At 43.7% G+C, this 144,179-nt stretch overlaps 2 protein-coding genes across 2 annotated transcripts in view; both read left to right on the forward strand.

Annotated features, from left to right (window-relative positions):
* The window catches only part of ADAM18 (ADAM metallopeptidase domain 18), a gene marked incomplete at both ends in the record, with an annotated part of 42,613 nt that extends 31,026 nt beyond the window's left edge, over nucleotides 1–11,587 (forward strand). Inside the window, 4 exons of the mRNA XM_080929093.1 lie at nucleotides 344–530; nucleotides 3,596–3,676; nucleotides 7,337–7,451; nucleotides 11,433–11,587. Of these exons, the coding sequence (XP_080785219.1) occupies nucleotides 344–530; nucleotides 3,596–3,676; nucleotides 7,337–7,451; nucleotides 11,433–11,587 (538 nt within the window). The remainder of the gene's footprint in view (nucleotides 1–343; nucleotides 531–3,595; nucleotides 3,677–7,336; nucleotides 7,452–11,432) is intronic.
* A 12,683-nt stretch (nucleotides 11,588–24,270) lies between these two features.
* IDO2 (indoleamine 2,3-dioxygenase 2) lies at nucleotides 24,271–86,678 on the forward strand. Its single transcript, XM_080928956.1, has 19 exons — nucleotides 24,271–24,392; nucleotides 27,484–27,579; nucleotides 27,700–27,819; nucleotides 29,175–29,293; nucleotides 31,190–31,204; nucleotides 32,492–32,591; nucleotides 33,181–33,298; nucleotides 34,282–34,333; nucleotides 34,709–34,857; nucleotides 35,290–35,634; nucleotides 44,778–44,890; nucleotides 58,318–58,413; nucleotides 62,436–62,555; nucleotides 64,851–64,969; nucleotides 68,649–68,748; nucleotides 69,637–69,754; nucleotides 77,712–77,763; nucleotides 83,264–83,412; nucleotides 84,848–86,678. The coding sequence occupies exons 1-19, from the start codon at nucleotides 24,294–24,296 to the stop codon at nucleotides 85,195–85,197; spliced, it is 2,430 nt and encodes an 809-aa protein (XP_080785082.1). The 5' UTR covers nucleotides 24,271–24,293; the 3' UTR covers nucleotides 85,198–86,678.
* The last annotated feature ends 57,501 nt before the right edge of the window (nucleotides 86,679–144,179 follow it).

The following is a 144,179-nucleotide window of genomic DNA, read 5'->3' on the forward strand; positions in this document are numbered from 1 at the left end:
CACAATCAAAAGATGCAGAGAGACTAAGTGGTTAGCTGCCATTGGGAAACTTTCAGGTCACAGGTCCAGACTGGCTGAACTGTAGGAAAGTAAGCCTCAGGGAGCCACTGAGGCCTATAATAGAAAATAAGGTTGTGTGTACATGTGTGAATTCAGTATATACATCTCAGGACTGCCACGGTGCTAATTAACCTGTCTGAGCTTATCTGTTCATGTTTGTAAACATCTTCTAACATCATAAAGCAGCGTTACCACTGCATTGTTTTTCTGGTTTTATAAGGATAACCAAACCTGTATGCTACTATCCACAGATAATGAAGACTTTCCTGTTTTCTGTTTCCAGGGATGTCCTCTGTGGGAAATTAGCTTGTTTTCGGCCACACAAGAATTCTAAAAGCCCTAGTCAATCTGTAGTGTACTCGTATGTCCATGACAGCGTGTGTCTGTCCATACCTCCCGGGTTGTCTATGCGATCAGATGGCAGAGATAAAGCATACGTGGCTGATGGCACTGTGTGTGGACCACAAATGGTAATGGGCTGAAGATTATATTTAGCTGTGTTAATTTATGCTAATTACCGCGATAGCTGTCACAGTTTGAACCTGGAGCTTGTGCTCATTTCCTATATGGTGTCCAATGGCAATTAGAGGGATCTTTAGTGATCATGTTGTAATACTTTCCAGTCCCTATGCAAAAACCAGACAAACAAGCACCACCATGTTTTTAACACAAGAGTCTACTAACCACCAAGTTCTGTTATTTTTAGACCTAATAATTTCCAATAGTAAAAGTGAGTTTTCATTTCACCTTACTTCACCGCAAGCCATATTCACATTAATCAAATTATATGCTTATGTCTATGACCAGAGTGTAAGTGTGAACAGTATGGGAGAACCAAAGCGATACTAGGGAGGTTGGCTAATGGCTGTCGAAGAGACAAGCTCGTGTGAAGGTGTACATATCTGTATGTGTAAGTGTACATGCACATGCAGATGACATTCATGCAGCCATTATACAAAAGGAAAACTAAAATCAGAAAACACACTAATCACCCCGTGAGGTTGAAAGTAACTATTTATAACCCTTTGCTACAGGACAATGGCCTGCAGCATTTATCTGCAAAGCCAGCTCTGAACTCCAAGATCAGCAGTTCATGATCCCTGGGGAAGCTTATCTGAGAACCCCAGGTCCTGGGGCTGGCTGCCGTGTGCAGTCAACTTCCTCTGTTAGCTACATCCGTGAGTTTGCTTCTTACAGATAGGATGGGGGAAAGTTTGGAATATCAGATTAGGGAAGAGTGGTGCCTGGCTTGCTTCTTTCATCTTAGAACATCTTAATGACATGAACTCCCACCATGGAGAAGCCCATGGGGAAGGCAGTTCTAGTGGGAACAGACCCAGCCCTCACTCAGACTACCAGGGACGAGCAGAAGTCTACCTCCAAATAGATTAGCTGTAAAGAAAGCAGTCTTTCAGCCCAGACTTTCCAACGTGACAGGCAGTCTGACTCCTGACTCTGTCTGCCCGGACACTGTGCTAGCTTTTCTCATCATGAAAGTAGGGACAAACAAACTTCCAAAAATGCCAAACATGATCACCTTGTGAAGGAAGAGCTTGGCAAACAAGTCTCTAAACGTGACAGTTGTTAATTTGTAGAAGGCAGTGCCTTGCTCCTGGATGGGGACACAGGTTACTCTGCTGGGCAGGGAGATAGCTTTTAAGTCTAGTGCCTGAATCTGTCTCTTCCTCCCTTCTTGGCTAAATTAATTTATAAGTAAAATTATTATTATTATTATTATTATTATTATTATTATAATATAAAATTGTTAAATATTCATTGGCTTGTCCATTATTTTTTTGGTAGAAATGTAACGATTTTTATGTTAATGTTATTCTGAAACTTTGCTGAATTCACTGATGAGTTCTATCAAGTTTGTGTGAGTGTTTGCATGTGCATATGTATGTAATCTGTAAATGTGTATATGTTTGCTTTTGAATCTTTTGCATTTTGTCATTCTCTACATGTTTTTTTTTTTTTATCTACAGATGTTTCATCCGTGTGTAGAGAATTAGTATGTGAGTGTTTACACAAGCATCTGTATGTAGTTGGTCAGTCTGTGTATGTTTGCACATTCATCTATATATAGTCTGTTAGTGTGTGTTTTTATGGGCATCTATGAGCAGTCTGTCAACTGTGTGTATTTCAGTGACATCTGGGTGCAGTTCCTAAGTTGGTGTGTGTTTACAGAGGCATCAATGTGCAGCATGGGAAACTGTGTGCTAGTAAATGAATCTGCAGGCAGTCTGTAAGTCTGTGTGTTTGCACATGCATCTGTGTGTGGTCTGTAAGTCTGTGTGTTTGCACATGCATCTGTGTGTGGTCTGTAAGTCTGTGTGTTTGCACATGCATCTGTGTGTAGTCTGTAAGTCTATGTATGTTTGTACATGTATCTGTGTGTGGTCTGTAAGTCTGTGTGTTTGTACATGCATCTGTGTGTGATCTGTAAGTCTGTGTTTGTACATGCATCTGCATGTAGTCTGTCAGTCTGTGTGATTACACATGCATCTGTGTGTGGTCTGTAAGTCTGTGTGTTTGTACATGCATCTGTGTGTGGTCTGTAAGTCTATGTATGTTTGTACATGTATCTGTGTGTGGTCTGTAAGTCTGTGTGTTTGTACATGCATCTGTGAGTGTTTTGTAAGTCTGTGTGTGTTCACACATGCATCTGTGTGTGGTCTGTAAGTCTGTGTGTGTTCACACATGCATCTGTGTGTGGTCTGTAAGTCTGTGTGTGTTCATACATGCATCTGTGTGTGGTCTGTAAGTCTGTCTGTTTGTACATGTATCTGTGTGCCGTCTGTCAGCCTGTGTGTGCTTGCCTGGCCATTAGATTACAGTCTGTCAGCTTTTATATTATTTGTTTGCTCAGACATTTATGTGCAGTGTGTCAGTCTGTGAGTGTTTTCACAGCCATCTCTGTAGTGTGTCAGCCTGTGTGTATTTGAATATATATCTTTGTGCAGTCTGATTATACAGCCGTCTGTCTGCAGCCTCAGTCTGTGGGTAAATGAGACCAAGATAATTACATACTGAAATCATCTGGTTGCCACTCTGATAAGTAAAGGTTTGACAAAGCCTAAGAAAACAAAGTTAAACTATTTCTCTCTATAATTCTGATTTATGCCACCAGAAAGATTCAAAGCAATTTACAAACTGTATTTGAGGCATAAGCAAAATTATTCTCCAGGCATGGGGGGGGGATACTTTTGACTTCTGTCCATTTACCTTTAACAAATGCTAACAGAGTAGGAAATGCAGTGGGAATCTCAGTCAGTTCAAACTGTAAAAACCAAAATCCAAACCACAAGGACACAAGGAATCTCCATCGGCTCCAAGCAGACAGGTCCCCATTACTTTGATGCGTTGTCAGCCTTTGCTGTTGAGGGGGCTACATTAGAAAGCCAGAGTGTTTGTATTAGAACCAAAGCAAAGGGGTAGGCAGGTCTGAAACATCTTTTATGCATAGGTAACGAATATCGGCATTTCTTGTTTTAAATGACGTTTGTGACGGGGAATATTCTGTGTTTCATTTTAGTACTGTATGAACGGGAGCTGCAAAGAGGTAAACTTCACAGGGAACGGCTGCAATGCCACCAAGAAGTGCAAAGGGAACGGGGTAAGCGGCTGCTGTAGTTTCACAGTTCACACTACTGTGGGGTGACTGACAGCTATGCTGTTCTTAAAAGACATGCCTGTGTCTAGTGGCGAATATGAGAGAACCAAATGAGCTAATCTAATGCTATAAAGTGAACTGGATGCTTCACTTATTTTTGGAAACACATTTTTTTAAAAAATTTTCTCTCAATCATTTATCTGCTTTAATTTAGTTATGTAAAATTCCCATCGCCCAGGCACTGGGAAGTTACCAGTTTGGGGTGAGAAGGGTCTTTGTTTCCTTATTTCCCTAAAAGGAAACCAGTGTGTAGTATAATCAACAGAAGATGATTGGACTTACCCAGATTTATCTGCATTCACTTCTTGATTTCTAAATTGTATCATTTCTAAATGTATCTGTGTGAAGGCTTAGTGGGGAAGAGCTTGCTAAATTGTATCATTTCTAAATGTATTTGTGTGAAGGCTTAGTGGAGAAGAGCTTGCCCTCACTTTGCCTCTGTTCTCTGAAGCTGTGATTGTTGGCAAGTTCTGTGCCTTTTTCTCAATATTTTATTCTTTTTTTTTTTTTTTTTTTTTTTTTGCTGAAATCACACGAGGTTTATTGAAGTCCAGCGCTGGGGTCGAAACTTGTATCCCATGCAGGGGTAAAGGAGTTCAACACAGAGTGGCTGAGAGAAGGGGTTTTTAAGGAAGACAAACCACAACCAGGGGATAGGGGAGTACATCATGGGAGAATACCAAAAATACCAGTGAAGAATTGTAAGGCAAATACCTGGTTTCTCAAGATTGCTTATAAGGTGAAAATTACCACTGAAGAATCTTGAGCGGAACATCCGATTTCTCAAGATTGTTTATAATGTGTTATCAATATTTTATTCTTAATAGCTTTAATAAAGCAAAAGAGAATAATAGCTATTATTAATTTTTTGATATTCTCCCTCGTTGGACACACTATTAAAATGGATTATTATTAAATTATTTTACCCTGAAATGTGGAGCTGCTAAAACCTTTCATTCATGTTTATTTGTATTTCACTACATGTATTGTGTTTCAAAAACTATTTTAAAAGAAAAACTAACTTATGTGGATCTAACATTGGACTTTCTTTCCTGTTCTTTGGGTTTATTCTATTTCCTTATCAATACCAAATTTTAATGGTTACTGGGGCCCTTTAGTTTATCTAGATCACAAAACAAAGCTATCTATCTTAGCTCTTCTTCAACAATGAAAAGTATTAGTTGTTCTAGACATTTTTTCTTTAAATACATAATTTAGTGTGTTGAACTTCTACCAGCAGTGGATGACTGATCTCCTCTCCCACACCCTCACTGACACATACTGTAATGTGTTTTATTGATCTTGGCCATTCTGACTGGGGTAAGGTAAAATCTCAAAGTAGTTTTACCTTGCATTTCCCTGGTGACTAAGAATGTTGCATTTTTCTTAAGTGTTTCTCGGCATACAATGAGAGACAGAATGCCTCAACCAATGTCACTGACTACAACGTCCAGTGCCAGGAAAAGGTTACATCTCATTGAGTCATCGGCCATAGGGTTCCTGTGAACACCCCAAACATCACAGGCGAGATAAGAGTCTATTAGACTCTCTTCATGTCTTGGTGGTAAGGCCTGTGTCTGAAGACAGTAATTACTTACTATGTCATCAAGCACAAAGAAGCCAAGCTGATGTCCAACTAGAAGCATCACCTTTAGTGCCCATCATTCATAGTGTGTCACTCATCATCACTCTTCATGCTGCAAGAGGTAGTCATCAGTGTGACCCGGGCACAAACCTTGTCACCTACAGCAGCAGCCTGCCTGTGTGAAAAACTACACCAGTACAACAGTGGCACAAATGTCATGGTCGTAACCAACCACCTTCTGACTGCAGTTAAGGCCACTCCATGAGATGGAGCCAACATCTGACAAAGGTAGCCCAGAACCTGGGATTAGAAAAGTCATGGACCTGGGAGAAACGCTACTACTATTATTCTGTTAAACGAGCACAGCAATAAAAGGACTCGGGATAAGGTATTGCTACATCTGTAGATCGGTACCTCCCTCAACCTTTACCAGAGACTGCTTCTTTCAGTAGAAGATTGACATCATGGCCCACAACTGGCCAGTGTGCAGAAAGTGAAACTTTGAAGCACTACATGCTAACTGGGTCTTCATGAGGGGTCTATGAGGAAGGGAAGGCAGAGGGGTTGTAAGAGCTGATGGTTGACCCCACAGGAATGGGATTTCTAGACAACAGCATGCTGCATACATGAACTCACAGGACTCATGGGACCAGCACCAGGTGGGGTCCCAGGACAGAGGAGGAGGGGAACACATCGTCCAACCTCTAAGAACCTATTTCTGTAATTGATCCCTGCTGGCAAAAGGAAAATCTTTTCTTCAAAAGAGTGACACTCAATACATCAACTGTACCACAGGGCAGGCCCCATGTACTTGGCCATCACAAATAAGCTTCTGAGTTTTGGAGAACATAAAGTTGGGTGTGTAAGACCTGGGAGGAGTTGAAGGAAGGAATAAACAATCAAGATACACTGAATGAAGACATCAGTAAATTTCTTTTAAAAAAGAAAAACATAATAGAAAAGAAAAGCTTTTTAAAAGTATAACAAGGATTTTGTCATAATAATAATACTTCAAAATTGAACCTTTTTACAAGGCTTATTCGGGGCCTGAAGAGATGACTCATCAGGTAAAGCTTGCTGCTCTCTCCCAGAGGACCTGAGTTCAGTTCCAGAGGCTGACTCACAGCCTCCTTTGGCTCAAACTGCAGGGGAGGGAGTCTGATACCTCTGCTCTGCATGGGTGCCTTCATTTGTGTGCACATGCTCACACACAGTAAAAATTATCAAAATATTATTAAAAGATATTATTTATGAAAATTGTTTATTCATCTTTATGAACATAAAGATTATATGCTAGTTAGGTTTGGCTTTGTGTGTGTGTGTGTGTGTGTGTGTGTGTTTGTGTGTGTGTGTGTGTGTTTCTGGTTTGTTGTTGGTTGGTTGGTTGGTTGGTTTGGTTGTTGCTGCCTCCTTGAGTTATCTTGTAAGAGGGAGCCTCAATTGAGAAACCCCCTCCATCTGATTGTCCTATTGGCAAGTCAGCAGTGCATTTTCTTGGCTAATTGACCTGTGGGGTCCAGCCCACTGTAGGCAATGGAGCTGCTGGCAGGGGTCCTAGGTTGTGTAAGACAATTAACTCACTAGCAAGCCCCAGGGAGCAGGCCAGGGGGCACTGGCTCTGCTTCAGCTCCTTCCTCCTGCTGACAGGGATGAGCTGCTCCCTGCAGGTTAAACTGGGATAAAACCCTCTCTCCTTCCCAAGCTGCTTTTGGTCGTGGTGTTTATCACAGCAGTAGAAAGCATAGACTGACCTGTCATACAGTCATTATATCTCATTTTCATAAGATTATTGGAGAAGGTGAAGCACTTTGAAAAATTGACAATAGAAATTAAAATTTATTTTCACCCTGGTTATTTTGTCCTTTGATTATGCAACTGAGGTCTTAATTACTTTTTCTAACACACTCCTCATATTGTATAGCCACAAAAACCTTAAAAATATTCTGTGTATTTCAGTCACTTATATCAGATTCAACTACTCAGATGATTCAAAATGACTGCATATTTTTCCATTTTAGATATGTAATAACTTTGGTAATTGCCAATGCTTTCCTGACTACAGGCCTCCAGACTGTAACTTACAGATTGGATCACCAGGGGGCAGCGTCGATGATGGAAACGTTCTCAGAGCTGGTCAGTAAAAATAAACTTCCAAAGCAAGTAGTGTGCTGTTCTCTATAGTATTAATCAATAATTAATGATGATGATGATGATAAGATCATCAAAATGATAACTTTGATATCTTAGTCAAATCTTTCAAAGCCCAATTACAATAAATTAAGTTGGTACCATATTTGTAATGAGTTTTCTTAGAGGCATTCAACCAACTTAATGAAATCAATGGAAACAGAATTGTACTCTTAAGTTTTAATAAATGTCATTAAGTAAAAATTTAAAAGTCACATATAGATTAATAATAATAATAATTCATATTATCAAAACTGAACATTATTGAAAAGCAACCTTGAAATGCACTGTTCATTCTGAATGAAACTTAGGAATATTTGTGGCAAAATATAAATGTATTCCTATTGGGAAATAATGGCAAGTCACGTTCTGAATACATGCTCGTGGTTTCCTTGTTTCTGTGGTGAGTAAGATCAGTATCATAAGTTACTCTCTGGTTCAGTCATTTATTCCTTCATTCATTCCCTCCACAAGCATATTATCAGGTGTTTGGAGAAGGAATAATATTGAGATCCATGTTTCAGAAAGTCTACATATACAAATATCATAGAAGGTTAATAATGAAAGTGCACTACCCAGTATGCAATGATGTTTGGTATATTGGCCTGAAGTAGACATATAAAGGAACAATGAATAAATTGATTTATATATCACGTATTTGAAAAATATCAATAACTAAAACACAGCTGTGAATTATCCCATGAAGCAAAAGGTTCAAGGATACTGTAACTATTTTTATGAGAGAGTCAGGGGTTGAACAAAGAACGTATATAATTTGTTTAAATGTGTCTAGTGTGAACACACAACTGCATTCTCAACACACCAGAGTCTGAAGCAGGGGAATTACTACAAGTTTGAAGTGTGCCTGGGCTAAAATGAAAGACCCTAATAGTGTTAGCTAAAGCAACCACACCCTATTGCTGTAATCAAATACCATACTCACACAACTTTGGGCTCTCTCTTTTTATCCTAACAGTGGTGGGTTTTCCTCTGGGCCCCATGACATTTCCAGCCACCGTTTCTTGCCAAGTCAGGCACTGTGGCTGTCATGGCCCACGGCTGTGGAAGACTATTGACTACTTTCTTCTGGTAGTTACGTGAGCAGCACTTTCCAGCCCTGTGAACACTGTCCAGTAGAGATAAAGCTTCTAGGTAGTGACAGATGGACACTGTTCCATCCCATGATTCAACTGTGTGGTTCTGTTCAGCAACAGGGTCTTAGCTGTGTAACCCTAGGGGGGAGACCAAGAGTATAGACTATAGCCTGTAATGTTTGTTGGCTCTGTGAACCCTCATTGGCCAAACATTCAAAAAGAGGTAGCCCACTCCTAACACCAAACCTTTTATTTGTTCACTTCTGACATCTAGCGGGGGCTTTATCATCACATTCTTGCACATAGACTCTGGTGTGTGGTTGTGTGTATGTGTGTGTGTTTGTGTGTGTGTGTGTGTGTGTGTGTGTGTGTGTTAGTGTTGGGAAGCTCCTACAATAGTGATTCCCATATGACTTTTTCGAGAACTCCTTAGTGTTAGCTGTCCCTCCCTGGACCCCTCTACCCTGCCTTCCCATCCCCAACTCCACTGTACCACTTCCTACTCCTTTATTCCTTTTTAACCCTTTGACCACTGTGTTTTGCCTCCCCTTCCTTTAAAAGAGGTCCCCCATGACCCTTTACTAATTTCCTGACTTCTCCAGCCAAACAAAACACACACATCTGAAGGTCCAAAGCTAATATACCTACAGATGAAGGGGGGAAAACTTGAACGTTTGCCATGCTGGGTCTGGGTTACCGCACTCGGAATGATTGGTTCCAGCTCCATCCACTAACCTGTGAGTTCCATTTCTCTTAACATTTGAATAATACTCCACCAGCCAATGGACACTTAGCTGTTTCCATTTGTTGGATATTACTGAGTAGAGCAGTCATGGAGATGGATGACCAGGCTATAATAGAATAGAGAGCATCCTTGGGGATAGGTCCAATATTGGTAGAGCTGAATAATGTGGTGAATGGATTTCTGTCTTTTTTGAGAAACCTCTCTAATTTCTATAGTGGCGGCACAATTTTGCCCTCCAACCAGCAGTGAACCAATACTTCTGCTCCATCTGCACCGGTGGTTATCATTATTTGTGAGGGTGGGGAGTGTTTTGTTTTCTTAATCATTTTGACTAGAATAAGATGAAATCACGTAGTAGTTTTAATTTCTAGTTCCTTAATTGCTAAGGATATTGAACATTTTTAAAAATGTTTCTCAGCCATTTGTGTTTTGTCTTTTTGAGAACTCTGGTTGGGTCTATGCTCCAGTTTTTAGTTAGGCTGGTTTTTCTTGATGTTCAGGGGACATTTATTTGTTTGTTTGCTTGTTTGCTTGTTGTTCTCTACATATCATAGTTACTAACTCCCTATTTGACACATGCCTGATAAAGATCTTCCATCCTGTAAGCTGCCTCTTCACTCAAAGATCACATCCTCTCTGTTCAGAAACTTCTCAGTTTCATGAGGTCCCATTTATCCATTGTTCATCCTAACATTTGCACCACTGGGCTTCTGTTCAGCAAGTCCTTTCTTGGGCCAGCGAGTTCAAACCTAGTCTCCATTTTTTTTTTCTTCTGCCGGATTCATTGGATCAGGGCTTCTATTGGCCTTCTTGGTCTGCTGGAGTCTAGTCCTCTCTTGCAGAGGTAAGGAGCTTGTCTAGTTCCTGTTCTTACCCAGTTTGCTGAGCATCATTTGTTGACGATTCTGTCTTTTGCTCAGTGGACATTTTCTGTCTCTTTGTAGATACTCAGATGCCTATAGCAGTGTAGGCTCAGATTTTGGTTTTCAATTCTAGCCCATTGACCCCCACATTTGTTTTTATACCAGTCCTGGGGTCTTCTTTTACAATAGCTTTGTAGCATAAGTTGAAATCTGCAAAGTAATACCTTCAGCAGAGGTTTTTTATTATTTAATATTATTTTGGCTCTCCTATGTTTTTGTGTTTCCCTATGAAATTTAAGGATTTTTTTTCTTAAGGTTTCTGTGAAGGTTTGTATTTAGATTTTGATGTGGATCACATTGATCTATAGATTTGTTTTGGTAGGTTGTTCATTTTCTCAATATTGATCCTACCAGTCCATGAGCATAGGTGGTTTGTCTTCTAAGATCTTCTTCCATTTTGTTTTCTCGGGTTTATAAATCTTTCATTGCATAAATCTTTCAAGCCTTGGTTGTATTTATTCCAAGATAGCAAGCACCTGCACACAGATTGGTATATACAAAAAGGGGAATTTTTGTACACATAAAATGTTGATACTATATGAAAAGACATGGTTCTGTGAAAAAGTGTTCATCCATGGAGAGAGGCTTATCTAGCAAGGCAGTGGATAAAAGTTTTATAACAAAATTTCACCTGACTTTTCACTTAGGCTTTATTTACAGTGAGTTCATAAATATTCAAATGAGGGCTACTATTAGGTTATTAATAAAATAAAAATTTGAATCAGGTTGAGCAGACCTGGTTCTTCCAAGATATGTGACTCTGTGGGGGAGACCTTTAGTGTCCCTTTTTTCCCAGTGTTTGAAATACACAGCAGTTGTCATTGTCCACAGACACTCTGCTATGGACACGGGGATCTCTTCCTCTTTTCTAGAAGAGCTTAGAACCTTGGGATGTGGGTAGGTTGATCAGAGGGATCTTTTGAATTATTGGGATTACCAGTGAGCCATTTCAAGCAAGTACACAGGACCAGGATATTTAAATAAACACAGAGAAAACATCAATGGGAAAAAAAAACCCTATGGAAAATGTATCATGTGATTTGAAGTGTTCTCTTAATTTCCCCAAGATACTTGCTTACAGTTTGCCATAGTCTTAGCTACACTGCTCACGGGTAAGATTAAAGTGACTCAGACCAACCTGTTCTTTCTGGTGTTTCCTTTCCAGACACGGCTCTTGCTACCAAGCACCTGAATAAACATGAGGACAGCTGGGTGATCCTGGGTTTTTTCATCTTTCTGCCTTTCATCATAACTCTCTTTGTTGGGATCATGAAGAGAAACGAAAGGAAAACCATGCCTCAGAGAGAACATGCAATCTAAGGGGTAAATATGACCCAGTGTTAACAGAGCTGTGCCTTTAGTAGCTTTATAAACTCATACTTATGGTCTCTAATGTCTTATCATTCTCTTTCTCTGAACTTGGGTGCCCTGGATCTTTTCCTTCCCACTGCACTGGGAACTTAATTTTCCCTGTGAGACTAAAATTGGGGCATTCCTATAACTCTTACTCTGTGCTGTGTCTAACCCATGCCATGGAGCTCAACTTCAAGAAAAAAAAAATCCACCTTTCCTAGTGTAGGCATAATATCACAACTAATTCCAATGAATTAAATTGTTTTAATATCATAATCCTACCATATTTGCCTCAAGTGCTACCAAAGCCTTGTTTCTGAAATCACACACTGCTCTCAGTATTCACACACGCTTTTCTGACTTGTGCTTCTCTCCAGACAAGTAGGCATTTCCCTCATAGACACTAAGAAACTCTGATATGCCCAAGTGCAACGCCCTGTCTTAGGCCTTTTGCCACTATTCTAACTGTGCCCATCAGTAAGAGGCCAGTAAAAGAAGTCGTAAGACAGTCTTCACAAGTATAGTCCAGGCTTCCTAAACTGCTCAAGTAAGGAACACTGTAACGTACCACACCACAGAGCTGTTAGCCTGGCAGCCACTGGCTGGACCCTTTGACCAAAGATGATCCCAATTTCCCTGGTGTGCAATGGCAGAGATTGTGCAGTTGGTAATTATATAGACAGCCATCCAAGCTGACCTCCCAGAACTGCCACTAGCCAATTGTAAATGTGCTCGTTTGCACGTTCTGCATGCATACAAAGAAACTTACTCTGACTGTAAAAGGGCACCAAATAGAGCACATGCCCATTATAATAGTCCGGGTATCTCACTACAGACACCTGCTGTCAAGGCTGCTCCCTTGTTTTCTCAGTAAACTAGCTTTCCTACCCTAGAAAGGATGAAATCACTAACCTCAGATCCATTCCCTATTGCCATTCTTACTTTTCTACCACATTCTTATAACCAGAGCACATTGGGATACCATGTGTAGCAAATGACAGTGGGCTGTAGGGATCACCATCCTTGTGAACACTTCTCAATGGGAGGTCAGCTGCAGTTTCTGCTCTTTTATTGATGACTTTCCTCCATAGTAACTTAATACCATAGTGTGTATAGTTTACAAAGAATGAGAGTTGGATCAGCACGTGGTTCTGGAAGCTGGGAGGTCAGTGTTTGAGAGGCTGCATCAAATTAGGTCCTTTTTGATGGGGATATTGTCTGAAGAACCCTGAAATGGCAAAGTGAGAGGTACATCCAAGAGGCACACCAAGCTGGCTTTCATAAAAGACCATTCTCAGGATGGTTTAGCAACTTGCTAATTCATGAAGCTATGAGGTTAGCCTGTAAGGTTAGTTCGTTCACAACCTAATCACCTTTTAAAGGCTCCGCCTTGTTTCTCCTCTTAATGCTTCACAGTGAAGGTTATATTTGAACGTGTATTTTAGCAGAGGGCAGTTAACAATTGAAAATATGGGATCAATTTTGAAGTGGGTTTTCCTTCTGAAGCTATGAGTGATCCATTTTATAAATATATTTTAAGCTGTACACATGCTATATCTGTGTTGCTTATGTAGAAGTGGGTCACAATAGAAGAAGAGAAGAAGAGCAAGTCAAAGAAGGAGAAGGAGGAGAAAGAAGAAGAGGAAAAAGAGGAGGGGGAAGAGAAGGAGGAGAAGAAGAACAATTCTTTATGGAGAAAAAGGAAAACCAGACTCATAAGGAATGCTTGATGTTGGATGCTACCAAGAGAATTGTTTATTCTACAAACAACATACTCAGGGCCCCTGCATAGTTAATTAGCAGAGGAAAAATGCATTTTTTCTTATAGGAATATATTCATTTTTTTATGTTTAAATAATTTTGCTTAGATGCTTAGTCTCAGCTCTTGGTGAAGCTTAAATAGCTCGTGGAGCTATTCAGAGTTGATTCCTGGCTAGGAAAAGTAGGATTGGGCCTTGAAAGTTATAAACCAGCCCTGGTTCCCACCTACTCTACTTGGTGCTTGCTGATCAGCCTTCACAGTGTGACCAGCCTCTCCGTGGTCCTGCCAGCATGGACCAATGAATTCCTGCAGCTGTGCCTTCTCTGCCACAGTGGACTGAAACCCCCAGAAACCATAAGCCCAGATCTAAATTATATTTTCCACAACACTGAATATATATTAATTTAGAATACATACAAATGAAAAGATATACATATACATGTTTCAGGCCCGCTGGGAGATTTTAATGTCGTGCTTGGTTAAGGAGATTGCAACCCTGCTCACCAAGTTGGCTGTGGCCTGGTTGTTACCAGGTGCCTTTGGCCAGGCTGATGGCAAACGTAAAGGGGAAAGTAGAACAGAAGGATCTGAAAACGTGTAGTACTAAGCACAAGGACATTCAAAACTTGAGCACGGCCCATGCAGACACAGCAGTTGTCACAGATAAACACGTCAGCTCCCATGTCCACGGATTAAAAGTTGGCTTTCTCCCATGCCAGTGTAGTTCTCCATTTCTTGCTCTTCCTAAAGTGACTCTCAGTTTTTGTGAATTTTTTTTTTTGGCTGAAAAAAAAACTTTAGAAATAGATTTGGGAAGTAATTTTATTAGCGTTTGAGAGGAAGAACAGCACAGTGGGAAAGCCATAAACCTCAGCAGCTGAGACTAGGGACATGGAGAGTAGGAACATGGAAGAGATGGAGAGAAAGTAAGCCTTGCCCTTTACTACAGAGCTAGTAAATAAAAATGGGCTGACCTTAAAAATCAATCATCAATCAATCAATATAGTTGTGCAGACTAGGGGAAATACTGTCAATTGATGTAAGACAAGAATGTGATAGAACCAACATATATATATATATATATATATATATATATATATATATATATATATATATATATATATATTGTATATTTATACAAGATCTTCTAATTCCTGGTCTATCCTAATCACAAACATTTTTATCAGATTCATTCTCCTTCATGGTTGCTTTTTCTTCAGATCATCTGCTTCCCACAACGGCCATTAGAGCATCATCTTTTCCTTCTGTGTACCTGCCTTTGACGACCTTGTCATTCTTTCCCCCCTGGGCTGCCTTTTTATATGTTCGGTTCAAATTCTAGGGACTCATAAACCAAGAAACCATTAAAACGTTTAAAGCACATGGTGTTTTGCTTGGACATGGAATAGATTCGTGAGTCTAAAAATACAGGTTCAGCATTGCTTTGCCAAGGAAAATGGGCTTGGGTATTGCTCACATCGAGTCGTCAGAACTCACAGGAACAGGACGGTTATACTGTACATCCAAGTCAAATACTTGATTGCATCATGCACAGTCCCCCCAGCACTGAGAATCAGAACACCAAGTATGCATTAGTCTGTGTTAGCTTCATGCGCTTTTTCTTATAGTAATAGAAAGGAGGGGTACATTCTCTTCTTTTCAAACATAGTTCTGTGCAGGGCCACGGTCCCCAACCTTCCTAAACACTGTGACCCCTTAACACAGTTCCTCATGTTGCGGTGGCCCCCAACCATTAAATTATTTTTATTGCTACTTTATAACTGTAATTTTTCCACCTGTATGGATCATAACATAAATATCTGCTACAAAGGATATCTGATATGCAACCCCTGTGAAAGAGGTCAGGACCCCGCAGGTTGAGAACCACTGGTGTAAAGAGAAAAGATTGAACATCCTAGATGTGGTGGGTCAGCGCCTGTGTTACGGAATACAGTGCAGGACTGAGGGTTTCGGACAGTGCCACCGACAGCAGCCTCGGTATTCCTTTGCTGACTGGGAGGCTAGAAGTGTTCTCAGACATGGGCCTTCCCGGAGTCAGGTGATCATAGTTACCTGAAGGCAGCCTGTGACAGTTTGATTTTGTCTGTGTCAGTACCATGCTTATGGTAATGCATCAAGATCATTGTGGAAGCCTGACCCACTGGAAGTGAGCATGGATCGTGGACTGTTTCTAGGACAAATAATCGAGGAACCCTCTGGCACAGCCCGGACCCCTCCACTGTGTTGTGTTCTGCATGGCACATGCACAGTCCGACTAGAGACTTTGCTTCCACGGTGTCAGGTACAGACACAGCAGTAGGTCCATCTCTGAGATTCCCAGCATCCTCACTAAGATGAAACCCAGCAGAAAACAGAACCATATCCACACTTGTTGAAGCACTTCTTGTGAGACCACGCAGGGGCCGGTCTGTCAAGCTCTGGCCAGGCAGCTATACCCTGGGGTATTCTCCCTCTGCGTGGAGAAACATGAGACATCATAGCAAGTGAGTGTTACTTTGGGAGAAAAACCAGCCAGAAGAGAGTGTTTCCTGAAACCATTAATCCCCTGACGGAAAGGGGCTGAGTTGATGTCTTGGCTATTCCGATACAGGAAGTGTGAGTGGAAACCCTGAACTACTTCTTTTGTGGTTTGTATTAATTTGGCAATGACGGAAATTGTCCTTGGCTTAAAGGGCAAACAAAACATTTAGCAGCAGTGTCTATAGTTGATTGCAATTGCATACAAGTCTATCATTTTTAGCCCAAACTTCATGTAGAATACTCTGTTGGGGTTCCTTCTCTTTCCCTGAAGCAGAAAGAAAAAGACTATTTATAGTTGGAGTGGTCACAGGCTGGCAAGTGCGGGGGCTGCTTCAGTTCTGTTCTGGGAAAGCCTCCTCGGCTCCAGGAAGACAGAGAAGGTTTCAGGCCATTCTGATGAAAGATTAGAAAGCAGGACTTGAGATTTGGGTCAGTGGTTGGAACATTTGCCACTTTTACAGAGGATACGAGGTTAGATTCTATTGACCTACATCATGTAGCTCACAATTGCCAGTAATTCTAGCTCTGGGGAACTTAATGTTTCTGGCTTCTGTGGACATCTGCACTCAGGTCCACATACCTAAACATATACACACCATGCATACACATGCATACATGTACACACATACATTCATTCATACTCACATCATCTGCATGCATACACACAAGTGCTTAAAAACTAATAGAAAGAAATCCTTTTAAAAAAATTAGACAGGAGAGAGGGTCCTCTCCAGTGAGCTCAGAATCCAGTCTGCACTTCAGGCTTCTCACCCCGAGAGTCTACCCAATCATTTGCCTTTAGAACATGGCAGTGAGGAATACTGTGGTCCTAAATAAGGTCCAGAGAAGTCCAGGCTCAAAAGCTAAGTGACCTCGATGCTTATGGAAAGCAAGGTGTCCCTTGTGCATTTAGCGGAGCTGCTGGTGACAGTTACAGGGAAAGTGTTTGGGATCATAACGTGTGCTGCTTTTCCAAGAGTCACCAGTTGGCACGGTTACCAGTCTTTCGTGTATTGAATTCCTGCCTATGCCTCCTCTGAAACCACATGTAGTGCTGGAGGAAGCAGTCCCCTGTGACTCACCCCTCCCTTACCCAGGGATGAGGTGTGTTTATCTGAAGAGCCCTATGTAGGTGCCACACATCATGAAATACGCATCCTAAACTTCCAGAAGGTTCTTGGCCGCCTAGAGAGATTTGGAGGAAGTGGGCCCCCTTCTATCTTCACAGTGAAATTACCTTTCATACATCCTTTGTTGGTGAACTTTAGCAATTTAAAATGTCCAACTGCAATTTTGGATCGGCCACAAGATGACACTATACAACATTCACTGGAACAGAAGAACCAAGCACAGTCATGTCGTAGCCTGGCAGAGCCCTGTGCTCTGATAGATTTAAATTAAAAGTTCTTCCAAATGCATCCCTGGGTGTTTGCCAAAGTTCCTCTTTTGGTTTCTATTTCAGGCTAAGAAGCACTATATTTTTATGTAGATATTGCATATACATATTAAAGTATGGATGGACAACTTATGCAGCAGTTAGAAAGCACAAAGTTGAACATTTTAATTCTATTATTAAATATGTATGTAGGGTATTTATGTTTGTATGTCTGTGTATGTGCCTGTGTGTATCTGTGGCTGCATGTATGCTCCTATTGCTGTGGTAAAACAGCTTCATTGTAAGCAACTTGGGAAGGAAGGGGTTTGTTTCTGCATGCTGTTCCCTGTCACATCACTGAGCGAGGGCAGGGCAGGAACCTGGAGGCAGGAACTGAAGCAGAGGCCGTGACCCTGTACCATCCATCACTCATCCAGAAAATGTGCCACAGCCTTGTCCAGAGGCGACTTTGGTGAAAGCATTTTCTCAATGATGTTCCCTTTAACTCGTGCCACGTTGACATAAAACTAGACAGCACAGAGCATGTGACTGCGTGTGTGTGTGTGTGTGTGTGTGTGTGTGTGTGTGAGAGAGAGAGAGAGAGAGAGAGAGAGAGAGAGAGAGAGAGAGCATATGTGATATGTGTGTGAGTGCTTTCGTGTATATGTGAGTGTGAGTTTGTAGGTAGGTGAGTGTGTGTCTTATGTAAGTGTGTGTGTGTGTGTGAGTCTCTCTGTGTGTATTTGTGTGTGGGTATGTGAGTTTGTGTGTGTGTGTCTGTGTATGAGTGTATGGGAGAGTGTGAGTGGGTATGTGTCTTGTGTGTGTGTGTGAGTTTATGTGAGTATCTCTGTGTGTGAAATAGTGACTGTGTATGTAAGTTTGTGTGTGTGTGAGTGAGTGACTGTGTTGTGTGTGTGTGAATGTATGTGAGTGAGTATATGAGTGTGTGTGTGTGTGTGTGAGTGACTGTGTGTGTATATGTGTGTGTATGTGTGTGTATGTGTGTGTATGTGTGTGTATGTGTGTGTATGTGTGTGTGTGTGTGTGTGTGTGTGTTAAGCTAAGGTCTATCTCAAGTGTCTTCTATTGTTCTCTGTCTTACTTTCTCAGACAGAATTTCTCACAGAACCTGGATCTTGTGATTTGCTTAGGCCACTATATCCTAATGATCTTCCTGTCTACACCTCCCAGTGCTGAGATTTCAGGTGCTCCTACCACAGCCACCATTTTATGTGGGTGCTGGGGGTCCGGCTCACCTCCTCACACTTATATTACAAGTATGTTATTAACTGAACCATGGCCACAGCCCCATGTTTAAAGTTGAGAGTCCCACAGCATGTGCCACACCCACACCCAAGCCCCCCATTACACATTCCTGGCAGTGGGACCCACGGACCTCAGCTGACTCAGAACCTTGGTAAGCTTGTTTTCTGCTCCTTTGTTTTATATCCACAATCCGGTGCTGCAAAGTGGCACCTCGATGTTTTCATTTCCTTTTGCCTGCTTGATGCTGGAGATTTTTTTTTTTTTTTTTTTTTTTTTGGTTTGATGAGCCACTGGGAGGCAGGAGCTGTCAGTCACACACACAGTGGTGCTGGTTGCACAGAGGGATAAAACTGAGGGACACAGCTGAGCAGCAAAAACGTTGACTCTATATCTGGACACATTATTATGGCAAAATGTGGTCTTTCACTTAGTTTCCTTAAATCATAGCTTTTCTCCCAAGAAAGTAAAATGTATTAAATTGAGTTGACCAGGATTAAGATGGGCAGAAACAAGAAGTGGGGCTTCATAAAATCTACCAGTCTTTAAAACAAACAAAAAAAAAGGAAGAAGAAAAGATTCAAACTTAGAAAAAGAAATGTGTTCTTGTTGTCTCTTGGCTATAATCTCTTTGCCAAAAATGTAGATTATAACTACGAAATAGAAGCATACATGCCATCTCTCTTTTGCACATTGGACAGTTCCCTAAAATTAAACTGGTTTGTCATGGACTAATTTTTAATGTCTGTGTATTTGGAAGTAAGTGTAGGTGGAAACCCAGCAGCAGGTCTGGCTCCTGACCCGGTTGAAATTTCTCTTTTCCTTTGTTACAGCAATTCATTGCGCCTGAAATCTGCCGCGGTTAGCAGTGAATGGACCAACGGAGGAAGTGTGTGTTCTAATCTCTCTCTTACCCCGAATATGCTTTAAATCTCAGACTTTTGGAAAATAAAACTGACATACTATACACATGAACAAGGCCCCTATGTGTCTCTTCCAAGGCATGGATGGCAGGTGCCAGGGAGTGGTCAGGGTGGTTGGTGACACGTCCAAAGTCATCCCTACTGGAAACTCCTAGAGCCACAGATGCTGGCCCAGCAGAGTTTAATATGATTAAGAAAAACAAAACTGGGAGAAGAGTCAAGAATGAAAACCAAAGTCTGTACTACACAAAGATGGAAAAGGTATGGGTTAAGTCTAAAAGGTAGCCATAGGTCCAAAAGATGATAATCTTTCAGTGGGATCTGCTAGAAAAGGGGACCAGATGGCAGGCATGGGAGCAGGGAAAGAAGGGGAGGGCATGTGACTCCCAGCAGACAAGTTCAGCGGGCAATGATTTTGGTTGCATTGCAGGCAACATGGGATCTCACATACAATGGAAAACACCACCCAATCACAACTACCAAACCCAAGCCAGAACAAGTAAGTTACATCAGTAGGCGTCTACTCAATACAGAAATAGGATTATTTCAAAACATTTCCAGAAAGAACACTGTAGACCCAAATAGCATCAAAGATAAGTTCTAACCAACATCAAAGGGGAAGTTGATACCAATTCTACAAAAATTCTCAGAAACTAAGATCAGTATGCCCATGCCCTCCCCCCATGATGAACAGCATCACATGGTGAACAAAATTTTTCTGCAGAATTTTGCTAACAAAGCTTTGGCAAAGAGAAAAACTCAGGACCCATGAACATCAATTCCAAGCTTGTCATAACTCAGATAGACCTGGCTTGATTCCACAGGGCAATTGGGAATCTTGTGAACCTCAGGATAATTCAGAGACACAGGGTGGAATATGTGATTTCTCTCCAAAGGCCAAATAACCTCTTTAGCTAGTTTATCACCTTGTTCTTGTTCTTCTTGTTCTTCTCTTCTTCTTGTTCTTGTTCTTGTTCTTGTTCTTCTTCTTGTTCTTCTTCTTCTTCTTCTTCTTCTCTCTTCCTCCTCCTCCTCCTCCTCCTTCTCCTCCTCCTCTTCCTCCTCCTCCTCCTCCTCCTCCTCTTCTTCTTTTTCTTCTTCTTCTTCTTCTTCTTCTTCTTCTTCTTCTTCTTCTTCTTCTTCTTCTTCTTCTTCTTCTTCTTCTTCTTCTTCTTCTTCTTCTTCTTCTTCTTCTTCTTCTTCTTCATCCTCCTCCTCCTCCCCTCCACCACCACCACCTCCTCCTCCTCCTCCTCCTCCTCCTCCTCCTCCTCCTCCTCCTCCTCCTCCTCCTCCTCCTCCTCTTCTTCTTCTTCTTCTTCTTCTTCTTCTTCTTCTTCCTCCTCCTCCTCCGCCCCTCTTCCTCCTCCTTCTCTTCTTCTTCTTTAGCATTTTCCAAGTTTTTCATTTTACTCAGAATTTTTTATATGTTTCTTGAACCAATGCTATGCATTGGTCGTGTGAAAATGTCTGCCATTTTTCTCTCCCCTGCTCCCAGCCCTTGAGCACATTTTCCCATTCAGGATCAATCTTTTGTTACATAGGAAATGCAAGGCTAACCTTGTCTAGAGCCTTGTTCCAAACAAAATAAAAGCTATGTTCCTATATCTGTTTGTTGGCATGGCTAAGTACGTAGACATGAACCATGCATAGCTTTAATCCCACAGTTCATAACAGTGATATGAACGCAATCCTCCACCTTAGTGATTCACACAGTTACTCTTTATATTTTCTACTGTCCCATTTCATATGACCCTCTGCATCAAGGAAACACAAAATATGAAACAAGGTCTAAAACTTCACTTTCTTGAGGCCTAGGAGGAATGCTTTGTGAATAAAATGTTCCCAACACAGATGTGAGAACCAGAATTTAGATACCCGGCACCAAGAACACACCGTGTTGCCAAGGCTAGCCTTGAATTTGCATCGATCCTCCATTGTCCCAGCCTCTCCAGTTCTGGGATTAAGGCATGCACCACTGCAACCAGTGACCCTTTCTTATGTACACTAAGAAGTTCATGGGATCCATCTCATACTGAAATTGTTATTTCTCTACTGACCACAGCTTGATTGGTGGGCAGAGTAAGACATGTTTGTAGCCAGCAGAGGTATCCTGTGACCCATGGTAGCAGCTCAGGGTTTGTGTCTGAACATCTTGTATGTAGCCTGCTGCTTTAAGGTCACAGACAATGCAGAATAATTGCCAGGCTTTCTGGGAACTAAGAAAAACATGAGCAAAGAAATAAATTGACATTTATTTCTTTTCTTTTCAAACAGTCTTACAGTGTAATTCAGGGTATCCTCAAATTTGCCATGCCCCTGCCTCAGTATCCCAAGTGTTAAAATTATAGGCATGCCCTGTCATACTTGGCTGTAATTTTTTAAAGAGGAAAGATTGGAAGAAAAAATTGTATTGTTTTGGTTTCTACCAGGATATGTCATTCACATTGCCATAAAATCTCTTGAGCTGCTAAAATCTAACATGCTTTGGATCTAACTAGTATCCCAATGAGTTATGAGTAAAATTTCACCCCCTCTGGAGTGGCTGCCTTATGACACAAGGATGTTATTTCCCAGAGTTCCTGAGCTCAATGGGAAAAGTTGGGGGCTACCAGACATTCGGCCAAAAATCACATTTGTCTTCAAACTCACTCCCCAATTTTGGTCAATGTTAACTGCCAACTGGGCAGAGTCTAGAGTCACCTAGGAGCCAAGCCACCAAACATACTCACAAGGAATTATCTTGGTCAGTGTCAGCGTCCGAAGAACATGGTAGTATAAGGGATTACCTTGACTGTGTTCACTGATGTGGGAAGATCCATTTGACCGTGATCACTGTCAAATTGCTGCCAGAGCAGGGCTCTGAGCTGTGCAAGAGGGAGAAAGCTTTCTGGTTGGTGACAACATCACAGGGGAAGAGCTCAAAAGCAAGAGAGAGGTCCTGTCTGAGTGCCCAGGATTGAGATGCTCTCCAGAAGCCAGATCGGCAATATTCAGCAGAAAGACAGATGAAGGCAAAGAATTGAGACCATAGTTCCAGAAACCAAGAAGATAGGATGAGAAGACTGGAGTTTCAGATGTTTGAAAAGGGGCAGGTTCTGGAGGATGTGACATAGGACAGAAGGAAGCCTATAAAGCGTGTATGTGTGACATCATGGGTGGTAGGGAGGTACTTGCATAAGCAGGCTGCAAATAGGCTTCACCAGCATGGCTCATTAGAATTGCTCCTCAGATTTTACCCAAGTCAGAAGCTTCTAGAACTTCTTTCCATGTTCAGAAGAAACACATTTTCCACTTGTCATTATTGTATTAGAATCTTTGCTTTCTAGTAAAAATGACAGGACTCCTTGTAAAAAAAAAAAAAAAAAAAAAAAACCTTACCCTGTGTCATCCTTTGAGGATACGATAAAACCTTAGGACCCCACCTTTCACATGCTTCCAAGTCAAATGGCCTCATCTGTCACTCAGTTTACATAAGCTCCGCTAATTGTACCCTCTCTTCTACTTTTGGTTTCGATTTTTCCTGCCATTGTTTTCATAATGAGCACATATTCTTGGAAACCCATCTGTTCAAAGAAAAGCCATTATATGAGAACTATGTCAGAGCTGTTCTAGAACGTTCCAGAGCCACGGTTCATTAATTTATTTCAAGAGCTGATAGTCTCCTCGATAAGCCTGCACATTGTCTTTTAATATAATACGTGCTTTTCTTCCCCCTTTCTGGTCATCAAAAGGGACGATGTGGTTTCTTGCTTTGGTTCAGTGTTTCACAAGAACAAGTAATGGCTCTACAAAGCAAGACTATCTTAAAAATAAATAAATGAATATAAGTTTTTAAATGCACACAAAATAAAACAACAAAACCAAAAAAACCATATCTTCAAAGTAGACATAAACTTAGGAGTTCTCTGTAAACTTTTATCAGAGTCTCAATTTTGTATTGTGAGGTATGTTTTTGGTTTGTTGAACTTTCTCTTTACTTCTGAACACACTGGGCAATCACCAGGTGTGTGGGGGCTGTGACCTCATTATGAGTCAGTCCTTGGCAGCCAGATATAGTAGAAAAGGTGGACAACTGTCCAAGATATGACTTACTAATCATGTGAAGAAGTGAGCCCTCCATTAGCCTTAGCACAGACAAGAGCCTATGGGAGAAAACTAGGAGGAGGGGTCTGGTTGGTATGCATCCGTGTGTGGATGTGTCCTGTCCATCGAGTGTGCCTCCTCTGTGCTGCTTCTGAGGCTAACTCATGTGAAAGCCAATAATGGACAGCTATCGCTAGTTTGGACTATTATCGCTCTCATAATAGCCTTTATTTTAAACCCAAACTCTGAAATTTTTCTAAAGCAAAATGTGTTCTCCTGGTCACCTGTCCTCGTGGTTCTTGTCATGTGAGTTGGGTGCTTTGAGGCTTGAGCACCTAATCCTCCTGCTGGGGTAACAGGTGGCCACCTAAACTAATGACGGGGTGGGAGAATTTCAAGGGTTGAAGTCCAACCGTGTACTCAGTCACCATAGTTGGCACTAGAAGCCTCAGGACATCAAAGTCAGCAGTTGATGTCTTAAAGGGATAAATCTGATAAGAAACACAAATGTTTAGTTTCTTCATATGTTGAATAGGGATCCTTTGTGGGTTTATTGTTTATCAAATTCCAAATACATAAAATAGAAAATGAAACTGTCCCAAGTGGAAACCACTTCTCCCGGCTTACGTGTCAGCTGTGGGGATTGGCTAAACCATGTCTATAAAGAAGAGATGCTTGGAAGCTCCTTCAGTGGCCACGGGGTCAGAAGAGTAGACAGCAATGGCATTCAGGAAAATATCTCCTACAGAAGATTCCAGAAGGATCCTTGAAGAATACCACATAGATGAAGATGTGGGCTTTGCTCTGCCACATCCACTGGTAAGAGAAGTGAAAATCTGCTTTGTCCTCACTAGTTATCTTGACAGCTGAATTTCTAAGAAAGCAGCTCTGCCTCAGCTTCTTCTAAATCATGCATAAAGTGACAAATTCAGAACCAGTGTACAAATAACCAAACCTGGCTCTTCAGTGTTCCTCCTGCAAAATGCAATCCTTACTTTCTTAACCTGTGAAGTAGTGAAGGAAAGGGCACATGGGAAGTCTTTTAGCTTTGTGAAGGAACAGCCTTATAGAGGGGAAGCCGGTTTCTCACAACAACCTTTCTAACACGGTGTTCTGAAAAAGCAACATTCAAATGTCCCCAGTCATGGCAAATTCTCTTCTCTTCTGAACTGTATCAGATGTACAGAGCCTGTGTTTTCACTGATTTCAAAATACCGGATGATATATCAAGCAACCTTTGTTTCATATTAATAATGCTTGTCGTTTGCTGAGCATAATTCACAGGAAGGTGTGGACTACCTTGGTTATTCTTTTGTGCAAGTTTTGCACTCAGAGTGCGGAGGATGTGGGGAGAAATGCTTATTTGAAAACATCTCGTGTCTCAACCAGGTACGGTGGGAACAACTATAGTTCTAGCACTCCGGAAGCAGAGGCAGGGGCATGACCTCAAACTCGAGGCCAGACAGTCTTAGAATGAAAAACCAAAACCTAAGAACGTACTAAGAACAAACAAAAACTATGTCACTAAATTGGAATGCCACGCAAACCAGTTTATCGTCAACATCTTTATTATCAAAAATTTTGGAAAGCAGGAAAGAAGCAAAATAATATACGGGTGCCCCGCGCTTACCTAGTCTAAGAACTGGAGTAAGTAGCGGTACGTTTTGAGCTCCAGTGTCTCCAGGATGCAGACAGAAATAGCCCGGAGCCAGGAAGGCACGGATCTAGGGGCAGTGGACTAGAGACTGGGATAAGATTTGGAAAACCTAAGCGGTTCCCAGAGGGATAAGCACTGGAACCCTGGGAAGTTAAGGGTAGCAGTAAGCCCGCACCAGCTCACCTTGCCCAGAGCATTCTGAAGAATGCACCCTGCTGTGCTCAGGGGGAGCATCCTGTGCAGCTCCAATCCAATCCGGTGGCCTGCTACTTGGGGCGGGACTACAGTCTAGACTGCAACCTGAGGCTCCCCCGCCCCTGGACACCAAGCCTGGTATCCTTGCTAGGAGTGTCCTGGCGCCTGCATCCTTGGGTGCCCTGGAGTGCTTGGTGTTGAAATCTCCTTGTACCCGGTCACGAATGGGGGAACAGACCATCTCAGGAGTTAGCGCCAGTTTTCAACCTTCCTAATGAGGAAACCTGTTAATGCAGTTCCTCCTGTGATAATTCCCGACCACAAAGTTATTTTCGTTGCTCCTTCATAACTGTAATTTTTCTACTATTATGAATCGTAATGTAAATAAGTATCTGTGTTCCCCAACGGTCTTAGGTTTTCCCCGTGAAAAGAATGCTTCCTCGAAGGGGATGAGAAACAGCTCTAACAGGAAGTAGCCCCGGGGATGGGACATTGGGACAGCACCGGGTGTGTTTCAGAGTTCTAGAGTTCATTTGGGGACATTGCCTATATCTGTAGGATTCATTTGTGTCATATGATTGTAAATATGAGATTCAGGAGATACCACTTTGTTTTCATTTGAGGGTGGGGGCAAAGTAAGCTATGGCATCCCTCCCCAGCTCCCATTAATGGCTTCACTTCTGATACTTTCTGTGTCCTGCAGCAGCCTAGGTGCTAGACTCATGCTTTCAGCATCGGGCACATATGTTCAAGCAATGCATACTTTACATAAAATCCCCCAAGACATGCACAGGCTGCAGAGGAGCCTGAAGCCTACAAGTGTTTCCTTTAAGTGACCAAGTGACCATTCTCTAATATAGATAGAAAGACAACACACACACACACACACACGCACATGCATATGCATATGTATATATATATATATATATATACACACACACATATATATACATATGTATAGTTTTATGAAAAAATGCTTTTAAAATCTGAACATTTATTTTTGTTTTTAAAAATAAAGTTGTTTAATCAAGAAAGAAAACAACTCTATGTTTAAGCACAAGTCTGTCTAAAATTGTAATGGGGAAAAAAATGGCCATAAGTTAGAAAGATGGCTCAGCGGTGCTGTGCATGCAAAAGAATATGAATTCAATACCAAGAAGCCACATAAGAAAAAAAAAGCCAGGGTAAGGTAGTGTGCCCTTGAAATCCCAGTGGACCCCTACGACTTGCTGGCCTGCCAGAATAACCTCAGAGCAGTGAGAGTCCCAGTCTCAAAAATAAGGTGAAGGGTGTGTCTAAAGTTGTCCACACACACACACACACACACACACACTCACTCACTCACTCATACACATACACACATGAACAAATGTGCCCACACACGTGCACACACACATCTAGACTCTATCCTAGTTCTGCTGCCTTACCTCAAACTGCGAAAATTAAAGCAACAACCCCCGCCAGGTACTCAGGATGAAAATGGTGTCAAGTATGTAGTAATAACCCAGGTCCTTCAAGAGATGTATGAGGAGCACAGCACAGTACCTCGGTTCTGAAAGTTGGAAATGCCAGTTTGAGCTACAAACAAATTATACGCAAAATGAGTGGCATCTGGGTTTTTAAAATATGTGACAGAAAGACCACTTCTTGGGCCTTAAGAAATACAGGCGTGGAACTGAGTGCAGTGCCCAATTTGCTGACAACTTTAAAGCTGTCTTATTTGTTTTTCCCACTCAAAGAACATACCAAAGAAGAAAAAAAGAACCAGAAAATAAATGACTGGGTGTCAAAAGTCATAATACATGGGCTTCACACAGAGGACCTAGCTGTAAGATGGAGAAAGGAGGAAGGTTCGGGTTGAATCATTGGCTGACTTTTGTAAGACGCGAATGAAAGCTCGGGAAGACATAAAGACATGGGGGGGGGGGGGCTTCTGCCCAAGCATCTGTCAGATGGCAACGCCTGGGCTGGTATTTCTAGAAAGCATGAATTGCTTTAAGTCACGTCCTCGAGCAGCTCAAACAAAATGGTCTTGTTGGGTCTTATCTTCTTTCCAAGGTGGAGCTGCCAGATACTTACAGTCCCTGGATCCTTGTGGCTAGAAATCTGCCGGAGCTGATCGACAATGGGCAGCTTCGAGAAGAAGTTGAGAAGGTTTGAAAACCTGTACAATTGCCTTTCTTGCAGTTTCTCCACATTTTTAACCTTGGCTTTGAGACCCACAACATTCATTACCCGCACTGAGGTCAGTCAAATCTCTCCATCTCTTCTCAGCTGCCAACACTGAGCACCGAGGAACTGAGAGGTCACAGGTTACAGCGCCTGGCACATTTGGCCCTGGGGTACATCACCATGGCATATGTGTGGAACCGAGGAGATGGTGATACTCAAAAGGTTTGGAGACTTTCTGCTATCTCTCATACTGTGGACTTTTCGTGAATGTGAATGAGAATTTCAGCTTGCATTAAGTGCAAAGTGTTTGGGCTGGGGATGTAACTTGGTGGTGCAGTGCCAAATGCCTTGGTGGAAGGTCCTAGGTTTGAACCCTAGACCCACAAAAAGTTAACTGCTAGAACTGTAGTATTATCATCAGTTGTGATGCTGGTGGTCCGTGCTTCTGGGGTGAGGCGCTCAGGCTGACCCTCAGGCCTTGTGTGTGTTAGGGTCAACTCGGCTCCATTTTTCAAATTTGCATGGGGGGAGGGATAGAGCAGTTCCTCACTGGATTATCATAATTCCATTGTAAATGTTGTCCATGTACTGGGCAAGCACTTAATAAGTAAATGCAGACATATGTTCTGCGTTTTTAATCTCATAATACTGTAAATGTTCTATAGTTACCATACAAATTTAGGTGGCATTCAGAGTTACAAATGAAATCCACAAAGACTACATATGCACATTTCAAGTCACAAAGGAATAGGATTGGTTTACAGTTCTCAAAAGGAATTGTAAAGATTCCTTTTACAATTTAGTGACAAACATGACTGACCCTTTCTTCAGCTATTTTTTATTGCCACATGCAGGTGCAAGACAGAGGCACACACATAATCCACGAATGAGATCAGTGAGCTCCTGGGGTAATCTGTGTAATTGTGGGAGCACCTTGCACTTGGTTACACTCTTCTAAAAGCATCTGCTGTGCTTGTGAGTAACTGTTGTTCTGCATATTCAGACAGGATCCAGAACTCACCCTGTAACCTGGGCTGGCTTTGAAGTCTTAACTCTCTTGTATCAATTATCCTTCCAAGACATAGGCTAACAGGTCTGCAGGACAAGCATTGTGATGTTTACTGAAAACAGAATAAATATACAACACACACACACACACACACACACACACACACACACACACACACACAAGTGTTTCCTTCTTTACTGTGCTCTGGGAATAAACTCTTTACTTCCCACACTAGTCACATATGTGTCTGGGGACAACTGACTTTTCCTTTCTTGCTGCCACTGGCTAACATGGTGTCTTTTGGGATGGATGGGTAAGGATGGAGTTAAAATAACACAGGGTTGTTTGAAAATAAAACCTCCATCCTATTTTCTTTCCTGACTGCGGTCAAACTATGCCCTAACCAACCAACATCCCAAACAGCAGCACTGAACCATCATCAGGATTATGTTATAAAATGAGGGAGAGAAAAATTACGCATGTGGCCCTTCAAGTTTCCACAGTGAGACGAGAAGAAAATGTAAGATGTTTCCTTGGCTGAAAAAATGACCCAGCGTGTTTCAATCAGGTGCTGCCCCGCAATATTGCTGTTCCCTACTGCGAGCTCTCAGAGAAGCTGGGGCTGCCTCCCATTCTGTCTTACGCAGACTGTGTCCTGGCCAACTGGAAGAAAAAGGACCCGGATGGGTATGTAACCGTGAGCGAGAGCGAATACTGTCAACCTGGGATATTTATCCCTTAATTTTGGTCAGCACAGCTTCTGTTGTCGGCACAGGTTTGTTTATATGCTGGTTATAGATCATTGTGTCTGAAGCCTCAACTGTATTACCTGGAAGCATGAAAGAAGCACCGGGAGGTACGTGGGAAAACCCGGAGAGCCTTCGAGTTCACTCGGCTGTGCTGTGCGCGGGCTTTGTATCGGGCTTTGTATAGCCGCCACCACCCAAAGGCAGCGACAGAAGTATGCCAGTCACCCAGGAAAGTGCTTCCGTGCTCCTTTTCACCCCTTTTCTTCCTCTGCACCCAGAAAGTACATTCCCGATCATAGTTACTGGCTTAGGATCTAGCAAGGTGGCTCAGCAGGTCCAGGAACTTGCGGCCCACGTTGTCAAGCTACGTTTAACCCCTGGGATGCAAGTAGAAGAAGTAAAGAATTTACTCCACAGAATTTTCCTCTGACCTCTAAACGTGAAACATCGGACCCCCCCCCACATCATGCTTGCAGAGAATGATAATATATAGTATGCTTTTTAATTTAGGTTTGTATTAAAATGTTATTTGGGATACGAGGAGGGTTTATTATTATTATTAGTATTATTATTATTATTAATTTTGTGTTTTGTTTTCAACTGTCTGGCTTTTGGCAATGTCTTGCCACATACACCAGCCAATGTGACCTTGAACTTGTTCCCCCGCATCAGTCAGTCTTCTGTGCTCTAGGATACTGAGTGTGGACCACATCACCTGGCAAAATGGGACTTCAGGTCAATAAAAGCACTGTCGTAGCTAGGGTTCCCATTGCTGTGATAGGACAGCTCGACTGAGAGCAACTTGGGAGGGAAAGGGTTTTATTTCACCTTAGGTGTAAGTTCATCATCTAGGAAGCCAGGGCCGTAACTCGCAGAGGGAACGTAGAGACAGGAACCCCGGGGCAGAAGCCACGGAGGAACCCTGTCTACAGGCCTGCTCTCTCTGCCCTCTCTGTTCTCCGTGGTTCATTCAGACAAGCGAATGTGCTGATTGGAATATGGGCACCACCCACTCCGAGCTGGGCCCTCCCCCATCAATCATCAGTCAAGTGGCTTGCTCACAGGCCAGTCTGAGGGGCGGCATCTTCTCCAGTGATGTCCCCTCTTCTAAAACAACCCTAGCTTGTGTTGCGTAGACATAAACTCTAGCCTGCACAAACACGAAAGTGAACTCCTTAATGTATGGTTTCCTTTCGTTAATGTGCTTTTGAGACGCCGCAGACTTAACTTCTAGGGGGCTAGTTGCATTTGAGAGTGAACGCACCCTCAGTTGGGAGAAGCAGAAATGTGAGCTTTGGGGGCAGCCTGCTCAGGAGTCAGCTAGTAATGGGGCCTACAGCAAGAAGAGGCTAACAGCCCCTGAGATGAAGTCTGTCTATAGGACTGTCCTGTAGAATACACCTTCATAGTAACAAATGATTTGGAGTACGTGCTCTTGGATTTCTCAATTTTAAGCCGGTGTTTCCCAACCTGTGGGTTGTGACCCCTTTGGGGTTGCACATCAGATATCTTGCATATCAGATATTTATATAAAGATTCTATAACAATAGCAAAATTACAGTTATAAAGTAGCAACAACAATAATTTTATGGATTGGGGGGAATCACCATAACATGAGGATCTGTATTAAAGGGCCACAGATTTAGGAAGGTTGAGACCTAGTGGTAAGCAATCTTGAGAAATATAAAACCCGTGTTTGTTTCCTCATTAGACCCACATCTCAATACTGATGGAGAATAATATATGAGCCAATAGTCAAATTCACCTAATTTGATAACTGTTTTTTTTTTCTCTCTTCCCAATTGGCACATTATTTTGTGGCTGCTGTCCTTAGGCCCATGACATACGAGTAAGTATTTGGTTATTCTTTTATGCTAAAAAGCATGTGTCATCCAGAGTGAATGTAGGCTTATGGGATATTCCAAATGACTGGATTTAGGAAGAAAGTAATTGAAATAATCATTTAAAAGACAAATAGTTCAGTCTTCAATTGTATTGATAAACATGACTGTGGCTATAAAATATTGTAGTTATAGATTTTTTGCAACCTTGCTATTATATCTGCATGTTTGAAATTAATACAAACATATATGAAGAGTATATGCTTCTAGCATGTATGGCCCAGGGACCTCTGTGACTAGATGTAGTTAATGATGTCACCCCATAGTCTTATGTCTGCTCTTTTCAACTGAACCCTTAACACATTTGATCTATATACTACACTTTATTATAAGTTGGGGAATTAAGACATATGGCGCCAGTGTAATCCTGCCTAGATGAAGCCAGGCTAAGTATATGGATAAAAATCTATAGAAGAGAAAACCGAGGTCACTCCTCAAGCAGAAGATTGAAAGGGGGAGTCCAGAAGACCAAGTGCTTGTCCCCCAATACGTAGTGAGTTGGAAGGAAGGTCTCAGAGACACAAAGCTTCTGGTGCATTATCAGCGCTTGAGACCTCCATGGTAAATAACAAGGAACCCAAATAGAACTGTGGGATGGAAAAACAAAAACAAAGAATGATCCTACAGGTCCGTGTTGCTGATGGTCAAGAGTTTAAGCAGTACCATTAAATAATGGGCTTTTTGAAGCAGGGTCTCCCAGCAGACACGCAGTCGTACAGCCAGATTTAGAACCTAGGAGTCTAAGCCACTTCAAAATGCCTAAGTACACAGATTCCAAAGCCACCATTATACCAAGGCCAAAACAAAAAACAGAATCTAACCAGTCTGTGTGTGTGTGTGTGTGTGTGTGTGTGTGTGTGTGTGTGTGTGTGCACATGTGAAGGGTGTGCAGGATTGGCGGGGAAAAGAACTCAAGGCCTTGAGAATGTATTTACGATTATATGCATACCTGTACAGTTATGGGAACAGACCTGTTATGGAGTTTCTAGGTCCATGTGCCGGAATAACTTTCCAAGTATGGCCTTAACTGCACATGGTCTTTAGACAGTGCACCCACTCCACCTGCCTCTCGGTGTTCCCAAAAATACAGCAGAGATGGCAGGGTGGGCACATCCGCTCGGGCACAGTTGTTTTTGGAATTTGAAAAGCATGAATAAAGACAGGTAAAGTACATTTCCCAACAATGCACTGTTCTTTTTCCTGCCCCGTTTGCCAACTGTGACTGGTTTTCTTAGGAACATGGACATCCTGTTCTCGTTTCCTGGTGGGGATTGCGATAGAGGCTTCTTCCTTGTCTCTCTATTGGTGGAGATCGCAGCTTCTCCTGCAATCAAAGTATGTTATTTCCCACTTAGCTGTTTTTTTTTTCCTTCTCCCCATTCATGTAAGCAGAGCAAAAAGTCTTCAAAGGGATTTGTCATTAATTCACACTGATGTAAATCCGATTGTTCTGGCTGGAAAGACAGAGTCTGGATGCTTGAGAGACGGCTTAGTGGATAAAGGGCTTTCTGTGCAATCATCAGACCTGAATCTGGTCTCATGATGAAAAAACTGAGCATGTTAGCACACACAAGACTGGGAGGTGCTCCCTTGCATTCGGGAGGCGTTCCCTGGGACTCTCTGGCTAGCCAGTCAGCCTAATCAGTGAGCTCCTGGCCAGTGAGAGGTTCTTGTCTCATAAAACAAAGGATTAATGATTCTGGATGTTAGGCCCTGGCCTCCACATGAGCAGGACATAGGTGTGTGCCCACGGGTGTATACAGATTCACATGCACTCACGTATACACGTACATACAACAGAAATGGAAACATAAATTAGATTTGCTGAGTAAGATGCAATTTATTGTGTGCATATGTTTACTGCTAGATCTTTTGTCTGTCTGTCTGTCTCTCTCTCTTTCTCATTTTATACTTTATTTTAAAGGCAATTCCTACTGTATCCAGGGCAGTAGAGCATCAAGACTTGAAAGCACTGGAAGCCGCACTGAGTAATATAGCTACCAGTCTGGAGAGAGCCAAAGGAATTTTTAAGAGGATGCGCGGTGAGTGTGGTCGGCAGTGCATATTCTGAGCACACAGCCGTATGTGTCTGGTGTCTGATGCAAAGAGGTATCAAGGAAAAGGATGTGCAAGACACCCACAACTGCGTGTCTGTTCACCTCTCTGCATCGTCAAGCGTCTTTGTGTAGAACATATATACAATTATTTCCATTTGCAGAAAAGAACACCTAAAGAAAAACGATAAGACAACTTAAGGTTATGCCACTGGTGGTAAACAAGGAACCAAGGATTCCAAACTGAGTCTTTTTAACACTGAGAAACTTTCTTGCCTGACACTAAAGCCCATTGAGAAAGCATCTTGCAAAGACAATTTCAAGTGTTGAAAAATCCAGATTTTGGTCATACTTAACTCTGATTCTTCACAAATCCACTCTAGGGATAACAGAGAAATGAGGTGTTTCAAAACGGATATAGAAACTCTACCAAACCCAGGAAGTGCATAAGAGCAATCTGGGAAGGAAATCTGCCTTCCTGCTTCAATTTAACAAGTAGGGTTTTGTGAGTTTGTAGCTGCTACTGGTTGCCTATTGTGGTATAAAACTCTTCTAATCAAATGTTAGTAAGCTTTAAGAAGACCCATGAGTAGATCCAGTGGGGCTTCTGGGTGTAGGCATGCATGTCTGACAGTGTTTATTGGTGCTGTGGATGATGGAGCCCAGAGTTCAGAGATGCTAAGGAAGGACACTATCACTGAGGTCCATGTCCAATCCTGGCTTTGTTTTGGCAAGCATTGCATGTGCTGTGTCAGTAAGCACATAGAGTGATTCTATTCAGTGCTGACAGTTTCATTTGAATGACAGTAGGTGATGTTACCTGGTCACTTAGCAAACCCAATATGGAGGTGTGCTGCCCTTAGAGACTTTGTGGGTCTGCCCGGTGCCTTTATTGGAGTCTGCACTGAAATCCAGACAGTTGTTTGCAGTACCCCTGACACTGCTTAGTACATCTTTCTGTCTTTTCACAGATTTTGTGGATCCAGACACATTTTTCCACGTTCTTCGCATATACTTGTCTGGGTATGTATTCTGAGGCTTGACTTTATTTTCTCAACTCACAGAAAGAGCAGACCAGACCCCAGTTGCTGGCCTCCCATATTCTTTGTGTTGAAGTAACAATTTGTATTGCTCACATCCACATTGTAGAGAAAGTCACGTTCTCTGGTGACTAGTGGCCAGGGAGACCCTGGAATGGGGGTGGGAAAATGACTCAGAGCAAAGACAGAGAATGGTCTGAACCTTGGTTCTTCTCAGAAAGAATGTCCAAATTCCCTCAGAACTGTGTTATCATTTTTATACACGAACTTGAGTGACAGGGTGGGTGGAAGAACCACTTCTGTAAGATTTTCTACCTGGCAACTAATCCAAATGATTTTTCTTTCCTTTTTGATCTAGCTGGAAAGGCAACCCCAAGCTGCCAGAGGGTCTGCTGTATGAGGGGGTCTGGGACACCCCAAGAAAGTTTTCAGGGGGCAGTGCAGGCCAGAGCAGCATCTTTCAGAGTCTTGATGTCCTTCTGGGAATAAAGCATAACACCGGGGAAGGTAGGTGAAAATGACAACGCGTATTTTCTTTTCCACCAACGGGACTAGATCTCAATGCAGGTTAAGGGTCCTTCCAGGCAGAGGTGTAGCAAATTCTGTGCCACATCCTGAAATCCTGTCCATTAAACCAAATAAAGAAGGAGAAAGGGAGTCATGGAGGGACGGGGGAGGGGAGAAGAGGAACGATGGATGGCCGAGCACAAACAAACAAACCGTCATATTAGGAAACTGTTGCTCTGTCTTCGGGACTAACAGGAGTCTTAAGGAATAGCCATTGCTAGGATCAAGAAGCAAGTTGTTTAGCACTGCCTCTGCTTCAAAGCCTCCCATGGCCGCTATGATCACCTAGCCTTCCAGACCTCGCCCTCTTTCCCATTGGAGGAACGGAGGAAGGCCTTTCTCCTCCAACCCCTCCCCTGTCTCTGGCTGTAGGATCTGCAGCAGAATTCCTCCAGGAAATGAGAAAGTACATGCCTCCAGCCCACCGGAACTTCCTCTTCTCCTTAGAGTCCGCTCCCTCGGTCCGTGAGTTTGTCATTTCAACAGGCAATGAAGCCTTGAAGAAAGCTTATAACGAGTGTGTGAATGGTCTGGTCTCTGTGAGAAAGTTCCACCTCGCCATAGTCGAGACTTATATTGTGAAACCTTCGAGGCAGAAGCCCATGGATGGCCACAAGTCGGAAGCGCACCCAAAAGAGGAAAACAGAGGAACAGGGGGTACTGAGGTCATGAAGTTCCTGAGGAGTGTGAAAGATACAACCGAGAAAGCCCTTCTGAGTTGGCCTTAGTGTAGCAAGCTCCCTCCCATCTGTACACAGAAAACACCTTCAACCTAGCCCATTAAATCAGATCCACTAAGGAGGCTGTGGAATAATTTTCTAGTAATATATTAGATTTAGTATATTAATCTATATATATTAGTATATAATTTAATATATTAATCTATATATAGATTTCGAAATCACCTGTGCATTCCCTATAGGAAAATAATCAAAGTGAATAATATCTTAAAATGACATAAGAAATAATATAAATTATATTTATGATTGAAATATAACAATGGAATTCAGTAAATTAAAGGTGTTGTGAAGTTGAATGACTCCTCCGTCCTTTGTAGCTATGATTAAAGATTCCTCCAAATGGTATCTACTTATCAGGGCTGAGTCCTGTACTTTCAAACTGTTCATACTATTCTTTTTCATCCTGACTGTCTCATTAGTCTGTATTCTCATCACACAAGAAGCTTTGGGTGCCAGGTTATTGTTTACTGAATAGCAAATATCTCAGAAATGAATATATAAAAGAATAAATTGAATTGTGAACACATAAATCAGGGCTAGGAAGGAAGTAGAGCTCGCCTTTGTGATGGTTGGAATGAGGAATGTCCCCCATAAGTTCACATATCTGGATACTTGCATCCTGGTTGGTGGCACCATTTGGGCTAGTTATGGACTTTAGGAGGTACAGCCTTGATGTCTGAAACGGACTTTGAAATGTGTAGCCTTATCTCACTTGCGGTCGACAGTCTCTGCTGCCATGTGGTTAAACACACACCAGCCAGTTTCTTGCTTTGGCAACCTGCTTCAATGCCTTCCTAACTATTGCAGGCACCCTCTGTGGAACAAGCCAAAGTAAACTATTTTTTTCCCCATAAGTTGCTTCAAGTCACAATATTTCATCACAGAAACAGAAAAGTAATAATTTCTGTAATACAATTTCTCCTGAGAGACTGGGTTATTGGCATTCATACTCTAACATGATATCATTGAATTAGGGGATCCTTTAATGCTTAAGAGAAACTGAAGCAGAGTATAGTGGCTTGAATCTGTAATGCCAGCATTCAGGTGGCTTAGAAGCTCAAGGAAAGACTACATTGCATGCTAAGTTCCAGGCCAGCCTGTATCTAAAAACATATAAATACATACATACATACATAAATACATACATACATACATACAAATCAAAAAGCATCTGAGCCAGATGTAGTAGCACACTCTTAAAAATTTCAGCATGTAGGAGACCCTGGTTGTTCAAGGCTAGGCAAGCTACCCAGTGGCTTTCAGGCTAACCTAGGCCACCGAGTGAGACCTTGTTTCAAAAACAAAACTAAAACTAAAATGAGCAAAACTCATAAGTTCTGAGCCAACCTTTTCTCTTAAAGATAACAAAGTGAATTCTCAGAAGGATGAAGTGACCTATTCAGGGCCACATAATTAGTTATGATTGGGAGGACCTTGGGTTTCTTGGATATACTCATTTTATTCCTTCTTTACTTGAGCTGTATTGGAAGGAAAAGAATTTGGGGAAGTGGGAAATGAAGAAAATTGATGATCCGAGATCACAGAAGAGACAAGCACGAAGCCAGGAATCAATGTAACAAAAGATAGGAATCCTCACAGCAGTCCCACTGACATGGACTTAGCAAGCTCTTAGAATGTACAGACTTCATCTCTGAAGAAATAAGATATTGCACATGATTTTAAATGAGTATAGACAGGTGGGTGCCAGAAAGGCAATGTAATCATGAACTTGGGTGGCATTCCTCCGATGTAGCAAGTCATTATGGCATCAAGTGGAATCTGGCTCACAGCAGAGCTTTGGCATCAGAATGCACAGCAAATTACACTAATTACTGTACTCATGTTATGATGGCATGTTTCCTTTTCCTCTTACTGATGTTTCTACAATGAATGCACACACATTTATAATGAGGAAAGTGTATATGTCTGTAGATTTACATCCTGTATGATATATGTATGTGTAAATCTTTTAAGAGAATCAAAAAGGTTATCTTTAGACCTTAACATGCTACAGAATCTCCAAAAGTCAGATCTGGTGATTGAGATATAGGTTCCATCTTAAATATTGATTGGCTGCAGTCTCAGGTGTGTCACTTTATATTTCTGCCATAAAAAAGATAAGAATACTTTGGGGACACATGATGAAACATGTGAAACAAAACTGAGACCTTCAGGGCATGCAGAAGGCAAAAAACAAGAAGCTAGTGTCTCAGTCACAGTACCTTGCAAAGGCTTGATCTCTGGTGATCTAACTTTCTTTCATAGGTCCCTACGGGCTCCTTTATCTCACAATAACATCAAAAGCCAAGCTTGTATCAGTGGGTCTTTTGAAGACATATAAGGCAACCGTGTTGAATATGGTAGAGCACATATAGAATCCTAGCACCTTAAAAATGGAGGGAGAAGTTCTAGGAGTTCAAGACCAGCCTTTGTTACATACAGAGTTCAAAGCCATCTTGGGCTAAATGAGATCCTTTTTCAAAACAAACAAACAAACAAACAAACAAATGAAAAAAGAAAAAGCAACAGGCAAAGATAAATCATAAAAGCAGTTAAAATGTAATTTATCTGCTCCTATAGCTTGAGCTTTTAATAAGAAAAAGATATGGAAGACGTAGATGAATTCTGGTGATCCTGGCTCTCAGGCAGTTGAGACAGAAAGATCTCAAGTTCAAGACCAGCTTGGGCTACATGGTGAGTGTCAAAATAAAAAATATAACAATAATGTAGACCACATGCATACACACATGAGTGAGAAGAGACAGACCCAGAAAAAGACGTTTTCACAGTCTGAAGACTGTCTCTAAGGAAAACTCAGCAACAGACACACAGTGTGACTTACTTTGTATCTGTAACCTTCTATTCAATTATTTATTTGTTTGTTTGTTTGTTTGTTTGTTTGTTTGTTTGTTTTGAAGATAGGATCTCACTATGTAATCCTGGCTATCTAGGAACTCACCCTGTAGACCAGGTTGGCCTCAGACTCACAAAAATCCACCTGACTCTGCCACCCAAGTGCTGGGATTAAAGGCATGTGCCACCACCACCCAGCTACTTAATATTTTGATTACACAGCATCCCTATTCTCAGTGAGCCACAGAGATAACAGTGCTGCTGGATTACCACCTTTCTAGTTGCTGGGCTCATGGGAAAGCTGTGTGGGGCAGCAATACAGACCAGGAGGCATTTTCTTTCATTTGGAAAGTAAGGGGTAAGAATGATGGTTGAATTGATGGTTGTAATTAACCTGCAAGTTTTCTAGTGTGAGATTAAACAAGCAAATATACAACGTCTTTCACTGAACTGGCCTTTGTAGGCTAAAGAGTCAACACAAAAGTATGGTTTTCACCGATGATGTCATTTTTATGGCATACAGAATCTTTGGGTAAAGCATCTCTTCTGTGGAATAAACACTGTACTTAAGAGAGCCCAGTGCCTTTTAAAAGCTACATAGATAGTTGCATCTAGGGAGTTAACTTTCCAGAGTTCAGAGATCAGAGCCTAGGGACATGGAAATGAGAAATGAAGAATTTTAAAGTTTGAACCCACAAAGTAAGGAATTATTTCTGGTATCTACGAAGTTTTAAATAATCCTGTCAATAGGATAGGTGGGTAAACCATAACAGGATATGTCAGGATCCATCTAGGAGAAGTTAAAAACTAGCAGGTGATCTTCCTGAGATGGTTCCACTGTGGGCTGTAAGTCTATGATGGATTCACTTCTTTAGGCAAGGCCAAGAAAATTGCATTTTAGGAAAATTTTCTGCTATTAATATGATGTTCCTGTTATTATTAAATATATGTAACACCCACTTTATTAGCCCACCCTTTTGAGCAGATCTCTGTGAATGAAGATGTACTGTCTTGTGGAGATGCTATATAGACAAATAGAAGATTTTTTAATTCTTAATGATGATTCTATAAGAATTCCTAAAATTATATTAGCAATTCTTAAAATATTTTATAATAGGACCACTATTAAGTCCTTTCTGGTGTCAGAACTACATGGAGAATTCTGCCAGTATTTAAGTATCAAGAGTTAATTGCTTCTGAGTTCGAAAGTAAGTAATTACAACTTAGAGCACATTCCAAGAGGTTGTAAAACAACCAAAGGTCATAAAAAGGGAACTAACAATTTGTTATAGGTTCCAGGACAGAGGATAAAATATTGACTGGGTTTATCTATACAACACTTCAATGATAACTTAGTTTTGGTCTTTAATGCTCCATGAACCTGTAGACTTAGTGACAGAAAATGAATGTTTAGCCAGATAATTACTCTTAATGATTATGCATGTAAACATTCTATGCTGTATACTTCTTATTCAATTTATAATTTGAATTTATGTTTGGACATCTTCTGAACTTTTGTAAAGAAGAAGAAGAAGAAGAAGAAGAAGAAGAAGAAGAAGAAGAAGAAGAAGAAGAAGAAGAAGAAGAAGAAAAGGAGATGCTTGGAAAAACTATGCGATCTATTCTCCTAGAAAAGGTACAAAAGAGGAGGAAAGATTACTGCATGGCAATTGGGAGCAAGAATATTGGAAGCAAGAGCATTGCTACCTCAGTGGAGGTAAGAACAAGATTAGAAGGAGAATGCTGAGTATAATAACTCAAAAATTATAGGGCAACTTAAAAAATTAAGAGAGTGTTCTAGGATAGCCAGAGCTACATAGAACACCCCCCACCAGAAAAAAAAAAAAAGGACAAAAAAAGGAAAAATATATTGTCGTTCTTCCTATGGGGTTGCAAACCCATTCAACTTTTCAATCCTTTCTCTAACTCCTCCATTAGGATCCCCATGCTTAGTCCAATGGTTGGCTGCAAGCATCCTAATCTGAGTACACATGGAGGGACACATGGCTCCAGCTGCATATGTAGCAGAGGATGACATTGTCTGGCATCAAGAGGAGGAGAATCCCTTAGTCCTGTAAAGGCTCATTTCCCCAGTATAGGGGAATGCCAAGGTGGTGAGGGGTGAGTAGGTGAGTGGGAGCGGGAGCTTCCTCATAGAAGAAGGAGGGGGGGGAATGGGAGGGGGGGAACTGGGAAAGAGGATAACATTTGAAATGTAAATACATAAAATATCCAATAAAAATGCAAAAAAAAAAGAATGAAAGAAAGAAAAAGAAAAGAAAGGTGAGAAATCTTTTACCTTGAAAGGAGAAATTAGGAGCTTGGGAGAGAAGAGGAAATGTGTGTGGCTCAGACAGTTGTTGAGCACCAGAATCCATGCTTTCAGTGGTGGAAACAAAGTACATCTGTGTGCCCCATCTCCACTGCCATGGAGCAAGAGAGACCTGCAGAATGATCATGAGTGGTCGGCTCATCCCTCCGTGGGTCTTAATTCTTGATCTTTTGTATATTGTGTGTCTATGAGGGAGGGGGAGACTAGATACACAGCAGCTTTGGGACACACTCTCCTTTAGCAATCCAGAAGATTGTCATCCAACATCAGCACAACTGCTGACACCTCTTCAGGTTAGAAAACGATGTTTGGACCCTAGCATTAATTAGAGGACCTCAGTTCATCCTGAAGGGAGCAGTGCCTTCTGCCAATTACAAATCCCACAAAGGTAATGAGATACAGGGAAAATTAGATCTTCCTGGTTCACGGCAAACAGTAGTTGAAGTATTCGTTTTTAAACCCTTTGGCAGTTTTCAACTCATACCTAGCATTCATAGACTTAGTATCTGCCAGTCTGTATCCACCGAATTTTGTTCTAGAACTGAGGGTGCTGTAAAATAATTAGTCTTTTACGGAGAAAATTGTTATTATGTTAATTTCCTTAACCCATATAATCTGTTTTGTACATCTAAACCTATCAGCAATGATTTGCCTTCCAACACAAAGCAGATTCAAACACACAGCAGATCTTTAAATTCCATCTATTAAAATGCTTAGGTTAGGTTAATTATATTAGGAGTCCTAACCAACAAAATGCTAGCGTCTGGTCAAGAGTGAGCGAGTGAATGTACATAGAATTATTATCATGGTTACCAGCACGATGGCTTCAACGCCAGAAGTCCTTTTGGATTTCCATGTTTTAAAAGCATGAAGTATTTTTGCTGGACATCCATTAGTACCCCAGCTACACTGTTCAGGCAGAAGAAGAACCAAGTCTCTAGTTTGACTTTACATTGTAGACAGTGAAATTTGGGAAATGTGAATGCCAGAATTACACATCTTTTGATGAGAGTGTCCTTTGTCGAATATGATGTTCTGGACCCTTCCCTTTTCCAAGAATGGGTGGGGCCTGGGCCTTGACCACATCCATAGAACCTTTTCCCTCCTGCTCAAGAGTGATGGGATGAAGTCATTTTCATTTATCTAAAACAAAAGGGGTAACTTTTACCAGCAAAATGTCTTTGTTAGCTGAGTACCCTATTTGAATAAAAGCCGAGATAATCAACCTCAAAATATAAGCAATAAGCAATTTAGACCCAAGTGACTCTGCAGTAGTTAGAAGGAAAACTTGCAAGGGTTGGGTAATGGTGGCCCAATAATAACCCAGGGAGATAGATCTGAAGTGGAGAGGAACCCAAGGTCAGAAAGACACGGGGAGATGGTACATATGCAGTTGGGGGAGATGCCCAGGCAGGTGGCCATTAGGTGGCTACTTCAGTACAAGTATTGCTCCAGCAATAAATGGTATGTCCTGAAGTATCGCAGTGGGTTGGAAACAGAGAATTACTAGTTATCGAGGTAGAGGGGTTAGAAAGGCTGATACTCTCTTGCTCTGGTGAAGAGGTGTGGCTTTCAGGTCAGCTCCAGGAAGTCCATAGGATAGTTTAGCTGAGGTTCCTTTGTCTCTATATTTTCATATTTCAGAGCAAGAGAACTCAGGATTCAATCACATCTAAGCTTCCAAGAAACACTATCCACCAAGATCTGAAGGAGGTAACAGTCCTGTTCTTGATATGAAGTGGAAGGAAATCACTTTAATTTCAATCTGTCACTAAGCAGTGAGCCTTCTGAGTCAGACCTTCAGCTAGTGGCTGTGGGTCTCATGTATTGCACCTGCCTTGCTTAGAAGACATCTAGTAAACAGTACATGAGCTATTTTCCGTGAAACCAATGGTCCTCTACCTTCCTAATGGTGTGTCTCTTTAATACAGTTCTTTGTGTTTTGATGACCCCCAACCATAAATTTCTCTATTGCTGGCTCATAATTGTAATTTTGCTACTGTTATGAATCATAATTCTGATATTCAGGATACCTGATAGGTGACCCTGAAAGGCCTCATGACCCACAGGTTGAGAGCCACTGCTCTAGAGACTACAAGGGAAAATATCCAGCAATGGGTGGTCCATGGTCTTGGAGATAGAGCCACACAACTGAAGCCCAGCACTGCTAACTGCCAGGCTAGAAGGGACTGCAGAGAGATCGGAAAGGGGAAATGGGAAGTTAGGGCTGATTTGTGGAGCTCCAGAGAATTGCTGCTGATGGTCTAGACCAGATTTTACATCCTGATTTTATTGTTTATAGGAAATGTGACACACCTGAGCTGTAGTGTCCTCATCGGAAGGAGATGAGAGGGAATGACACCTGTGACTAACTCAGCTGTGTTGGGAGTTAAGTGAGTTCTCGGTAGGTAGTTCGGACCATAGGACTTAGCAGAAGACACACCAGTGATTGTTAGGTGATTGTCAGGGAGGAGGTTAATAGAAAGCGGGAAGGAATACGTATTGAGAGGGAAGATTACAAAACGAAAGAGTAACCACTGTGCGAGATGCTTGAATGTCTAGTCAAGGAAGGTCTACAGAGTCCCATTAAACATGAGAATAAATAAACAATAATAAAATGAAAAAGAACACTCAGTGCTGTTTGGGCTGAGTCTCAGGACATTTAGATTCAGAGTTCGTCAAATTAGAAACTGAAAGTTCAGTGTAGCTGGCGGTTTTCTAAGGCAACACAAGAGCGATGTCCCACAATACTCATTTCTGAATGTGTTTTCTTCATTCACTCCCTAAAAATTCACTAGTCCAGTTCCCAAAGATGCAAATGTACGCTCTAGAAGGGGTGAAAGCTTTGTTGTGTCGGGAAACTTCTCATGACTACTGTGAGCCCTGAAAATGCAGGAACCTGGAGTCAGGAGCTGATGCAGGGGCTGTGAGGGGTGCTGCTTACTGGCTGTTTTCCAAGGCTCACTCAGTCAGCTTTATTATAGAACCCAAGACCACCAGCCCAGAGGTGGCTCCCTCACAATGAGCTGGCTTCTCCCCCATCAACCACTAAGTAAGAAAATGCCCTACAGCTGGGTTTTCTAGAGGTCTCTTCTCAATCGAGGTTCCCTCCTTTCACAAAACTCTGTTTTGTATGTCAAGTCGATCGATTACCCAGCACATCCTGTGTTTTTATCATATGTCCATTAGTAGATACATAGGAATTGCAAGTAACTTTGTCACATTACTAAAGTTTCCAGAACCTTCCATTGTGCCGAGCTGTAATGTGGTGTAGAACACTTGCCTGAGGGGTCGACCATTAAGTGCATTGACTGAGAGTTGCTCTATTCACTGGATCGGGAAACCAGGCTGGCTGCCGTGGGTGCTCTGGCTCTGAATTCACTTTGAGGTAGAGCCTAGGAGAGGGCTCTCCAAATGCAGGTCTGCACTGGGAATATGGAAGGCCTATTCAGTGGAGGGAAGAATGATATACTTACATCTTTATTTCAGTTAATAAATATGTTTTCAAAAAGGAGGGCTCAGTGCCTCCAAATAAACACATATAAAGATAAAAAGGCAATAAAACTGACTCCTCGTTTAGTGCATTTGATACGTTATCAGAATTCCTCAGGAACCAAACTCATGTCGGGTATAGATCTGAACAGCCCACAGCTGAGAGTCCAGTTCGTGTCCCTGGATTTAAAAGCCACTTTCTCATATTTGATGAATGAGGAGGGAAGGGATGGTGGGCTTCTCTTGGAGTCAGCTTGTTTGTGTGTGTGTTTTAATTCCTAATCTTCATTGTTGACTTACTACTTGGCTTTCTTTCAGAATAGATTTGTGGCCATCCTGGAGTTCAACCTCTGGCCAAGGTTCTTTCCCCTACCACTGAAGCCCACAACAGCCACCACAGAAGACACAGCCGGGAAGCTCCCCGAACCACAGCATTCCTCCAGGTCAGAGCAAAAATATGGAGCCTCAGAGACAAAGTGTGAAGCCAGAGGTGCTGTTGTCCTTGGAAAGATACCACATTTCTTCGGAGTATGGCTTTCTCCTTCCAAATCCTCTGGTAAGGATTGTCTTGTCCTGGCCAGCACAGGTATCTGGGTGGTTTGTCTTTACCTTATGTGGGTATTAGAAGGGTCAGTATAATACAACCGGAGAAAGCTGGGAACACAGTCCTGTGATTCCTGGGACAGCAGCAGCTGCTGCTGCTGAGACAACACATAGCCAGTGTTCCCCTGCTGTTTCCTTAAATGTATGGCAGTAAGCCCTGACTAATCAGAGAGACTGGATGGAAACATGTCATAAGGACAATTAGAACCCTGTAACTACACCAAAGAGCTGTGGACGTGCATGCTACCACACGGTATGACACAGAATAGTGGCGTCACCCCACTGTAGATCTGTTCTGCTTTGGAGACAAGTTCACCATGCATCCCAGCAGATGGACCTAAGCAGCCAAAGGACTTCACCTTCAGTGTTGATGCAAACCAGTTTGTCTTACTTGCTGGTGACAGCAGAGACAGTGGGAAAGCTGGGGTGTTTTTAGAGCCAGTAAGATTAGATGTTACGGGGAATTTCTGATATGCGGAAGGAATGTTGAAAAACATGCGGGCCTGAGTCAGTTCCGGTCCTAAAATACTTGTTCCTACCTATCATGCAGTCTGGAGCAGCCCTGATCTTGCTAAATGTCGTCTGAGTTTGGAAGACCTGTCCTGGCAAAGTGCTAGTGACAAAGCCCATGCTCTTGGCATCTTTTAAAATCTGGCTGTACCTAAAGGGGCGTGAAGGCCACTGAGTTAAAAGTCCAGGGACCTGAGGTTGCAACCATGGTAACCTCTAATCAGCACCAACATCCTGACTCCCTGAGTTCCTCTCTTGTGATTAAAAATATCAAGGTCTCAAATACCTATTGCAATGAGACTTTTGCTCTGTTTTGAGGACAGGGAATGTCTATGTAGCCCAGGCTGGCCACTTGCCTCAGCTTCCTTACTGCTCCCACACCAGACCCTTTTGTATTGAATATTACTGGAGAGATCTAATCAAAGAGAAGAACGTATTCTCTACAGAGAGCTGTTTGCTATGACATTGGTCACAGACATCTGCAAGCTGGCCAGGTCCGGGATGGGTATTCAGTAGAACAGGGGCCAGATCTCACCTCCTGAGCCAAGCTGCTCTCTCTGGGACAGGTAAGAAGCAGTCTGTACCCCGATGGGTACATGATGGCTTGCAGCTGGTGGCTCCTGGATCCTCCATGCTCCTTGTCACTCAAGCCATGTTATAACGAAAGCACTGGTGCCTCATAAAGTTATTAAAAGTCAGATTTCTTCTTTGTTCTGGGATTGGTTCAAGAGTCCTCAGGGGATTTGCTGAGGGCATGTGTGGGTTCTGAAGACTGCTTCCCCAAAGGGTCCTCTGTACTACTATTGGATCACTCATAGTCTCTCTCTTCCTATCTCTGTCTCTCTATCTCTGTCTCTGTCTCTGTCTCTCTCTCTCTCTCTCTCTGTGTGTGTGTGTGTGTGTGTGTGTGTATTTAGAAGGCAGGAGGACCAGAGCCTGAACTACATAGCTAGATCCTGTGACCCTGTCTCAAAACAGAGACACAACCAAAATCTCAACCTAGCAAAACACCACAAGGCGCACTCCATTTTGGGTGTGTGGCCTCTCTCTCCAGCATATTCCCATCCTTCCAGGTTCCCAGGAGAGGAAGTGCTGATGGCAGACATGTCCTTGTCATCACTTGGCACTTCCATCTTTGTAAACACGGGGCCGGATCAGACACATAGCAACATCAAGCTTTTGTTCCACTTGTTAGAAAGGATCTATGCTGTGGTGTGGTGGACTGATGCCCTTTAAAAGCGATCCCCAGGGTTTCTCACCTGGAAAGGAAAAATTCCCCAACCCACCCAGCAACTCATTCATAGCCCAGGAATTTAATATGATTCTTTGTTTCTCTTTAATTTTCTTTCATTCGTGTGACGGTTTTCAATGTCTGTTTTTTGGTAAAGGAGGAGGAAGAAACCTTGATTAGGATCAGGCCCCGGCTACCTCAAAGGTCAAGACAGACTCCGTTCAGCCTCACTGGACAAACAGTGCTGCAACTTTTCACTGATTGGGAAAGAACAGTGGGCGTGGCCCAACCTAGTGCTCCAGGGCAGAGCCAAGACCTGTTCTTCTTAGGCCTAGGGCAATCTCAGAGGCAGACCTTCACCATCTCTTTCAGAAAGTCTCCCTGAAGAAAGTATAGTTGGCTAATGAGTTCGAGGGTGGTCCCTGCCCACACAATTCTATCAGTTCAAAGACTTCCAGTTTCCAGGGCCTCTGTGGAACACATCTGTCCTCCGTGTATGTCAGGGAGGACAGCACAGCATCTTTTGCAGATGCAGAAGAAGAATGTGAGGAAATCAGTTTACAGGACAGGAGACCAGGATGGGGGGGGAGGCAGGAGGAGGCAGCCAGAAGCTGGGCTGCCGCAGAACAGAAGTAAAACCAGAGTGCCAGGCCCTCTCTGGGAATTGATTCAACACCCTTCCTAAACACAATGCGACTGCAATTGAGTCATTTCCTCCCACAGCGCTAAGGGCAGAGCAGGTTAGAGCAGTGGTTCCCTGGGGTGCTGTCTGCTGAGACCATTAGAGGAGCTTTAACAAACAATCCAGAGGTCAGAGCCCCACCCTGTTTATTCAGACTCTAGGCTCAAGAGCTATAAGCTGGGATGCAGGACAGAGAGAAGCTGGGGAAACCAGCCAAAGGTGACAACGAAGACTCTTAAGTGCAAAAGTAAATAAACTGATGACCAGACTGCTTCATGCTATGCTTAAGGGGAAAGTCTCATTGTAAGAGAGAGAGGGAGAGGGGGGAGGGGGAGGGAGGAGAGAGAGGGAAGAGGGAGAGGGAGGAAGAGAGATGTAAAAAAACAACCAGAGGCATCTGAACAAGTCCATAGCAGAAAGAGTTCGCAGATTGAATATGGGCACCAGTCAATATGGCCAAGGCTATCTGAGAGGGAAGGAGGAACAGCAGAAGTCGGAGACTAGAGAAAACCTAGTCAGAAAAAAACAGGAGGAGGGGTGGATGGAGAGAAGTTAGCAAGAGCAGGGGAGGGGGAAGAATGAGCTGGGGAGGGGGAGCCTGTGAGAGGGAGGGAGTATAGGGTGGGGAAGGAGCTGAGAAGGGACTTTGAATGTACAGCAAGAACTTGTGATAGGAGGAGACTGGAGGCCAGGTGACCATATGTCCCTTCTGCCAGAGGTAAGGGGAAATGCTTCTTTAGGTAGAGGAAAACCAGTGTGGCAAGTCCATGAGGAATGCTGACTTTTAGCCAACTCCCAGAAATCATCCTGTAGTCCATCCTGGATATATGGACTGCATTTTGGAGTTTGGGGAAGTGGAGTTTCCTCTGGACCTGACAGTCGGGAGACACTGCCTATGAACTGTAGGGGCAGATACAGGCTGACAGGAATGGCCATGAGGACACCCTCTGGGAAAACAGCTTATTCCTTCTCATTCAAAAATTCTAAGCACTTGGTTGAAACATTGGGCCACAGCTGGATAGACGACTGGGTGGAGAATTAACTGCCAAGCACCCCTGTATTTTTCAGACAAGACAGAATGGAGGAGGCCTAATGTTGACCTGAAATATGAGGTTGTCACCGATAATCTCTGGGCACACATCCAACTAGGCAGTCTGGGGACTTGAAACACAATGAATCCAGAGTTCATTGTAGAGACAAAGAGGCCAGATTGCATAATGGTTAGTGCTGACCAGGGTTGAAAAATGTATATGGAAAGAAATATGTAATAACTCAAGTAAGGGAGGTCTGGTTTACCAGTATTAAAGAACAAAACAAAAACAAAAACAAAAACAAACAAAAGAAAACTGGAGGAGAGACAATGGGGAAACAGGTAGTCAGGATTGAATTAAATAAGAAAAAATAAATAAAAAGGTAAAGTACATGACTAATCCCAGGTTTCTGCACCAGTTGAATTAAAAAGAAAAAGAAAAGAAAGGAAAAGAAAAAGGAAAGACAGACAGATAAGAACAAAGGAAGACAGAAAGAAAAAAGAAAGGAAGAAAGGAAGGAAGAAAAAAAGAAAGAAAGAAAGAAAGAAAGAAAGAAAGAAAGAAAGAAAGAAAGAAAGAAAGAGAAGAAGGGGTCTGACTGCTCATAGTTATGGTGGAGGAGAAGGTTTCCAGCAGATACAAGTGCATAGCCAGAGGCAGGAACATGTTGGAAAGTTCAGAGTGGTCATGACCCTGGGTCCTGTGGGGAGAGGGGGAAGCCCAGCCCCCAAACTAGAGAAGTTTAGGGTAGGGCAGGGCTCGGCAGCCAGCAGGTCCTGGTAACAGGTAGGGACTGAGAGTTGCCAGAGAACCTGGAGACTGCTTTGATATGTTAAGTAGGCACCACAACCTTTTGTCTTGGGTTTGAAGCCAAGAAGGCCTAAGCAAATGGGAACAGCACAGCCCTGAAACCAGTTGAGTTTTAAACAATGAAACAACTGAACACGTTCTCTCTCTTTTGACAAGATGCCCAAGCTACAGAGAGACTTAAGACAATCAACACACCTTGAGAAGGGACGCTTACATCAGCTCTGGAAAATATGTGTCTAATACAGGAGGCTCCCAAGATGCACTGGTTTCGTAGCACAGCTGTAATGGCTAGCTACTTTGAACAGTAACCAGTTCTCTTACCCCCCTGCCAGCCCTTTCAGAAGTTCCCAGCTTCAAACATTTACCCCAATTAGTCCTTCCTCAGTTCCCTAACAGTGTCCTTAAACAATACCCCCCAACCCCCCATCTCCCAGAAACTAGCCACTCCAAACTGCTTTGGACAATCCGATCAGCACACCTTCTCTTGGCTCAACTATCTCCCAACCATATATTCTCATCTCTTCCAGCTGCCTTCTCTTCTCACTCTGCTAGCCCAATCCCCTTTCCCTGACTCAGCTGGCTCTTTTATAGGATATCCTGTTCCCAGAAATGCAAAAAGCAACCAACACTGATGGTCATAGGGTCAAGCCCTTCCAACAGCCAAAAATTCTTAAAGGGCCAGTTGACCCTTTAAAGGGCCAGGAGCACAAGATAAATCACATTATAGTTACATATGACCCAAACTCTGGTGAGCTAAACCAGCTGACTCTTAGTCTGAATTCTGGAAAGGGTAACTAAGGTGCTGGACTGGCAGCACTCCCTCCAAAGCTTGAAGTACAAGATCTGCCTAGGCCTTGCCCAGGCTCCTTATACAGCTTCCTGCCAGGCTTCTTGTATGGCTTCCTGGCTATTGGCTCCTGGTACTGGTCCCTTCTACATCTTTTCCTCATGTGGCCTTCTGAGGCCCAGTGCCTCCTTCTCTGATGTTCTTTTTCTGTTTTTGTTTGGTTTTGGACATTGCTCATTGGTTTTTAAGACCCAAGCTCGTCCCGGATAATCTCATCAGCAAAGGTCTCCAAACAGTGTCACATCCGTATTTCTTAAGGGGACAGACAGATTTGTGCTTTAAGATGTGGAGCAAGGTATGAGCAGATGATGAGATCTTAGGAATGTTGACTGAAAGAACTGTCTTGCCTGAGATTCCCAAACCTGATCTTTCAGGAATGAAGGGCAGAGGGGAGGTAGGGAACGCAGTGGACACCTAGGGACTTGGGGACATAAATTCAGTGATGGAGTGCATTTTTACCATGGATGAAGAGCATGCCAAACATAGAAATAAATAACAAAAATGAAAGATTGAAAGTTGGTTAGATGTCATGGTAAATGGCTGAATTCCTGGCAACTAACAGGAAGGTGTCAAGTTCAAGGCCTGCCTGTAACTCGAACACGTCTGAGGCCAGCCTGAGATATGTAAACAAGCAAAAAGAAAAACAAAACAAAAAAAGCCACTAATCAATCAACAACAAAAATGTTCAGGAAACAGGCCATACACAATCAGGGAGGCTTTGCCTTTGTTTCGGGTGAAGAGTTTTGCTTCTTCTTCTTCTTCTTCTTCTTCTTCTTCTTCTTCTTCTTCTTCTTCTTCTTCTTCTTCTTCTTCTTCTTCTTCTCCTCCTCCTCCTCCTCCTCCTCCTCCTCCTCCTCCTCCTCTTCTTTTCTTCTTCTTCTTCTTCTTCTTCTTCTTCTTCTTCTTCTTCTTCTTCTTCTTCTTCTTGTTTGTTTGCTTGTTTTTGTTTTTTCAAGACAGCGTTTCTCCGTGTAGCCATCCCTGGCTATCCTAGAACTCACCCTGTAGATCAGGCTGTCTTCAAACTCAGGGATCTGTTTGCCTCTGCCGTCTAAAGGCCAGGACTAAAGGCATGCGCAGTTCCTGCATCAGACAACCTCCCATATCTGCCAGTGCTCTGGGATACAGAGTTCGTGTTAGGAAATGGAGCCTAGAACGTTCGTCAGGTGGTATGTTTTAATTTACATTTTTTATTTCTCTATACTTGTCTGTGGTGATTTTTCTGGACAAAAGTTTTTATCTTTTATAATTTCTAAATAGGATGCAAACACTAAAATGTATTTATAATGTGCTCCTGTATTTTCATTCATAATATTTATCTTGTCTCATATTATACTTCTTATAGTATATAACATATTTTGATAACAAGATCACATGGTCCCAAGCCTGGAACCAACTTTTCCTACGTTACCAACTAAAGTTACTGACACTGTAGTAGCCTTAGCCCTCTGGAAACAGCATTGGCCCATTAATTTGACTCTGTTTTAGGCAACTATCATTATCCTGAAAACAGTTTCTGTCCATCTATGACACGCCCTGGGTACAATCAGCGTGACTCACTAAGAGGGTGTTCCCGTTTGCTTCTGGTTTCCGTGATACAACTAAAAGCAACTTTTGGAGGCATGGGTTTATTTGGCTTGTAAGTTCCTCTTACAGTAGATCACGGAGAGATGCCAGGTCAAGAACTCAAGCAGGGCCCTGGATGCAGGTAGAAATACTCCTCCTTGGCTTCAGCTACACCTCCCAGAACCACTCTGCATAGAGATAGCTCCACCCATAATGGGCTGGGCCTCCCTCCATCATTGGCGACAACGACAACTAACAGGCACGGATAGGAACCAATCATAACTCTGCTGTGCATTTCTCCCATTGCCCTTTAGAACGGTTTCACCGGGCCTCTCACACTGCGCATTCAGCGTCCCCTGGGAATTTAATACCCCTTGCCTTCTTTTCTCTTTTCTGTGCCAAGATGCCAGCTCTTCCTACGTCTCTCGCTGAGGTTCACCTAGACTAGAATCTTCCACATGAGAAAGACCACCTTAGTCCTTGTCTTAAGGGTAAGCTGGCAGGGTTACGATTGCTATAAAACAACTTTAAAATCTATTCTTAATGTCTTATATATATTTATATTATAAATGTGTAAGGAAAACTGTACACGAGAAGGAAAAGAAATGCCCTGGGTTTTACTTACCTGTCATCCTGGAGCTGGCAGGCTTTACTATAGAATTATGGGCGTCCAATGGGACAGGTATTCCTCTGTTTTATGTCATGTTTACTGCTGAGCAGGGGACAGTATCTGGCATCGTATGGTACTTATACGTTTTTGAGCTTCTGTTGAATAAGGACTCTAATACCCCTTCCTCCTCGCCACCCATAGGAGACCAAGGCGCATGGATCTCTGTGAGCTTGGGGCCAGCCTGGTTACATAGCATGGACTTGTGTCAAAATAATAATAATAATAATAATAATAATAAAATACTATATAATATTACAATAAATACTAACAATCACAATTGTTAAAAGAAAATAATTAAGAAAATATAACACCATGCTTGTAAATATTGTTTTTTAAGATATTATTGGACTCTTTAACCTGGTAAAAACACATCAGCATTCTTTCTCAAAACCTAGTATCACTCAAGGGCTGTTTGACCCACTATGTCTTAGTTATTCAGATCTAATGTATTCTTGGCACACAGTTTATACTGTACATTGCACTTTGTAAGTTTTTGTTTATGTTTACCTAGAAAGATAAATAAACGTAAACCAGGACATGCGTTTGTAAAAAGCAAGGAATTCGAGGCTGAGTGTCATAGCGTGCACCTGAAGTCCCGGCACTCTAGAGGCCACGGCAAGAGGTGAAGGAAGGCTGGAGAGAGAGGCCAAAGATTTTATCATTTTTATTCACCCCACTTCTGCGTCTTTTTGGATTTCGGAATAAAAGACAAGAACAAAAACAACCAGCAAACATACAAACAAACAAAAGCCCCACAACATTTTAGACATCCACTTTCCTTTTCTTTGACACTCAGCTCTGCCTATACCACATCCCTCCCCTCTTCCCCGTGTTTATCCTGGACAAGCACTGGAAAGTTTCTACGACCTTTGTGTCCGAAGGGGTTTGGCTTGGACCCCAAACGCATGTGCTGCACCGGGAGAGTTAACCTCCCTGAGCCTTAGCTTACTAGTCAGTTCCTGTGGCTGTGATAAGATGTCCCCTGACAAACACAATAGAAGAGGGAGGGGTTTGTTTGGGTTCACAGGTCAGCAGAAGCCATGTTGGCCTGAACTGAAGGCATCTGGTCGTGTCGCACCCACAGCCAAGAAGCAGAGAGAGAGGAACAGTGAACCTTAGCTGTCTTTCTCACTGTCCCATAATCTAGGGCCTCATCCCATGCAATGGTGCCACCCGTAGCCATCCTAAGGAGATGGCCTCTCACAGCTGTGCTGAGGCTCACCTCTCAGTCATTCCTGACAAACGGACACGTTCTGTATCTCTGTGTGGAGAGAACGAACTATGAGCCTCATGACACAAACACCCACAGATTAAAGACAAGCATCAGTGTGCAGACTAGAAATAATATCAAAAAGTGACTTTGGGAAGAGGGGAATTTTCTAAGTATGTTTTAACACCAGGAGAATGGGCGAGATGTGGCTTGTTTCACTATTCCATTAGGAGTAGCTACTTAAAACACACGTAAAGGACACCATGTTTGGGATATATATTGGGTTTCAGTCTAGCCTGGGCTAAAGAATGACACTTGGTTTTAAAACAAAGAATAAAAATCGAGTGACTAATGCTTATGAAAGTTGAACTTTCAGGAATCTAAAATTTTAAAACTAAAATGGTAACTAATTGATGGTTATTTGGGAACAGCTATCTAAGGAGCCACACTGGAACCTCCGAAGTGTGGCCATCTTAGATGAGAGGGCAGGGATTGGAGTGCTCTATCATCTACTTTAGAGAGTTGATGCTTTTTTTGAACACCCTGTTAGCAATGCTAACCCAGAGGACTATTTCATTTTCTTCTTTAGGAATTGGGAAGCCAGTAACAGAGCAACTGAGTAGCAAAGACTTATTCTTGGCTAAGAATAGGAGACACAGGGCAACAAACCACAAATTCACTCCGTGATCTGTTGTGGTTATAGGCACAGGATCAAGGAGCTGAGTGAGGAAGAGGCTGGTGAGCAGGAGACACTTTGTTACTGGGAGACAGATTCAAATATTTTCTAAGACTAGGTGGAGATTTCCCAGGAATTTCACCAATATGTCCTTTTCAACTCTTTAAAAATTTACTTACTTAATTTAGTATGCGTGAGAAAGACAGAGAGAGGGAGAAAGGGGGAAGGAGAGGGAGAGGAGGGAAGAAAGACAGAGAAACAGAGAGAGAAAAAAAGACAGAGGGAGGGAGGAGTAGAGGGAAAGGGGGAGAGAGAGTGGGAGAGAGGAGAGGGAGACAGAGAGAGAGGAAGAGGGAATAAAGGGAGAGGGAGAGAGAAAGAAACAGAGAGACAGGGAGGGAGAAAAAGGAGAAGGAAAGGAGAAGAGAAAGAAAGAGATACAGAGAGAGAGAGAGAGACAGAGACAGAGACAGAGACAGAGACAAAGGGAGGGAGAGGGAGAAAGAAACAGAAAGACAGAGAGGGAGGAAAAGGAGAAGGAAAGGAGAAAGAATGAGATACACACACACACTCAGAGAGAGGGGGTGGAGGGAGGGAGGGAAGGAGGGAGAGAGAGAGAGAGAGAGAGAGAGAGAGAGAGAGAGAGAGAGAGAGAGAGAGAGAGAGAGAGAGACTGATGTCACAGTGAGTCTCTACAGCTCAGTGGACAACTGTCTCAGGAACTGGTTCTCTCCTGCCACCTTGTGGAATACAAGATGGCCTTGGGTCTTCAGTCCTGCTGGCTAGCCTACTTTTCTCAATTTTTATGGATCTTTCTGATCATCTCCCTAGCAACAGATAACCGTGAAGTTACTGAGGTCGGCATGGAGTGTGCAATGTAGGTGCTATATTATGAAGTTGGTGTTTAGCAGTCACTCCAGCACTTAGGTGACTCTGATTAACTGCCTGAAGAGCAACCTCTGGCCTATACCATCTTATACAAAGGAAATCAGATTAAAGCCAGGAAGAAATTCTAGAGGCTAAGTCAGAATACTGATGAGTCTCTTGCCCTTGGAGTTGAAGCTTTCTTTTTATTTTTAAGTGTACATGCCTTTGAAAAGGTAATAATCATAATTAATAATAACTATTATTATTATTATTATTATTATTATTACTAGTAGTAGTAGTAGTAGTAGTAGTAGTAGTAGTTGTAGTATGTTGGTTGATGTTGCACATTAGGCTCACTGCTCTTCAGTGAGCTAATATTTCCCATCAGGCCTAGCACCATATAAATGTTAGGTTAGAGTTAGGGGCTAAGCAGACCGCATTTCTATGTCCTCTTACTGGTACTAGCAGGCCCCACCATAGGAAATCTGTAGGACTCTGACAAACTTCCCCAGAGGTCCTGAAACTCTTTATCCTCCTCATAGCTGATTCTGGGCTTCCTGGCACTCGTGAAGGTGTAGAACGGTGTGTTTGAATTTGTCAGACAAATTTCCTAGATAACCAGACTGGAGAGAGCAATGACCGACATTTAAAAATGTAGAGACCTCAGAATGCAGACATCAAGAAGCTAAGGCACATCCCACGTGTGTGTGTGGGGGGCTTATTAATCAATTAAATAAATAGATGTGGTAGGTACATGTATGAACTGACATCAAAGAAGATGCATGCTGTCTAAGGAGAGACTTGCCTGATGTTTCTCTCGTCTCTAGCATGGCAACTTTAAATCTGACAATTAAGGGTAACCAATATAATTCTGTACTTTCTCCAGTCTCTAGAGCAGGGATTCTCTAAAATTCAACCAAAAGGGTTGAGACCCCTTTGGTGGTTGCATATCAGTTATGAAGTAGCAACAAAATGATGTGTGTGTGAGTGTGTGTGAGTGTGTGTGTGTGTGTGTGTGTGTGTGTGTGTATGTGTGTGCAGGGGTGATGGGTACCACAATGTGAGGAACTGTATTAAAGGGTCACAGTATTAGGAAAGGTGGGATCCAGTGTTGTAGAGGAAAGGCTGAAAGACAAAATGCGTTTAAAATGAGTTCTAGTGCTGCCTTAGAGGTGTGCTTAGCAATCTTCTGGGTAAGAATCAAAGAGACCCTGGAGCCTAGCAGTACCTGTGGTTGAGGTGTCACCTCCTACCCAAATGAGTTGTAGAACACCTTTCAAACTGTTCTCTTCTCTTCTGGATTACTCGCAAGGCTTGGTCCCTGTCAAACTCAGGCTGGGTCAAGCACTTAGCTGATGGGTAACTGGCCGCGGGGCTCCACCAGAGTGTCAGCTTTAGTATGTCTGGGGTGATAACCAGGAGACTGTGGGTTGAACAGTCTCTGAGGGATACAGGTACTGTCTGTGGACACTGACCACACTTGGATGCTTTGCGGTTTAGTTTGTTGAGTTTACGGGAGTTCAAACATGAGTCATTGGAATAAAAAGAAGAGGCGGCCTTCCTCTTGGATCTAAGGGGAAAGAAAAGACTACAGCCTAGAGTCTTAGTTCTCAGAAATGAACTGTTTAAGATTTCTCATACGAGCTAGGAAGACAGAACCCAGCCAAGTTTAATTTAATTCTGAGTAGGATTCCTTATTTAGGTACCAAAGAAGGAAAAGGCATGGTTAGTGACAGCTTCTTTCCTAAGTCCCACACCCAAAGAGGCAATCTGAGTTCTACTGACTTTACATGTGCAGTTTTGTATTTCAAAGAAATATTCTAGTCCAGCATTTCAGTTACTATGTTCAAATATATTCTAAAACATACAGATCACTACTGATCACACCAGTGAGACTAAGTAAGTTAATGGTTCACAGATACATCAGCATGAATCTGGCTACCATATGGTCTTTCTTTATGGCTCATTGAACCTCTAGAATTGTTTTTTTGTTTTTTTTTGTTTTTTACCTATTTGATGGAGTCAGTTCCTGTGCCTACCTTGTACATATCTTCCAGTGTGCTAATCTAGGCTTTCTTGATGTTTCAGTTTGCATAACCTTCAGAAGAACCTGCCACACTCTGTGCTTTATATTTTAGTGACTTATTTCTGAGCCTCACACTTCTTGGCACATCATGTGTGTTCCTACAAAAGTGGAAGCTGAATCTATTGCAAACTAGCTTGTCGCCAACTCTGACCTCTACTTGCACTTCCAGTGTGTTCTGACTCACTGCACAGTCTCTCTGTTCATAAAGATGGTCATGGTTTTCATCCATTTCTCTGTAACACAGAGGGCACACATCACTTGAACAACCTATTCACTGAAAACCCATTGGGCTCCAGGTTTGGTGAACATTTTCTGAAAGGCCAAATAAACTTCTTTTGCATAGCATACAGGTTTCTGCTGTGATTGCCCAGGTCTGTTGCTTGTATTTGAAAGCAAACAGACAGTGGAAGTGCATGAGTTTTAGTATGAAGTGGTTCATAGAAATGGGTGTGGCCTAACTAGGCAGCTCAAGTGATGCTGGACGCTAGAGGCTGAAGCAGGAGGATCTCAAGGTCAATGGCAGCCTGGGAAACTCAGAGACTGTCTCAGGACAAAAACTAAACCTATATACTTAAAGACTCGTATCTACAATTCAGTAGAAGCTTGTGAATTCAAGATCAGACTCTGCTATGTAGCAAAAGTCTGTCTCAAAAGACTGGAAATACAAAACTCACAGTGAAGAGAAGTCACTTGCAGACTTCAGAACCAGGCTTGATTGTCATGTTTCTGGGAATATTTCCTTTTCATTCCCATGATAGGCTGACAGAATTAACCCTTACCCCTTCTTGAGAGTCTCAAGCACCCATGTACGCATGCACGCATGCATGCACGTGCACACAAACACACATGCACACACACACACATGCACACACACATGCACACACAGACACACACGCTCACAAGCATACACACCCAGATGTTTGCACAGGCACATGCAAATGCAAACACACACACACACACGCACACACACACACCAGTATGAAGCATGTAAGGACCCATTTGCCTCCACTTATTCCCTCCCATGCTACATATGAGGTCTGTATTCTAGTCATCTGCATGTCTGTGTGGCTTGTCTAGCCTAGTCGGGCTTGTAGTAAGCTCTCTTTGCACACCTGGGTTGACTTAAATTCTCCCAAAGAGCAACTCCAAAGCTGCTCCCTGTAAGATACTGAGCTGTTTCTATTTGAAATGCAGAAAGAACTTCCTGATCATTACAAGCCTTGGATGGAAATTGCCAACAGACTTCCTCACTTAATTGAGAGCCACCAGCTCAGAGCTCATGTGTACAAGGTACGCTGCTTTGTTCCTTTCTTCACGTTCCTCCTCTCGCCTCCCCTTCCATTTCCATATCCCCTTCCTTCTCAGCTTTCTGGGAGTGAGGCGGTTGGCTTGGCAGGGGGACCTGACCCTCGCCACTGAAGCTGTCAGCAAACCTCTCTCCCGTATTGCGCACAAACAGCACCTGAGACACATCGAGTCCTCATCCTGTGTTTGTGCAAAAACAATGATAGATGAGAACTGAAAATAAATTGTGGGGAAATGAGGAAGACACACGTGGAGGCTGTCGGGAGCCATTTTGCTTCCCTCTGTGAAAGCCTACCTGTCCGGCAGAGTCAAGTCAGACCAGGGTCTGCTGGCAGACTCACGACCTCAAGGCAAGGGCTGAATGTTCTGTTAATCTTGAAGGAAGGAACAAGGAGGAATGGGGAGGCTTCCAGATGGGTACAGATATCGAATGTGTCTCTGCTGGCTTGTGACCTTGTTTCCTACGATACTGTAAAGTATATAAAGCCTATGAGAATTAAGCCCAAGGCTGCTACAGTACTGACCGGACAGTCCTCCTGATTTCTAACCTCTGTCTCTGAGTTTTTTTCCCCTCTTTCCCATAATCCTCACTCCGCCCTCAGTGGACTGCTCTACTTCGTCCCGGCTGGACCGGTCCAGGAGATGCTCAGTGGGCTTGTTCCAAACCACATGGTCACTGCTCTGCTATCTCTGGGAGGGCACCCTGCCCTTAGTATGTTATATACCAGCTGAATCAAATGTCTTTCTGGTTTATAAACTCAGAGTCAGCCCTGACTAAGTAGAAATAATAAAATCCATAGACACCACATTAGAACTTACATGTGCGTAAGTATATGACGCACATCTGTGACAGAGCAATTTCTCTCTAAAACGAATAAGGAAAATATGACACCCCTCCTCCCCCACAGAAGACATACTTCGATTCAGGAATTTTATAGTAAGCATGAAACAGAGTTGGTCTCAGAATCTCACTTCCTTCTTTGAGAAATGGAGAAAGTCCTCATCTCATGGCTGTGAGCATTAATGGCTTTCATAAGGACCCTTTCAGAGTCGCTGCTAGGTAACAACATCCATGATTTGCAATCTTTTCCCTGCCTCATCTTCACCTGCCACAAGCAAGCCACAAGATGTCAGATGTTCAAGCAAGGCACTCCACACTGTAGTACCTTCTTCGCTGATGCTGAATGTCTAGTTGTGTACTGATTTTTAAAAATACTCATTAAATGATCCTTACAGGCTATTCAGAAATCAGGACAGGCAGCTGGTCCCAGTAATGCTCTAGATAAACACCCTCCATCCCCCGCACTGAGGCTGAGGACTGAAAGAGACCCAGTATGAAAGTATAAATAAAAGAGTTAGTTGTTGCACAAAACTCACACAAAGCCCCACAAAGATGGTTTGTACGTGCTGTTGACACATTACACTAACAGAACATCAAAGGGAAAAAAGATGGAAAACAGTAGAAGAAAATAACTAATGGTGACCTATGGCCTACACATACACATGCACACATATGCACATGCATGTGCAAACATATATCTCCACATACATGACACACACATACACATATCACCATACACACATACACACATCACCACACACACATGTGCACACATAGGCACACACATGTACATGTACAAACATATATCACCACACACACTGCGCACACACTCACATACCCTCAAACTCATGTGCGTGCCTACAGACACATATCCACAAAACCTACAGTGAACACAGGACCCTGAATCAAACTTCGAGTTTGAAGAACATGCACACTGTCCCCCAAATATCCTCACAGGGTGTGTCACCCTCAAAGCTCCTTCCCTCCCTGACTGATGTCTAGAACCCACAAAAATGTTAGCTGTGCACCAGCGAGGAAGGGCAACGGTTTGCTGGTAGAGGCTCTCCCACAAACCCATGCGTCTGTCTTCATCACCGTCATTTACACAGCACGGGATGAGTTACTGGCCAGGACGTAGTGGGCCAAGCTGTTATGACGGTTGTGGGTGTCAGGGAAGTGAACAACATCGGTGCAGATACTGAATACGCAAGTGCTTTGCTCCAGATAGACCGTTGTGTGAACTGATCTCGAAGAAACGTTCACCCAAAAGAAGAAAAGAGCAGATGAACATCCAAAGTTGGTTGCTGGAGCCACTTCCATAGCAACAAGATAACAGAAGTCGGGAAGGGGGGGAGAAGGAGAAGCCCATGAATCTCCATCAATAAAGATATCTGTTACATAAATGAAAATACGCAGTGGCCACGTAGACACGTGTCTGCATCTCTTGGGCATGGGGCACATCTGTAGTTTACTGAGCACTAGGAAGTGCGTGACAGTATATGCAGAATTATTGAACATCTACTTCATGTGAATGTGTGCTTAACATTTATAGGTATGTAGATGATGGGGGTAGAGATAGGTATACGTGTTTACCGTCTGAGAGTCTTAACATGTAGCTCAGGCTGACTTTGAATTTGATGACTTCCTGTCTCAGCCTCCAGAGTGCTGGAGTCATAGCCCATGCCCTTCTGTATGGAAACAAATGTCCCGCCCTATATGGATTCACCTTTGCATTAAAGTATGCCTTCCACTGAGTTCAAGAAGTGGTGTCCACAAGCACCCAGTGTGTGTCAGAAACGCTCAGCTCTTTAGTGAAGTCAGCAGGCTGGCTCACCTGGTTCAGAGAACCCTTGAGTGATTCCTGAGTTCTCAGAGAAGAGTATTGAGATTGATTTTCCAGGTTAAACACATAATCAAATAAAGTCTGGGAGGTAAAGGGTGTGTGGCCTTCTGTCTGACCACCTGAAGCAAAATGATTAGCTACAAAGGTATCATTTCCTTTTCAGTCCCAATGGTTGCTTTTGAATCACATGTATGTTTAGAAGGTATGGCCAGCAATCCTGACATGTGCAGGGACTCTCCAGAAAACATTCATCCCGTGGACCTCGTTCCTTTACACAGAGATGTCCTGTCCTGTAGGTGGCCTTCTTCAACACCGGAGGTGTGACAAGGACAAAGGATGAGAAGACGCAGACTAGATTTCGAAGACCTTGAACGACTGCATGCTAAAATATCTTTTATATGTTGACTCAACAAAGTACATTATTAGAACTAACTTTACTTCTTTTTTGCTTAAAAAAAAAAAAAAAAAAAACCGTGGGTGCAGGAAATTTTCAAACAAGACCTGTGACTCATGCATAATTCTAGTGATCAGGGCTGTGGTCAACCCGCAGAGCTGACTCCTTCCTTCCTGATTCTGTGACTCTAGCAAGTGCCTCGGAGACAAGTTTATCCTTTGGCTCCCCTTTAGCCTCAAATTTCAAGAACCAGGCAGGTAATTACTGCTGACATCCTCTGCCCCCTAGCGGCCGGAGGAGGAAGGGCTCTGTGCCGCCTCTGTTCGCACGGTCCAGCCCGCCCCCAGGAAACTGTGGTCCGATTGTGTATTGATTTTTTTCCCCCAGGGTGACCATTCCGCGTCACCAGGAGCTGTGGTTTCCCACAGGGATGATGTGGGGATAGAGTTAGGTGGAAAGCCCCATCACCTCATCTGGCTGGGTTGTGGTTGTTTGACGACGATCCGAGCCAGCTTTATACCCAGCCGAGCCATGGTTTTGTGGGGAGTTTACACCCCTAACCCCACTGGGTCTCGCTGAGTTCAAAATTTTAAGACAGTTAAAGGGTTTAAAAAGCTGAGAGCTTCCAGGTATTACAGGTCTGCTGCGTGGGGAAGCGGGGAACTTATCTCAACCTCGATGCGATTCTCAAAGCAATAGATGGAGACTTGCAGCGTATGGTGCAAACTGGGCACAACTCAGACTATGGGCTCCAGGACGTGGCACTTCCCACACTGCATTTAAGAGCTGGTTTAAGTGAGTGTGCATAGAGATGCCTGTTGAAAGCCAAGGAGCTGCTAATAGCTGTGGGACCCCCAAGTTATGGACTGGTCCTAATCTGCCACCTTTCCCATTATTTCAGCCTCTAATTCTTTTAATCTCTTGAATAGATGCCACTCCTGGACTGCAGGTTCCTAAAGAGTTACCGGCAGCGGCGCCTGGCACACCTGGTGCTGGCCTCTATCACCATGGGATTCGTCTGGCAGGAAGGGGAAGCCCAACCCCAAAAGGTGAGGGGCAAGGAGAGACCTATCAGGTGCTGCTGGACTCCAGGTTCCAAGGCCCAGTTTCCAAAAAATCAGTGGAAGGCTAGCAAAGAGGGCTAGATTTTTCAACTAATGGCCACTTTTAAAGAATCTTGGAATCGCCTCTCCCATTCCAAGAATATGTGGGGAGCTTCCTCAGATTCTAAGAACCCATAAAACACCCTGCAGAATTTTATATTTCCTAATACCTTAGTTATCATGATTTTCACAATTACTCCATTGTACAGACACCCACGGAGCTGTCCCAAAGCTCAAAGTTCACGTCTGTGTCCCAGATCAGCCTGGGGACAGTTGGAAAGCCAGTTTCTGATTCCGCTGAAGTAACTGTCTTTCCCAGAGACATAAAAATTGGGGACTCCCTTACTTCCTTACTATCACATTCTGCCTAGCATACTCTTGCTTTAGTTTAGCAACCCTTTGTCTAACTCTCTCCATAACTTCCTGGTTTCAGTCTATCCCTCAGAGTGTAAAACCTTCTCTAGTCCTGAGAGATTTTAAAAATCTTTTCATTTTATTTGATTTTATTTTGAGTCAAGGTCTTACAAAGTAGCCCAAAACTGGACTAGAACTTTCTCTCTTGTCCAAGTTGTTCATCTCCAGTTCATGACTGTTTTGCCTCAGCCTTCCACTGGCCGACATCACAGGCTCGTGCTGCCCTGCACAGTTATACGTTCATCCCTTGAGCTGTGCCCCGTGACAGTGCTGAGATGGATTCCAGGGCCTGGGCGTGCTGAGTTAATATTTACCACTCAACGGGACCTCCATTCCCTCTTCCTTTTCCCTGAGCTTCTCTTTCCCGGAAATCAAGGCGCTGCTCTCATTCCAGAATGCGTGAGAAACCCAAAGCGCGCTTCAGTGGTTCATCTCATAGATTGTCCTGCACAGAAATACTTGAGACCGAGAAGAAAGGATAGCATCGAGCCTCTGCTCCTTCAGATTCTAACAGGATACCATAACCTATCTCATCTTCAGAACTCAGTTCTGCTGTTGAGAAGCTTAGAGCCCAGGCTAGTGACAGGACACCCTGATGAGTTCCCTACATAGGCTTCCTAAACCTAGGAGAGGAGGGAAGCAAAGTTTAGCCCCCAAGGCCACCCCGTCCCCACCCCTCACTTTGTAAGTCTTCCCTGACCTTCCCCTTCCCCAGTAGAGTGTCTGCCTCCCATCTTCCAATTCTCCCCAGCTCTGCCTTCTGTAGAAGCTTAGCAGAGTTCTATGACCTGTAGCTGTTCTTTACCCAAAACACACTCCTTTCCTAACCCCGAGGAAGGAAGAATGGCGGACACAGATCTTCCTTAAACTCTTCAGTCCTGGGCTAGGGAGATGGCTCAGTGGGAGCAACTGGGAGCAAGCAGGCCTGACACCGAAGCTAAGTGTCCCACAACCCACACCGAAGCTAAGTGTCCCACAACCCACTTGAAAGCTGGCACAGGTGGCAGGGAACAAGAGAGACCCTGTCTCAAACAAAGTGACGGTGAGGATCAGCATCCAAAGTTGTTCACTGAATTCCACACGTTCACCTTGGTATAAATGTGCCTACATTTACGTCTGTCTGTCTGTCTGACTCTCTCTCTCTCTCTCTCTCTCTCTCTCTCTCTCTCTCTGTCACTCTTCGTCTTTCTCCATTACTCTCCTTTCACCTCTCTCTGTCTCTCTGTCTCTCTGTCTCTCTGTCTCTGTCTCTCTCTCTCTCTCTCTCTCTCTCTCTCTCTCTCACACACACACACACACACGCACGTATGTATACACATACACACACCTCTGTTTTATCTATGTGTATTGTTGCTTCTATTTTGCATCATGTGCATCAATGCCTGTATCTATATATAGATCATATATATACATATATAATATATATTATTTGCAATCTATCATCTATCTAGAGAGCACTTTACAGTGCTAGCTCTTAGTCTTCAATTTACACCAAAGATTTTGGTGAAGTAATTCTAATTCTCCTCCTTCTTCTCCTTCTTCTTTTCCTTCTCTCCTTCTTCCCCTTCTTCTCTCTCCTGCCCCTTCCTCCTCCTCCTCTTCTTCTACAGTTTCCAGAGGTACTGGGTCTCATGTGTACAGAGTGCTCCATCTCTGAGTTTTGAGTCTTTGGCAACATGTTCTCCCAACCAGCATTCTCCCATGTGTAGGTACAGGTGTGGAACACCCAGGGATTCACGCTTGGTTTCCTGGTTACTTATCACAGGCAACCATGGTGGTTTCCTCTGACGGTCGAATGTACTAATTGTCTGAAATCCTGTCCTAAAGGTGCTGCCGAGAGCTCTTGCCATCCCTTTTGTTGAGATATCCAGGAACCTGGGACTCCCGCCTATCCTGGTCCACTCTGACCTGGTGCTGACAAACTGGACCAAAAGGAACCCGGAAGGGTAAGGAGGGGAAGGGTTCTTCAGGTAGCAACAGGCTGAGGTTCAGGAAAGACTCAGGACTTCAACTGTCCTCACGGGAAAGACTTGGGGTCTTAGGCTACTTTGTAGTGAGCCGTGACTTCTCATCCATCACTTGCTTTAGGGTTGCGAAGAACAATACATGCATTTGAACTCAAGACATTTCTTCTTCCTGGGCTTTAGCACACTGGCTTACTTCCGGTTCCCATCTGGATTCTCAATCAGACCCTCAGCCTTCAGCTGTAATGATCACACTGGGCTGTTTTTCTGTCAGCATGTTCTGTGCTCCATTCAAGTGAGGTTAGGACTGGGTGTCAGGGATGATCGATATGGTTCAGGTTCGTGGGATTCTGGTTTGGGCCACTTATTCCATCTAGTTTACACCGTTCCATAGTTGCCCTAGGCACAAAAGCATCTGTCTATTGACTTTTCAACGAACAAAAAGATCCATGGAAACTTCATTTTCACAGTCAAATCTCTCCCATGCGGTCAACGCAAGGCAGCATTTACTTCTGTGATAAATTAAAACAGCAAAAGAGGAGTTGAGGATGGACATAAAGGGACCTTTCTTGGCATAATGGCTGTAGATCGTCACACTGTGCTGATGTGGAAGCTTCCAAGAGACTCTTCCTTGTAAGAACTGAGGAAGGCTCCTCTCATCTAAGGACTGCTGAGCCTTAGAACTTTATGCTTTCTGGACTGATGATGTCATATGATGATGATTTTATATGGTGGTGCTGTATGATGATATCATATGATGATGTCATGTGATGATATCATATGATAATGTCATGTGATGATGTCATATAATGATATCATGTGATGATTTCATATAATGGTGTCATGTGATGACATCATGTGATGATTTCATATGATAGCATTATATGTTGATGATAAATTTGTTTGTGACTGGGGACTGAATGAATCTTTGCATCTGAGGCAGGTACTCCCCCTCTGCTTTCTATCCCCAGCCCTCTCTTTAGCATTTATTTAGATATAGTTTCTCATACAGGGTTTATATAGATACAGTTTCTCACACAGCATTTATTTAGATATACTCTCTCACACAATTCCAAAGCTGACCTGAAATCCACACTATAGATCCTTATACCTCAGCCCCTTGGCTATCTGAACTAGCAGCATACACAACCAGACCTGGCTTGATCTTTGACCAATTATACAGTAATAACAACAACAACAAAACTGTTCTGCATTGAAAGCTACTAAATATAGCTTAGAATTGGAGTGGGCAGGATGATACATATATATGCCTGGACTATTGGGGTGACTATGATTCAAGGAAAAGGGAAGAAGGAAGTTTGAAGGGAGAGTGTGTCTGCACAGGGGTAACAGGGTTGAAAACAACCACAGGAAATGAATGCTCCAGCAAGCGAGGTAAAGGGCCCAGAGATGCTGATACAGGCCTAGTCATTATCTCTCTGGGCGATCATCTTCCTGAGTCTTTTAAGGTGTCTACCCAGAGCTTATCTTTGAAGAAATAAAATAGAAGCAAAGCTCTCCCCACCCCACGTCAGTATTGACACAGGGCAGCCCATGATGGATGTCAAAGAACAGCAAAAACAGCATCTTTAGAACTCCGGGAGAACAGCAGGGAAAGCCCAGCGCTGGTCAGATACTGACATAAGGCCAAACAGGTGGGTAGGATTAGAGTAACTGAAGTGCTGTGCCCCCTGAGAGGCAGCAAGAATGAGTGTGCACCTGCACAGGCGCACAGCACAGCCTGTCAGCTGAGATCTGGCTTCTGCTGTCACCCAGTGGCTCATTGCTCATCCTGGGTATGTGCTGACATGTACATGTGTTAAGCTTTGCAGATGAATGTGGGAGCCTGGGTGCCTGGAACCCCAAGAATTATATCTGGTTACCAACCGAGTTGTTCTTTTCTCTTTCTCTTTGCTATCGTCAATAACTATGATGTGGCCAGACCATTGGAAATCAGGTAAGACATCCCTTAAGAACTCCCCACCCTTACCTTTAAAGTCTTATGATAAAAACGTCGAGGGGCATGCCCAGCTGAATGGATGGCGCAGCATCAGCTGCTTACAAATTCATGAAAACTCGAAGACATGTTTAAAAGCCAATAGTCCAAGCGTTAGCTCTGATGGAGGCTGTCTTGTAGGGGTCCAGGGATTAGTTTTTCTTAACCACACATTCCTGTCTGCCCATGATAAAAAAAAGTGTAGTGTAAGAAACAAACAAACAAAAAAACAAACAAACAAAAAACCGTGACTCTGCGAAAAACTGGCAGAGATTTCTTATCCCGGTAGAACATCTGCAAAAGGCAGGTCATGGTGGCTGAAGGGTCCCTTTGAAACTCTTCTCACCAGATGGGCTGGAGCCCTTGTGAGTAGGTGTGTTCTGTAGTCATAGGCTCCGCCTTCCCGGGGGTGGAGTGACAGAGCTGGCAGAGACCACAGCTGCACCCTGCTCACTTTCTCCTCAGCTCTGTGAAGGGTGCTGGTGGAAGGCAAAGATTCCCCAGGCTCACACCTCTGCTGGACTGTGGCAGTGTGGGGCTCCCATCCGAGTTACTGTTTTGAGGTTTGAGCCTTGGCTTCGAGATGCTGGGGACAATGCAGATGTGTGTGGATGCTCGTCTGGGTTATGTATCAGATCAAGACGGCAGGTTGATTAGAAATGACCTCCCTCCTTTTCTCCCTCTCTTTTTTCTTCTCTCATACATTATATTCTAACCACAGTTTCCCCTCCCCCAACTCCTCCCAGTCCTCTTCCCACCTCCCCTGGATCCACTTAGATATCCTCCAAACATGACCTGGCAAGGTTACAAACAACGGCCCCCCACCTTTAACCCCATATGGAGGCTGGATGAGGCGACCCCGTAGGAGGGAAAGGGCCCAAAGAGCAGGCAAAAGAGTCAGAGACTGCCTCCACTTCCACTGTTGGGAGTTCCATAGAAGACCAAGCTACACGCAACCAAAACACAGATGGCCTAGATCACACCGACGCAGGTTCTGCGATTGTCAGCCCCCAAGAGCCCCTCTTAGCAGTTGATTCTGTGGGCTGTGTTCTCATGGTGTCCTCAACCCCTCTGGATTTCTGGGGCTCCACCTACAGATTGTCTATGGAAATGACCCCTTGGGACAGGCTTCCAGCCCCAGCTCTGTGGCAGCATTTCATGCCATGTTAGAACTCTAGCCAGGCACAGAGACATACACCCATAAAATTCACAGTTGGCAGGCAGGGGCGGGAGGATCGTGAGTTCGGAGACAATATCCAATAAATAGTGAGACCCTGTCTCACAAACAAACACCCCAAAAGGCAAAGAGGAAGGCTAAGTTAAGGTCTGAAACCACGCCTGATCTGGTGCCCATGAATAACCAGTTCTATGCCCCTAGATAAGTGGCCTCCCTTCCCTGAGCCATAGTTTCAGATGCTTAAAGATCCCGAAAAGGAACATGGGATCCACTTTGATCACTCAGTCTCTCTCCAAGACCTCTTAGCGTTGCGCCAGAATGACGTGACCCTGAATGGCCAGATCCCCCTTGCTAAGAATGGTTCCCATGACTCTTCCACTAGGGCAGTTGGGATCATGAAGGCCACGGAAAACAGCGAGAGCCCTCAGCTCATAGGAACTTGGCTCTAACTGACCTGGTCTTCTTTCTTCCTTGGCCTCTTCTCCCAGTAACCTGGAAACCATCATCTCTTTTCCGGGGGGAGAGAGCCTGCGGGGCTTCATACTGGTGACAGTCTTGGTGGAGAAGGCAGCAGCCCCTGGCATTAAGGTATCTTCTTACCTCCTAGCTCCTGCATCCTTCGTCAAGGACTCACCCCATCCTCTCCCTATGGTGGTTCCCCCCACATGGATAGACACAGGCCTAGGGTTGACTATGAAAAAAGAGATCCGAGTTCTAGCTTGTGGTGTGCTCCTTTCTCGGTCTGCACACAGGCTGCAACAGACACCCACTGTGCTGGCTGCCTCACTTCTTGGCCCTTCCAAAGCTAGAGTCCTATCGATCACAAAAAGAAGAGAGACTGTTTTATGAAAAGGCAGATAAAAGCAAATCCATACTTGAAGGAGCAGGCAAACTTCCCCCACAGAGATGGCAGCTGAGTTAGGACCAGAAGGAGGGGGGGCAGCATTTATTACTTTCAAGATATCAAGTCTGGAGATACACAGAAGAAATGGTCTCTTCTGGATAGCAGGCATCATTGGAACTCACCAGGTGACCTAGCCCTGGGGACCCAAAATTAATTTTCTCCTTTTAGATCCCATGGGCAGGGTGTAAGACAGTTGACAATGAATCACAAACTCTCATTTATGTCATTTAGATTCATATAAATTTTAGCTTTAAATTTATGCCTGCTCTGTAGTGGAGTGCCGCTGTTGGCATAGATGGAATTCTGAACCTGGAGCACCTAATGTCTGCTGTCATGCAAGAGCGCTACAGTGACGCCGTCCCAGCTGGGGATGCCAGAGTAGAAACGACCGTGATATGGGAAATCCAGCAGGAATGAGAGAACACTAGCACTGAGGCTCTTGATGTCACAATTTATGCTCCAGAGATATTCCAGTGGTGTGGGCTGCTGCCCGGGGATCTGCATCCTGTGTGCGGTTTTAACGAAAAGTTACTTCACGGCACCTGAACTGAGAACGTGAATCTCGTTCCTAGGCCCTGGTTCTGGGAGTGGAGGCAATTCAGAAACACAACCAGGACATCCTGCTAGAGGCCCTGCAGCAGCTGAGACTCTCCATCCAGGACATTACCAGAACCTTGGCCCAAATGCATGGTAAGATGCCCGAGCAGCGCCTCCAGTGGCCTGGACCTGCGCAGCCCCTAAGTGGATGATGGTGGTCCATCTGTCCACAAGATGGCGCTAGTGTTCTACCTTTATTTAGCATAAAGCACCCCAGTCAGAGAATTACTTTTTTCAGTTGGCAGAAATAGTTTTGTAAGAATCGTTCTTTATCTTCTCGCGTGATTGGAGTAGCTTCCCTTCTTCAGGGTCCAGGTACGCCTTTGTTATGCTGAACTTTTGCCAACGCCTGGGAGATTAGATGGATCACAAGGGGAATGTCGGTTGGATGTGTTTCAGCCTCCCAGGTTAGCACACCCCGGCAGAGGTGTGCCATGGAGGTGTCTGCAAGCCCCTTAAGAGTCATTTGCTTTTCCTTTCTCTGGGTTCTAGACACTTGAGCCTGGCCTTACACTTCTCTGGCCAGCGCAAGCAGGAACTGCTGCGGTAGGCGGGAGCAACTGGTATACCATTCCCTGATGGGCCAACTCTTGTTCTGGAAGTACAAAATACCAGGTAGAATCCTTAATTTTCACGAACACAGAAATTTATCAGTTGTGCTTGCTGAGAGTTTAAGGCAGGTTCGAGGGATGAATGTGGCCCCTTAGTGTGAAAAACAGAGTCAAACATCCCTTTCCCCTGAGTCTTGGCTTCCTCAAAGGAAGATTGCCCGGACAGTAGTGTCCAGGGAGAAGAGGAAGAAGGTTTGTAATGCCACCTTACATTGAGGCTCTGTGTTGTCCCCCTGAGGTCACAGGATCACACATTTCCAGCACTAGTTGCTTTAATAAACAGCTTTGCCAAGACACTCTTGGGGTCATTATAGTAAGCATCTCCAGATGCTGATTTGGGAAGATTTTGGAATTTCCTGGTAAGTCACACTGTGTGTTCTCTTGTTGCACTGTAATGCCTAACACAGGCTCCCCCAGTGATAGTTTTTGACCATGTTACAAGTCCAGAAAGACCCTCATGATTTGCTGAAGGAGGTCCAAGGACCTGGGGGAGCTCCCAAATAGACTCCTCCCACCCCATCTGACCATAAAACAGGTTTCTGTATGCGACAGGAGTTTCAAGGTTTTAGGACACACGGGGGGAGGAGGAGGACTGTGTCCACACTATTCAAAGATAGCAACAGCACCCTCCACACCAGCCCATGAGCCCCCCAAAGTGGGAAGGCACTCTTCTCATTTCAGGATGGAGGATGTGTCCCAGCCTCTGACATTCTTGCAATCAAAATAGGGCAGCAGTGAAGACAGTAACTGGTCCAGAAATGGCCAGTGGGTTTTCACCGCCAGTTCTGAGACACCATGGGAAACAGAGTTCCTGGCACCTAACAAGGTGCAGACTAACAAGGACACACAGCTAAGGAGCTAAGGGCCTTCAGAAGATTCTTTCAAACCGAGCCCAGTGTAGCACTGCAGGGCAGAAGCCGGTCACCACCACCTTATGAAGGCACCTTATCAGTAGCACAGTGTCACAGAGAGGGGAGTGGCTCCCTATACTCTAACAGTAATCATAAAAGAGATTATGTTTAAAAAAAAATCAAATGCTGGAAGGCACAGTCAGCACAGTCAGGGGATCGTGCGTGTCCTCAGGACAGTGTCCAGTCCGCAGGCGTTGTGTTTGTGTGTGGCTCAGAGAACGTAGCTGGGTGGATTCCCTCTGCTCCCAGTCCTCCAGAGAGATTTTTCCAGATAGCCAATCGCTGGTTTTCAGAGTCCAGCTTCAGCAAGCAGCCTGGGTTTACTCTTTCCCTCAGTACAGACTTCCTTCCCGGGCACGAAGGGTCTGTAAAAATGCCTTTTGTGGACATCGGAGGCCCCACTGCGTTGCAAGCCAAGTCCCCAGGCCTTTGCCCAGCTTAACATAGTTGTACAAATAAGGTTTGTTGAGTGCCTTTTGTAAGCAAATGCTCTCCGTTGAACTATGGTCACAGGACTGGTCATTAGCTCTTATGTAAGAAATGGTTCAATAAGAGCAGGCTGGAAATATAGTCCCCCATATTGTCCTCTAAACTTTTTATCTTTTGTACTTAAGTTCTTAACGTATCTATTACTGTCATCTGCCTATGCTGTGAGGTAGGAAATGAATTCAGTTTCTCAGCTACAGGTAACACCAACGTAGTCTTTAACAAAGCACCCCTTTAACAAAATCATGTGGTTAGGTTTTTTTTCTTTTTTTTTAAAGGGGTAGATTTTCCGCAGTGGCCTCTGCTCTGTTTCCTTTTGGACGTGTCTTTCTCTGCTCCATGTGTCCACAGGCTGTTTCTTTTCTCTGGAACATTCTCCTCCCTACTTTTCTTTTCCAGGGGCCTGCCTGTCTCTGATGTGTACTGTAAGAAAAGCCATAGAAAGAAAAACAAACACCAAGCCCTTTGTTGGGGACTTTGCTCAAGATGCATTTAATATGGCTTGTTAAATTATATCCTGTTTCTATCACGGAAGGAAAGCAGGCAGAAAGACAAGAAACAGCATGAAATATTAGCCAGCATTTCCGGATGACGCCTTCTAAATAATTTGCCACCATTGCTGGGTGGTCTTTATCTGTCGCATGCTGTCTTAATGCAGGGACCCCTTTCTGGTACATACCATTAGATATCCAGTTTCTTCATGTGTGAATGCAGTGTCTGAGTCTGTCTTCATGTGCAGGGTTACTTGAGTTTCTTTCAAAGTAAGGCAGATTCTGTTTTATCAATAGTTATTTGCAATTCTGTGTTTAGCAAACATATCTTTTTATTTAGTTACCTCTGCGCTGTTTGCTTCTAACTTATAGAATGAAGCCAGTATTTAAACATTAACTTGGAATCTAGCACTTTGGTAAACATTCTTATTGATTATAGCAGGTTATCTGGGTTTCTCTGTGGGAATCCTGTTGCTGAAAAATGTGCTTAGGTTTATCATTAATTCCTTTTATCTTTCTATTAAAAATAATTTCCTCTCACATAATATATCCTGATTACAGTCCCTTCCCTGTAGATTGTCCTGAAGCTGTTTGTATTTTAATGTTAATTCCACTTCCCCAAGAAGGGCTGCCTAGTCATATAACTCCATCTCAACCTTCCCATTTTAATTAGTAAAATAAAGGAAAGCCAGTGACTGTGTTGAGTGAGGAAGGTGGAGAGAAGAGAGGTCTGAGAGGTCAGGGACCAGGGTGAAGGTGGTGGCAACATGGAGGTTCCCAAGGACCAGCTAGACCCAGGTGATATTGATTGGTGTTAAATAGCTATGAGCATTAGGATTTTATGGATCTAATATCTCATATAGAAGGGCAGTTTGTATCTTTGTCTATTTGATGCAATTTTGTTGTGTAGAGGGTTTGTGGATTGAGAATTGAATATAAAAACCTGTATGAAAAGCTGCTGGGTTGTAGACTTGTATTTATGTGGGATTTTGGGGTACAGAAACACCCCAGGATGGAGGCAGAGAACAGGCAGTAAAAAACTGCCAGGGAAGGGAGTTGCACGGACAAGTTGGGCTGTATCAGGGTTGGGCCTGAGGAGTGAGACCTCAGGGCCGATAAAGAGATAAACTTATATTTTTTAATATTGACGGCAACACTTCCCCTTTTCTCCTCTCAGTTACTGTCTACCTTCCCTCCCACCCAGATTCATTCCCTTCAGTTACTTTAAAAAACAAATAGGCTTCTAAGGGGTAATAATAAAATAAAGTAAAACAAAAGTATCATATTGGACAAGATAAACAAACAGATGGAAAAGAGCCTGAGCAAGGGTGTGTACACACACACACACACACACACACACACACACACACACAGAGAGAGAGAGAGAGAGAGAGAGAGAGAGAAGAGAGACCCCCAAAACAAAAGCCAGATATAAGTTCACATATATTAACACACTCAGGAATACCACAAAACACTAAACAGAAACCATGGGATATATACAAAGGACCTGTAGGATTAAAAAAAAAAAAGTGAAAAGTGTGTGGTTCTATAAGAAAGTAGCCTGAGCAAACTATGAGGAGAAAGCCAGTAAGCAGCACCCCTCCATGGCCTCTGCTTCCAAGTACCTGCCCTGCTGGAGCTCCTGTTCTGACTTTCCTTTGATTAAGAAGTATGGTGTGGAAGCACAAACTGGGTAAATGCTTTGTTCTCCCAAGTTGCTTGAGTCATGTTGGTTTTTCACAGCAACAGTAATCATAACCAAGACAACATATGAAGTCAAATAAAAATTAAAAATAAGATACAGTTTTGGAAACGGAGGGGGTAGGATTCCCTGCTATGATGTTATGAGAGGCTGAAGGTTCCTTCAACCATGCTGTTGAGTTTGTTTTCTGCTGCAGTCTACTCCTAGACATGCAGCCTGCCCTTAGAGGTGGGGGCCTGGACAGGGAGCATGGGTCAGGATGGAAAGCGAATAAATAATTAATGGGGGAAAAGAGTATTTTGCTTCCCCAGTGAAACTCCTTTAGAGAAAACTAAGTTTTCCTTTTCAAGTAGCTATCACTTGGAGGTAGCCTCTGGGTGGGGGATGGGTGAATGTACCCACTTCTCTCTCATCTGTAGGACCCTGTGTGGTGCAGACCCCTGCAGGTCCTGTGCATGCCGTGACTTCCTAGTGCATCAACCGTGTTGATGGAAAAGACCTTGTTTTCTTGGTGTCCTTTGTCCCCTCTGACGATCAGTTTCTGTCTTCTCTACCACATGGTTCCCTGAACACGGAAGGGAGGCATTTGATAGAAACATTGAAGTCCATTTAGAATGGAATGTGCCAAGGTTTCTCAGTCTCTGCACAGTGTTTGGCTGTGGGGCTGTGTTTGCTTACTGTTTGCTGCAGGAGGAAGCTTCTCTGATGGATGACAGAGCAGGGGCACTGAACCATGAAATGGCAGACCATCATTAAGAGTCACTTTATTGCTTTTTGTTTTAAAAATAATCAATATTATTTAGTTTTCGCCCAGGTCCCTGGGCTATCTAGTTTCAGCTTCTTGGTCACCCAACCAGTGTCGTGAACGAATTCCATTTTGTGGAGAGGGACTTAAGTTAAAACCTATTGCTGAGATACTCCCACAAGCTCTGCAAATTGAACTAGCATATCTTGCAGACAGGATACCATTATAGATCAAAGAGTTTGTAGCTGGCATACACACACACACACACACACACACACACACACACACACACACATTTACAGAGAGCCTCCCTGTGCCAATAAAGCTTCCTTGTCATGGAGGACCAAGGTTCTGTGTTGTCACCAGCTGGGCTTCTCCATGTTCACTGGCTTGTGTAGTTGCTGTTTTCAGTAATGGGCACTTGTCAGTGTGTGAAGAACAGTATATAGTCTTAACAACAGCCAGGATTGTTTTGGGGAGGGGATCGTTCCCATGGGACATTTTTGGTCAATAACTCAGGTGTAACCCAGTCACAGTTCTAGAAGTTTTATTTGGTGACACGAGATGTCTAAGTGGGGCTCTGTCTCCCCCATTATTTGGCAATTTCAGTTAGGTTGCTTTTATATGTATGTATATATATGGAAGCTTCTATTGTATTAGCTCTCCATACTTCTCCTCAAATGGCCCCAAGTTTTAGCCGTTTCTCCCTGTATTTTTTCTCTTTCTCATCCAGCTCTTCTGTCCCCTCCTCATAGTCCCAACTCCCATCCGTCCATAACTGACTATTCCAATTCTCTCTCCTAAAGAGCTCTCTCTCTCTATGCCCCTACTCTAGTTCCTTACTGGATACCTAAATTTGTGGTTCTACTAATTGTAGCTTGGTTATCATTGACCTAAAAGCTAATGTGCACATGTAAGTGAATAATATCCTATTTATCTTTCTGGGTCTGGATTTCCTCAGTCAGAATGATATTTTTTGTCTAGTTCCATCCATTTACCTGTGAACTTCATTCTTTTTTTAATGGCTGAATAATGTTCCATTGTACAGATGCACCCCATTTTCTTTATCCATTCATCTTTGAGGTACATCTGGGTTTTTTTTTTCTATGTCTGGATACTATGAATAAAGCAGCAGTAAACACTGAGCCATTGTTGATTGAGCAAGTAGTATCCTTGTGGTAGGCTAAAGTGAATCCTTTGGGTACATGTCCAAGAGTGGTATAGCTAGATTTTGAGGTAGATCAATATATGATTTATGCTGTGATAGCATTTCTCTTATGAACCTGGGTCCACTTGTGTTTGATGCATAGATGTTAAGAACTGCAATGCTCTCTTGGTGGATTTTTCCTCTGATGAGTATGTATTTTTCCTTTCCTATATCCTCCAGTTGGTTTTATTTTGAAGTCTGTTTCATCAGATATTAAAATGGCCCACATCTGGCTTCTCAGGTCTTTTGGTTAGAATATCTTCTTCCATCCTTTTGCACTTAGGTGTTGTCTATCCTTTGTGTTACATTCTTGTTTTTTGGATGTAGAAGGGTGAATCCTGGTTTTGCCTCCTTTCTGTCAGTTTGTGTTTATTGGGGAATTGAGACCAGTGGTGCTGAGAGCAATCAACAAACAGTGTTTGATTTTGTTGTGGTAGTGGTGGTGGTGCACGTGTGTGTGTGTGTGTGTGTGTGTGTGTGTGTGTGTGTGTGTTTGTGTCTGTGTCTGAATATTCATGTGTATGTATATGTACAGGCACATGTGCATGTGTATGTCTGTGTGTTTCCCTTCTTTTGATGTGCCGATCTGGGATTATTTATTCCTTGTGTCTTCTTGGGTGTGGTTGACCTCTTTAGACTGGAATTTTTTTCTAGTGCCTTCTGTAGAGCTGGATTTGTAAATATATATTACTTAAATTTGGTTTTATCATGAAATGTCTTATTTTTCCATCTATTGATTATCAATTCTTGCTTTTATTTCTTTCTTCTGGCACAGGACTCTAATACAGTACCAAGTGGAAATATTGATCCTTCTTTCATGAGTCATTTTTAAAGTATTTACTGCATATGTTTTATATTTTCATGTAAATTCTGTTGTATCTATCAAAATAAACACTTGGCTTTGCCTTTAATTCATTAAGCTGTGTAAAATAGTAGTTGGGTACATGTCCCACTTCTTATGCAGAGGGCTGTCTATAACACTTAACAGTTTGGAGAAGTGAACCCTAAAGTCTAGGAGAGATCCCAGAAAACAATGTGTCACACAGGACATAGTCACTCTGGTGAAGAGAGGGTGTGACCACACTGAGGTGTCACACTTGAAGAGAGATTGTGAGCACACTGAGGAGTGTCTGAAAGCTTTGAGACTGTCCCATCCCAGGTTATCGCATGGACAGAGGGCAGAGACAGGAACTGGATTCCAGGTGCCAAGAAAGAAAAGGAAGCAGATGTGAAGGGCGTGTTGTTCGTTGGACTTTATCAGAAGGTGTTTCTCTCAGGAACAAAGACATATAGCCATTAATCTGACTAAGATAAATGTGGTCTAATTTCCCAGACTGCAGAGGACCACAGTAATGTAGCAAGATCAGCCTTTCAAAGCAGATCAAAGACATTTAGAATTAATAATTCTTTGACGGTGCTCTTCCTTAGGTGGGAGCCCTGTTCAGAACCCCCATCTTCCCCAAGCTTGGGGCTAACAGCTCTGTTGACCTGTGGTGACCCCTGGAAAGCCCTGTGCAAACTTCTGGATGTCTGTCTTTATCTCCATCTCTCCTATGAAAGCTGTGGTCTCTGTTTTCCTTCCTTCTCCCCACTTCCATATTCTCTCGCACATTCTGGTTAAACTACGTCTTAAAGGATGCTTAGTCTTTCACTGTTGGTGATGAAGTACAAAAACCTGAAGTACAGGAAACAGAGGGCCAGCATACGGAACAGATTAACAGCCTTATGAGGACCCATGCCCCCTTCAAGAGAACATTCCATCTGTACTTGCCTCTGCCATTCTGGGCTCTGCATAGATCAGATAGGGGTGGGGAGCCCCAGGAAAGCAGCAGGGTCCAGGCACATGTGGTTAATTGCTTTTTGCCTGTGGTGAAGTTCACATTTGATTGTTTTGCAGATTATGTAGACCCAGACATATTTTACACGGTCATCCGGATCTTCCTCTCTGGGTAAGTACAGCTTAGTAGGTTTCCTGCCTGAGACCCCTGTGCAGTTGCTATGTGAGGACGCACAGACAGAAGCTTCCTAAAGTAAGAAGTATAGCAAGTGACCCAAACTGGCAAAGTCACCACCTGGGTCCACTCTAGGAGGGCAGAGCCCAAGAACCATCAGAAGGAAAAAGGCTTCAAGGTTTAGAACTTCAGCCACCAGCCTGAGACCATGGATCCTCTGAGAACCCCAAATTGATGACAGGGGCAAATAAACCAGATGGGAAAGAGAGTGTTCAGGGGGAAGGGGTATGGGGGGGATGGAACAAAGGGTAGAGGAGAGGAAGGCTGGAAAGTAATAGCATGTTTTACCTCTTTGTTCTTTGACCTTTGAGGACATAGATTTCAGGTACCCATCAGAAGACAAGAGTCCAGGCCTTCAATGCCTTGACTTCCTCTCTTTCAGAGTTGTGAGAAACACAGTTCCACTGTCCATATTCAGCTTAAAGCCTTTTGCTATGGTGGTAGCAGGAGGTTATTCACTGACCCTGCATACTCTTGTTTTGTCTCACCACTGTACATGTCTGTCTGCCTCTCATCCCTGCCCTCCCCCAACTCCATCAAGCACTTGTCTTCACCCCTTATTCCTACCTCGACATACTTTAACCTGGTATCATCTGATTCACCAACTAACAGAACCCATTCACTTTTGAATGTTTGCGTCTTGTTGACTTGGAGGATGCTTCTATCAAGAGAAGCATCCAGGTTGTGCCTGGACACAGCAAGAGACAGACCCAATGCTGAATCTATTACTATTACTCCACTGCTGCCATACACACATGTGTTGTGTGTGTGTGTGTGTGTGTGTGTGTGTTTGTGTGTGTGTCTGTGTGTGTGTTTGTGTGTGTGTTTGTGTGTGTGTGTGTGTGTCTAGAACTCAGAGTTTTGCTTCCTTGCGAGTATCAGACTGGAGCTTTTCTGGCCTGCTAGGATCCTCCCATGTTGCCTGTCCCCCGCCATGCCCCTAATTTGACTCCTGACACAGCAGTGGCACTTGGCATTTTTCTAGAATTACATATTTTCCTGACTTTTCTCTTAACCACCGCCAGGGGAAATTTCTCTTAAACGGGCTCCTGTGGCTGCGTTCAATCTGGTTGGATGAGTCAGGGAAATTCCCACATTAAGGCTAAACGGATCAGTGACCTTAATCCCATCTGAAAAGTCCTTCTGCCCTGTCCTATAATATATCACGGTGACCGGAACAGCTCATGGCATTAAGGAATTCAGCTGGGAATCTTGGGGAACTATTTTTAGAATTTTACCCACCGGCGTCTTTTAAAGGAATACTTCCTCTTGTCACAGACTTGATAAGATCCAGAAGGGAACTTTGTTTGCCTCAAAGTTAGTTCCGGGCAATGACACGTTTTATCCGGTATCTGCATAAAGGCCGTCCAGCCACTTCAGATGCTGAGACTGTTTACTGTCCCGCCAAGTGGCTGGAGGAGATTCTAAACAATGCAGCTATAGCTTCAACAAACATCTGGGTTGTTGGGAGTTTCCAATAGACCTGTCTTTAAAATGTCAGCCTGACGGCTCTCTATCTATCTTGTGTTTTTCATTTGCTTCTTTAAAACACACTTTTATTTAGGAGTGAGTGTCACGTGGAAATGAGATGTAGTCCCTCCAGTTCCCAGCCCATCATAGTTCTCAGAGAGGCCAGGAGGAGGTCCAGGGTTGCTCTGGGGGGCCATGGAGCATTTGTTGTCTTCTTCAACTTCCTCTTTCCTTGGGATTGCTAGAAATACACCAGAAGCAAGTCTAAAAGTAACTCACCATAGAGACCGGAAATGAAAACGAGCCCATTCCTTTACCAAGAACAGCTCAGCCTGTAAGAAGTGCTCACCTACTTGGGGACATAGGCATGTGTGTCTCCAGTGCTGCTGGGCCTGGGGTGTGAAAACAGACCCAGGTTTATCCTTTGACCCCTGTGCTGTTGTTTTCCAAATCACCCTCAGCATGGCTGGCTTCACCGAAAGCACTCAGTATGTGCCAGAAGGACACTGTCTGATGGTGTTCCTGACATTTGCTATATCTCATAGATCCCTTAAGCTAGCTGGGCCCTTTCAAGCACTTGGCTTGAGTTTTCTGGCTGTGTCATACTTACTAAAATGCTTGTTTCTCATTCATTCATTCATTCATTCATTTATTCAATCAAATAAATCAGTAGTGAGGGTTTACCACATGCTAGATACCATTGAATGTGCTGGAAACAGCCATGAAGAAAAGCAGTTATGCGGTCCTTATGGAGCCTGTGAAATTAGAACGGGGGAAGATACTGACTAAGCAAACCTAACCAAAGCAATCATCCTACAGTGTGTGTTACAAGAGGCTACATGAAGAAATGCAAGGTAGGATGCAGGGTCCTAGGGAGGGACCCCTGGGTGTGGTGGCTCAGGTATCTTGTTTATTGATTCCCAGCCGTATGTGAATAGACATCCATGGGCCATGGAGTGGGCTTGGAAGAGGATTCCTGTTCTAAGCACAGGGAGCAATTGTGATGTCCTGGGGAGGGGGAGCAGACATGAAGGACAGACCCAGATGTGCATCAGAAGGAGGAAGCCTGCCATGAAGGAATACTCACAGCATGGATTCCTTTCTGAGTGGCACAGTCCTGTTTGGGGCTTCGGGTCGTCAGTACACCTGCTGAGTGGGGTAGTGTGGTAGAGATCAAGGTTATGAAGAAAGCCTCAGGGGTGGGCCCAAAGAGAACATGCTGAGATGGAGATGCATGTCAATCACCTTGAAGATGAGGCAGGAGTTGGAGTATATTCATCCTGTGGGTCCCAACACAGACCACAGAGCAACAGGACCATGCGTGGGCCCGTGGCTGCTCTTGGTACAGACTGCAGCCCGTGCGCTGGTGTGGACCAGCTCCATTATCTGCCACATTGCTTCCTCACAAAATAATATTAGCCGGTCCCGCAGCTCTGGACTCGATATTCTTCGGGTTGTTCACAAGCCTCTCTGGATCCCCTTCAAATCCTCAAACAGGTGCAGAAAGCGGGCTCCCCTACAGACCAGGGGAGCCGAGAGTCAGAAAAGCCGTGTGATGTGGCTGAGAGACCAGAGCGGTAGCTGGCGTTCTTAGCCTCCTGGGCTGCTGGAACCCTAAATAGCTTACCGAGTGTCTAATATGTTCCAGGAACCTGGCAAATAGTGTTGGAATAGGTTCTTACAGTGACCCATAAGGTAAGTATGAATGTCAGTGCCAAACATAGCTTCTATCTCAAAGGAATAGAGTTAGTTTTTTCTCTGGCCAAATATTAGTGCCTAGAAACACAGATTCCAGCCGTTTCAAATTAACATGTTCCTGTGTGGAAATGAAGGAGTTCTCAAAGTTCAAGGACAAAGCGAACCACCAACCAGGGGATTTTTCTTTGGAGAACACTGGCGGGACCCTGGGCAGGCAGGTTACAGGGGGAACTCTGAACATCCTCTCATGCAGATGATGAACAAAGGCATGTTCAGCCTTAAGGTGGTAGGAGCGTGTTGTCTACCAGGTCAACACATCCCAAACCATCACAATGATAGCGGCTCAGGCAGGAGGGAGTTAAAGACGGCCCAATGTCATTTGGCTCTGGATCTTCAAACATTCCAACTCTCCACGGTCAGCCAATCAGCTTTGTAGAATCTTTAACATAGGCAGGGCCTCACCCCACACACCTTCAGTTCATACTAAGACTACTCAGACTCAGTCGAGGGAGCCAAGGATCTGCGAGGTTCGATGTGCTAACACAGGACTAACGACCGATGCAGAGCAAAGTCGAGCTTAAATTCTGCATCTGCCCAGATTAGACACCTTGTCCCACAGCCTGAGTGACCCTCCCTTCTTCCTGTGCAACCTCTCTTCCTCTTTCTTATGCTGCACCTCTTTTCTGAATATGACTCCCCAGTTGGTTACCATAGAAATTCATGGAATGACTGACTTCAAACAGCCACCAAATCAGGCAACCTGGCTCCTTGCTGCCTTTGCAACCTCAGAGCCAAGTCTGGGGGAAGTTTAGGATGCAGGCAGGGGAGTCAACCTAAACACAAGACTTGGACTGACAGGGAGCAGAAGCAGTCATGTGGACCTTGTAATCCAGGGGCTGCTTTGCTCGTTGACAAAAGAGGTCAATGTGCTTCTTGGTGAAGGTAGACATCTATAGGATAAAGCAAAATGGAACTGCAACTTAAGAATGCAGTGTGTGTGTGTGTGTGTGTGTGTGTGTGTGTGTGAGGTCCTGTAATGCTGAGGGTCTGGGAACTTTGCTCAAGCCTTTACTTCTTCAGGAAAAAAGGTAAAACTTGCCTGGCCCTATCTACTTCCAAGTGGTTAGGGTGAAAGAGTGAGTGTGTGCTTGTGTCTAAGGTGTGAGCACCGCGTGGTGTGCCATGCTCTGTGCTCCACTAGGCTTCAGCCAACAGGCCAAGACTAGGACAAGTGTGGGGGGGGGTAAACAGAAGAGAGAGAGAGGCAGAAAATGAGGGACACAGGAAGGATAGAGGGGGAAGGAGAGGCATGAAAAGCTCACTAATGAGCCGGAGCCCCAGGCTTTTTTCCCAGCTGCCCTTAGGCTCTGGTGCCCACAATATTGGTTACACGGTCGCTCTCCTTCACCATGCATGTCATCACTGCTGTGACAAACCACTTGATAACAGTTCTCATAGAGTCTTAAAAGCTGCAAACGTTTCCAAGCATTACGGGGAATAACAGTCAAGTGCCTGTGTGCGCTTGTGTGTGATTGGGAATCTGTACTTGTGGGGTTGCGAGTGTTTCTGATAAGCAGAAGGGGTAGGGTCTTGTTCAGAGCGTTTAAATTGTCCCATCAATGGTGGTGATGTAATAGGTGCTCAGCTGCCACAGAGCTTTTTAAATCATTGTAAGACCAATGAGTAAAGTTCCTACCCTTGCTTCGCCCGAGAAAGACTTCACCTCCATATGATGCAAAGATAAAGTCAATCTACCTCCTTGGGTACTCTAGCAAGCTTCATCCCCAGGTTTTATTATTTCTTCTTCTTCTTCTTCTTCTTCTTCTTCTTCTTCTTCTTCTTCTTCTTCTTCTTCTTCTTCTTCTTCTTCTTCTTCTTCTTCTTCTTCTTCTTCTTCTCCTTCTTCTTCTTCTTCTTCTTCTCCTTCTTCTTCTTCTTCTTCTTCTTCTTCTTCTTCTTCTTCTTCTTCTTCTTCTTCTTCTTCTTCTTCTTCTTCTTCTTCTTCTTCTTCTTCTTCTTCTTCTTCTTCTTCTCCTTCCTCTCCCTCTCCCTCTCCCTCTCCTTTCTCTTCCTCTTCCTCCTCCTCCTCCTCCTCCTCCTCGTCGTCTTCTTCTTCTTCTTCTTCTTCTTCTTCTTCTTCTTCTTCTTCTTCTTCTTCTTCTTCATCATCATCATCTCCTTCTCCTTCTCCTCCTCCTCCTTCTTCTTCTTCCTCTTCCTCTTCTTCATCTTCATTGTCATCGACATCATCATCATTGTTCCTGTCTAGGTGGAAGGACAACCCAGCCATGCCTGTGGGACTGGTCTATGAGGGTGTTGCCACAGAGCCTCTGAAGTACTCTGGAGGAAGTGCAGCCCAGAGCTCCGTGCTTCATGCCTTCGATGAGTTCCTGGGCATTCAGCATTGCGGGGAAAGTGGTAAGAAGCGGTCCGATCTCACCCATGCTCTGCTGGGACAATTAGGCAGAATAGAAAGGCACCTTTATCAACTGATAAAAACAAACAGGTAGAAAATGTCCTGAAGTGTATACTTGCCTAAGCCAGAAGGCAGCTGTGCACATGTGTCCTCTCTTTTTAAAAAATATTTATTTATTTATTATATATGAGTACACTGTAGCTGTCTTCAGACACACCAGAAGAGGGCATCAGATCCCATTACAGATGGCTGTGAGCCACCATGTGGTTGTTGGGACTTGAACTCAGGATCTCTGGAAGAACAGTCAGTGCTCTTAACCACTGAGCCATCTCTCCAGCCCACATGTGCCCTCTCTTACGTCGCATTAGTCAGTAACAAGGAATCAGATCTCATCAGGGTCTTGGGTCCATTTCCAAGTCTTTAAACATTGCTGTGACCTGGGCTGTTCACTGTTCTGTTGGCTTAGGCCTTTCATATGTGGATTCCTCTTTCTACAAAGAGGTGATCATGTCCAACTCAAGGGCCAGGACCTCGTGTAGCCCAGAGTGAAGCAGTAAGTAATAGGCCTGAAAAGCGTTTCCCACGAAATAGCGCAGCCTCCTACTGAATCCACGTGGACCAGAGGAGGGCTGATCACTTTGAAACCTTTGAAAATGGCTGTTATTAATTTTCCTGGCAGCATAAAGCTATGCCTTTAGTGACTACAGAAGGTGTTTATTGCTGCCGAACTTTAACTTGGATCAGAACCGAAAAGAACTGGACCTCTCCAGTCTCATCGGCATGAGCCCATTCTCTGGAACAGTCAGGGTTGTTTCTGGATTTCAGCATTTGGTGTTAGTCACTGATTCTCAACAACCAACCAAACAAACAACAAAATCAAAACAACGAACACCAACAAAAACAACCCAAACAGCATCCCCTAAAGGTGTAATGATTTTCTAGAAAATGTCGAGTTTTCAATGCTTTGGCTTCTCGAGGATTTTACTAAAATACCTACTTACCAATGTCTTCTTTATGTGCACAGTAATTTCCATTTACCCACCCCCCATCCCAGCTACAAGAATCTAGCAAATAGAATTCACCAGGGTGTTCTGCCAGTCAGTGTGTGTGTGTGTGTGTGTGTGTGTGTGTGTGTGGTGTGATTGTAGACATGCCTTTTAGTCCTCATCAGTAAACACCACATCATTCATACACGCTGACTAGTAGATTTCTGTCCAACTTTATTATCTGACAGATGCTTGCTTCTTTTTCTCCCCTGCATCTCCTGTCAACATCCAGAAATATACATTTGAGCATTTGTCAGCTATAACAAAAGCCCGACTAGGCTGAGGGTAAGAGCCCTATCAAGCATTTCTGGTACCTGAGTGTTTGGAACCGCGGGCAAACCCTCCTGGATGTCTGCCTTGAACTAAGGTATTACTCCCGGCTGTCTTTCAGTTGGCTTTCTGCACAGAATGAGGGACTACATGCCACCTTCCCATAAGGCGTTCCTGGAGGACCTCCACTCAGCTCCTTCACTGAGAGACTACATCCTGGCCTCTGGTCCTGGGGGCTGCCTGACGGTCTATAACCAGTGTGTGGAGGCCCTGGTAGAGCTGCGCAGTTACCACATCAACGTGGTGGCCAGATACATTATCTCCGCTGCCACCAAGGCCAGGAGCAGGATGCTGACTCATCTCTCACCCCATGCCCTGGAAGACAGGGGCACTGGGGGCACTGCCATGATGAGCTTCCTGAAGAGTGTCAGGGAGAAGACCATGGAGGCCATCCTGTGTCCCAGTGCTTAGCAGTCACATCCTGTATCCTTGTGCTTGGCAGTCATGTCCTGCATCCTATTGCTTAGCTGTTCTCATCTTTCATCCTTGTGCTTAGCAGTCACATCCTGAATCCCAGTACTTAGCAGTCACATCCTGAATCCCAGTACTTAGCAGTCACATCCTGTGTCCCAGTGCTTAGCAGTCACATCCTACATCACAGTGCTTAGCAGTCACATCCTACATCACAGTGCTTAGCAGTCACATCCTGCATCCCAGTGCTCAGTAGCCATGTCCTGCATCTTTGTGCTTAGCTGTTCTCATCCTGTATCCCAGTGCTTAGCAGTTCACATCCTGTATCCTTGTACTTAGCTGCTATGTCCTGCATCCTAGTGCTTAGCAGTCACATCCTGCATCCCAGTGCTTAGCAGTCACATCCTGCATCCTTGTGCTTAGCAGTCACATCCTACATCCCAGTACTTAGCAGTTACATCCTGTGTACCAGTACTAAGCAGTCACATCCTGCATCCCAGTGCTTAGCAGTTCATGTCTTGTGGGAGCCTCTGCCTGAAGCCAAGCATAGCATTGCTGCAAAGAACACCCATGTCCTTTGTTAGTAAACTGTGGCTTCCATCCTGACCCCACCCCAGCCAGTTTGCTTGTTAGAACCCTTTCTGCCCTGCCCAATCCCCCTGCCTCACAACAAAGCTGCAACCATGTCTTCATTCAGTATCCTGTGGGCAGGTCAGTGATACTTGAAATCAATTCTAAAAGTATCAAGTTGCCTTTAGGCACATCACCCCATTTTTTCTTCCTCTGGATCTCTTCCCTTCCTCCCTACCTCTCTCACCCCTCCTTTCTCCTTTTGCCCCCTCCCTCCACCCATTTACGCTCTTTTCCTCTTCCTCATCATCCCTCCTTCCTCTCTCCCTTCCCTTTTTGTCTGTGGAACACGGTCTGGTCTAACTAACAGGCCTCAAACTGTGACCTTCCTGCCTCACCCTTCAGAGGTTACATGTAAGTGCTGGAGCAGGCAGCCTATTGTGAGGCTTCGTCCTTTTCCTTTGTTTTGCCCTACTGGAGATCCCCAGGCAATTAATTGCTCCACCACCCGGCTATACTTCCAGCTCTCTGTGTTCCTGAGCTCCAAAGAAAAGCCTCGCTTAGGCTGGTGTTGAGCTCTTAAGCCCAGGCAGGCCTTAGTGTGAGTAGCTGGGATGTGCAGAGATGAGCCACTGAGCCACGCTGCTGTTGATGGTGGTGGTGGTGACGATGGTGATGATTATAATGACCGCACTGATAATGACGGTTGTCTCTTCCTTTTGGTTTATTTGCTTGTTTGTTTTGAGACGTCATCTCACTGTGTTTTAGCCCAGGTGGCCTGGAACTACTTCAGCTTCCCCAGTGACTGCATCGCACACTAGAGTCACCACGGCTGGCTCTAGATTCACTAGGTCCCTACTGTGCTCTTGTGACCTGGGCCAGCCTTCTCCTCCCTGCCTAGGTGGAATTCAGCACGGAGGACGAGATGCTCAGTGGAGACTTGTGGGGGTAAAGGTCCTGTCCATACCAACCCCAAAGTCACCAGCTAGGGAGCGGTCAGCTACTGACTTGGAACCGATGCGACTCCTCCACAGGGTGCAGGCATCACGGATTCTATTTTAACTCTCTCTGCTCTATTTTTGGGACTGTGTTTTTCTTTCTCCCAGCGACACTGGAAACTTGTATGTGAAAAAATATGCTTTAATTGACCCCTGGAAAGCGAGCGAGCCAAAGTAGAATAAAATAGTAAGCCCGCTTGTTGAGGATGAAAATACATGTGGCTTTCACATCCGATGTTTCTAGTTCAAAGTCTTTTTCTACCTGGCTGCAGAAAACTCCAGTCTCACCAGTGGATTGCACCAGTTGGGGTTCCCCCGCTTTGCAAACGCATGCGTGTGCATACACTCCTGCAATGGACGCTCGCTTCACAGTCCTGTCTAGGAGCATGAGCAAGGGTATCTGCCCATTGCCCAGGCTCTTCCACATGCTTGTCTCCTGCGTGGAGCCAGGTAAGGTGGACTTGGCAATCCAGCTCATCCTACCCAGAAAGCCTTTCAGCGCTGTAGCAGGCTAAGGGCTTCTCAGAGACCCAGTATCTAGTTCCCCTGTTGCTGCTCCTCTTTCTGGTGTGGATTTAACAGTGCCCTCCAGGAGCCTACAAGACTCAGAAAGTCTTTCCTCTCCACCCCACATCCTTGTCTCCCTGTTTGACACCTCAGCACAAGGGCACACGCATGCTTGTGCATCTCACATCTTCTCTGGGATGAACCATTTGTGTGCCGGTCTAGAAAGTGTCTGAGATCAAGCACAGCTGCCTCCAGGCCCTATCCTTGCTTTTCTCAAAGATAAGACCTAGAATCCAACTCTATTGGTTCGCAGCTCTTGAATCAATATGACTTTCAATCCTTCCCAGAAGGCAACTGATGCTCAGCTTCTTATTAAGTATGGAATGAAGATATCAAGTCTTGGGGTGGCTCCAAGAGGAGGATTATAGCTTGGGACAAAGTTAGTTGTGAAGTGGGGCTCAGGTGCATGTCTCCGCTGTGATCCTCATTTGGGGGTGTTGGGAGGCAGACGATGGCAAGGGTGTGGTTTGATATGTGGACTGACAAGCCGGGAGTTCCTCCAGCTTGTGTCATTTGCTGTGCTTGTGGACATGCTGCTGAGCCTTTTGAAGCCATAATTTCTCCACTGCAGGGTCCTTATTGCGGCATGAAGCTGACAGTGCTCTCTGGCCCTTATACGGCTACCCTGGACACCCCAATGTGTAGCTCGGTCACCTGTAGGGAATAGACATCACCCCCTTGTGGTTGTGGGGCTTTCAGGAGTTGCTGCCACCCGTGTTGCTGAGCAGAAGGTGAGAAGACCCAGCGGCATGCTGTCAGGTAAAGGAAGAGCATCATTCAGAGTTTGGGTCCCACTGGCTGCAGGCTCTCACACTACGGTGAGAACAAACGTCCTACGTGGAGAAAGAGACTGGACCAGGTGCTTAGGATGCTGCTGTTCCCACTGATGTGCTCCTTGTCTGGATGACCGTGTCTTGGTTTTCTTGCCACTCAGACAAAGTGGGACTGGGTATCCGTGTCCCCGTGTCGGGCAAGGAGGGATGCTATGTGTTTGGACAAGCTGCACAGTGCACCAGACCTAGGGCTGTTCTCAAAAGTCTCATAGACACCTGTCTAGTGACAACAAATACCTGAGAAAATAATATCCAGGAGTGTGTGCCCCTGTAATCCCAACACTCGGGGGCGGAGGTAGGAGGATTGGGAGTTCAAGGCCAGCCTAGTGTATATGCAACAGGGTCTCAAAAATAGAAACAGAAAGGAAGGCAGGAAAAGAGAAGGGAGAGAAGGGGAGAGGGAGGGAGGGGAGAAGCATGGAGGGGGGGTATGGGAAGGGAGGGAAGAGAGGGTTTACAGCCTAGGCTTGTCTTGAACAGGACCCTACTTTGTCCCTCAATGTGACGGGATCAAAAAGATTGTCCCAGGTTTTTGGATGCAAAGCAAGGGCCACTCAGAGACCACAGAGCTCAGCATAGCCTCTGTAAGCATGAATTTGGGGGAGACACATGGGGGTGAGAGGGGTGATGTCTTGCTATGCAGAAGCTTGCCTGGTGTGTTTTGTTATTATTAAGCCTGGTAGGTAGGCAATGGGGGGACAAATACAGACAGGTGAGATGCTCTTTGTAGTGAACAGCAGAGGGTGGATGGTCCTCCTCACATGTGAAGAGATGAGCTCTTGGGGCAGACAAGGTCACATTCAGGCCCTCTACCATAGGGTGTATGTTTGCAAAAAGCAGACTTTCCCCGAGAACACCAAGATTACCAATCTTAGGGAGTTCGTGTTGTTGATTTTTATAGAAAGTCTGTAACCAGCTGATCATCTGTGCCTGCTTACCTACAGGTCCCTCCTTCAGGGGCTTTATGCAAACCCTATTTGTTTTATGGGTCTTGTGCTGATTAATTAGGACTCCCTATAAAATGGAAACATTGTAAGTCTTATTTATATGTGGCAAGGAAGAAGAGGGGGAGGGATGGAGAGAGGGAGAAGAAAAAAGAGAAGGAGGGGGAGGGGAGAGGTGAAGGGAGAGGGAGAGGCAGAGAGACAGACAAGCCTGCAAGTCCAAAGCCTGCAAGACTGCCTGGCAGTCTGGGAAGATCTGGTGTTGCATCTCAAGTTCAAAGGTCATCAGGTGGACAGTGTCCTAAGGCATTTCTGCGTCAGCAGTCACTGTTTGCACTGTAAGACCTTCCCTGAGTGGAGAGGCTCACCCACCTTAAAGGAAGGTCATTTGCTTTACTCAAAGTATTAATCTTGTCAAAGAGAACCCAGGGCACAGATGCAGGAGAATGCTAAGCCAGATATTTACCTGGCACAACTGCCCTTAAGGGGGTGAAAAGGGGCAAGTTCAAGTCATCGGCTGTACGCTCTGGGTTCCTTTCAAACCGATGGGGAAGGGTTAAGACCTGGTGTTCACTGGGCTCTCAAGAGGAAAGGTCAGGGGCTGGGTGGAAAGTCGTGATAGCAAGTTGGGAACATCACTCTGACAAACCTGATGCGGCTTGTAACTAAAGGCTTCACGTGTGAAACTGTGTAATGCCAGGTTTTGGTTGTGTGCATGCCTGTGCACCCGTTCGTCTATGTGTGAGCTGATGGTGATCAGAGGTCATGAGAGGACATCAGGTCCCCTGGAGTAGGAGTTTACAGATGGTCATGAGCCAGCCAAGGAGGGTGCTGGGAACCAAACTTGTGTCTTCTGTAAGAGCAGTAAGTGCTCTTACTTGCTGGGCTATCTCTCCATCCCTCCTTCCCTCTACCTTTGTTTGTTGTTTTTAACTCATTAAAACCCTGCAGACACCACAGCATCAAGCATTCTAGCCAAATGTTAGGCTGTATCCCAGCTCTGAGCATAAGTCTCTAAACAAGTGTATAAACTTTGTTTTTTGAGGATACTGAAGAAGGGTGAAGTCTCATCTATAGAGATAAGGCTAGCCCTTAAAGGTCAAAGCTATATGCACCAGACCCTCTTAGCTCAAGTTGTCACCAATGTAGGAAACAGGAAGACCCTGGTTCCTTTAAAGGTTGTGTTGTGTACGTGGGTAAAGCTAGAGTTAGTTTTGGTTAATTGTAAGAGAAGCAGTAAAAACTCAATATACTTTTAATAGCTAAAACCCAAAAACCACCAAAGCAATAAAGCTATTGAGCATGATGGTGCTCAGTGGTTCTGGTCTACCTTGACTCCTGGGCTGGCCTTTGAGAGGGACACACAGCATCCTCTGATGAAGTAAAGCAACGAGTCCAAATCAAGGCCAAAAGGAGCCTTCTCTGGTTCATGTGACAATCACTGTCCAGTGTTTCCAAGTAAGTATTAAGTTAAAGACCCTCCTGAAAGAAAGGGGGAAAAGGAGAGAAAGGAAAGAACAAGAAAGCATGGGAGGAAGGAGGAAGGAAGAAAGGGGAAGGGGGGAAGAAAGGAGGAAAAGGAAAGAGGAAGAAGGAAGAACGAAAACGGAAAGGGGGGAGGGTTTCAGCAATGTATTCCAGATCAGAGATAAAACGTTCAATACCTGCTAGTCAGTGATCGCTTCCAGGCAATGAGCCCATACGGAGTCTGTCCTGACTCCTGCCTATTCTCCTGCACAGATGTTGTATTTGCTTTGCTAATGGAGGAGACGCTTGTCTCCCCCTCTGCTCATTAACAGTGAAGTTAATAAAGAAGTCGGGTTTTACCGCTTCCTGAGAGCAATTGCTAGTTAGTGCCCGCCGTTCAGCATCTGCTTCCCGGGAACATTACAAACTGATTTCTTAAATGTAAGCATCATCAAAAAAAATAAATGATTTTTTTTTTGCCAAGTCATTTGCTTTATAAACTCACAAATCTTTGGGGCCCCATGCTTTTGTGGCAGCTTCAGAACAAGCACAGCAACCCAGTTCCATGTGACCTTTAGTCGTTCACATGACTTTATCCCTCTTACAGACAGGTAGCCATGGGCAATCTGGCTGTGCCCTGTGAGAAACCACGTGCTGGAGCCTAGGTCACCTCTCTTCTCCCTGGGCTGCAGTCCTTTCACCGGGCTACACCGCTTTGTAGCTGTGAAATGTATCTAGACTTTACATGCCAACATCCCTTTGCACTCTGACCCCAAGCCTAACCAGCATTAGAGATGGGAATGGCTGTCGATTGTGCCAGGAATCTTGGGCCAAAGACTTTCCCTTAGAGCCAATGAGTCACACGGTCTTTCTAGCCAAAAGACCCCAACATTATTTATTGATAATATACATACATGTTGCTTTATCATCTATCAGTATGACTTCTCACACACAAACACTTTCATTTAACTCTCATCCGTTAAGTAACATGGACAGTAGTCATGAATAGCGTGATTAACCAAACATTCAGATAAAATACAAATGTACATGCTTGCTGGCATTTCAGTTACTCAAACACCGAGGGGAAAATTGGAAAATGTAATCACAACATTCACACGCAAAGTGAATGATGAACTTCCTGTCTCAGCACGGACGTAAACCTGCTGTCAGAGGGAAAGGCCTGGACCCTCATGCACAGCAGTGTCTGGCTGTAGTCATCTCCCCCAGGGAACAGTGCAGGAGCCACTGCTGAGTACCACAAGCCACCACTGTCAACACCAGTGCTTGTCCAGGAAGAGTGACAAGGACCATGAAGTCGGATAATATATACAGAATTCACTGGTCACTTTAAACCCTCAGTCTGAGGCTGTGGACCCTTTCTTCAATGCTTTGCTGCACAAACTCAGGGCATTAGCACACTGACAAAAGAAAGGCTGAGACACCGATGGTCTGGAGAGCCCATCTTACCCCACACCCACCAGCTTCTAGGTTGTGCTCTGTAGAAGACTGGAATTCTTAGCTAGCATGGTATCAAGCTCCTGGACTTTATAGTCCACTTACTGGGTTCATTCCTGAACGTTCAATTGGTATTGATCCAGTAAGCATGGGGGACAGGATCGATGAGGTGGCTCCTGCATGCAACAGAACGAAGCTGAGTAGCGTGGATGCTGAGCCAGAGACCAACTGTGTCTCCTGCTTAACACCGAGCCCGAGGAAGTCTGAGAACTGTGACGCGGTGCAGAGGCTCTGCATATGCCAAGCGAGTGTCCTCCCACCGAGCCACAGCCTTGCCCTGTGAACCGTCTTCCTCTCACTCCCTTTAGTACTTCTCTGCCATTCTGTGTTGATGAAGATGAAGAAACCAGGAAGATGGCTAGTGGCCAAGGGTTGCTTGCTCTGCAAGGATGAAGGGGGGGGGAGGGAGGGGGAGGGAGGGAAAGAGAAAGGGTGGTGGTGGCAGGAGGATCCCAGAATGACAAGGATGGAGACATGATCTCCAGAACTCGCTGGCCAATGAGGCTCTGTCTCAATGGAATGTGCAGAGAACGACAGAGGAGGACACTTACAGACCTCCCACGGCCTCTACATGGACACACATAGGCATATGCACCCTCCTCTCCCACATAAGCCTTAAGAAATGCAAACTCAGAACCTCAAGCATGCTAAGGAGAACCCCTGACTGAGCTCAACTCCCAGCATGTCCTCTGAGAATTTTAATTTGAACGTGGACTTGGGTCACGGTGAAAGCCATATGACTTACTGAAATAATTTGCTGTGTTGCTGATTTGTAACTGTGTAGATTTTGTATGTCAACATCCCTTTGCACTCTGACCCCAAGCCTAACCAACATTACAGATGGGAACGGCTTTTGAAGTGTTTAGGTTTTGCTTGCAGAACTGGCTACTGACCACAAGAGGGCAGTAGCAACCTACAAATCTTTATGGCCCTTTCAAAGGCACTGGAGTCTGCTTGTCACAGGCGAAATATGCATATTTTTAGAAGTCTTTCTTTTCTCCAAAGGAGCTCTGGAAAGACCTTGAGAAGTTATTTCACCCCAGGTGATACCTTCAGCCAGCACCACATTAAATCAACACAGATGGCTCTCTCTGGGCCCAAGAGCAAACAGCAGTTTCTTTGTAAAAGCTGAGTTTAATAATTATAACGACACACAATAGATATGATAAAGGAAAACCCTGATAGATTTATTTTTAACTGGAGAGGAGCTCTTCCTGTCACATGAGCAGTGTCATCTCACTGTCCGAGAAGCTTAAATGGAGACAAACTGGGACGCCAGCATTGGAGAGGTCACACAGATGGTCAGGCACACAGGAAAAGACACGTGCTTGCGGGGCACAGAGAGCAGATAGTTGGGGTTTTGTGTAGAAAAGACACAGAAACAAAAGGCAGGTAGCACCATGGAAATGAAGTCTCATTCTGCTTGCGCTCCTCTTGCCCCAACTGTGTTTCTCTCTGTGGGACATGTGATCACCTACCATGTAAAAGGCAATGTGTGCCAAGCCTTTCCCCTAAGGGTGTCCTGAACCCACTGCAGCCCAGGGTGAGTCTGAGGCATTGATTGATCAAGGCAATGAGTGGATTGTGCTGACTGTTCATTTTAACATCATCACACAGCCCGACCTTCTTATAAAATTCCACATATGCATAAAAGAATACAAACTGTGTGTGTGTGTGTGTGTGTGTGTGTGTGTGTGTGTGTGTGTGTGTGTGTGTGTGTCTGTGTGGTGAACGCCTGCTATTTCTTGTGTCAATTCATACCTGATGACCAATAAGGACAGTGACCAGGAATTTTAAAGTTCTCATATAAAAACAATAAAATAGCTCATCCAGATGCTACCTTGCTCTGTCATGTAACCATGAGGCGAAAGTCAGTGGGAAGGCCACACGGACACATTGACACCGGCCTCCTTGTCTGTGACGCTCACCATGCTGTGAGTCCCAGTTCCTCCAATGGACACTGGAGAACTGGAGTGTGGGGAGCCGCTTCAGGCAATCATGATGGAGACACAGCAGGACACGCTGTTTGTCACAAACTCATGTCAGCTTATGTGTGCAGGATGTGGTGTAACTGGTTGTTATGCTGTTATGGTTCCTGGGGATTGTTAGGCTCACTGTTAAGGGCCTTGGAGGAAAGCTTGCTCCTTAATCATAAGGCATCCTGTAGTGGAGGAGGCCCCGTGTTTCTACACTCCCCAAGATGCCAGCAAGAAATGCATATGTGTACGTGGGGTGCATGCGTGTCAGTGAATGTACACGCCGGTAGGTGCTCCTGGAGGCCAGATGACAAGCCCAGGCCTCACTCCAGATGATCATCTGCTTGTTTTCTTTAGACGGGGTCTCATCTGGAGCTCAGCGATTGGGCTGGGCTGGAGTCAGGATTATAGGTGTATTCCATCATGCCCAGCTGTTTGTTTACATTTAGTTTGTGGTGTAAGTGTATGTGCACGTGTGTGTGTGTGTGTGTGTGTGTGTGTGTGTGTGCATGCTCATGTGAGTGTGGAGGCTACAGTTTCCTGGGGTGTATTCTTCAATCACTCTCTACCTTAATATATTTGAGACAGGGTCTCTCACAGGACATGGTCCTGCTAGGTTGTATGGCCAATATACTCAGGGGATATACCTCTATCCTCCAGCCTCCTTCCCTTCCCCTCCCCCTGCCACCTTGGGTAGGGGTTATATATAACCAGGTGCACCACCACACCAGGTGTACTACTACACCAGGATCGCCATTGCACCAGGTGTAGCATTCCACCTGGCTTTTCCTGTAGGGTTTGGGGTCCAAACTTGGGTTTTCATGCTGTGAGACAGGTGCTTCCCTTATGGAGCCATCTTTCTATCCCAAACTATCTGTTTTTAAAAATATAACCCAAATCATCTGTTTTGGTTCAAAACCTGCAGACCCTGGGGTGTGACTCAACCACTGGGGACCTTGTTGCCCATGAATGGACCCCACTTGCATTCTCAACATTGGCAAAATGTGCAGCAAAACAACAGAAAACCCTTCTGGTACCACAGAGCCCGAGGACCAGCTCTAGGCTTCCAGAGGTGGACCCTCAAGGCCACAGTGTGAAGACACAGAGCATCTTGGTAGCCATCAGGACTGGACAAACTGCAGTGGAAGCCTAGCATCTCACCTCTAAGGTCCAGGCCCCAGTCCTTCACAAAGCTCCCAGGCTGGTGACCTCTCCTCTATTGGAGCAGCATCTGCTTCCGTGGAGTGAAAACAATCCCAGAAGAGCAGCCTGTTTCTCTCTCCTGTTCAAAATTACCCGGGGACGTCATTATCTATGAATGGTGGTAGATGAGTTTGGGGGTGTCCCCTCCTCATAGGCCAAGGCTATGGAATGCTCAATATCTGTGTACTCTCCAGACAGTGGGGGAACCTAGGGGAAGGCAATCACTTCTGATTTAAGAGACTTCCAAGAAGACCTCTTTATATCTTTTGTGCTTTGCTGTCTCTTGTGGACTTTATAGCCACCAGGGAGACTTCTAAGTGTAATCATTTCAGGGAACAGACAAATACTAAGAAAAATGTTATGAGTTTTAAAACGTGTGCCTCTGGGGTATGTGTGTGTGTGTGTGTGTGTGTGTGTGGGTGGGGTATGTGCACAAGAGTTCAAGTATCTGCTGCTGCCAGAGATGTCATCTGGGTCTGGAGCCACAGACAGTTGTGAGTTGCTACAAGTGGGTGTTGGGAATCAAACTCCGGTCCCTTGTGAGCAGTACCCACAATCCCTGAGTCATCTCTCCAGCCCTCCATTTTCAATTCATCTTCCTGTCCTCTTTCTCCTCCTTCTTTTGTTTTATAAAACAGTCTCTCTTAATATGTAGCCTGGGCTAGACTCAAACTCAAAATCTTCCTGCCTTAGCTTCTCAGGAGCTTGAATTCCAAGTATCCGTCGCTATGCCCTGCTCCAGAGTTTTTATGTAGTTCAGTCTTCTCGGTGCCCTTCATATTTTTCAGCCCTTTTTCTCAGATAGGAGTTTTAAAGCACACCGTGTTTGGTAAGAGACCGCCAGCGGGTGAAGGCATTAACGTCTTCTACTGGATTTTCATTTTGATAGGACTGAAAACTATGTGTAACTGTTATACTTCATTAATGGGATTTCTAGATAGTACCGGGCCGTGTGGAGTTCCGTTTCCTCCTCTCTGGCAGGCCAGCGCACTCTAACTAAGGGTTGTGAGCCAGCCTTCAGCCTGCCTCTGTGCCAACGTGAAACCTGGTCCTACAGGGTTTCAGCTCCTAATTGGAGAAGGTCACAGCCTATGGAGGTAGGAAAGGTTCGGCAGAGTTCGCGCCCAGCTGGGGGCTGAGCACAGCGAAGACCAGAGAACACAAAAGCTGAGTCAGGCTAGACTTTCAAAGACTCACCCTTAGTGAGCTACATCCACCAGCCAGGCCCCACCTCCCAAAGGCTCCACAGCCCCCACCTCAGCACCCCACAAGCGGTGAGGACAGCTCATCCTCAGTCATCCCAGGGAAACAGTCTCTTCTGCAGGAAGATGTCGTGGGCCTTGGGCATGCGTACTCTGGCCACTCTCACGGTTCCTGAATCAGTGGGCTCCGCGTTCAGCCTTGGGGCCGCTTTCCCAACTGTGCAATGTCGTTATAATCTCGGGTCTGAGCAACCGTAGATCACCGGGCTCCTTTGTTTTGCTTATTCACCAGAGTACCGTCAACTATCTCCTATGATTGTTGAATGAATGGGCTTTGCTTTTTGAAGGGGAAGGCTTTAGTCATGTTTTATCGTCAAAATCTAAGGCCTCGGTTGTTTACTAGCCCCCATCCCTTTCTCTGTCTGAAATGCAACGAGATGTTTATGATGATAAGGAGAGGAGGCTGGAGGTCAGCCTTGAACATTAGTCCTCCAGGATCACCTGCTTCGGTTTGGAAATGGAGGTCTCTCGTTTGGCCTGGAGATCACCATTTAGACGAGGCGGGCTGACCAGTGAAAGCTAGAGACCTGCTGGGCTCTGCCTATGAGTAACTTGCCGGCTTCACCCGTCTCTTTTTCCGTGGATTCTGGGATCGAGCTCAGGTCTCTGTGCTTATGTAACAGGCATTCAGCCCCAACTTAATTCCACTGTTAAGATATAGAAAAACTTCGCAAGTTGGGAATATATCATGAAAAATGTCTCAGGTTCTAGGTCCAACACACACACACACACACACACACACATACAGAGAGAGAGAGACAGAGACAGAGACAGAGATACAGAGAGACAGACATAGAGACAGAGGGGAGGCGATGGAGGGAGGGGGTCTTAGAAAAGAGGCAAATGAATAAAATTATAAAAAGTCAAGAAATTAAAGGGACAAATAATGAGCCAAAAGGTAGGAGAATTGATGGTTTTCTCAAAAATGGGAATTTCTCAAGCCAATGGTGACTCTCCGGCACCTCAAAGCAAACAGACTGGTTTGGTGCATCCAGTAAGCATTATCTTCCAAATAGAAAAAGTTAATGAGAAGAGACAGACTTGGAGATGTTTCACAGAAATCAGGATTTTCCTGCAAAGAAGTAGAAATTGTAGAGTAACATTTCAATGTCACCTCTCTGCCTATCCAGGGGGCATTGCTGCCTTAATCCATAGAGCCTTGGTTCCTTCATCTGTGAGGAGACCGTTCTACTAAGCTCAACCTTGCCCCTGAGCTTTGTCTGGCTCGTTAGCGAGCGTACTGTGGAGTACTCGGGAGTTTACATCAACATGGACTCACTCCAATCCTTGGCTTCGCAGGCCCGCCTTGCCCATTTGCAACATAAGCAGCATCCATGACAAAGGATGGAGCAATGAACCGTGTCTTAACAAGGGCAGCTACCCAGAACACACCTGTGCAACATGCAGTGACAGCAGGGCACCCCCTTATCAAAACCTAAAACCTACATCCCCGGAACAGAGCCCCCCCCCCCCGCCCCCAACCAAGCTTCCGAGACAGGGCTTCCCTTTTTCCTAGAGGATCTAGGGTGGCTTTCTGAGATGGTGCTATTGTAATGCCTCCCATCTTTTTCTGATGAGTGTCCACAGATACTAGGACTTAGCCCCACCCCTGTCCCCACCACACCCCACCCCTGCCTCATTGTCTTGCAGCTGAGCTGTCCCCTCCCACTGCTGTCATTCCACTTACAGGTGTCTTTGTACTTCCTCCTTAGCTGTGGGTCCTGTGTTTCCAGTCTGTGGAGAGAAGGAAGACGGGTGTGAGCTGAGAGGAGCTTGGGGGACCTCGCTAAGAGTCTGGTCAACACTAAATACAACCCAGACTTCTGACATAAGGAGGGGCCTGGCGAGAAGCACTTAGAAATAAAACCAAGAATCAGCTCATTTGTAGTCATCAGCCAAGCCTGTAGCAAAATTGCCTGGGGCAAAGGACTTCCGGAGTCTACCTCCTTCCAACTCAATTTTATACCCAGACCTTCTTATTTAAATGAATACCAAGCAAGCTCTGAGTGCTGAAACTGGAGGCTGACTGAGCATCTTCCTCAGCTGCGAGAAGGGGTGGGGAAGAGAACAGCAGGTGTGTGCAGCTGGTTAGGTCTTTCCACACTCCTTACCTTCACCCTAGACCTGTTCATGGAACCCCAGTCTATCTATCTCAGTTGTCTCAAAGAAACCTCTAGGGAGGGAGGTGACCCGCCTGAACTCTGCAGCAAGGACCCAAAGCAACCTGGGCTGTCTCGTCCAATGTCCCACCCCCATTCCCCAGTAAGTGATGTCCCCTGGTTATTCCATTATGACCCAATTGTCATAGGAGAAGGGACTCCACAGGCTGGAGAGAGGGAGTGTGGTGCAAACCAGATTGAGCAGGTTCTCCAACAGAGGAGGTCTACAATCATTCGGTGCCAGTTTACGGCAGCTTTCGCTCGGGCCTGCTGGTCCCTGTCTGAGCCTTTGTACTATGCTGGCAAGCAGAGACCAGACACAGGAAGCCATGGTGAGTCTTAATTGGTCACTACAATAACGACTTTGGATGGATATTCCCTTCCGATGAATCACCCTCAGGTGGCCCGTGAGTCAGGCTGTTTGACTGTAATCCTTAATTCGGCTCTCACACGTAAGCAGTTCTCCTTACTTCAGAGGTTTTTAATTTAAAAGTCAGGGCCGGAGGAGTCACGACAGGAGGAGCAGCCATTTCAGAACTTCCCTCAAGGCTGGAGAGGAGCCTGAGAAAAGAAAGCAGGATTCCCCGTTCACAACAAAACGCACGAGTGTCATGCCAACTGTGAGGTCACCTGCAGGGTTCCCCAAAGATGGAAAAGGAGGAGCCGCAAGGGACAGTCATAACCAGTCCTGCTCAGGAACCCAGAGGTGGGGTCATACAGAACATTGCTGAAGTGACAGCAAAGGAGTTTGAGCATTTTAAAGAGATACTTCCATTCTTTGTTTATGTGTCTGTGAGCAGAAGCTAAGTGTGTGCAGATGCCTGTCAGATCTGATGACTGAGTCTGCTCCCCTGGAACAAAAATTACAGGTGGTTGTGAGCTCATGATGTGGGCGTCAGAAAAAGAACTCAGATCCTCTGGCAGAGCAGCAAGTGCTCCCTAACCACTGAGCCATCCCCTCTCAGGTCCCAGAGGGGTTGAGTTTAAAAGTTTCTCCTCAGTTTTCAGAAAGCTCTCCCTGGATGAGGAAGCAGACAGGAATTTGGCGCGGCTGTCCCTCTGTTCAGTTCAGAGACGAGGGGAGGGTTGATTTATGGATGGTTCAAGACCTCAAGGAGTAAGTAGATCCTAAACTGACATTCTTCACAAGACTGGAATGCGGGTGCTACCTACAGCTAGCTGGGCCGCTGGGCCAGTGGCAGCCTCTCAGCCTTTCTATGCAAAGGCACAGCGCAAGACTTTCCTGATTTTTAACGGAAGGATACAAACAACTGAGACTATGCTCAGATTCCTGACCAAGGACATGCTTCAGGTCCCAGAGCTTCGTCTCTACATCTTCAAGTAGTGCTTGCAGCACAGACAAGCGGCACAAATATCCATGTGCTCATGTTTACACACGTGTCTATGTACACATGCACAGAAGTACACAACCAAGTGTGTCAGGCCTTTTTTTCCAAACGGGAAGTACTCAAATTCACACTCGAATTTGTTGCAAGTTAAAAAGTTTAAAGATCTCAAAAATGAATGAATGAATGAATGAATGAATGAATGAATGAATTCATTTTAGCAGCCGGAGAGATAGTCCAATGGTTAAGAGCATTGGTTGCTCTTCTAGAGGATCCAGGTTCAGTTCCCACATGACAGCTCACAATTGTCTGTAACTGTCACAAAATTGTCCCTTTCCTGAATCTGGCACCCTCGCACATGCAAGCAAACTGATAACACACATAGAATTCAAAAAGAAAAAAGTGAAAACATTTAAAAAAAATAAAAGTTGTAAAACTGTTTCACTACCATTTAGGCTAGACTGCTGGTCTCCTTGTTTTTTACCTCACTCTTGGTTTAAGGGTTGCTACAATCCCTTGGTGGGCTGAGAGCCCATACTGTATGCACAGTAGTACAATTTACATGCTAAATAACATGACAATAGTATTAAATAAACCTTTATTCTATTTTCTCATGATTATTCTCACTTTTTTATTGGATATATTTTATTTACATTTCAAATGTCACCCCCTTTCCCGTTTCCCCTCCATAACACCCTATCTCATCCCCCTCCTCCTGCTTCTATGAGGGTCCCCCCAAGCCTCCCACACTCTTTCACCTCCCGCCCTGACATTCCCCTACACTGGGGCATTGAGCCTTGGCAGGACCAACAGCTTCTCTTCTTATTGATGCACACAACAAGGCCTTCCTCTGCTACACGTGCAGCTGGCGCCATGGGCCGATCCATTTCTACTCATTGAATCGTGGTTTAGTCTCTGGGAGCTCTGGTTGGTTGATATTATTGTTCTTATGGGGTAGCAAACCTCTTAAGCTCCTTCAATCCTTTCTCGAACTCCTCCACTGGGAACCCCATTCTCAGTTCAATGGTTGGCTGTGAGCATCTGCCTCTGTATTTGTCATAATCTGGCAGAGCCTCTCAGGGGACAGCTATATCAGGCTCCTGTCAGCATGTATTTCTTGGCACCAGCAATATTGTCTGGGTTTGGTGGCTGTATATGGGTTGGATCTCCTGATAGGGCAGTCTCTGGATGACTTTTGCTTCAGTCTCTGCTTCAAACTTTGTCTCCGAATTTCCTCCTGTGAATGTTTTTGTTCCTCCCTCTAAGAAGGACTGAAGCATCTGCACTTTGTTCTTCCTTCTTCTTGAGCTTCATGTGGTCTGTGAATTGTATCCTGGGTATTTCGAGCTTTTAGGTTAATATCCACTTATCAGTGAGTGCATACCATGTGTGTTATTTTGTGATTGGGTTACCTCACCCAGGATCATAGTTTCTAGTTCCATCTATTTGAGTAAAAATATCATAAAGTTATTGTTTTTACCACATTTCTGTATCCATTCCTGTGTTGAAGGACATCTGGGTTCTTTCCAGCTTCTGGCTATTATAAACCAGGTTGCTATGTGGAGCATGCATCTTTGTTATATGTTGGAGCATCTTTTGGGTATATGTCCAAGAGTGGTATAGCTAGGCTCTCAGGTAGTACTATGTCCAGTTTTCTGAGGAACCGACAGACTGATTTCCAGAGTGGTTGTACCAGCCTGCAATCCCACCAGTTTCAGCTCTCAAGCATGTTTTCTGGCTGTTTATAAGGTCAATTTTGGAGAAGGTACCAAAACTGATGTGCTGAGAAGGCATACTCTTTTGTTTTAGGATGAAATGTTCTATAGATATCCGTTAGATTCGTTTGTTCATAACTTCTGTTAGTTTCACTGTGTCTCTGTTTAGTTGTTGTTCCCATGATCTGTCCATTGATGAGAGTGGGGTGTTGAAATCTCCTACTATTATTGTGTGAAGTGCAATGTGTTCTTTGAGATTTCGTAAGATTTCTTTTATCAATGCAAGTCCCCTTGCATTTGGAGCATAGATGTTCAGAACTGAGAGTTCATCTTGGTGGATTTTTTCTTTGATGAATATGAAGTGTCCTTCCTTATCTTTTTTAATAAAAAATTAATTTTTTTTTCAACTTTTGGTTGAAAGTTGATTTTATTTGATATATGAACACCTACCCCAGCTTTTTTCTTAGGACCATTTGCTTGGAAAATTGTTTTCCAGCCTTTTAATGTGAGGTTTTGTGTGTCTTTGTCACTGAGGTGTGCTTCCTGTAGGCAGCAAAATGTTGGATCCTCTTTACTTATCTAGTCTATGTCTTTTTAATGGAGAATTGAGTCCATTGATGTTGAGAGGTATTAGTTCAATGATTGTTGTTTCCTGTTATTTTTGTTGTTAGAGGTGGAATTATGTTTGTGTGGCTGTCTTTTTTTGGGTTAGTTTTGTATAGAGATATTTAGGTTGCATGTGTGTGTGTGTGTGTGCACTGTGTGTAGGCCTGACACTCAGTGTGAGTCAGATCCCCTGCGATTGCTTGTGAGCCACCATGTGGGTGCTGGGAATTGAACCCAGGCTCTCTGGAAAAGCAGCCAGTGCTCTTAACCACTGAGCCATCTCCTCAGCCCATGTTATAAACAGGAAAAAAAAAATCAGGCTACAAAGCCCTCTATCTACTAGGACAAACTCAATTCCTTTTCTGGCTGGGGCAATGTGACACAGGTCCTCAGTGACTTCCTATTTCACTGGTGGCCCATGGGATGAAAAGAAAGCCTGACTTTCACAACCATTACCCCAAAGGAAGAACATGTTCTGGGTTATTTTGCAAACATGATTCTTGCTACTCTGATAGCAGAAAGTCGAGTTCATACATCATCTGTCACAAAGTTGAAACTAGGGCAAAATGGTTTCATGTCTTTTCCTTGTGTCCTTTGGCCTATTCATCTTCCTCAGCACCTCTCCCCCTCCCTTGGTCTTCTGTTAAACTCAGACTTTACCTGTACTTGTTTTTTTTTACATCTGTGGCTCTCAGCCTCCCCAATGCTGCCATCTCCTGTTGTGGTGTTGCCCAACCACAGAATTATTTTCATGGCCACTTCATAAATGTAATTTTGGCTTTGCTACAAACTGTAATGTAAATCTCTGAGTTTTCTGACAGTCTTAGGTGACCCCTGAGAATGGGCCATTTGACCCCAAAAGGGGTTTCGTGTATACATTGTAAGCTAAGGTATTTGTTAGATTCTGGATATGAGCTCCTGTTTCTGAATACATCCGGTGAAGCCTTTCTCTTGTTCCATGAACTTTCTGTTTGTTTTGCTAATGGTTTCTTTTGTTAGAAACTCTAATTTCATGTTGTCATGTGTAGTGACCCTTGGACTGTCCTGCTGGGGCTCTGTAAAGGAATCTCTTGCCCTGTCTAGTGTCTTAAACAGTATGTTTTCTTCCAGAATTTCTGTATCTTAGGTTTTAAATTATGATCTTTGGTCCACCTTGAGTTGACTTTTGTACAGTGTGGAAGATACAGATCTACTCCATTCTTCTGCCCATGGTCACCAAGTTTTGGATTTACTTTGTGTTGGCTAGGCTGCCTTTTGTCTGCTGCATGTAGAAGCCACTTTTGTCAAAACTTCAGTGGCCATAGTGGTGTTGATTTATGGCTAGCTGCTCCAGACCATGCCTTTGATCTGTCTATTTCTATGCTACTACCAAACAGTCTTTATTACAATTCTGTGGGATAATAGGAAATGAGATCAGGCATTGTAGAGTGACTGTGTTCTTTTTCCAGAGTGTACAAACTTGAGTGCCTGTTCTTTCTTTGTCATGTCTTCTACAGAATATGTTTCACTATGATTTTTTTTGTATGTGAATACTGTGCACTTTGCTCACATGCCCCCCCACTCCATTACATATAGGTTTCCCCCATTCTCTCACAGTTCCCCTTCCTCTTTCATATACTCCCCTTATATTTTCCAGCTACATATGTGTGAGTGTGGTATATATATATATATATATATATATATATATATATATATATATATATATATATATAGACACATGCATTTACATATATAAATCATGATTTTACATATGAAAGAAAATTTGTGAGATTTACATTTCTGACTCTGGGTTACCTCATGACCTTCGGTTCTATTCAAAGGAAAGAATTTTATTTGAGAAATGTTTATCATAGCAGGGGAGTAAACTTCCACCTGTATATTCCCATGATCCTTGTCCATTTGTCTCTTGCAGTGCATCTCTGCTGGCTCCACTTCCTGGATGTTGTGAGAATTGCACTGTGGATATCCTAGTGTCTCTGGTGTGTTGACCTAGAGTCTTTTGGGAATCTGCCCAGGAATGGTGTAGCTGGATCCTATGGTAATTCTAAGTTTAGTTTTTAGTTTTAAAGGAACCTCCACACTAATTTCCAAAAAAGCTTTGCACTCGGGTTAGCAATGAGTACACCCTCACACCCTTACCAGCTTTGCTGTCATGGGAGGGAATGGTATGGGATAGTTTCCTTCTTGTCCTTTCGTTCTTGGGCAATAGAACTCCTCATTCCTGGCAATTTGTTGAGGTAACTGTGAAGTGTGGAGACTTCACAGTGCCCATTGTAGCCCTAGAGAACTTAAGTCTTTCCAGGTTCCCTCTTGACCTCTGCAGCTACATGAGATTCCTCTCTGGACATCCAGTTGTTTCTTTTTAGGGACCCAGTCACACTTCTTAAATCTGCTGTATTCCATGGGCTCGCCCTCAGACTCTTCTCAAAGTGTCCCACTGCTGGTGCCCAGTTTCCGGTGCTCACCGGGGGTACCATCTATTGCATCAACATTCAGAGTCAGTCTGAGGATGGCTTTTGCCTGCTTCATATATTTCAGGCACGGGAACAGTCCTGTTCTTCTGAGCATCGCTGTGGACCCATAACTCAGTCGTGTTTGAACAATGTACTCCATTTGGACCCACAGCACAGTGCCACAGACTCAGTCAGGCATTCGAAGCTTCCTGGGCTCAGGAGATTTGGATGCCAGAGTTCAGGCTAATAAATTTGACCTCTTTTAGAAAAGGAGCATGTCCAAGAACAAAGCCAAGAGACTGTGTCAGGAGAGTGACAGAGAGGAGCAGTGAGAGACAGAGAGAGAGGAAATGACAGCTTAGAGGACACTTGCTGAATCACTGTTCCCAAAGCCAGCTCGGCCTTTAGACTCAGCAGTTACCCAAGCCAGGAAGCCAGGAAGCCACATTTTATTTACAGATATAATCAAGACACAAAGAACTGCTATTTGTCCTTGCTCCGACTGTGTACTCGCTTAACTGCCCAATGCGACCTCAAAGTCATTAAGCCTTCTATGCCCATAGTTTTCTGGATTTTATAACTCCCTGGGGCAACGTGTATTTCTCCTGTTAGTTACACCCTTTTTGCATGACTTAGAGAGCTCAGGAGTCTTGATTCCGATTAGCTAGCTAGCAAGAGTCTTGCTTCTGATTGGCTATTGAGAATCTTGCTTCTGGTTGGCTGTTAAGAGAGTTGCTTCTGATTGGCTATCGAGGTGTTCCAGCCTAACATCTTCCCTATTTGTTCTTTCTATTCCACTCCCACTTGGCCTCAAAGTTCAGGGCTTTTTTTTTTTTTTTTTTTTTTTTTTTTTTTAAAGAGACTAGACACTCAGGCAGCACACGAGTGGCCCTCGAATTCCCGATTGCAGGCTGGGCCGCGTGGGTGTTTCACCTTCACTATGCACATAATCTATGGTGTTCCAGCTAAAGAGGAATGAAGGTGGGGTTTCACACACTATGTCTGTTTTGGCTTGTTCGGTTCCAGCTGGGCTAAGATATCTAAGAAACTTCTCTGTTGTCCTCCATGTGTTAATGGCTCAGGGTTCAGGCTACCTGATCTAACTTTCTTAGGCTATGAGGTCACCTTGAAGGAAGGGCACTATAAGGAGAACAAAGCCTTTCAAGTAAACTTTTAAGGTGGAAAATAAATGAGATGGTCTACAGAAAGTTTATTTTCTCGATGACTCTGTTCTGAAAAAAATAAAATGCTCCCAGCTTTTTTTTGCCAGGGTTCAATCCAGTTGAGCGGCTCTCTGCCTCGAGAAACCAAGGCAGTTATACCACACGGCCTTTGACTGTAGGAGACCAACCCCGGTACTCAACAAAATGCCTTGGAAATGCCACGGTATTGCTGACGTGGCAATAGTCCACTCTTTCGGACTTTTGAGTGGTATTCTGTGCTACTGGAGGCAATCGGTCTTAATCATGCACCTGCTGTGGGCTTGTCAATCATTCTTACCTTGGGGCGGTTACAAATGGAGCTGCTAGAGAAAATTGCGATATGGATTTCTGTGTGAACATGGTTTTCGGTTCTTTGGGATAATGCCCAGGAATGCGGTGGGTATGGAAAACAAATGCGTGTTTACTCTTTCAGGAAGCTGCCATCACTTTTCCAAGCAAACGGCCCCAAGAAGAAAGCTGGAGTGGCCATTCTAATATTGAATAAAGTAGATTTTCAACCAAAAGTTATCAAAAAAGATAAGAAGGATACTTTTTACTCATTACAGGGAAAATTTGTCAGGAGGAACTCTCAATCCTTAACATATATGCTCCAAATACAAGAGCACTCATTTTCATAAAAAAAAAACCCTACTAAAGCACAAAAATTATATTGCTCCCCATACAATAATAGTGGGAGACTTCAAGACCCCACTCTCAACAATGGACAGATCATGGAAACAGAAACTGAATAAGGACGCAGTGAAAGTAGAAGAGGTTATGAACCAATTGGAATTAATAGACATCTACAGAACATTTCATCCTATAAAAAAGAATACACTTTCTTCTCTGCACCTCACAGCACCTTCTCGAAAATTGACCATATAATCGGTCACAAAACAAGACTCAATAGATATAAGAAGATTAAAATACTCCCATGTATCCTATCAGATCACCATGGTCTAAGGCTGGTCTTTAATAACAACAAAGACAACAAAAAGCCCATATACACATGGAAACTAAACAATGCTCTGTTAAAGGATAGCAGAGTCAAAGAAGAAATAAGGAAAGAAATTAAGGATATTCTAGAATTCGACGAAAACGAAAACACAACATACCCGAACCTATGGGATGCAATGAAAGCAGTACTGAGAGGAAAACTCATAGCCCTAAGTGCTTCCAAAAAGAAACTGGAGAGAGTTCACATCAGCAACCTGACAGCACAGCTAAAAGCCCTAGAACAAAAGGAAGCAGATACATCCAAGAGGAGTAGATGGCAGAAAATAATCAAACTTAGGGCAGAAATAGATCAAATAGAAACAAAAAGAACCATTCAAAGAATCAACAAAACCAAGATCTGGTTCTTTGAGAAAATTAACAAGATTGATAAACCCCTAGCCAGACTAACTAGAGGGCAAAGAGAGAGTAGCCAAATTAACAAAATCAGAAAGGAAAGTGGAGAAATAACAACTGAAACTGAGAAAATTCAAGAAATCATCAGATCCTACTACAAAGGCCTATACTCAACAAAGCTAAAAATCTGGAGGAAATGGATGAATTCCTAGACAGATACCAGATACTAAAGCTAAACCAGGACAAGGTAAACCATCTAAATAATCCCATAACACCTAAAGAAATAGAAGCAGTCATCAAAAGCCTCCCAACCAAAAAAAGCCCAGGTCCAGATTGATTCAGTGCAGAATTCTATCAGACATTTATTGTTGACCTAATACAAATACTCTCCAAACTATTCCACAAAATAGAGTCAGATGGAACACTACCTAACTCATTTTTCGAGGCTACAACAACCCTCATTCCTAAACCACACAAAGACACTACAAGGAAAGAGAACTTCAGACCAATCTCACTTATGAACATTGGTGCAAAAATACTCAACAAAATCCTTGCAAACTGAATTCAAGAACACATCAAAACAATCATTCACCATGATCAAGTAGGCTTCATCCCTGGGATGTAAGGATGGTTTAATTAATTTCCATATTAAATTAATATATTTCCATCAACATAATCCACCATATAAACAAACTCAAAGAAAAAAAAACACATGGTCATCTCACTAGATGCTGAGAAAGCATTTGACAAAATTCAACACCCCTTCATGTTAAAAGTCTTGGAAAGAACAGGAATCCAAGGCCCATACCCAAACATAATAAAAGCAATATACAGCAAACCAATAGCTAACATCAAACTTAACTGTGGGAAACTTGAAGCAATCCCACTAAAATCAGGGACTAGACAAGGCTGCGCACTTTCCCCCTACCTATTCAACATAGTACTGAAAGTCCTGGCTGGAGCAATTAGACAGCAAAAGGAAATCAAAGGGATACAACTTGGAAAGGAAGAAGTAAAAACATCACTGTTTGCAGATGGCATGATAGTATATGTAAGTGACCCCAAAAATTCCAATAATTTCTACAGCTGATAAACGAGTTCAGCAAAGTGGCTGGATATAAAATTAACTCAAACAAATCAGTAGCCTTCCTGTACTCAAAGGACAAACATGTGGAGAAAGAAATTAGGGAAAAGATATCCTTCACAATAGTCACAAACAATATGAAATACCTTGGTGTGACTCTAACTAAGCAAGTGAAGGACCTGTATGACAAGAACTTCAAACCTCTAAAGAAGGAAATCGAGGAAAATCTCAGAAAATGGAAAGATCTCCCATGCTCATGGATTTAAAAGATCAACATTGTAAAAATGGCCAACTTACCAAAAGCAATCTATAGATTCAATGGAATCCCTATCAAAATTCCAACCCAATTCTTCATAGAGTTGGAAAGAGCAATGTGCAATTTCATCTGGAATAACAAAAGACCTAGAATAGCAAAATCCATCCTCAACAACAAGAAAATATCTGCGGGAATCATCATCCCTGATCTCAATCTATATTACAAGGCAATTGTTTTAAAAACTGTATGGTACTGGTACAGAGATAGGCACGTGGATCAATGGAATAGAATAGAAGATCCAGAAATGAGCCCTCACATATATGGTCACTTGATTTTTGACAGAGGAGCTGTAAACTTTCAATGAAAAAAGGACAACCTCTTTAACAAATGGTGTTGGTCCAACTGGCACTCAGCATGCAGAAGAATGAAAATCGACCCCTTCTTATCTCCTTGTACAAAACTCAAGTGCAAGTGGATCAAAGATCTCCACATTAGACCAGGTACACTGAAACTATTAGAAGAGAGAGTAGGAAAAACCTTAGAACACATAGGCACAGGAGAAAATTTCCTGAACAGAACACCAATAACTTGTGCTCAAAGGTCAAAGATCGACAAATGGGACTTAATGAGATTGCAAAGTTTCTGTAAGTATAAGAACACTGTCAAGAAAACAGAACAGCAGCCAACAGATTGGGAAAAGATGTTTACCAACCCCACATCTGATAGAGGCCTAATATCCAAGGTATACAAAGAACTCAAGAAGTTAGACACCAGAGAATCAAACAATCCTATTTGGTACAAAAAATGGGGTACAGAGCTAAACAAAAAGTTCTCAATTGAGGAATATCGAACGGCTGAGAAGCATCTAAGGAAGTGCTCAACATCCTTAGTCATCAGGGAAATGCAAGTCAAAACAACCCCAAGATTCTACCTCACACCACTCAGAATTGCTAAGATCAAAAATTCAGATGACAGCAGATGCTGGTGAGGATGCAGAGAAAGAGGAACACTCCTCCACTGTTGGTGGGGTTATAAACTGGTACAACCACTCTGGAAATCAGTCTGTCGGTTCCTCAGAAAATTAGACATAGTACTACCTGAAGACCCAGTTATTCCACTTCTGGGCATATACCCCAGAGATGCTCCAACATACAACAAAGACACATGTACCACAATGTTCATAGCAGCCCTATTTATAATAGCCAGAAGCTGGAAAGAACCCCGTTGTCCTTCAGTAGATGAATGGATACAAAAATTTTGATATATTTACACAATGGAGTACTACTCATCTATCAGAAACAATGACTTTATGAAATTCTTAAGAAAATAGGTGCATCTAGAGAATATCTTCCTGAGTGAGATAACCCAGTCACAAAAGAACAGACATAATATGCAGTCACTGATAATTGGATACTAACCCCAGAAAGCTCTAAACACCCCAGAAACAACTCACAGGCCATATGAATATCAAGAAAAACAAAGGCCAAAAAAAAAAAAAAAAGAAAAAGAAAAAGAAAAAGAAAAAAGAAAAAGAAAAATCATTATGCTTAATCTTTACACAACAAGAAAACTTTGACTATTTCCAGGTTACATCTTGTTTTACATGTACTTTATGCTCATTGTAACTAGTAAGATTTTAATGCATACTATCAAACCTTTAAAAAAATCAAGTACTGACAAAAATGTATTCATATACTTTTATGCAAAAATGTTTTAAAATCTGTACATTTATCTCTGGTTTTTAAAATAAAGTTATTCAATTAAAAATTTTCTCTTAATGTAATTATTGGCAAGATAGTGTTTATTCTGCTTTTTACTTGTTGCTTCCTCTCAATGTTTTTGTTCTTTTTCTTGCTCACAATAACTGTCCTTCTAGGGCTGTTTGGGGATTTTCAATAAGAACCCCAGTGTTGATCTCTATCAGGGCCATCAAGTCCTTAGTGCTAGGATTTAGCTTCATTTAAAACCAAATGCAGGGAATCGAACACAGAGAGGAGAAATAACACACCCACACCATTGCTAGGAATACCAGACACAACCACCTTTCTACGGGAAGGGACTTCATACTGGGACTGGTTCACTCCTGCGGAGCAGATGTTCTAAGAGGTGAGTGTGTGCTGAATACTTCCAAGTCATGGAGTGCTGGAACCTTGGTAGTGGTCAGTGGCAGCCTCAAGCGTTGCCAGGGGAAATGGTGTGGCTGAGCTCTTCCGGGGTTCTCCTTCCTGCAGTTTACATAATTGTTTGTGAAAAGATTAAACCAATTTAGGGTGATCTTCAAAGGTATTTGGTAATATTTCAAAGCAACCTTGTCTACGTGGATGCAGAAATCCCTCATTTTTCACTCTTCTTTATTCTGAGAGTATGACTGCTCAGTACTCTGCCACGTGTTTAGAACCGTAGGATGACCAGAGAGCTATTATATCTGTTACTGATGCCCAAGTGTAACTTAACACTTAAGGCAAAGAGGCACAGCCTAATCTTGTGTTACTTGTATTCTGTCGAGGCTCCTGGGAAGCAAGCTGTCCCCCAGTGAGGTAGAATGGGTTCATTTCTCAAGAACTGGGCATATTTCAGCTCAAAACTTCTTACTATCAGTCCCCTACCTGAACATACTTCCCCCTGACCAGGCCACAGATGCTGCGGTTAAGGGATAGCTTCATCTCAGAGTAGTGCTCCTTACAATGTTAATGAGATGTCCATTTGAAGTTCAGCCCACTGGGGGACTGGCTGTACCCAGAATTTTGATTGGGAGACAGTGTGCAGAGATGAGGGAACTGAGAAAAAAATCTCTCGATGTAAGACATGCAATAGGAAAAGAGGAGACCCCAGCATCCCAAGGGCATCAGCTCAGCTCACACTAAATCTTCCAGACAAAAGCTCCGGAACAAAGTATGTCAATTGTCAAATCTAGGTCAAATGTACATGGCTCTTACACATGACCTGATCATTTGGAAATGTGGTCTTTTATTCTCTGTAGCTAAAGGCAGAAGCATGGATCCATGATTTCAACCACCCTACAAACACAAGGAGAAAAGATTTAACCTTTCTGGCACATATACATGCTGCTAAGCTATTTTAAGAAGGGAGAGTAGGCCCATACAAAGAAAAAAGAATAGTATATCTTCCATTCTTTGGTAATTTCTACCCGATAGAAACTCTAGATAGAATGCTATGGTGAGCTTAGATTTTCACATTTGTACAAGAGGAAAACAGAACACGGTTTATTGAATACATAGTTTTCATACTAAGCGAGATAATTGGTATAATATACATAACAGTGCATCTAATGCTAGCTGTTGCCATTACAAATCTCTTTTAAAAGTAATGGTTCTAATCTTAGCACTCTGATCAGTTCATGAAGCTAATGATATATACTTTAAAATGTAATCTGATATATAAAACCACATGGATAAGAGAATTTGGTAGAGGGCATCATGTAATGAATGCTTGGTTATAATGATTGCTATTAAATTATCATCAGCATTAAATATAATAAATATTTACCCAAGTTATATTATTCACGTGACATTTCAAAAATACTTCATGCACTATAACAGAAGTATCAACTTCTCTTCTGCCTGACCTCAGCAGTGTTGACATCACAACCCACTTAGCTGAGCCCATAACCACAGCAGTACCCGCACAATTCTACCAACAAGAAAGGGGCTTATCCGTAGGCTTTTCTTCATGATTTATCCTTGGCAGACTCCTTCAGGCTCATCGGTTCTTGTTTACTGGGTACTCACTATGCACAGAGCTATTTAGCAAGAGGATATATAGTCACATATATAAGGCAAATGTCCCAGATGTGCCTTGGTCAACCTGGTCTAGTGAAATGAACTTGCCTCTCGGTATTCACAACTCTTCCTGGGCACTGGTGGTGATGAGGAGAAGCCATCCTCAAGAAGTGGTAGTGTGTGGGAAGATAAAAAGCTAGGTTAGTGTCAGGTGGTGACAATCAGGGAGAAGCCCTGATCACCAGGGAGTGGTCCAAGAAGGACAAAGTCAGAAGCTCACCTTCCGTGGAGGAGGTGCATTGGCAAAGGAGGCTGACCTTTGGATTTTGAGAACTGCCTCTTGCATAAACAAACATTTCTACAAGGCTGGAGAAACTGGTTTCAGAAGCCTCTTGGGAAATCGTTGACAAAGGTCATCTGGTGTCACTCTCACCCTACTTTTGCAGTAGGTGCGTCTCTTCCAGGCTCGCCCCACCCAAACTAAGTGGGCACGTCTGGAAGTTACTGCTCCTTTGTGCTCCGTTCGGGGAGAGGAGACAATCGAGGTTGTTTGTGACTTCAGTCTTCGCCCCCAGGCCTGCTACTTAGTTATTTCAGTCAGTTCTGATAAACAAAGATAAACAAAGACTTGGCGGAGTTGGGGGTTGGAAGTAGCTCCAGGTGTGGTTTCAGTGTTTCTGCGGGGAGGGAGGCGGTGTGCCCATAGGAAGTCTACAGTTACTTTGATGCTTGATGAACAAATGAACAATTATGGGGGTAGGTGGGGGGGATAAGTGGTACGATGGGGGTTTTTGCACCAACATTTAAAAGAGGAGAGATAATCCTGTTCTGCGTTTTTTCATCTGTTTTACTTGTGGGTTTGCCGTTTGGATTGATTTTCCTTAAAGAGAAGACCTCGAGTAAAAGGATGGACAGGGATGACTTTTATGAGATATAATCTTCTGAGGCACAGACAAAAGAGTAGTCCTCGAGGTGTTCTAGGAGAAAAGCCATGAGAGGGTGTGGGGTTTGTGTGCGACTCACAGGCTGGCAGAGAAAGTTCAATCCCAGGAGCCCTTGCGGGAACACACCCCTTTTGATGATTGCAGGAATCATCTCATCAGAACCTGTGCTGTTTACCCAACAACACTGCTCCTCCTTGTTCCGGGGTTGGAGGGGGGCTGAAGGGTGAGAGTTGGGGGCGAGGGGTGCGGGGTGGAGGTGGGAGCAGGAGGTGGGGGTGAGGCGTGCCCGGTTGGGCAGTTGCTTACCAGAGCAGTGTATTAGTCAGGCTCTTAGTCAGGCGTTTACACAGTTTTGATCTAGGAAGAATCTAGGAGCAGGACTGAAAGGAAGGGTGTCCTATGTTAGCTCGAGTCGTTCAGAGGTTTATGCCATTGTGGCGGGGCAGTTCGGTAACTGTGACAACTGGTTAGCCAAGAACCGGGAGCATGGTGCCCAAGTGATGACCATAGATGGATGGGTTCATTAAAGGAACAATCCTCCCAGGATTAATCAGCTGGCAAACAAGCCATACCCCACAACGCTGTAGGCGGCGCTTTCTATTCTAACCACAACAGACTCGAATCACACCTCAGCCAGCACATACTGTGAGGTTCTAACAGTTCTACGAGGCAGCCTCACGTCAGACCCATTCACTTCTGAAATCCTTAAGAGCTACCCAGCCGCCCTCACAGAGGTTTTGGGAGGCTGATTAAGAAGGTGCGGATATTTACGTAAGACCAAGTGTTGTTATGAGCTGTTCCATTTGTCCAGTCAATGTCATTAAATGCCATAGTTAAATCAGGCCTTGTTCCAAGCAGAGCAGGAGAGCAGGAAAAGCTGCTTTTCACCTTGCCGCAGCTCCTCGGGGGAATATAAGCAAACCACAGCAGAGCAGGCCGGTTTAATGAAGTCTATCAAGGCCTGTACAGGAGAGACAGGGCTGTCGAGAAGCACACATGGGGGCCATTATCCAGACACAGGACAAGAGAAGCTACCCAGGAGTGGGCAGTGACAAAGCAGATATCTAAAGGATTTTGAAGAACTGCATATATATATATATATATATATATATATATATATATATATATATCAAGAGCTGCACTGTCTTAGGCATCTGCTGAGTATATTACTTTGGTATTAAGACTCCCACTCCCACAGAGATGGATAAAGAAAATGTTATATGGACACAGAGTTTTATCCAGCCACAGAGAATGAAATCTTGTCACTTCCGAGAGGACATTGTGTTAAGAAAAGCTAGCCACTTGCAAATAGAAAAATACAAATGTGGTGTTCTCTCTCATATTTAGAAGTTAAAAAAAAAATCTCAATCCAAATCTAGAGCAGTAGGTACTAGAGACTGGGGAGGTAGAGGGGTGGGACAGATGACTAAAAGGGTGAACATTCATAAGGCACACTGTATACATGTTTGGAAATGTTACCCCGGATCATATAAATATGAACCATTGGTACATGCTGATTAAAATGGAAGTTACAAGGCTGCGTATGGTGGAGAAAACCCGCGTTCTTAGCACTTGGGAGACCGAGGCAGAAAGATGAAAAGAATAATGAGTTCAAAGCCAGCTAGGGTTACAGAGTGAGGTCCTGCGCAAGACAGCAATTAAACACTCAGAAAACAAACTTAGTGGAAATTATGTAAGGTAGTGGAAATTCAAATTCCGTGAAAAATGGCGACTATTAATTTTCTAGACAACTACTTTGCTACTCAAAAATGCTTGAACCTGCAAGGGAATGGAGTTGCCGTGTCCAGAGGCAACAGCTGACTCTGTGACCTGAGGTCCTGGCCTCATCTCAGGGCAGCACAGTTCAAAGAACGGCCTCATAGGCTACCTTAGCTTTGAATGCCAAGGAGACCACTGAGCTTTGAGATCACCCATCATCCTTGCTCTGTTGTGGCCCCATTGGTACCCAGTTTAGACTTCCTTCAGCAAAGACATCCCTAAGGTCATCTCCCGGTGGTTTCCCTGAAATGTAACCGTGCTTCCCACCTCATGCTTTCCCGCAGGGTGAGGTGTGAATCCAAGCTGCCCCCCCCCCCCCCGTCTTCTCACTTGACTGTCAAACCATGAACTGCATTACTTAACAAGAGCCAGCCACCCTTGAGCCAGTACAGTTGCACACATGGATGATGATGACATTCCTCTCAGTCTCTGAGGGGAGAAGCCAGGTGAGCGGGCATTGATCCACACAGAAAAGTCACCTCGCAAAGCAGAGATGTTTGGCCACTTGATCATTCAGATTTTTACCTTGGGGGGAAAAAAACCAAAAGCACAGCCTTGAAGTCTGGCTGACAAGGACTATTCGAGAGTTGACAGATCATTAGAGAGTGGCTAGTCTCCTGTGTACGTAGAAGGCTGTCAGGTATCCGGGCCATCTACCAGATGCTTGCATTTGTTGAGTGCCCCCCAGTGACTCAGCTCTGGGATTCTCCACACTGGTGTCCTTTTGGTTTCAGGACAGGTAATTTCTGTGACATGGGTTTTGAAAAGTCCTAAAGCCGACCCCATGCACACAGGAGGTCAGCAGGGGTAGTAAGCATCACCTGCCTTCCTCAGTAGTTTTCAGTGGATAACGGCAGGAGTCCAAAATGGGGTGTAGGCATTATTCAACCCCCTCACTCCTCCCCAGAGTGCCCCGACTCCTTTTTGCATCAGGGGTGCACAGGCTGTGTCTTAGGGGGCTAAGCCTTTTCACATGCCCTTGACACAGAGCATGGTGTGGTCAGGTGGACATGTGGACAGCTGAGCCATGATCTAGAGACTAAAGGGTGTTAAACACCAAGGGTCAGAGTTATGATATTTGGAGTAGATTATTCACGTAACTCACAAAGCAAACGTCGCCTTTAGAGGTAGGGAGAAGCTATGACTCTCACTTCCACTGATTTGTCAGACATGGACAGTTGAAGCTAATTAATGAATTGCACACCAGCTGCTTAACATGTAAAAGGGTTTGGTACATCAAACATTATTATTATTATTATTATTATTAAATTATTATTGGAAATAGAATTAATGGAAGAGAGATCTTGGCCTGAAAAAACAAATCAGTTTTGTTGTGTTTTACTCTCTCTGAGAGGTGGAGTCTTGGAATCAGAAATCAGTAGCTTTTTCCGGGGCTTATATCAAGTGCAAACTATAGTAGGAGACTAGTAAGAACTACCTTCCATTGTGGGTGGTGCCATCTCTGGGCTGGTAGACCTGGGTTCTATAAGAAAGCAAGCTGAGCAAGCCAGGGGAAGCAAGCCAGTAAGCAGCACCCGTCCATGGCCTCTACATCAGCTCCTGCCTCCAAGTTCCTGCCCTGTGTGAGTTCCTGTCCTCATTTACCTTGGTAATGAACAGCAATGTGGAAGTGTAAGCTGACAAACCCTTTTCTCCCCGTTCTTCTTGGTATGGTGTTCTGTTCAGGAATATGAACCCTAACTAAGAATTACTCTGATGTACATATAAATAAAAGGCCTACAGGGAAAGTGACTAATACATCATCACCCCTGGTCAAGACACAGGAAGTTGTTGCCATCAGGAGATGTGGCGGGGGCAGCATGGCCTACGTGAGCTTTCTTTTGGGGAAAGGGATTGGGGGATTGAACCCAGGGTCTTGTGCATTAAGCTCTGCTCTAGGCTGTGGTCTTAGCCATCTCTCTGTTTTTTCCCAATGTACCATAATTATCTTCAGATTCAGTCTCTTTCACAAAAGCTCCGTCCCCTCCCGTGAATTTTCTATAAAAGGCATGAAATAGCAAGTGTGATCCGTTTAAGCTTCACTAGCAACTTGACTAAACTTGAATTAGCCTAAGGGACATACCTCAGAGGTCAGTGAGGGTATTTCCAAAGAGGTTCACAGGAGGAGAGAAGACCCACCCCTGGTATAGGTGTTCCCATCTAATGAAAAGAGGACTCGGGGCAAATAGAAAGAGAAATCTAGACGATCACTATGGTTCATGTCTCTCTGCTTCCTGACTGTGGATGAGTTATTTCCTTACATTCTAGTCACCAGGACTTCCCTGCCATCATCCACTGCACCCCTTCTAGCGTGTGAAATGAAACAAAGCCTTCCTTCTATAAGTGTAACCAGGTACAGCCAGCAGACAGTGATGTGGTAAGTGTCGGTAAGGCTGTGAAGAAAACCTAGTCCTTGTATGTTCTTATTTGGAATGTGAGTTAGTACAGTTGAGGCAGGATGCTCCATGGTGTGGCTCATGAAGGCTGTGTGTGTGGGTGTGTACGTGTGCGAGTGCACACGCATAAGAGAGGGAGAACAGCCAGAAGTGGAAGAGTCCAGAGCAGAGAGAGAATGTGGGAAAGAAGTAGATTGAGCATGGACAGAACTAGGGAAATGAGAAGAAATATGGAAATAGTATATATATATATATATATATATATATATATATATATATATATATATATATATAGAGAGAGAGAGAGAGAGAGAGAGAGAGAGAGAGAGAGAGAATGATGAGGGGGAGTAACTGGGGGAAGGGAAGCCTGTGATCTGGAGGGAGTGTAGAGGAGATGAGGGGGTGAGAGGGGCTGGGATGCTAGTGAATTTTGAAATGTCCAACAGGTACTTGCATAGGTGCTTAGGGACCCCTGGAGGTTGGTGTGTGCTTTGATAAGTTGACAGGTGACACAAATCCCTTTGCTTGAAGTAGAGGTAATGATTCCATTGGCAGATGGTAACTAGTTTTCCAAGTTCCAAGGAGTGCTGACGTTATCTAACTGCCAGAAACCCTATGGTCCACTATTAGAGCCTTTCTGCATATATGGACAGCCTAAGGCCTAACACTATCCTTCACTCAAAGCCGTGTCCTTGGATGATAAGAGATGGACTTGTAGAATGGGAAGAAAAAGTTTCTATTCTTCTCTGGCACACACAGGACCTGAGAACAAAACAAGTAGCAGATCCTAGCATTTCCAACAGGGTTGTTTCTGGGATAAGTATGGATCTCAAAAGACAGACAGCCATTCATGAAATAATACTGTCATGGTCCTTGCTGGATTTCTCTGTGTGTATATATGTAATATTTTTTACAATATTTTTAACAGTTTTATATGAATACTAATATGTACAAATACATGTAATACATAATAATATACAATAAACAAAGTATTGTTAATATTAATACAAATTATCAATATACAATAAAACTAGTATTAACCTAGAATGTTGATATATAATATAAATATAATATATTAATAGAAATATTATATATAATATGTTACCCCTTTGATATGTATTTCATAAAATGTGTAAAAGGGCTGTTGTGCAAAATGATATTATTCTAGCATAATACATTAGCAGTAAATTTGAAAGACATTCAAATGCAGATCAACACTGAAGTTAATCAGTGCAGGCTATAGAAATAAATGTCCATATCTGTCCAAGTGACATTCTTTCAAGAGTCAGCAAGTCATGGCCCCTTGAGCCAAACAAATTCACCATTACCTATATTTGCACAACCAATGAGTAATTAATGAGTTTGGCTAAATATGCTTCATACTTGGGTGATAGAGTCTGACCCAAATTGCCTCTCTATATAGTCAACTGCAACTTTGCTTGCTGTATAAAATCATTCAAGAGTGTTTCCTCGTCTCCTGGCAACGGAGCCTCAGCCAACCATGACAACTGATGCATCAGCCAACTACAGGCTGACAGCTGGCCCTTAAGCTCCAAAGAGAGAACAGCAATTGCTCCAACCGGTAATTATTTCAATCACTTATGGTTCAAGATCACGGAAAAATAAACTTTGTCTCACAATTAACGTAAGTGGTAAAACTATCACATAAAACAGGAAAATGCAGTTACGAAGTCAGATGGTAATTATGGCTAGGTCAAAAAGTGACTGTTTTGACTGAGTGAGGTTCATGGGTCTGGAAAGTGACCTGTGTTTATTCATCCTCTCTCTCTCTCTCTCTCTCTCTCTCTCTCTCTCACACACACACACACACACACACACACACACACACACACACACACACTGTATTTAGCTCACAGGAACTGTACTTAAAATACCTTTGGTTCTTACCAGGAAAATTGAGCTATGTTGCTACTTTACTGCTATAAGTTTATAGAAATGTTTGCTATTTTGGAAACAAAGATATTTTGATATCTATTGAGCCTAAAGGGAGACAAGGGAATTTGAGAGTCTAAAAGTCTAGAGACCTTAACCACACAAGAAGGCCGGCCGTGATGCCAGCATTCCAGGGGATGCCGAGTTCAACAAGTGTTCCGAGTTGGAGAAGGAAAGCAGATGCTTGAGAAGGGGCAAGGCCATCACTTCCCGGAGAAGTTAGTTACCGCGTTAAAGGGACTAGGGCGTGACGAAGTACTATACAATAATGATTGTAAGACATAGTCATTGTTTTCCTGGCTTGTTTTCAGCTAAAGCTTTTAATACAGATATGAGCTCTATGTTGCATTAAACAAGAAGAAAATATCTTTGATTTAGGAGAGAGGGAAAGCAGCAGAAAAAAAAAAACCCAACCATCCAACTGAAAATGATGAAGACGAAGAAGAGAAAAGAAGAAGGAACAGGAAATAGGCAAACTACTTTCCGAGGAACTTCAAACACGAGTGCCGTATTAATAGGCATCGGTTACTCTCGTCAGTTAACCGATAAAGATCGTGATTTGTAGGTAGAGGAAGAACACCAACTTTACTTGTTTACTCTTACTGGTGCATATTCATTATACACGGAAGTAAGGGGCGTCCTAAAGACATGTTCACACAAATATATAGTCAACTTTGACCCCCACTTTCCCCTCTGTTAGCATTCCTTCTAGGCTCCGCCCAACCGTTACCTAGCAACAGAAGAGTAGGCTAGGCTTACTATAAAAGGGATGGTTTGGCCTCCCTTAGCCCTCTGACTCTCTGACTCTCCTCTCTCTGAGCCTTCCTCTCTCCCTTTCCCCCTATTCCCTCTCTCTTCACATGTTCTGTGTAGCCTCTTCTCTTTCTCTGTCTCTGTCCTCAACTCCCCTCCACCCCCGGCTCCAAATAAACTCCATTCTATACTAGACCTGTTGTATGGCTGGTACTTGGGGGTAGGGGGTGCCTTAGCATGGGCCCACGGAGTCACTGAGGCAACTCTTCCTGCCCCACCATACCGTCCTCAACAAACATACCACTGGCTTTTCAAAACACATCACCCTCCTCTCACCAGGCCCTTTAATCCCATTTATACCTTTAGGTCACATTTAATATAATATACATATGTGCTTTCATATGTCCACATAAAAATGAGAATCCACAAATGGAAAGAAAACACACATCGGTCTTTCTGAGTTTGACTGTCATTCCCTTGTTATGATAATCTCCAGTTGCAGGTTTTTTTCCCACCCCCGGAGATGACATAACTTTTTCTTTGTGTCTGAATAAAGTTCCGTTTTGGATGCAGACCACATTTGTCTTCCCAACTCCTGTGTACAGGCAGTTTTAGCTCTTGTGAACAGTGCTACAATACCCAGCCGTGTGTGCACACCTCTGTGACAGGCTGATCGGTTCCTACTGGGGTACTGCTGGGCCACGCGATAGGTTTTTGAGGAGCTTCCACATTGATGCTCATGGGGGGGGGGCTGTAGGGGATGGGGGGCGGCGCTAATCTGCAGTCTCACTAGCAGTGCATGAGACTCTCTCTACCAGCTTGGGCTTGCCAGTACTCCTTGCTGTTTTCTTGGCGGGTGTTGTTCTGATGGGTGGTGTAAGGGGCCGCAGCCAACACCCTGCAGAGATGGCAAAGGTCTCTGGGGCCGTGAGTCAGCTAAAACTGACAAACAACCTAAAAGCGCATGCGGGAAGAGCAAGGCGAGCCAAAGTCACCACCTATCTGGGGCGTAAACATTAGACCACCAGCGAGCAGCCAATCAGGTAGAGACACGCTTCCCCCGCCTCCCTCAGGGGTATAAAACTGGGTGCTTTTCCGCCCTTCGGCGTCTTCCTCCATTAAAGTTTTGCTGCAGAAGGATCCTTGTGTACCATGTGGCGCAGGACAGGGTGGGAGGCCGACTCTTTTCTATCCTTAACTTTGTATCTCTTCCGTGGCTGTGAGACTGAACATTCTCCATAGTTTGCTAGTCCTACTTTATTTTGTGAGAACTACCTGTTCACTTCATTAGCCCATCTATTATTGCGTTGATTGGTTTCCTTGCACTTGGCTTTTGAGTTTTTTTTTTTTTTTTTTTTTTTTTTGCTTATTCTCTATATAATTTTGTTACTGTAAGCGAGTAATCTTACTCAAATGCCCCGTGGCTGAGCACATTCCTTCACTACCCACCCCAATGTTCTGAGTTCTCAAATGAAAGACACACACACACACACACACACACACACACACACACACAGAGAGAGAGAGAGAGAGAGAGAGAGAGAGAGAGAGAGAGAGAGAGAGAGAGAGAGAGAGAGAGAGAGGAGCGCCTTCTATTTTAATATGCCTTAAACATCTCAATGATTGGGCTACTTCCAAAGCCTCCACATGGCTAGCACACTCTCCTCTCCTATACTCCTGAATTATTACTTACTAAAACCTATGTTCAGGGCTTGAGAGATGGCTCAGTGGTTAAGAGCACCGACTGATCTTCCAGAGGTCATGAGTTCAATTCCCAGCAACAACATGGTGGCTCACAACCATCTGTAATGGGATCTGAAGCCCTCTTCTGGTGAGTCTGAAGACAGCTACAGTGTACTTACAATAAGTAAGTAAATAAATAAATAAATCTTTAAAAAAAAAGCCTGTTGCCCTCTTGGACTATGATCCTGGATTCAGTCACTTGGTCCTACACTTCTCAGACCTGTTTCTTCTCCTTTCCTGGCATCTCGGTTCTAAGTCTTCTTTATTTGCTCAGTTCCCTTGCCTGTGGATCCTAAAGTCCTGCCCCTGTCTGCCTGCCCTGCCACTGGCTGCAGGCAACTTTATTTACCAATCAGAACCTAGGGGTAGGGGCCCTCATTGCCTACGTGCAGATTCTTGTGGAATTTTGGGAACCCAATTAACATAATACAAGCATTAAACCAAATCCACAACACAAGTCCTCTGTTAGCTCTGCATTTTGCTTAGATTTTTCTCTCATTGTGGAGGCTGTTTTTGTTTCTCTGCTGATGATTTCCTTTGCTATATAGAACATTTTAACTTCATACAGTCTTGCTTATCCATTTTATCATTATTTCTGAGTAATTAGAAACTGTCTGAGGAAGTCTGTGCTTATGCCAATACCTGGAAGGATTTTCTCTGGATGATTTCAGAGTTTCAGGTCTCATGGTAACAATCCTCAGTCCTCTTAGCATTGGTTTTTGCAGTCAGTGACAGATAGGAATCTGGTTTCATTTTTATTTCCTGCCTGTAAATATCAAGTTTCCCCAGCAACATTTGTGTATTTTGGGGCATCTTTGTCAAAATTCAGGAAACTGTGTAGGTGCTTGTGTTAGCTTCTGGATACTCTAGTCTAGCCCATGAATACAAGCTTCTGCTTTCTGGCCAGTTACCATGACCCTGTGGGATAAGTTAAAATGCATTATTGTGACACCTCTGCCATTGCTCTCTTTACTCAGGATTGTTTTGGATGTCTGGGATTTATTGTGCTTCCAAGCTAATCTTAGAACTTTTCTGTGAAGAACATAATTAAGTTTTTGATGGTGATTGCACTGGATTTGGAGATTGTTTTTGAGAGTTGAGCTATTTTCATATTAAATTTGCTGATTTGTGAATCTGTAAGGTTTTCCATATTGTGCATGTGTGTGTGTGTGTGTGTGTGTGTGTGTGTGTGTGCATGTGTATGTGTGTGTGTGTGTGTGTGCGCGGGTTTCATTCCCCTATTTCTTTTTCTGACTCTCTCCCTTTTAGGTAGACTCTCTCTATTATCTACCTCTGGCTGCCCTTGAATTCACTGTATGTTGGGCTGGCCTAGAATTTACAGAGATCCACATGCCTCTGCTTCATGAGCATAGGGATTAGAGGTGTGGGCTACCATGCCTGGGTTTCCTCTTATTGTGGTAGTTGATGTTTTGTAAAATGTTTTGTGGTATGGTGCAATGGGAGGGGGGTGCCTCAGTGGGCCCATGCTGAGATATGCCTTCCCATTAGGCATCAGCCATAGAACAGGTCTAGTATAAAATAAAGTTTATTTGGGGGCATGGGAAGGGGAGGTTGAGAAAAGAGTAGAGGCAGAGAAAGAGAGGGGACAGAGAAGGACAGAGAGGGAGAGCGAGAGAAAGAAGGACAGAGAGTGAGAGGAGAAAAAAAGAAAAGAGAACATATGGAGAGAGAGGGGGAGGGAAAAAAGACAGGAAAGGAGAGAAAGTGGGGAAAAGGAGAGAGAGGGGTCAGAGAACATCTATGCTTCTCAGGAAGATTTCTTTAACATTTCCTTTTTTGTTAAGTGTGAAACCTCACATTATCAGGATAATTCTGGCTTCATTAAAAAAAATTGTTAGTGCTTTCTTTATATCATATCAAATAGTGATAGGTTATTTCTCCACCAGTGAAATGAGCCAATTCAAGCTAGATTAGATTATATTAAAGGCAGGTTTATTGGGAAGCTGCTCTCAGGCAAGTTTACTGGCCCCAAGGATTGAGGCCAGGGGAGTCTACATAGGGAGGTTGGGTGGGGAGAAGGAAAGGAGAAAAAACTGAGGGGGAGGAGGAAAAGGAGGAAGAGGAGGAGGAAAGAGAGAAGGGAAACCAAAATGTCTGAATTTTATAGGTTAAGAGTCTTTCAGGGAAGGGCAACCCAGCCCTTTGGGCTGGAAAGTTCATGGTTGGGGGCAGAATATGCCAGGCAGGGACTGAGGGATCCAGTGAGAACCTGGAGGCCAGGTCTGATTTGTAAAAAATAATATATGTATATAAAAAATGCACCTCAGTTCCTTGCCCTAGGGTCTGAAACCAAACAAACATTTGCCCACACGTGTGCTGATCAAGGAGGACATGGATGAACAAGGCTACCACATGGGGAGAAGCTCATGAGGCCTCAGCCCTATGCATAGTATAGTTTTAGAAGCGTTGGTGTTAATTTTTCTTTACAGTAGAATATACCAGGTAATACAGGTATGTCTGGATATTTTCCAGTTGAGATTACCTTCAGCATCAGCCCCTTGCTTCTTACAGACCAGTGTAAGATGTTTTGTTTTCTTGGCTCCATTTATGCCCAGAATCTTATTCATTTCTTTTAGATTTTTTAATTTAATGGCACATAGGGTTTAAAGTCAAGTATTTTTAAAATTATTATTATTTTATTTGATATTCTCAGTATTTACATTTCAAATGTTATTCCCTTCTCCCCCTCCCATTCCTTCTCCCCCTCTCATCCCCTCTCCCCCTCCATTTGCTCCCATGAAGGTGCTCCCTCACCCAACCACCCTCTCTACCTCAGCACATTGGCATTCCCCTACACTGGGAAAACAAGCCTTCCCTGGACCAAAGACCTTTTCTCCCATTGATACCAGACAATGCTATCCTCTGCTGCATATGCAACTGAAGCCATGGATCTCTCCATGTGTGCTCATTGGTTGGTGTTTTAGTTCATGGGAGCTCTGGAGGGCTTGGTTGGTTGATTGAAGTCAAGTCTTAATGGTCTGGGTTTTTTTTGCTACCTGCTACTGGTGCAATGTTTTCCTTTTTACTCTCTGTATTACTTTAGGGTTTCTTGCTCCTTCTTTGTTGTTAGTTGGCCTAGGGTTTTTGATCATTTCAAAGAATCAATTCTGTGTTTCACTGATTCTTTGTATTGCTTTTGTTTTTGAGACCTAAAGAACAATTGCAATCTGGAGAAACAAAATAAATGTTATCCCAAGGTTTTTATGAACATGCTTGTTGCCACAGAAATGAAAGCATGGGTGAAACATAAAATTAACAGACAACTCAGCCAAACAATAATGTTTTGTGATGCTGTAAAAATTTTAAATGTGACAGAAACTATTTTTTTTTTTTTTTGCACGATAGCAGCAAAAATGCATAGGAGTACATTTTAAAAGCAAGGAGTAAATTATACAGGAAAATTATGAAATAAAACCTTATTGAAGGTTATTCTAAAACTAACCAAAATAACTCGGAATAAAAGTCGATTCGCTGCCTCACAGTGAAATTGATATTTTTAAAGGAATTTGACAAGTGGATATCGAAATTAATAGGAAAGTAAAGGAGCAAGAATTGTCAAAGCTGCTGTAAAGAACAGCCTGGACCAGTGTTGCCAGGCAGTACAGAAGCTTCGGTATAATGGCTACCAAGCAGAGATTTCCATTGTTGAAGCAGGGACATGCGACAGAGCGGGCAGAGACAGAAGAGACCCTGGTACAAACAGAAGCTTGTCATCTGAGGTGGCTTTGTAAATTAAATTCAGGGAACAACAACAAAGACTGTATCACAGACATGGAGAAATTCTCCATTTGCAGCAATTTGACTTCAATGTCTGCCTTGCTCCATAGAAAATAATTACGAACATTGACTGAGTCTGAGTCCTCATGCCACTCCAGACAGGGACTAGTCTAGAGATGTTTTCAGTGCCAGTTTTCCTCTCATGCATTTCCCTCTCTATACAGAATGTGTCCTGTCACATAGCAAATGCACAGCAGGGCTGGCTTGTCACCCAGGGAACTGAAAGCCCTTGCTCTGGATAATGTTCTTGGCAGCATCCTGTAAAGAGACTGAAATACAAGGTCCTACTGTTATAAAGAACCAAAAACTCCAGAGGCTGTGCTGAGGCTAGAGCAGCTTTGGATTTGAGCCTCCACGCCCCCTACCCCAAAACCCCAGCACTACAAACACAGAACAAAGCAAAGGGCTACAACCATAAACCCTAAGAAGCAATGTCAGACAACATGAATGTGAATGTTTATAGCAACCAGAAGATAATGGCTATGTCTTAAAAGGAGGCAGGATTGGGTCTGGGAGGCAGAACTGGGTCTGGGAGGGGTTTTGTGGCTTTCTGTGTTAGTTTACTGCAGCAGATAGGGACAAAATGGTGCCTGTTTCAATCTTATTGGCGAATCCATGTGTGGTTCTTTTTTTCCATATCTTTAACACTTTGTAAGTGTTGGTATTTTACAAAATGAATGCAAGACGCACCATATTAAAGAGTCAGATGGAGACAATGGAGTGCGACACTTCTGTGACTCCCTCTGGCATGTCTTCCTGAGGCACCAGGTGCTTGAGAACAGACTCACAGTTTTTCTAATTTTCCCCTTCTTGGTAAACGTTAAAGCCTACAAAGCTACCCTCAACGGTCTGTTCTCAGACACCACCATCGGATCCCTTCTGCTTGTCTTTTGAGTTTCCATTGCCTTGTGCATGGGAAGTCTTGATGAACTATGCTGCTCGAGCCATTTATAAAGTGTCATTAAACCATTATAAACCAAATCAAACCATGCTCATTTAAAAGGCCCAACAGGTGATGGCTGAGTATGAAATTGATTTCTTAGATGCAGCGTCAGAAGATCCCTTCTCTCCTGGAAGGGTAAAATAGATGGCAAAGCTTTTGCTGACTGTGCTTTTAAAGCTTCCCTGGGCTTTGTTTGTGCTGCAAGGCAGTTGCTCTTGCTGGGCTAATTCCTCTGCTGGCTGCCTTTGGCTGACCTTGGGCTTTCTCTGTTTATCCCACTGAGAGGAGTTTCTATGTTAGGAACAGCCCTGCTCTTAAGGGCTTGGCATTCCCTCCTGATGGTGTTTGCCTTGCTTGCATTCCGAAGTCCTCCAAAGGACTGAGTGCTCACTGCAGGCTGCTCTCTCCTAGGTTTCTTTTGCTTTGAAATTCACAATTTGAACTGGAAGTAAATGGAAACAGGTAGCTCCAAACGCACATTGCATTTTCCTTAGAAGCACACTTCCCAATTGTATCAAGTGGGTCATCTTCCCTCCCAACTTTTCTCCTTAAAAAGATTATCAGTTCCTTGGGGACCACTCCTTGGGGTCCCTTTTGTTTGATCATTTCTCTCAAGAAGCTTCTATCCTAGTGCTCTAGGGAGAAATCTTCCAGCCTTTAAAGAACAAAACACCACACACTGTCAGAGCCTGAGTTCCTATCCCACCTCCTTCCTATGGAGATGATAATTAACGCTGTTGTTCATGGTTTGAGTGTCCTCTTGCTTGCTCTGAAGCTTTGGAGTATCAGATAGGCCACAGCTGCTTCTGAGTTTGTCTTCTCAATTTCCAGTCAAGTATATGACCTTGAGGAGAGGGCAGTTCAAATCCAGAGGAAAGAAATATACGGGGTTTCAGAGTGTCTGCATGCATGTATGTGTGCATGGCTGTATGTGTGTGTGTGGGGGGGGAGGGGGCAGGTAGACCATGTTAGGAACCCTGATTTTCTATTGAGGCAGGTTGAAGATCTGGGAGTGGCAAATGAGACAGCTGGAAAGCTTCCCAGCTTCTCAAGAATCTGGAATCTTCATGTTGCCATAATCAGTGCACCAGTGCGGCATTGGCCACGCCCCAAGTCCCGCCTCCATAGGTGGATGTGATATGGACCCCAGCCAGATCAGCCACGCCCCAACTCCCTCCTCTACACATAGACCTGACTGCAAGTAAGCTCTAGGCAGTCGTCAAATATGTAGACAAGGTCTTTCCAAGCCCTCAGACTACGCCAATAGGAAGCTGTTTGTCAGACTCTGAACCATTTCAAAACTGTATTTATATGGGAGTTGGGCGCGAAAGTAGAGGGAGACTCGTGCAGAAATCATTCCTCTGCCTGAGATCCTTTGTTCTAAAGAGATGATAACACCTCTGATTGGGAAGAGATTTTGTCTCCCAAAGTTTCTTACATCCTACACCAGAGTCTCTTTGCTGGCTTGGTTCAGCTTGGCCTGGTGCCCCGTGGTAGTGGCAGAAATGCATATTCCGCTAAGACCAGCGCTCTGGTCTCACAGGCTCAAACCTGAGTTTGAACACCCCACCGATCTCCGATCTCACGTGCCCAAGCCTGAGTTTGTGCACACTGGCCGACCCAGCAGCAGGGGTGGCAGAGGCAGTGCCTGTGTGGGATTCCTTGCACCAGGTCCCACAAGGGGGTGCTGAATTTATCCTCTGGCACCAACAAAGAATTGAGTTACCAGAAAGACAGAAGAAAGGAAAAATTACAGCTTTCTACACTTGGGATGGGAGAAATCTAAGGCTGGAAGTTCATTAAACACTTAGCTTGCATCCCTCTCTTTCCCCTACTTTGACCTGTGGCTTGGTACCAATTTTGCTTGCAGTTTTCTGGGAACAAGAAGCAACCATCCTGGGAAGCCTGCCTACACTTCCCCTACCTACCTAGCTTCAACTTCAGAAGCAGCTCATCCATGTTCTCAAGTTTGGAAATAGGTGCGAATAAAAAATGTTTTCATTATGGGGCATATGAGTGGATTAGAGAAGCAAGTAATGAAGTAAAAAGGAAAAAAAAGTATGCATTAGTGTGTTCGATTAACAGAGGGAAGCACTGAAACTCAAAGTCCTGAAATCAGAATTTTCAGACACCAGAAGTGAGCACTTGAGTATAAACCAGCAAAGCTCTGTAAGCCCAAGGCCAGCATCAATCAGAAGCAGGGATTTTAAGTCTACAAGGACAGGACAAGCCTCTGGAGGCTCCAGGCTGTTCAGTAGACACTGGTCTCCAGTAAACCTCAACACATGTAAGCCAATGTACTAGCAACAAGGAATCCTTCCAGTGACCAGGTCTCCCACTAGGACTGGCACTGACCTTGATAATCACTGGATGTCCTGAACCCTGGTTGACTTGACCAAGTATAACTGAGGTGGTGGCTAGCTAGCCTGTACTGATTCCATGGAGCATCTACTGCAGAGCTAGAGTACACTCACTGTCCTACCCCACCAGTGGGTATGAATGTAGTGTCCTGCTGTCCACTAGGAGCTTTTTGTACCTCTACCTACTTACTGTCTGTGAGTGCACCCAGCCTCTGGATATTGATGGCATCTCTTAGAGCTAGACTGTTAGGTTGTTGGGTTTGTTTGCTGTGAAATGCTACCCTTCCCCTGACGTGTAAACAATAAATTGTGTGTTTGAAAAAGAAACATCCAGTTGTAGGGGGTTGTCTGGTACTGCTTGTATTTAAATGCTAAGGATCCTCATGTATAACAGCTTTTGTTGTGTAAACCTTAATTTAAAACTATTGATTCTATAAAGATGCCTACAGTCTGTAGCTTGGCAGAAGAGAGGTGGGTGATAGACAGGGCTTTGGTTCCTGGGTTTAGGGTCTGAGGTTAAGGAGAGAGAGGAGGAAGAAAGAAGTTGTCATAGGGTAGGTGAATTTTAAGTGCATGACCATGAGTGCCAGTCTGCTGGTGTAGAAGTGGCCCAGGTATAACATAGAATGTGATGTCTCAAGGTTACTGACAAGAAGTAAACAAAAGTAGATAGAGGATTAACTAATATCTGCCCAGCTCTAATGCTCTAAAATTTATTATAAGTATAAAGGTCTTGTGTTTTCTATTTGGGAACTAAATGATCTAAGATGAGGTAGAAACCCACAAATGATATTTACCACAACACCTGACTGTCTGCTTCTCTGTGTTACATAAGTTATGCTGGTGGCTGTGTGCACGTGTGTGTGTGTATATGTGTGTGTGTGTGTGTGTGTGTGTGTGTATGGTGCATGTGAGTGTAGGCACATGCATGCATGATTTACATGTGGAAATCAGAGAACAATTCTGGGGGGATGGAGTAGGTTTTCATTTTGGGTTTCAGGGATGGAGCTCAGAGGTCAGAGGTCAGGCTCATACAGTAAGTGCCTTTACTTGTTTATCTATCTCATTGGCCCCAATCATTGCCTTTTATGTTTATTTATATTTTTTGAAAGGGTCTCACTGTGTAGCTATTGCTAGTCTGGTGTTACCAAGTGGAATCAATCTTCTGCCAAGGGCCTGGATCACAGGTACACGGCATTACATTCATTTTATCTTTGCTTTGTTGGGTTCTTTGTTTGTCTGCTTTTTTAAACAACAGTATGAAATTCTAGACCCGTCTGTGGGAAGTAGGTGATATAGGTAGAAAATCTGGGTTACAGACAGAAATGAAAGAACTTGGACCAATAGTGGCAGCAGTGTAGAGCTAAGCTGTGGTAGGCACACCCCTGCTTTTGAGAGGGTTCATTTCTCAACTCCTGGAATGTGCAGATTGTTAATAAATGGCAAAGGGAACATTCCAATGGTTCTGAAGTCTTCCCTTTTCTTCTTAAAGCAACCGTCACCATCTAAACCTGCTTTGATCAATTCTTTGCTCTCTGTTTCTTCTTACCATTGTGTTAGTGATGCCAGCATTTGGTGGGAGAATTCTATATTTTAGTCTCCTTTACACTTGGTATTTCCCAGTCCATTAAAGTCCTTACTGGATGCCATATCTTTACAGGAAACTAGATTTTAATGTAACTCCACCCATTCTGGCTTTACAATGCTATGAAGAATGAATTTGGAACATTTGCATTGAAATATTCACATTCATTTGTACAATTGTGTTTGTATTTTGTATCAGCTCATTTCTCCTTTTGACATAGAATATGTTTTCATTCTGAATTTTTCCTTCTGTACACTGTATTATAGAGAGATGCATACTATAAGTATTCATAAGACTTGGTAGTAAATCCCATATGGATGAACTTTTACAATATTTCAGGAAATCCCAATTCCTTTTTTTTTTTTTTTTTTTTTTAGGTCAAATAAGTCTTCTGTTTACAACATTGTATGCATTGTTCAGAGCATTGCCTCTAACCCTCGGGAGCATCAGTTGATCACAGGAAGGGTTGCTGAGACAGGTGGTTTTTCTTTGAATGAATATCTGTAAGTTTTGGATGAAAACACTCATGTCCATTCAACTTCTGCCTGCAATCACCAGAGCCACGTATCGGTCAGTCTTGTTGGTGAAGCTCCTAACTCACACTCGTGTTGTGAAGTGAGAAGAATGCGTTTTCATTTTGACTTGTGTTTTCCTTGGTCAGTGGGACACTAAACAGCCCTTTCCCGTGTAATTTCAATGACAGCTTACATGTCTCGTCTCTCCTTTCCTTCCGTATATGCATTGCCAGTTCAGCTGTGAATTGTCTGAACACTCTATACTCTCTGTAGAGTTCTAGGAAAACAATTTTTGTTATTTTACTACAGAACTCTTCTATAACTTAAAATTGCATTTCTTTAGCCAGTGTTTTGCCTTACAAACTTTAAAGTTTATTGAATTTACCAAATGCTTAGGTGGCTTTCCCAACACTGGCCTATGTAGAGTTCACATCAGGTAACAATTTCTCCTGTGCATATGGGCTCTTCTTTTGAACATGGGTCTGTCCTATAGCTCTATTGGCATTTTTGCTTCTCATCCCCTGTTTTGATATTTTAAAGTTCAAAATATACCTCAGCATTTAATAGGATAAGAATTCTCCTGGTTTTTGTTTACAAAGTTGTCTTGATTATTCTTAACATTTCTCTCTTACTTGAAATTTTTTAAATAATCCTTCAAGTTCTACAGGACTCTCTCCTTCTTTGCCTGAGATCTCTGCATGAGAAACTCCTCTTCACCATAGTTTCCAAATGTATTTGGGTTATAAACCTAAAAAATCGCAGCTTTCCTGGGTATGGAATTACAAACCAATTAAATCTTTCTATAGGTAGACATTTCTTCTAGTTAAATTTAACTACTTTTCTTTTTTTAAACTGAATATGTTGAAATGTTTCTAAATGTACATGGAGTAAAATTTTTATTGTGCACTTTAATTATTTTTTAAACTTGATGGACAACTTTAGTGTGACAGCTCAAAATCTTGGATTAGAAATGAGGGCATACACACAAAACCAAATACATAAATACAAATTTCTTTGCGTGTATATTTGTACACACAGAGGCTTTGCTTGACTCTGCCCACTGACAATTTCCTAGGACATTGACTATATCAATAGGAACATCTATCTACCTCACTCCTAGATCTTCAAGTTTAACTGAATTTCCAGTAATAGGAATTGAGCGAGGGAATTATATTTACTCCGTTTTTGGTCAGAGTCACTGTGGTATGGCAGAAATTCTTGGTGCCAAGAGTTACAACATTGTTCATCTCACAATAGAAAGAGAAGAGAAGAGGAGAGAGAGAGAGAGAGAGAGAGAGAGAGAGAGAGAGAGAGAGAGAGAGAGAAGGAAGATAAGGATAAGGAAGAGTGTCCCCCACCAAAGGAAGGCCCCAGTGACCCATTTTCTTCCAGTAAACCCCACCCAAGAGTTCATTAACTATATAGCCATCATTGGACTAACTCATTGATAAAGTTTATGGCCACAGAACTGGTCCACAGACTTTTCACTCCTACAGTCAGCTGGGAATCAAGGCTTTAACACACAAGCCTTTTGGAAAATACTTTATATTTAAATCGTAACATTCCTCAAAGGAAAAAAAAAAACGCTCAGCCATGGGGGCACATTTGTAGCAAATGTGAAGCTTCATCTTCATGTGGTTCTCTTACCCAGTAGAGTGGAAGTTGTCTCGGTCTCTGTTCCCTGCCACTGTATCTACCTATCCCTACCTAGACTGCCTGCCTGGGCTACAGTGGGAGAGGATGTGCCTAGTCCTGCTGGGACTAGATGCCCCAGAGTAGAGTGGTACCCAAGGAGGCTCCCTTTCTCTAAGGAAAAGGGGAAGGAGCAATAGGAGGCAGGGATTTGTGAGGGTGGAGCTAGGAAGAGAGGAGGGAGGAAGGCTGTGATAGGGATATAAACTGAATTTAAAAATAGGACAAAAAGGGGAAAAAGAAGAAAAAAGATAAAAGAAATGCTCAAAGAATGATAGGATATGTCAAGATGACATAAAAATCAACTAGAAGAGTTCCCTCTGTCTAACCAAATGCAGTGGTAATTTGAGTACCTAAGTAAATTATTATTTTAAACCCACCAGAAGAATTGTAAGGACCCATAAAGACTACAAATCTACCTCAAAAATGAAAATGAAAAGGTGGATGAACGGGTTAGGAATGTTCCTGTTGACAGAAGAACGGCAACACCACGTGCCGAAGTCATATGCTCAGAAGGTCACCCTTGGATCACTATCATAGTAATTGTTTTAGTTAAGAATCAACACTGGTTAAAAAAGACAGGTGATCAAGGTTAGCATGAGCATGGGACAGATGCCACGTGTCTCCACGTGATGTGGAGAGAGTGACAGCGCTGTGTCTATGACATGTAGCCCAAACACTTAGCTCGAGTCCCACCAGAAAGCAGCTGCAGGGAGCCCTAGGCTGAGTGGCCACAACAAAGGGTCACTGCTCTTCAAAAGCATAAGAATTGGGGTGAAAAGAGAGTGTGGACTCCTTTGAATTAATGGAGAAGACCCAGAGCAGAATGCAGTCCATAATGGATCCAGGAGGAGGGACAACGCAGAGCCTAACTGAGATATTGGAACAGGGTAGAGCTCTTGCTTAGCATGTGTGAGGCCCTTGGCTCATTCCTTGGAACTATCAAAGTAGACAAAGAGAGCCATCATTGTATGAATTCCCTGACATGACACATTGTATTCTTGTTTTATTAGGGAACAGTCTTAATTTGAAATAATGTACATTAACATAACATAAAATTATATAACATTTAATATAATATATAATCCCTCCCTTGTGATTCCAGCACTCAGGAGACTGAGGCGAGAAGGTCAGGAGTTCAAGGACAGCCTAGGCTACCTTTGAGATCCTGCCTTAAAATGGGCAGGATGTGCCTCTGCCTCTTATGTGTAAGGCCCTGAATTTGATACAGGGAAAAAAAAGATATAAAGTTCACAAAGCTTTTATACATGGGTGTTGGGAGGAGCCTATGACGAACATGGTGTAGGCCTAAGATTATTTTTAAACAAATAGTTAAGACAGATTCCTATAATGTGCTTCATTGGCCAGTGTCCTCCGTCTAGGCACAAAGAGCAGATGGTAAGATTCCCGGCACAAGCTGATGACCAGAGGCAGAATGACATGCTGTTCCCCACCCCTGAAGGATGAAGTCAGCTTAACAAAGGCCAGCTTTCAGAGACAGGATTACCACAGAATGCTGGCTGAGCTGGGATATGGTTTGAACAAAGGCATAGCTCTGGCATTTGCTCCCTGAAGATAGGCAAACAAACGCCTTGTAACCCTGTCTCACTTTATAACAAAGGAGATCCCAGAAAGGTCTCAGGTCAGGCAAGCCTGCTTTGGGAAGTTCAATTATTAAGTTCATGTGTCACGGAATCCAGAGCCATGTCCAAATTTAACCAAGACTTTCCCAGACTCCAGGGCAGGCGACAAAGTGAATTTCTAATGAAACTTCCCCGTGTCGTTGTAGAACAGCAAGGAAGAAGCACGGTGAGGCCTTGGGGACAACTCACAATAGTGTGTCCTGCTTGAAGAAAACAGAAATGATGGGTGGGCTGCCCTTAGGGGAAACCAGCAAGATGGATATTTTTTTTCTTCTCTCTCTCTCTCTCTCTCTCTCTCTCTCTCTCTCTCTCTCTCTCTCTCTCTCTCTCTTTGCATCCAGTGACAGAGTTTTACATAAACAGGAAATGGAGTTGTTGAAGTTTTCTCATTACTGGGAATGTGGACAAGATTGAGAAAAGATGTTCACTGATTGTTTATTCCCTTGGGCTCCAAGAAAAGAAAATTATTTTCGGCTGTGTCCTATGACTTTTTATCGTCCATAAAGTACTGCTAATGTAGGTTCCGTGTTTATGAAGTCAGTTTTATAAAGTCCTCTTTCACTTTCTTTGCCTTGACTCTGTCCAAACAACCGAGCTTAGCTTCCGAAGAAGTCAAGGGCTCTGTGGGAACCAGCGGCAGCTGACCCCATAAAACTGTTCTGACCCAATTCTTTGCTCTGTTGCTCCTGCTCTTTCTATGCTCTTTCCTCACTTACTGTGTCTGGGCATTCATTTAAGGGCTCATTTATGTTCAGCGACAGAGCATTTATGGACCAGCTACAATTGGTCACTACTGCTGGGGACCCTTTACAGAGAAGACGGAAGGAAGCACAGACCCTACATGGGCTTTCTCACACTCATGCGCAACCCAAGAGAAAAGACATTTCCTGTTCAGTACTCATTAGATTTCTAAGTTTCACAAACCCAAATGGGTGAGAACACCCAGCCTGGTTTTTTTCTGGAGTAGGCTATTTAAAGGAAGGAAGAGATGGAGAGGGGAGATGGTTGGGACTCACATGGGAGAGGGGTTGCTCACCTAGAGCCTGACAGTTCAGTGAGTTTTGGACAAGGAGACATGAAAAGCGTAGTCCAGACCAGGAGGACAGAACAGGAACAGTGAGTGACCCAGGGAAGTGGTCAACTTCTCTGGGAGAGAGCGGGCTGATAAATGAGGTACAAGGTCACTCCTGATGGCCACTGTCCCCTTTGCTATCATGACCTGTTCCTCTATGATTTGATAGCAGAGGGAACACAGTGTGATCCTGAAATGTTTCAAGCAAGATAAGACCTCGAAGTTGATCCTTTTTTTTTTTTTTTTTTTAAGAGTAAGCATTCTTTAGAGTAAATCCTCTTTAGATAGCTAGAAATGTTGAGAGCCAGCCTGGGAACTCCCTCAGCATGCAGGCAAAATGACAAGGAAAGATGGAGCTCGAATCCTATAGGAGACCCATTAAGATTTATATCTTGGTTTATTTCTTAGGTATTAGGCAAAGCTCAGAACAGTTGATGCTGGTTTCATAAGACAGAGAAGACATGATGTAATTAAACCAGAAGCAGTTTAGTTCCCAGGACACTTTTCCAGAATTAGAAATGTTGAAAAATAATTGATCTTTAAAAAAAAATATTTCCCCAGGGCTGGAGAGATGGCTCAGCGGTTAAGAGCACTGACTGCTCTTCCAGAGGTCCTGAGTTCAATTCCCAGCAACCACATGATGTCTCACAACAATCTGTAATGAGACCTGATGCCCTCTTCTGGTGTGTCTGAAGACAACTACAGTGTACTTATATATAATAAATAAATAAATCAAATCTTAAAAAAAAAAAAAACAAAACAAAACAAAACCTATTTCTTCAGCATTCATGATTGAGACCCTAGGTTCAGTCACAACCACTTACAATTTTTTGTGTGTGCATGTGTACTCATGCGGATGCACACGTGTGTGGGTGTGCATGTGGCTCTTCCACGTTATTCACCGAGGCAGTGTGTCAGACCCAGAGCTTGCCAATATGGCTATGCTGACTAACCAGCTTGCTCCGGGAATCTTGCCTATACCTCCAAGGCTGGAATTGCAGATAGGCCCTTCTGGCACTTATATGGGTTTGTGGGGATCTGAACTCTGGTCCTCACACAAGTGCTTAAGCCTTAGGAACCCCCACCCTTACCCCACCCCAAGCACTTGGGTCTCTATCCTCACACCTTTGCCCTTACCATTTTTCTGTGTATGTGCACAGCCTTCCCGTTTATGCTTTCTCATGTCTACTTCTGTGGATTTGAATTAATTCTGCCATCACTTCAGACTGTACTCCTGCCATACCTCCCAGACATATCAGAACTCTTACCTGATACCACAGGCCGCAGCCCATTCCCTGCCAGTGTTTCCAAAATAAAGTCCAAGTGTTGTCTTCAAACAAAGCAGTCTGGGGTAGAGGCAGATGTGGGCATGAGGCTACTAACTAAACATCTTTTCCATGTTGGAAAACAGTTCCCTCCTCCCTGTGGTCAGTTGCTGGTCCTTGTTCGTCATTTTCTATCCTCTGGGATAGACATGTTGCCACAGTGACATAGATATCATCATCACAGTCCCATCAGGAAGACTTGCAGAGAGAGACTATTTTTTTTTTTTTTTTGTTTTTTTCACCCCTATCAATTCCAAACTTTTTAGTAGTTTGCTTAAAAGGTTTCATGTGAAAACTACCCTTTTTGAAGGTCTATTTGCAGGTTTGGGTGTGATTCCCCTTGTTTTGAAAACATGTCTTCCAGAGAGTGTTCCTGTAGAGTTTAAGGCAATATTTTACCTTCAGTGCCCACAGAACGTGTAGCATTGTTTCTTCAAAGCAACTCCTTAGGGCTTGCCAAGTGGGAAGGGGTTGGGGGTTACCAGCTGTAATAGTTGATCTGAGACCATCTCATCTATAGAAAGCCACCCTTCTGTCCTCAGACTGACATCTCTTTGTTTCAGAGAAGCGTGGGCCCAGGCGCCCTTGGCATCCCATTTTCTTGGAACAAACTGCTATTGTTTTTGAGCTTCTACTACTCTGGAATCTGGAGTCCATAAATTAAACATAATAGAGAGGGAGTGGGCAGATGACTGGAACCATTTTCTGATTCCTTGGAACTGTCGTACAGTGGAAGAGTCCTGACCATTAATTGCCAAAGCTGGCAAGCAGTTTGCGGCTCCCTTTATAAACACCCCACACATAGGTGTACAATGCCTTTGTCTAGCTGCTCCTTGGAGTGGAACAGTCCACACAGCAGCTGGGAATACACTGAGCTCCTCCTGCCTCCGGAGACACATGAGATCATATTCTGCTGTTGCTCTTTTTTGAATGGGCTGTTTTAGAACAGCGAGAAATTTACAGATTGCCCAAAGGTAATTTAGATACTCACACATGTTCTCAGCCAGCTCCCAGCCTAACAGAGATTTCCTATTAGCATGGCATGTTTGCCACAATTTATGAGCAGCGTTAAGTATTTAGAGTGTCTTGTTTTATATACATTAGGCAAATTAAAGGGTCAATTGACTAGCTTTTCTATAAGTGCAGACACTGTTTAAATCATGTCCACCCATCCATCTACACCTAAGAACACCCTCCACGGGTGTCCCCCCACATTACCTTTCTCTGTCCCCAATGGTCCCCCATTTTGGGGGGTGTCTTTTGTCCTCAGCATAATTGACTGCTATTCATATACCAGCAGCTCGTCTTTCTGCCTCTCACTAATTTCACTCTACATTCCAGTCATCAACTTGATAGATCCATGTTGCTACCTAGGACATGATGTCATCATTCTGCAGCTGAGGTGTGTTTCACAGTAAAACGATACATGTATCCATTCATTCTGTAGCCAAGGTGTGTTTCACAGCGATACATGTATCTATTCATTCACTGAAGGACATCTGGACCAGTTCTGTATTTGGGATGCAGCAAAGAGCACTACAAGCATCTCTGGATAGGAGTGTTGCTTTGGTGTAAAGAGCTCCTCCTGTTTGAATAGACACCCTGGAGGAATTGGCAGACTTTTAGAGGACAGAGAACTCTTCATACTATTTGCAATATACATGTATCATCATTAAATAAAAGTCAATATTTGACTGAGATTCTTTCAATTCCCCTAATGCACTTTGAATCTTTCAACTCCAGGATATGTGAAACTTGGTGCTCACGTCCTTTAGGTTCTTTGTGGTTGTGTCATTTCTAGAAATTTCTTTTCTTTAAAAATATAGCAAAATCAGTAGTTGCTGCTTTCACTTAACTTGACTGACCATGCATTTCAGTACAAAAGACCACAGCAGTAAGAGACTCCACAGTGTACCTTCCTGGTCATACTCTATGAAAAAAAGGACACTGTGACATTACTGACTGTGACTTAACCTTGCCCACCTGGATTGAGGATTTCTCTGCCTTTACAGTCTTCAGTCAGCTTCCTCCTCCCACCCCGCTATAGGGCCCTCCCTGGACAGAGTAACTATGTGCCCCACCTCCACAATAAAAGCATGAGGCAATAGGGACACACATTTAAGGTGGAGTTATCTGCTAGGTTTACTGGGAGTTTGTCTTAGTTAGGGGTTCATTGTTGTGAAGAGACCCATGACCACAGCAACTCTTATAAAGGACAACATTTAATTGGGGCTAGCTTACAGGCTCAGAGATTCAGTCCATTATCATTATGGTGGGAAGCATGGCAGTGTCTAGGCAGGCATGGTGCTAGAGGAGTTAAGAGTTCAACATTGTGTTCTAGAAGCAAACAGATAAAGACTGGCTTCCAGGCAGCTAGGAGGAAGCTCTTAAAGCCCACGCCCACAATGACACACTTTCTCCCACAAGGTCACACCTCCTAATAGAGCCAGTCACTGGTCCAAGCATATTCAAACCACCACAGAGTTCTTCTGCATAGGGAGTTTTATTTATTTTTAGATATTTATCCAATCATTTATTACATACTTATGACTCTGTGGATCCTTAGTTATATATATATATATATATATATATATATATATATATATATATATATATATATATGATTTTTCTTTTGGCTACCATCCAATACTGCTATCCATTTCTTTATTTGCTCAAGTGGCTGTGGTACAGTGGTTCTCCCCTGTGGGGAGTAATCCTTTGGGAGGTCAAATGACCCTTTGATAAAGGTCCCTTAAGAACAATGGAAATATCAGATATGTATATTATGATTCATAAAAGTGGCAAAATTACAGTTATAAGTTAGCAATGAAAATAATTTTATGGTTGGGGGGGTCACTAAAATAAGAGGAACTATATTAAAGGCCTCAGAATTAGGAAGTCTGAGAACCACAGCAGTAGCCTTTATTCCACCAGTATGAGATTTTTGGTTCGTTTGATAATCTTTTCGCTTTATAGCACTCCAAAGTAATCCAGGCTCACCTTGTGCATTTTCTACCTCAGTCCAAAATCTGCCATTTTATTGAGGATTTCTGCTTCCTTCTGAGAAATGCCATCAGACACTGGGGGTTGGGTATAGGTGTTCTCACATGCATTGATTCAATAGCTTTGTTTTTCACCTGGAATTTGTGTCACTTTATTGGAATGGAAATTTGTCTATTAACTGTTCTCCAGAATGCTACCAACTCTGGGATTTCACACAATACAAGCATTGTATCCTCATCTGTTCTAAGGTTCTAGAAATAACTTGGGGAAATCCAGCCCAGTCCTGTCAGTGTGTTGAGAATAAGGAATTCACAAGGGTAGTATAAGAAATTATGTATATGAGAAATTCCTGAAGATTTGCTTGTTGATTGGCTGTTGGCATCTACATACCTATCTACCTACCCACCCACCTACCTAGTGTCTCAAATGCTACAACTTCCTTTGTAGCTGAGACCAGCCTTGAACTCCAGATTAACTTAGGCACATATACCATGCCTGCTGCCCCTCCCTTTTTTGGTTATTGGTGTGTGTGTGTGTGTGTGTGTGTGTGTGTGCGTGTGTGTGTGTGTGTGTGTGTGTGTATGTGTGTAAGGTAGAGTAGTACAATACAATTCTTGGTTCAGTACCCTTCCTTCTGGGATTAAGGAACTTGTTACCTAGTTGAAACAACTCTTCATTGCCAGAATTCAGCAAGCATATTTCCTTAGCTATATATTATTTAATATTCTTTCCCTAAAGACAAGGCAAACTGAAGTTGCTTTGTATAATGAATGCTTTCATCCCTTCATTCTAGGGTCAGTCTGGAAGTGAATAAATAGAACATGGTTTTTGGTATCGGATCGCCCCCATATCCTATTCAGACTCCCTCATACTTATTGTTTTACTTAATGAGTAATGTTTAAGGACTCATTATTTTGATGAAGACAAATTGGAATGTTCGGAGTCCTAGTTAGGGTTGCTGCATGCATAAAGCTTACTTGTACACACAACAGTCATTAATTCTTCTCACTGTATCTGGAGGGTCAGAGATTTGGAAAGGCTTAGTGTAGGCTCTCCCTGGGGGTATCACATGAATTCATAAAATCGACAGCTCATTGCTGCTCAGAAAATGGAAGGGTTGGGATGGAAAACACGAAGAACCATCTCCTTCCTCCTCCATCTTTTGTTCTATTACCCCCACCAGAGTGCCTGTGTTTAGATCATTGGGACCTAGCATCATAACATACCAGACAACACACATGAGCTTGTAGGTGGTCCTAGGCAGCTATAGCTGACACAGTAAAGTTTAGGAGCAGCCAAAGGGTTCCTCAAGCACCGACATCTCCACCATGTCCATTTTCAACAAATATAACAAGTATAGACCATCCTTCAAAGAAGATTCTTAAATGGATTTCTATTAATGCCTTGGGATCATCTGTGCATTTTTCTCTTTGATTTTCTGTTTATAATACAATATTTCTTAAGGCTAATTGTATTGCATGCAAGTCTTTGCCTCTTTCTCAATACCCAGTATTCACTTTTGAGATATAACTGATTTTCCTCCTTTTCTTTCTTCTTTCCAGTTGATTTAAGCATTTCACATCACTGCTGAAAGTTAGTCCTGACTATTTCTGGACCCTCCTTTCAATATTTTAAGGTTCAGTGAATACATTTGAAAACTAATTTAAGATAGCATAGAACATCTGCAAATGTTCTTGAATAAATTCCCAAAGGGTTTGTCTGTAAGTCATGGGATTCAATAACATTTTGGCCAGTCCTTTGCGGCCACTGTATTTGTTTTTAAGTTTGGTGTTTAATTTAAGCCTTGGGACAGCTTAGCCTTTATTTGATGCAGTGTTTGTGCATAAAGGTTTTCAGTATTTTTTTTTATATCACTGAAGTTTACTTGTGTATGTGTGGAGGGGGGTGCCTTCCCATGTCTGTGGAGGTTGGGGGGACAATTCTCCTGTTGGATCTTGGGATCTAACTCAGGTCTTTGGCCCAGCATGAAAGCACATCCAGTTGCTGCTGGATCATCCTACCAACCCTTTTCCTTCTATTCCAATTTAGAAACAAATTTAGATTTTCACTTTCCAAAGAAGCACAAGTCTAACATGTGGTTGTACTGTGACAGTTGGACATCCATGTTTAGAAGAACTACGCTGAAGTCAAGGGGGACTAAGATTACCTAGGAAGCAGTGAGGAAGGACAGAGGCAAGCAGTGGAGGCGTGTACAGTTGTATCATGCCTGATCGCTTTGCTTTTCTTGCTTTCTTGGGATGGAGAACTACTCAAGAACATTTCTTTACTCACAGAACTCCCACTAACTCATAATATGAAGTAAGTAATACGTGTCTATTGAAGAACATGTTCTGATTTATTAGAAGCTATCTAAGAATAAAGGAAATGCATTTCTCTCGGAGGAGAAGCAGACTAAACTTGAGCAGTTAATGCTTGTCCCTCTTCCTAAAGGGGGGGAGTGCCTACTTCTAGTGTCATAGTCACTCTGGGCGTGCCTTTCTCAGCACTAAACTGTGTCTACAAGATGTGTGTTTCTTACTCCAATGTCACAACTTTTGTTTGGGGGTTACTTTCAGCATCTCTGTCCATCCATTTCACTGTACCAGGAAGGTGTTCAGACTTTTGATTGTAGAATGCTATATTTATTAACAAACACTTATTTCGTTTTGTTTGTTAAAGGAGTTGAAGAGACCTCTGCTTTCTAGGGTCATTCAGTAAGCAGACAGTAAGATGGTCCTGTGAGTGAGGAAGGTGTGTACTAAAGATTGGAGTCACCACATTGTGCTCACACTGGCGCTGTGATACGCATACTTCCCACAGCAATCAGGAATTAACTGGAAATGATTCCCGACATGTCTCCCTTAGCATTAGTATACACACATACTCCAAGTGGCAGGTCGCATTCACTCCATGACAGCTCCTGCCCGCTGCATTCTCGTAAAGATGTAAATGAGACAGGGGGAGGATTTAGACAAGAGTCATATTAAAAGTAATATGATGAAGGAAGGGTACAGAATAGAACCCTGGGGTCGGAGCAAAGGAGAGAAATCTCTGGTTCCACCCAGAGATGGAGAAGGTTGATGATGAGAAAATGGTCATACTTGAAGGAAGCACTTGCAGAACAGAGGTGGCTCTATGTTAATCACACAGTCATGGTGGGTGTGAGGTAAAAACCACGCTGAAGAAAACAGTAAATGACAACAAGGAATGCACTCAACAAGAGCCAACCAGGTATGAGCCAAGAGAGCTCTGAGGTGCACCATGGAGATGCTGGGGCTGAATCATTGCCGGGCTGTGGAGTGACACAACTAGTGCCCAGCAAGCCTTCCTCTCTGACAGTATGTGAAAGCAAAGCTTCACAGGTTTATTAATCAGGTTCCCACATCTTCCGAGCTGCATCTCTGAGGGCCTCCGCCAGCTCACACTACTGCCTTGACCAGGGGAACGCTATGGCATTTTTCACAGGCAGAGCTCACCCATGGACTACTTTCCTCCTCTACAATACTTTTATAGCATCAGTATCCAGTACCATAGGTGATGTGACTGCGCACAGATCCTAGGGCTAATGTCTCCGAGAATATTACTAGTGTAATTCTGTGTGGGCCCAGTCAACAGGGATTGGTCTGGAAAGAAAGCCCAGCAGAGACCCGTCCCCCAGAGGAAGTAGTGTCCAACTGGTTGCAGAAAACTGAGGATGATAATTGAAAACAGAGATCTCCCACCAGGCAAGAGCGTCACCAGCTCCAGTGGTGCCAGGGTCTTTGCCTGTGATTCAAAATGGCACTGTCAGTCACTCAGCTTACACTACACGTCATGGGTCACAGTTTTGTAGCATTTCCAGAGAAGCAGTGAACACCCAGAATACAAAATAAAGTAAGAATGTGCTGACAGCAGAAGTCAGTACCTGGGTGTAACCATCAAAGCCCAGGAAATCAAGGGACAATAACCAGGACCAGGGGACAAAATGTCTTTAAGGATAAGACAAGCCTCTAGAGGGCCATAAAATCCCAGCACATTGGTCTCTAACTTACCTCTACACACAGGAGCTAGCTGCTTATGCTAGCAACAAGGTGACCTTTGACTGTCCTACACCCTGATTGATCTGGCCAACCACAACTGAGGTTGGCCTCCTCCACTCTCAGGAGAGATCTGCTACAGAACCAGTATCCACTCACTGCCTTTCCCACCAGTCAATGCTGACCTGCTGTGCATTGGGGGCCGGGGTGGAGTGT

This window comes from Micromys minutus (assembly GCF_963924665.1).
Source record: "Micromys minutus genome assembly, chromosome: 14".
Classification (NCBI taxonomy): domain Eukaryota; kingdom Metazoa; phylum Chordata; class Mammalia; order Rodentia; family Muridae; genus Micromys; species Micromys minutus.

Coding starts and splice junctions, on each gene's coding strand:
- IDO2 (XM_080928956.1), top strand. CDS start 24,294: ATGGCATTCAGGAAAATATCTCCTACAGAAGATTCCAGAAGGATCCTT. Junction 58,414..62,435: donor TCAGAGCTCATGTGTACAAG/GTACGCTGCTTT, acceptor TCTCTTGAATAG/ATGCCACTCCTGGACTGCAG. Junction 77,764..83,263: donor ATCCGGATCTTCCTCTCTGG/GTAAGTACAGCT, acceptor GTTCCTGTCTAG/GTGGAAGGACAACCCAGCCA.